The sequence below is a fragment of the Battus philenor genome, unplaced genomic scaffold (genome assembly GCF_028537555.1).
Source record: "Battus philenor isolate CCGP_79_NKW_IND1 unplaced genomic scaffold, ilBatPhil1.0.hap1 SCAF_1, whole genome shotgun sequence".
Taxonomy (NCBI): domain Eukaryota; kingdom Metazoa; phylum Arthropoda; class Insecta; order Lepidoptera; family Papilionidae; genus Battus; species Battus philenor.
In genome coordinates this window covers 18,384,778-18,528,956 of record NW_027181661.1, presented here as the reverse complement: position 1 = coordinate 18,528,956, position 144,179 = coordinate 18,384,778, and the positions used below count along the sequence as shown (strand labels likewise).

The window sequence follows — 144,179 nt, the reverse complement described above, 5'->3', positions numbered from 1 at the left end:
CGATGATATAGTCATAATGGCTGTGAACATGGAGGACCTGGGTACAATGCTCGATGGTCTAAATATAGCCTCCATACAAGTAAACCTTAAAATAAATGTAGACAAGACGAAATTGATGTCTAATCTCAATGTCGTGCCTAGTCAAGTAGCTGTCGACGGTGCTACGTTAGTTGTTGTTGACGACTGTATACAAACAACTTCGTGAAAGAGACCACTCGCTGAATCCAACTCGGATGGACAGTTTTCGAAAAGCTTTAAAACACCACAACGTCTGAAGACGAAGGTGTTTGACCAATGTGTGTTCTCAGTAATGATATACGGAGTCTCGACGGGGCTTTACGATGGGCCATATAAAAAGGCACCCAGAGAAAATTGGAACAGAACAAATATGGGGAGATCCGGAGAAGAACCAAAGTCACCGCCGCAGCTCGAGGAGTTTAGTAGTGGGCGGGGCAAATCGGACGGCGACCACGGGCCGGTTTACACGGTGTGATTAGGCCCTCCATGAGAAGTCGCCGGACGCCGGCAGCGCAAGACAGGTCATCGTGGCGATCTTTGGGGGTGGTTCATGCCTGTCACTTAGCGTATATAACATAACCATCAATGTACCATAGAAATATAAGTTAATTTTAATTTTTATTAAAATACATTTTCACCAAAACAACACGCTTATTATGCAGTTAGTTTTAGTAACACATGTGTATTACAACACAGTCATTGTTTACTGTCTGTCCCTGCAGCTTTCGTTAAAAGCTTTTGGCTGACAAATAAGCTATACATTCAACTAATACATTCAATTCTTTAATTTTGGTCCATCTAAAATCGATGGTAGTTTAAAATAAACATTAAAAAAAAATTTTCTAATGTACTTAGAGCGTGGTAATAAACGCGTCATACAGGTTTTTGTTAATTATTAAATAATAATTATTATTTCAATGACTTTAGTATTTGAAGATACATGGCGAAATATTTTCGAATTAAAAAATATATTTTTCATTGTTTATATTAATTGGAGACAAAATATGTTATAATTTCTGAACGAATCGAACAGTATCGAAGACTCCTGAACTGAACTATTCGGCGTGAAGCTATTGTTGAGGGCAGGTAAAAAAGGGCGCCTGCCTATCGCAAACCACGCGCTCTAGCCACTCTTGCCACTCAAATATTTGTCGGCCGCTCGGCGGTACGGCAACGTCTCTGTCACACGCTACGGCCCGGGGGTGTGAAGTTTGGCAACGCCGCTTCCCTTTTCGGCTATCCGAACAACATTCGTCATTACCAACCTAACACGTCACGAATTTCACAGACGATTTGTTCCTCATGGACCATTAAAAATATAAACAATAAAATAGTTAAAATTATTTGCTTGATAATTGATTATTTATCCACTAATTCTGTAATATTTTATTTTCTTTATCTCTCAAGCAAGTGCGTACTTATCAAACTAAATTTGATTTTTCATATTTACAATTGTTTTTATAATCACGTATTATAATGTAAATAAATGTATGAATGTTTGTATGTAAATATTCACGACCCGCTACTTGTCCTTCCTATTTCCATATTATAGTTGTCTGGAAGAAATTGCCTTTGAGTGATAACACCGCCCATTGTACTTTTTGTAGTTTCGCTAGAATTTGTTTTTGTTTTCTATCGTGGACAATAAAGAGTATTAAATAAACCAAAAGATTGTTGTGAATTATATTATATTTCAGACCAAAATAAGATATAATCTGTATAAACAACGAGGGGCAATGTCGTTGAACCTAGTTGGAGCAGGTCCAAACGGAGCGAACGTATCTGTTCCGTTTTTAAAAAACTTCGATTAGTCGACATTCGTCGGTCGCTTGGCGCGTAGAAAGACATCCAAAAAATCATCAACCGACCCAATACGTAAAGTGCTTGTGTAAATTCATGGTTTACAAAGTTTATTCAAATTTGTGTTTTTTTACACGGATACTTCTTCGCGTATGTCTACCGTGTTCTAAATTGTTTGTACTCGTGTTGTTGTGGTATTTATTTTATAACTTGACCTTTGTATTCTTCAAATTGTGTTTGATGATTTTTGTATTGACGCCATTTTTCAATATACTGTTGTTTTAATAAATTATTTGTAATAAATTAAATGTTTTGAAAGATTGAATTAAATTGTTTATTTTCAAAAGATGTTTTATTTGCTAAAAACATCTTTTTATTTATACATATAATCTAGCATATTCATGACCAGGGCTGTGTTCGCATAACTATAATTGAAATAAACTTGACTTTTGCTGTTGGCATGCCAGTTTGAGTGTAAAATGTTCAGTCGTTAGTTATAATTGTAGACGAATATGCAATTTGACAGCGTTTAGGGCTAAGCGATTGAGATTTAAATACGTTACAAAGTAGGTTAACATAAATTTCATGCATCGACGAGCTCTGTTGACGAAATAGCCACAGAAGGGGTTAGACGGGTGTGTTAAGGGATTGAACACAAAATGTGTTTTGAAGGGTGTTAAAATATCGACATGTTATTACGTAACGAAACACGATAAAACAAATCGAAAATGTCTCAAATGAAAAAATAATCTTTTCCTTTTCTAACACTAAAACTGACATTCATTTGTTAAAAAACACTAAACCATATCTTTGACGTCATTAAACAGGTCTAAAGTAGTTGCTGGAATATTTCAACTAATAAGCGTACGATCTTTTTTTTAAATTTTGTTTTTATAAATAATAATTATCAAGTGTAATTACACTTGTTATTATGTTTAAAACATTACATCCGCATATATGAATCATTTATACGTTTTATTTTTGTATTTACTGATGATAAATATAGCATCTACTGAGAATCAACAGTTTTTTTTTATTTTAATTAAATATACCTATTAACAAAAATTTGGAGGGAATTTAGGCGGTGATTTGTTATTTTTTCTATGGGAATGCTAAAGGCCAATAACTGGCAATACAGTCTGCAGGGACAGATAGTTAACAATAATAATTTTTTTACTATTTTTTTTTAATATATTATAATTACTTAACTTTTGATTAGGGCATACCATACATTAATTGACAGAAAATAAGATATACGTTCACCTCTTTTAAACTTTTAAATACACAATTATTCATTATATATAAAGCTGCGATATATTTAAAAACAAAAAAAGTCAAATATAAAATAATAGGACATGTTTAGAATTAAGAAAAATTCTAAATAGGTAGGACATTGTGACAGGCGTGTCATACAATGCGACGGCAATGTATACCAGAAACTTCCATATGATTTTAAACAGAATGGTGATATCAAATCGAAGGCGGGCCGGCCGCCAAAAGCATAGGTAATTAATTTTTTTTTGGTTTTATTCTGGAATATAATTCAATATTTTTCGAATGTACGAGAGTATTATTATTGTATTCGACCGGCGGGCCGCGGTCTGTGAATCCATGCAAAGGGTGGAAAGCTTAGCTCATTTACTGATAAAGAATTTATGGAATATCCTTTCCAAAAATGTATGCTTTCTGAATGAAGACATAACGTAATAACATGCCTAGCAGACTTTGTACTGCGAGTTGTTGGCCAGTCGCATTCCCATAGAAACAAAAATTAAAAATTAAAGCTTTTTCCTTAAGTTTTTACGTCCATAAACTTTATATATAAAGTAAGAATTGCTCTTTATACTGGATAAACGAAGTCTTTTCTATTAAAATTTAGCCGCTATTAATTTTGTCGCTGGTTTTACACGTATTTCCAATCATTCTGTACATGAGACATAAGATTCACAAAACTTTTAATAAATTACCGAAACGGAAGACTTCGAGATTTATTTTGACAGATGTCACCTTTAAATTTTTTAAACTTTCATACCATCAATTTATAAGAGGCAGTATCAAAACAAAGAATAGATATACTTGGCCGTTTAGAATAAAAACCGAAAATGAATTAATAAGCTTAAAGGAAAAGGCAAAAGAATGTTACGAAATGCAAAAAAAAAAAATTGGACCGAACATCGTACATCATTCGCCCCTCGTCTGCCCTTTGATCAGTGATGGTTACGGAAGATTTTTTTTTATTCCACCCCCACTAGGGTCCGAGTTGCATGATTGAGGGGGCGAAGCGCAGACAAAATTAATACAACGTCCAGTTGCGAGACATACGGATTTTTTTTATTAAAAATATGTATAGTAAAGTTCAAATTCGCTCATTGATTTCGCTGTTGTATCATTTCTGTTGCGCGTCTGTGTGCACACGTCATGGCCGCTAATGAACCTATCTGTTCGGTAATAATTGACGTGAGTGCGAGGCGGATAGCTGCGTCCCTCTCGCACTCGCGTATTGATTGGCAACACGTTTTGTTTGGCGCGGGATCCACCCCGGCGTTGCTGCTTTGCTCGTAACGGAACGGATTTGTTCGATGGGATGCTAATACGGCTGGCCACATGACGTGATCTGAATTAATACTTGCTCTTTCATTTCTCCATTATGTTTTTAAGTTAACAAATAAAGATTAAACAGATAATAAAAGCTTACAAAACATTGTGCATCATATGTCTAAGAATGCACAACATTTATTACATAAATATAAGATAAGATAGCAAATTTACTGTGAAATATTAAAGTATAATATCGTTAAAAACAACAATTGAAATAATTAAAAAATTGTTTATAGATTGGCACTCAAATAAGATCTCCCATCTGTTAATTATCTTTTTTTTTGACCGGCTTGTCACTACTGTCCAAATGTCATTTGCCAATTCCGCGTGATAACCGATCTATTTATCTCTTAATTCACACACTAACTGACAAACAATCATTTGTTATTAATAAAATATGATTATTATTCATGAATTATTTATGTTTTGACCGTGTTATCTCTTATTACAGTGTTATTTGCATGTTAGCAATGTTTGAATAAAGTCTGATTCAAGTGTAGTTAGTTGTGTTATTTAGAATAAAATAACGGTCAGTGCTGTCTAGTTTATTCAAGATGGTTTAAATAAAATATAAGGAATGCATTAATCATTTTAGTCTTGCCGTTTTATAGCCAGTCGTATTCTAAATTTAAAAATGTTGTTACCTTGTCATTTTAAATATTCAAAAGTCTCTATGTCGTAGAGTTTAACGATTTCTTCGAGAAGGTATCTACGGTGTCCCGTTTCAATAAAACTACACGTCCGGATGTGTCGTCTTAACTTGCAACACTGAAACTTCTTCAATTGTCTTATATGGCAACTTTGTATCCCGATATTTTTAAGTTCTAGTCGAATTAAAAAATGTGGGGATTCATAGACGAATCAAACTGACCGACATAGGCTAGCAGCTTGCCAAGTTGACAGTGGGCAGGTAAGGGCAGATTCTGGAGTGTTCATGGATCAGCAAGCTCACCTGGTAAAAATAGTTGAAAAAAACTGGAAGCATTCCGCTTTTATTTGGACCTATTTGAACTCTATGGTGTAAGCATATATAATAAAGTTTTACAAGACCGCGGTGCACGCAATCTTTAAATGTCTCGTACTTAGCGAAAGGAGAACAAATATGTAAATAGAATTGGGAGTCAAAATAGACAATAGCAGCATCGCCTCCCTGATGAAAGACGAACTTTCTTGCAATGTGCAAAGTAGATAGACCTCTATTTTTGCATATTTCGTATAAAAATAAATAAAATTTAGACACCTCCCCCTTGATTCAGCGATTTGATGTTGTGGAGTTTCTTCCTGCCTTTTCTCTACTACTATAACACCAGAGCAGAGTAGAGTAAAAAATAAAATAATAAGTTGACGATCAACAAGTGTTCTATTAAAAGGTTCAATGTGAATAAATTAATATTACCTTTATCTTTTATGTTTAAAATCAATAACTCAAACAACGGATTCTGTTATTTAATTTTAATAGTACAACACTACAGGTCTTTTGGCGTATTTTTAATAAAATAACCGGAGGACTTACGCAAATGATTTTAATGAACGCGATTTTCTTTAGAATAGAAGGTAACAGAGTTGTGCAGATCTAGAAGCAACTTGTTAACAAATACGGATAAGCCTGTAACTTCCATCAATGTGTTTCCCAACGCCGGGCCCACGCCAGGTGGAATTCGAAAGTGGACTCGACATGAGTTTAATCCTTTCGCTTAAATATAAAAAACAAATATGTTATATATGGGCGTACAAAATTTTAGAAAGCCTTGGTTAGGCTCCCAGTAGGGGACCCGACGATATAGGATCTTTGGGGGAAGTCTATCCCTTGCAGTGGGCGTCCATCGGCTGCAAAGAAACAAGGTGGAGCATGGCACATAAAAGTCTTACACATAAAGATCTTATTATAGCAGTAGAAAAGCCAGCGCGTTGATTTATTTTTAAAGAACTATTTGCATGATGTTTATCAGCCACCAGGGCTCAGATAAAGGTTACATCTCGTAGAAAGAATGGGTGATATCGCACCATGTTTATCCAGCCCATTCAATGTGGTTTGGTGAAAATTACGTAATATATCCGCTTTTCGTTTTAATAACATTCTTGTTTTTTTTTTATATTGTTTTTCTTTTACAAGACGAACACGATGATATTTGAAAAAAAATGGCTTGACGTTAGGACATGTGCTCACTTTGCAGTACACGGCATTTGATTTGGCACACCGACAAACAAGAAAAAACGATACATAGGTCTAGATCAACTATCTTCGGTTTTATAGAGCATTGTCTTTATCGAACAGTACTTTATAGTAATGTGCCAAATCAACTGCCTTGTGTAACATTTAATCTATAACCAATGCAAAATTTTTACATACCAAGTTTATTTTTATATATCAGTTTTATATTTAAAGGATTGTAATAATAATTTAACGTCATGTGTTTATAAAATAAAACGACTTTAGTTTTCTGATAACTTCAGCAACGTACGGTTTCCTGTTGTTATGATTAGATATAAAGTTATGTATACACTTACCGGATTTTTTGCATAACTATGTAATGTCCGCTTAAGTATTTCAGACGTAGCATGTTACACTGGATAAAACGAATCCTCGCCTCCTTAAAGAATGTCTACCACCACCGTCTTTGGCAATATCAACGTCACTCAAAGAATCATGTAGAGCAATATTTTTAAACTTATTATGCCCCGATAAGTAACATATATACAGAACCCGGCTATAAATATTGCACATCGATCTTTAGAAAGAGACAATCGGCTAATTTTCGGCTTCGTAGAGCATTATCTCCGTACGGCCTTTGTGACGTTTTGGCAGTCGTGCGACAGAGATAACGCTCTACGAAGCCGAAATTAGCCGATTGGTTCTTTCCAAAGATCGATGTGCCATATTTATCGCCGAGTATTGTATTTATTTTTATTTATTAACACATTTTTGGATACTAAGGATAATAAATAGAGGAGAAAAAAAGAAACAATTCATATGGTACAAGAGGCGGTCTTATCGGTAGAAGCGATCTCTACCAGACAACCTTTGGATGGAGATGAGAGACATGAAGGAGAGGTCACCTTAGGATGTACGTACATACAAATACATACATTACTATACACACATGCAAGAATACTTACAAATATACACAAATATATAGCTATGTATATATATTTACGTGGGAAAGGTACTATATAAATAGTAATAAAAAAGAGATGCTACACAGTATCCTATTTTAAAGGCTGAAGAAATGCTCTTTTACCAATTTTGAAGGTGGTGACAGCGATTTAGCGCATTTTATCGGTTCTGGTAGCTTATTCCATAACCTAACAGCGATAACAGTAAAATATATCTCCATAAAAACAGTAGAATGAGTAGGCATAGTCAATTTCGAATTCTCCGATGATTAACTAACAAGTAACCTATCGCGTGAGTCACGTAAGAGAAGAAATCTAGATTTATGGTGAGAGAGTGTAGCGGGTTAAACAAGATACAATAGAGAAGGGAAATAATGCTGACATTAACTACACACATACACACATTGCTCCACTATGGGGCGTGGACTCCACGTTGGGAAACACTGATGTAGAAGAATGGAATTTCTCTTTGAGATCGAATGAGGTATGAGAAGATCCGTGGACAAAAGCAGCCGCCGTCGTCCAACGGATTGGCAAGATGTTGCAGTGGCCTGGCCACGTAGAAGAACTGACAACACCTAGGGCTTTAAGGTTTTGGAGAGGTGACCACGGAATGACCTAGTTTGTCGGAAGAGGCTCGATGCAGTACATTTTCAACCAGTACTATTGGAACGCCCTGCGGCAGGAATGATGATGATAAAAAAAACGTAGCGTTCACATGAGAACGTTCTGTTACTGGCCATTACAGCCACAATGCTTTTTATTTTCAAATAACTCTTAAGCGTTCGATTCTAAATTCAAACGCAGATTTCAAATCTGCTAGATAATTACAGTCATTGTGTTCAGGTAGAAATTATATATATCTATGTATTTATGTAAATATCCCGATCACATCTGTCTTTTATTATTCCCGTCTAGAAGAAGGAACATATACGCGCACGGTAATGGTGAATGCGATTTGTGAATAATTTCCCTCCGCCCTTATGCGTATAAAACTGACGAGAGAATATATGGTCAGCCATTTTGATTTTGTTCCTAGACAATTTTTCATCTATCTTCTTATATATGTTATATATCCATTTAATTTATTCTCGAATTGACCACATTTAAATAGAAATCATAAATATATTTGCTAATAATATTTTACAGTTCAAATAATTTATAATTGCCATTTGATTGGCAAATTGTCGCGGCAATGATCAGGCAACGTGGCGCGCAGTACAGATCGCCTCTGGAGATTTAGACGCGGTGGAAACAAGTGTCTTTAAACATATATATCATATATTAATATCTTCATTTACCAGCACCAAATCGAAAATCGAATTCGTAGACCGACGAAATTAACGGACATATCTACTGGCTTTTTTTATTTATTCTCAAGCCATGTGTGTACGGGACGATACGATAGTTTCTTTTCTCCTGCATTCTTCTTCTCTTTGTTTACATCCTTCACAAACTCTTTAATTCTTCACGTTCTGGACTTCTTTCACATATCTACATCTCCGATTACCTTTGCTTCGTATATCACAGCGTATTTATTTATACTTTGCATTTAATCATTAGTTTTGTTCTTATCGCCTAGTAGTGTAGTGGCTTGTCAAGTTGAAGTGCTGGGCAGGCGATATTGGAACAGATGGCCGCTGTGGAGTTAAGGTTCTGATGCGGAGACCACGAACCAGCAGGGATAAGATCATCAGATGTTGAACGCAGGCCGCTTTTAACTGGTCTCATTAAAAATTTGAGAGTTGTATATACAGTATAAAGAGGTTCAATGGTGATGATGATATCAGTGATCACTTGTGTACGTCAAGATAAGACAGAAGTGATTAATTTTATATAAACTAAATATTTTAAGAGTTGTGGGATTTTTTCCAAGACCTATGTCTTGGTGGTAGTAACAACACGAAGTCCGAACTAGAAGTGTGTTTATTCATCAAGCTTAGCCCATATTTATACAGATCTAAATCTATGAAAATAATTTTAAACCAATAATAATCGTCAGCCAATCACAAGACGAGAAGTATTGTTGAGAATATGAGAATATATTTCTGTGGAATTCCCCGTTTCGACGCGCCGCTGTCAATGACGTAATGTAACTCTTATAGAGTTTATATACTATGCTACAGGCTGTGGGTGTGAGACTTGCAATGGTACATCACGGGTTCGATACCCGGGATACGTTTGTGCTAATTATATAGGATTGCCATTGCTCACAAAGAATTTATAGAGGTTGGACAACAGCGTGGAGGACACTTGTTATGATACCACACTGTGATCGCAAATCCGCCATTGCGGTTATATATCCCCATATAGATATAGGAAGCGTATACCTTGCAGTAGTCGTCGATACACTCATAGAAATACACTAATACCTCGCTTTGTGTCGTTTCGTTTTGCGTTTTTTTTTCGAAGTTGCGTCGCTGCTTAATTACTACTAATTTTTACTGTGCGTCATTAGATTTTCGAGGTTGCCTTGTTTTGGGTTGGAGTCTTTAATATTTTTTAAAAATTTTCTTTTTTTCTCAAAGATGGCAACACTTTTGTTTCTAATTGCGCCATGCCATCAAAACTTGGGGATTCCCTTACTAACTAAAAATCAACGCAATTTGAATACAGTTTTATTTTCACTTTGTTTTGCTAATTTTAAGAGTTCAATTACGTAGTGTGTTGTAATGTAGTCTGTTGTTTTTTTTAAAAGAGAATAAATAATGAGTATTTTCGTGAACCTGGAACCTATCTTCGATCTTTACATGGTTTGCTATAGAAAATCTTAATTCACTTTGCGATGTTTCAATTTGCGTCGTGTTGTTTTGGAACGTAACCTCGACGCAAAGTGAGGTATTGGTGTACATAGATAACATAAAAGATTTTAAAGTCAATGAGGTATCGCTAAATGATATAAAATTGCGTTGGTCTCCTATTCAGGTGGAGTAAGAAACATAAATGTCCAAGTGAAGGACTTGAAGTAAGGTCTTAAACTAATTTACTGTAGGCAAAGCCCGGTGAAGTCGTAAACAAACAAACAGCATTTGCAAGTATTTACGATTTATTGTAATTATGATTTTAATACAACAACAATATAAAGTAGTGATTCCCAAAGTGGTCTACATCGACACCTAGGGGGCTATGACAACCTGCAAGGGGTCAACGTGAGCGAAAAAAAAATTGGGGGTCCATGAAATGAAAATGGGGGTCCACGATAGTGGATCTCAACACATACACTGATAGTACCTATTTACTTACATCATACTATCTTATAATATCAAAACATTTCATTAGAAAATTCAAATTCGGATTACTAAATATTGAAGTTAATTTTTATTTTATATCTGTAGCTGTAAAGTATAATATTTTATGTTATTTCAGAGCGATCATAATACAGGTGATCGGAAATAGGTGTAAAAACTAAGTTTTACAATGCCAAACGCCATGTATAAAGGAATGCACACACGCGCAAGTGTAATTATTAAAGCGTGTCACGTACCTAGCTGCGTATGCGCCGGTGACGCTATACGCACACAAATGCGCATTAAATTCGCTTACGTTTGAGCTTTGGCAGCTTCGTTTCTTAGCACGCGAGAAATAAGTATTGCGTTGACCTATAATACACGTTTGTGTGTGCGTGTAGGTGCTTGCATGATTACGGCATGCTGGTTCAACGGCGTTGATGTCATTTGATAGACTTCAAGGAATAACACCTAGACAGTGGTTGTCAAACTGTTTTTAAAGTCATAACTTTGTCAGATGAACTTTTAAAACAATTTCAATTCTATATTAAAAAAAAAGTTATCAAAATTGTGGTGATATATTTGATAGTTATCGTAAGACAGAGATGGACCCAGGCTGTTTTCAACAGGTCTTTTTGGATATCTAGAAGAATCGATGTCGTATCGGGAACGTTCAAGCTATATCTATACAATAGGACTCTGCATCTATCATATATTTTTGATGCCCTGTGGTACTTTTGGATCGTAAACGGACGGCTGGAGAAATTTGATTATTGACAACCGTTGGAAATGTTTGAAAGCATTCATGTTTATTCTTATAACTAGAGTGCATTAACAAAGCATCTGTTATTATGTATACCAGGGTTGACCAACCTGCGGCTCGCAAGTCATGCCGCTCTTGAGTTACTTGTGTCTCTCTATAAATGTTTAATTCTTATTTAATTTTTGTATTATTGTAGTTTAAATAAATGCACATATTTTGTACTTTATATGTTTTTAATTAATATAATTTCTATAAAAAGAATTATATCCTTTTTGGATACATTCTAAATATGAATTTAATTGTGGCTCTTGAGATTTAAATTTTAAAAATGGCGCGCCTATTACTGTTTGTTTATTCATGACATGAACGTTCAAAGCAAATAATAGGCGTAATTTTTGTTGTGTGCATTTCAATTCATCAAAATAAATATTTTGATAGCACTGAGATTAACGATATGTCGCATATCTTAACTAAACACAAAACTGTTTGTGTTGCGGTCGATTGAGACATTTTAAAAAAAGGTTTATGACAACCGAAAAATACTTTTATGAATAGTTAGTAAAAATGATTCCTCAACATTCAACAAAAGTATTTTTTTATTTAAAGCTTTTGTAAAAACGAAAAAATATAGAATTTTTAAAATATACATGTTATACTTAGCGGTCTGATGATACGCCAACGTGTGGTCATTTTAGTCAAAAGTCGCCTCTGCAAGGTAAAGGTTTCCCCTAAGATATCTATGGGGGATATACTACAATCGCCACGACTTGCAGGCGGGTTGGCGATCGCAGTGTCGTGTCATGGTACACAGAGGATGCGTCTGTCCATCATCTGGAAACTTTTTAAGAGCAATTGCAATTCTATATAATTAAAAATGAAACCGCGATCAATGATCAAGTCTCAGCTCTCTGTCGCTAGGGTACGTTGCTTCTGCGGTGTGCTGCTTCAATATCGATTTTTTTTGTCAAAATATTTCTCGATTATATTTGAATTTCGATTAAATTTCCATATGTCATAATGAATAAAAAACACTGCATACTTCAAAGTTATTAAACTTCCTTTTACATCACTTGCTAGTCCGTCTTTGACTACCAATTTGAGTCTCGGAAAGCGAGGATGTGGTCGAATGTGAAGAACGCAGACTAAGTAAGTACGTGTTCATATTGACCATGAAGTGACCCGGGTTGTATTTCTCGGGAAATAGAAGTTGGCAGATTATTGCATCGAGCAGTGCGGAACACTTAGCAACGAGACGTCTTGTACAACTTTAAGTGAACATTATATATAATATAAATATATATATTTATTAGTAAGTCCCCAATTATAATTTTTTTGGTCGAAGCTTATATATATAGCTTATTTATTATATAAATGAAAAGTTTAATCTTCCGAGGGCCCTCTGACTCTTTTCACAGACCCCGAGATTTATTTTAAATCCATCACGGACCCTTTACACACAGGGTGGCGGGTGTCCATAGAAACCGCTGGGAATCATCGGTTCAGATATTGATTATTATGTGCTGTGGTGTAGGAGATATCTCCTTCTAAAAGTGTAATAACGAGTGTTTAGGAAGAATTTCAATCGAGTAACATGTGTCGACATATAACGAAATACTACTCTAGGCACAGCGTGTCCCTTAGAGTATCCCTTAGAGTTAATTATCTTAAAATAACATTTTGGATTCATAGCGTTGGACGTCACTGAGAGATCAGAAAGAAAATGAAAGTAAATATAAACTGCTACGATATAATAGAACATAGCTAGAGGTTAGAATTGCAATCATATGTCGCGGCTACATTATTTATATGGGATTTCCATTGCTCCACTACAATCGCCATACCCGCCTAGCACGCGTGACTTACGATATATCTGCCTATATATATATTTGGGGAAGACCTATGCCTTGCAAAGGGCAATGGGCTGAAACGAAGACGACATTTTGTAAACAGGAGCTATTTAACAGTCGTTTGTTATTGTTATGGACACATACTTACGTATGCAACAACTAACTTATCGTGATTTCTAGAAATGAATGCACGGAGTATGCAAAACACAACGCGCTGCAGTTTCTAAGATATTAACGCATGCAGTAACCATTGCACCATGCAAACATATATACAGGTCGATAACAAATAATTTTTAAACGTGTCAATAATTAGTTCATTTGTTAGCGAAGAGCACTCTGTATACTCATACAATGATTATTCTGAAACATGTTACATTAATTTATTTATTTTATCGGAATGCGAGAGGCCTATAGCTTGTGGCGGTGGAGTCTGCGGAGACAGAACAGGACTTTGAAAACATTGCTTACTATATGAAGGTGTACACTGACAACGAAGGAGTTGGATTGCCATTAGCTGTTCTCGAGTGGCAACAAGGAGCTGGTGGACGTGGTGGTGAAGGACGCAAGAAGTCGCTGGATGCAGGCAGCGCAGAACCAGTCGTCATGACGATCTTCGGGGAAGGCATATGCTTTGCAGTGACACGTCCATCAGTTGAAGTAAAGAGAACATTCACCATAAATGTTTTTATTTACATCAATACCTCGCTTTGCGTTTTTTTCGAAGTTGCGTCGCTGCTTAATTAGTACTAATTTTCACTGTGCGTCGTCAGATTTTCGAGGTTCCGTTGTTTTGGGTTCGAATGTTTAAATTTTTTTTAAATTTTCTTTTTTTTTCTAAAGATGGCAACACTTTTGTTTCTAATTGCGCCATGCCATAAAAATTCGATTATTCCCTTAAACAACGCAATTTGAGTACAGATTTATTTTCACTTTGATTTGCTTATTTTAGTTCAGTGCAGTTTCAATTACGTAGTGTGTTGTGCTTTTTTAAAAAGATAATAATAAATTTACATAAATTTTTACGTGTTGTTTCTTGTTACAAAAAAAGTTAAATATTTTTCCAATTTATTTATTGGCAGAGTTATATTATTTATGTTTTTTAAATGTGTGTTCGTTTAATTTTTATTTTAAAAAGTATTTTCGTGACCCTGGAACCTACCTTCGATCTTTACATGGTTTGCCATAGAAAATCTTAATTCACATTGGGGCGTTTCAATTTACGTCGTGTTTTTTTGGAACGTAACTACGACGCAAAGTGAGTTATTGGTGTATTTAACTAATATCCTGTCCTGTCTCCGGTCTAGATGTGTAGTTATCAATTACTTAATAAATTTCAATTCTTTTTAGTTCCGAATGCATTCTTTTCTTTGATATCGTAGCTTTGTTAAAATTGGAACAATAGAGAATTTTCTTTTGATAGGGCTGTTAATGCTGCCCAAATGGCATTGGATTCTACGAGTATGAGATGGCAGCTAAACTAAGACCTCTTTCAAAGAAGCAAAGTTCTATTTTACCGGATTGGGAGGTCGACAAGCTCTTAGATCGCTCCGGTGAACGTTCCGTGGTCACTCTATCCTCTAGGGCCACTACGAATGGACCTCGGCTTGGGCAGTCGCTTGTCGAGCATTCTGACTCTTAGCGCTCTTAGCGCCCTGAGGGCCAAACGTCGGCTTAGCCGGTTGCTATTGCCTGGCTAATTTGACTACTATCACTGAGCGTTAGCGATGGGAGAAAAAGTGGCGGAAAATTCTTCACCAACCAATCTAGTATGTTCGGTGGTTGACGTTCCCACCTTGACTACGACGAGTCACATGTCCCGATTGTTGCTATAAAGAACCGATTTCTTTATAGCAACAATCGGGACATGTGACTTTCCAATATATAACTAACTCTAGTATGAAATAGAATGAGCAAGCAAACCTGTAACCACGGCGGTTTATACGTGGATATATTTCTTCATCATTATTTTAACTGCAGCATGTCCACTACCTATGTTATACACGCCGGTGCGGTCATTAACCCTTAATGAGGCGCATTAAGAAAATCACTCTATTAGGCGCATGGGGTCTTAAATGACCCCAAAAAAATATTGGGAAAAGAGTATCAAAAAGGAATAAAACTTAATGGATTTCTATAGTAATTAATAAAGTTCTTTAATATACTTAACTTTAAAAAAGAAATACTTACTATGACATTAAAAATATTAAAAAAAACAAAAACAGTGAACCTCTCTTTTAACTAATTTTTTTGGCATAGCCGAGATCAACTTAAGAAATAAAGTTTATTCAGCCTCATCAGCGGAATCTTCTGTTCTGCATCCGACGCAGTAAATCCTTGAGTGTTGCTGACAAATAAATTTACGACACTTGAAACATTTTGTTGGCACTTTTTTGTCGTCCTTTCTAGGACATGATGAACAGCGCCCGCGCTAAGCTGTCGATTGATAAACCGCCTTGTTCACATTATAAACTTCACGGCGCCGTTTTTTTATTGTCGCTGGTACAGCACGTAGTTGTATGCGACGTTTTTGGTGATCTTCCACAAGTGCCGCAGCTAATTTCTTCAAGAAAATCCGTGTATATGTCATAGTCTTCCAAGTATTCGCTTTGTGTATGACAAATGCGTTGATGCCAGATATGTTTATACTCTAGGTAAATGTAAAATAATATTTTGTGCTCGGGTCCTTACTGCGTTCGATGGTGGTACTTTACACCATTTCACTTTCGGGCCATTTCTCTGAGTATGTCGAGATAAAAAATAATTATCTTCCGTTGATACAGGGATGTCTTGGATATGTTCAGACTCCTCAATTTCGCTTTCTGAATTATGAGCACTATCAATGACAGCATCGTCTAAAGTTTCGTCTTGCGAATCCGAACCAGCAATATCTTGCTCTTCATCAAGCACTTCATCCAGCCATTGCAATACTTGTTTGTCGTTAGGCATTTCAATTAAAAAAAAAGAAAAAGCATAGAAAAAAGCTCAAAAATACATAAAGAAATCATACCGTATCAAAATACACACATACAAAGATAAACAGTAAACAATATACTAATATAAACACAAAAAAATCACAAAAGTAAAAACTTACCTTTGCCAAAAAATGGAACGTAACTGGGCGCATGGGGTCAGCTCTCTAAAGGACAGCGATGTGTGGGCAAGAGTTAATGTTCTGGATGCGACTAATTCGCGTACCCCGGGGGGAATGAGGAAGCTAGAAAGAGTGTTAGTACGCTCTGAAGACTATAAGCCATTATTTTTTGAATTTCAAGCGGCCCTGACCCCATGCGCCTAATTAAGGGTTAAACCTTCACGAAAACAATCTATATAAAACATTGACAGATATAGCATCAGGTTGTACCAAAAGAGACAGTAGATAGGTGGTGGCATCATATGCAATATTATTCCAGTTGTACCTATTCTTTGTATCGTTTTAAATACAAAATCTAGACTACAACTGCGTGTGCACAATGACAAGTGTATTTATATCCGTCTTATAAAACAAAATCATTTTTATTTCAGCCGATACTGATATACCTCTATCGTAGATTTTGAACAGGACAGTTTTGAAGCCGCCCGCGTTCAACTTATACCGTCGATTTTAACAAAGCAACCTATCCATCTCTGACATCAAAACAATTTAAATTTGGAATCTATACTTACGTTTTAATACTACACAAAAATTTTAAGTTAAATTACAATCTGTTGTACAAATTCAAATATTTTTTTCGGTCTGGATTTATACCATTACTTTATTGATATATACAGGTTCTACGGGTTTGAGGGAACAGAGTGTAAAAGGCAGTTAGCTCAACGCTGGTTAAATAACTTAGTTTAAAGGCTCCCACGGGAACCATGACTCTGAACGGGGAAGTGACTGTGTTACTATTATAGGTACTCTTTGATAGCTTCCGCATCCGCATTGAACCACCAATTCGCCTCATGGAAAGCGACAATGTGGCCTAGGATCGCACGCAGATAATAGATACCTATTCACTCTGATCCTGAAGAGACCTGGGTTATATCTCGGGTAATGAGGAAGCCCACTCTGAAACTCCACTGTTGGGGTGGTGGTGACCAGACCTTCTTCTTGTCACATAGCAACGCGGTTTACCGTATAAGAGGCTTTTCTTTCATCCCATGATAACTCCATACTCACTCCTAAAAATGTGTTTCGTTTTCCTTAAGGCATATGTTATATCTACAGTATTGTCAATCATAATTTTTAAATGAACTTATTACTGTCTCCTGTGACGTGATTTATAGAAAGTGTTGATGTCAATTTACGTGATATATCCAATTGCATTTTAATTATTTACTTCTTTGAGTATAATGCCTGTTCAGACAGGCGATATTCAAATGTATGTGCCATATTTTACCAGCCCAGCGCTGATATTTAAGCACCTTAAGTTATTCGCCATAAGAGTAGTTTTAAAATACATATTGTAGACATTATAGTTATATTTATAAACAGTACTTGGCGTACAGTAACCGGCGATAAATATTGCAGATCGACTTTTGGAAAGAGACAATCGGCTAATTTCGGCTTCGTAGAGCGTTATCTCTGTCACACACTACCTATGTGATGTTTTGTCAGTCGTGGTATTATAAAAGCTTTGAAGGGGTGAATATATAACTCATTTGCCAGCAAAAAATTTAATTCGACCACTCTAAAATATTTTACATTAATTCATATCTGGCAATGTAAAATATGCAGGGATATATATTAAATAATAATTAATTTTAATTTGCAGGAAACGGAATTTTGAAAACACCTTTTTCTTTAATTTTTCGTTCTTTATTATTTCCTGCGCCATTGATTATCAGATATGGTGCATCATACACTAATTGACATCGAATAAACTATACATTATATCCCTTCAAAAATTTTAAATCTACTTCTCATTAATTCAGCCAGTATCAACATAACTTTCAAATACCCATGGAACCTTCCATACCATTATTAATATAAATCATTAATTTAGTGTAATAACAATTCAATCCTAACCTACACGCACCGTAGGTTAGGAATAACCATTACAAACAAAACATAGTTTTAAAATCAAAATATTTTGTATCACGACCTTATTTATATAATCCGTATCTATTTTTTATCTGTGCGTAAATACATCATGTTTACTCTTTCTATCTTGACCTTTCCTTATCTCTAACCATTCCGCCATGTTTTATTTTAGTATGTTTATATTGCGTAGTTATCTAACTACAAAACGAAAGCTATTTTTAGGTTATTACACTAATTCTAAATTCAAAATATCGTTATTCTATTTTTAACGCCATAAAAGGAACAATGTAGACGATTCGAGAGTACAGCCGGGCAGGTACACCGACCTGCTGAGAAGAGCAGACACCAGCTGCTTGGAAACACTTCGTACTGACTAAAATTATTGCAATCCAAAGGCTCTTTATAGTTTTTTACGTTAAGCCTTTGATAGCATTGTTTTAATTCACGGGTCTTTGTGGCGGAAAAGCAGTATTCTTAATCATTATTCTGAAAAAATATTAGTGAGTACAGTATCGCGTCATAAATAAACAATGACTATCACAGGCGTGCGTTCCTCAAATGTTGTAAAGCGATAATTGTGGACGTAATTAATATGAATACAGCTGAAAATAGTACAGGTCGAGTGACAAATTAAAGGAATATGAAAAAAAAAAACAATAATGTGAAATAAATAAAGCTAAAATAAACAAAACTGAAACTACATATGCTAAAATTATTGTGAAAGTATATAAGTATTTTAATTGAGAATGTTATATATTATAAATACGATTGTAATGCTCTGTCCCATAAATATGATAGATAATAAAAAAAACAATTGTTGTAGCGACATTTTAATTATTTCCATTACAATATTCCTTCGGCCTTTATAAATAAGTAGACAAATTTGACGAGGCTTTTTGTTCACGAAAAGTTATTTAAAACCAGTATTACCATTATTTAGTACATTATGCTACCAGTAGTGAGCCTATTCAGTAGTCCACAAACAATATGTCCAATACGCTGAGAAGTTTCTGAAGTTTTACATTATACAGGAAGATTATAGCTGTAAAAGGTTTTACATCTATTTCTAATCAACCTGTGAAGGTGATCACTCTGACTTGCATCATTTGCCATTAATAATAATTTGGACAGTAAGAAAAACAAAATTAGAATAATCTACTGATGGTTGTAACGACCAGTTTAGTTTGAATAGCATCCTACTGCTTCCGATCACAATTGCATACGTCTTAGATGATTTGACAGTTAATTCCCAGGCCTTGCTCCACTCACAAATACTGTCCTTATCACAGTTGAGGAGTTTAGGAACAATAGATGACATTTACGCATTCAGCACAAAAAAAAAGTTTTTTTCGGGCTCAAAATCATGTTTTTAATCAATTTTCGAACAATTTTGGTTCAAAAGGTGACTTATTTTAAGAGAAAGTAGCATAATACAAGTATTCTGTTTAAAAAGTAACATTTACATTACTTTAAAATGGTAGTTGAGAGTTTTGAACCAGATCGTGTCATTTTCGTAGGCAAACAGAGCAACACCTTCAGGCAGTACCAAGTCTGCAGAGACGGATAGTAAACAGTAATTATTTATAATATGTAGTAATACGAATTTTAAAAGAACTTTCCCGTATTATATTACAATTACGTCATTATCTCTGAAAGTGAGTTTTTTGAGAGCATACACAATACATTAATTGGTAGCAAATGAGCTATATATTCATTCAGTTAAATTTTTCACAAATATAACCAGACGCCCTATTCATTGAGTTCATTTATGTCTGTGTTCATTAGGTTTAAAATACGGTACGTGGCCCCAGAAAATTACAGGAAAAAAGATTACGATGGTATGGCCACATTCAACGAAAACCAGATGACCACGTGGTAAAAACTGCCTTAAGCCTCCCAGAATTCCCAAGAGGGAGAGGGTGTCCAAAAGCTACGTGGTGGTCTAATATCAGAAAGGAACTGGAAACCCTTCAACTTGATGCAGGGACAACCCAGGATAGAGTGGCCTGGCGCAAATTGATAAGGAGACCCGACCCCAAATATAGGGAAAAGGGAAGGAAGAAGAAGAGGCGAGTGCGGGTTGATGCACTATATTAAAGATAAAGAGGCCTGCAATAAACGTAAGAGAAAGAACTATTACTCATACCAGAGGCCACAGGCGCACCGTGGTACATATGCAATTAAAACTTCCATGTCCATTTAGAACTGCCGACAATCGCGCAGTTAATGCGCATCAATACATTACTTTGACTCGGCAGCTCATCCCACAAGTTCATTGGTGTTGCCAGTTACTATACAATCAGACCCAGCACATTCAAACGTCGCACCGCCCTGAGACCGAGAGACGTACTCAAGTTTGGTGATGCGACGACAAAAGGCAAGCCGCGTACTCTGCACACCGTCATCGTCGCAATTCCATAACCAACCGGTCTCTTTGGATATGAACCCAGATCGTATATCATAGGGAACGCCAACCCCCAATCATACTAGACATAAGCTTTGCTTGAGTTTCTCCCGCTACTTCTTCCGGTTGCAAGCCGAGATACCCTCGTGGGATCTAGTCATTCCATGGAGCATCCATCTATGGAACATTCATCTGAGATCTTGGCAACATCTAAGTAGATAGAGGTAAAATAGTAGAATGAAGAGACTCGGGCCTCTTCCGGTAGCCGTTGAGCTTCGCTACCTTAAAATAGATCATAAGCTAGGCCACCACTGCGCCCTACCACCTCAAACTCAAGGAATCTGCAAATGCCAATTGGGAAAATTCGGGAGTTCCCCCAAAACCGGATGTTAATCGGTTAATCACTCAATGGGAAGCTCCCTCATAATTCTGGACTATTCACTTGTGGTCAATCGATGAAGAATCCATTCAAACTCGTTTTCGTTTCGTTTGTTATCATTTATCCAAGGCTGAATCAAGAATAGTTTTAAAAACCGACGTCAGTCGGCCCAGGTTACACCATGGGTACACTCCTACAACAGCGGATTCCAATCAGTCAAAGTCACTCGATTGAAAAGCCTTTCTAATCTAGATGTAAATTACTCTTTCATTCATTCATGTCAGCCGATAGACGCCCCCGCTCGCTGCAAGGCATAAGCCTCTCCCAAAGATCGCCCCAGTCACACTTACTCGATGGAGACTCCTTTCACAATTGGATGTTAATCAGGCAAAGACACTCGTTAGAAAGTTTCCCTCAATGTCCTGTGCATTCAGTGAAGGTCACACGATAGAGAACCGTTTCTAAATCAAATGTCAATCGGTCAATGTCATTGCCTTGAAAAGGGATGTCAAACAGTCAAAATGATCGAATGAAGAATCCTTCCAAAATCAAAAATCAATCATTCATAGTCACTATGGGAAATCGTTTTAAAAAAAGTCGCCAGTCACTCAAGGCCCGTCGATGGAAAATCTTTTTAAAAACGGATATCAATAATTCAAGGTCACACAATGGAGAATCCTATTTAAAACTGATGTCAAACAGTCAATGTCATCGATGAAGAATCTTTCCAAAATCAAAAATCAATTATTCATAGTCGCTTTGGGAAATCGTTTTAAAAATGGTCACCAGTCACTCTAGACCAGTCGATGGAGAATCCTTTCAAAAACGGATGTCAATAATTCAAGGTCACACATTGGAGAATCCTATTTAAAACTAATGTCAAACAGTCAAGGTCATCGACGTAGAATCCTTCCAAAATCAAATTTCAATCATTCATAGTCACAATGGAGAATCGTTAAAAATGGATGTCAGTCAAGGCGAAGGTTCATCAATGAAGAATCCTTCCAAAATCAGATATCAATCATCCGTAGTCACTTATTCTCCATAAGTATCTTTTCAAAAACAGATGTCAATCAGTCAAAGTCTGTCCAAATCTGGAAATAAATCAGTCAAGCCTTATTACATATACAATATTTATAATGTATTATATTTCAATTTGCATATTGGACAGAGACTTTTAAAATTCACGGCGGCTGCAATGTCAAGTGATGTTCATTGAGTTGCATGAGAGTTGAAAGGATTTTCCAACGAGTGACTGTTGGCCGGTTCTTGCATCGTCTGCTTTAAAAGAACCTCTTTGGCAACTGAACAAAATTCTTTCTTGCCATTGAGTAATAGACTAAAAGGATAATAAAACAACATAGACAGATATTGCAATTGTTTCCAAATAAACGGTGAAAATTTTATGCCCGTAATGGTTACCCCGAAAAGATTTCCCACCGCCCAATGTTATTGTACACAGCTTTTATAGTTTTGATTGATGTCAAATATTTGATAGCAAGGAACAGGTGTTTTAATTAACTTTGCGGTTTACGTCAAATGGTACCTTAATCACGGATTTAGGTGAGTTTAAAATATTTGCAATTTGCAAGTCACTGTACACCAGTTTTAAGAGCACAGTGGATTGTTTGCGTGTTTAATGATCGCCTTTCATTTGTTTTGATAACAATTCCCATTATGATCTCATTTAGTTAGCTTAAACACTATTGTGATCTGTATTTGGTATTACAGTGAGTGAGATTGAGGAAATTATTCATGGATACATCTAGGATAGGCGCAACACTCAGTTTTCCAAGTTATTTTTTCAAATCATTTAGTATCAGATGAATTTGCCTAAACATGCTGATCCAAAAATAGAAATTCAATTAGAGTAGAATTCGGTGTATCATCTATACGTGTTAGTAAAGACGTGGACACAAAACAGACCCTTGTTACTCCCATTGTTTGCCATAAATTTGGAATGTCATCCATCAATGTCCTTCTTGTGATACTTTACCTCAAAGAAGTACGCTATCCATGCGGTAATACAATAAATAAAGTCATACATTCAAAGCTCAATCGTAGAAATAACGCAGTAAAATAGATAACAAGTTTTCTAGAAGCATGTGGAAACATATGTTTCATGCGACACAGAAACTCTACCAAAAGTTAGGTTATCTTTTACATGTTTACTTTAAAACCTATCTTCACTGGCTATGCATCTAATAAAATACTTGTTATGTAGTGTATTGGATAACATTATGTTGGTTACATCAATTAGTGAAGTGGACAAGGTCGACGGCGTCTGACTCACGTCGGTACAGAGCTCGCGCTTGGAAGTTTTTAATGTAGCTAACCTACGACAATGACACACCTCCGCTCTCGTGACCCGCGTCGCGGTGTTTCACTCCACCACCAGCTATCTACACCACCACTCTCACTGGGACATCCGCCGGGGCAACATACAGCCCCGTTTCGCTTACGTAAAGCCACTTTCCTTTCACAGCGTCGCTAGTTTCTCGCGTCTCTTTAGCCGGAGCTCGGCTTCCACCGCTTAACGCAACTTGTCCGTATCCGATTCGTGTATAAACAAATAAGGTGCTCGCACATAAGGTCCACCAGGCCGGGTCGGCGGAGCGGCGACGGTTGCCGACGGGACCACTAACGCCATCTATTAACCGGCGACCGTGATGTGAATTTATTAGCAACGAGCTACTCACGTGAGGAATCCGCGTCACGTTTACGCAGCCGGACACGATGCACATGCACTGACACAGGCACACGGCCGCGCACACACCCGGCGGACGATGCAAACGGGGCCAACGAAACGGTCCTTAACAAGGGCCCGGGACGTACTGTCCGGGTGGCTTCGGTCCCTTTCGTGCGAAGGGCGAGCGCCGGCGGCACATTGGTCGCGCGGGGGGCCAATGGCGTCGCGTGTTCGCTCCTTCGCCACTGGGCCGGCGGCGAGCGCGACGAGGCGGCGGGGAACACGACGGATGAGCTCAGCTAATGCGATACCACACTCGCACCATTCGCTTCTCACACAAATTGCAGCGCGGGGCCGCGCCGCTCGCCGCTCACGCCAATCGGCATCACGCGGTGCCAGACCGACAGCGATGTTAGCCCTCGGGCCAGGTCGCCACCTTCCCATCGCCGCTGAGGGTGGCTCGCTCCAACGTCGCGCCCGCCGCCTGCAATCGCCATCTTCTTCTTCACGAGCGACTCTACCGCCAGGCGTGTCTCCTCTCCGACGATAATGGCCGCCCCAAGCTTGATCATACCTAAAACTATTTCCATACATTAAATTAACACTCGGACAAAATTAATTTGTAATAACACTCCCGAGGACGTTCCAACAGCGACAGCCGTTGACTGGCAAACATCTAAAAGTATCATTAGTTTCAACTTTTCACTTCTCCTCCATTTCTTTTAATGATCTTATGTCAAGTATGTCTTCTAAATAAATATGTATTTCAACAATCGAACATCAATTATGAATCATTAGTTTGTACATTCAGACATCGAACCAAATTCGGCCAAAAAAAATATAATACTTTTTTATCATCGTGTATAATACTAATATTTTTATGGAATTTAATAATTCAAGTGAATCTAAGTGATTAAATATTTTACATTAACATAAAATCTATTTAACCACATATGCAACGATAAAATAACTTTACTTCGAGATCCAACATACAGGTAAAAAAAACTACCACAAACATAACACGACAGATCGATACTAAAAAATAATAATTTTGGAAATATATAAAAAGCTTCCAAAACTTTTTATATATTTCACCAATCTTCCTAACCGCCTTCAACGGAAAGTTTTAAAAATGTAACGAAGCGTAAAAAAATGTAAAAAAAACAATCGACCTTCAAGCTTTTAAAATTAAATGGCAAGTTTTCTTTCAACGCCTGAATTGTTTGTAAAAAATAAATTACAATTATAAAAATTCTCTCAAATTCGAAACAACCGCTCAAGTCTTTGTTTTGCGTGTACTAATTATTCAATTTTTGATTTTTTTCTGATTTATTCATAAATTTATAAATTTGGAATAATCTTAATCAAATGTACATTAATTAATTTTGTAATTGTGTAAAATTATAAAAATATTTAACTTTGAGTATTATATATTTTTTTAAATTATCTATAATTCGTGACAAAAGCAACAGATGGCCTTTTGCCGTAAATGCAAACCGCCCATATAAAACGCCCGCCCCGTACGCTTGCCCCTTTCGCCCCCTCGATAAATACGCCCCCCGTGTACACTCATCCCGGTCTCTCTTTTACTGAACATAAGGCCGCAGATAGAGGCAGATACAGGAGGGAAACAACCTTATACAGCCTCATACAATCGATATAATCTGGAAATTCCGGCAACCGTATCAACACTATATATAGCATAGATACAACAGATTATTAAAAATAAATAGCAATACAGATAAACAATTTAAACAACATGGTTAAAAACTCCACAAATAAGGGCATATTCGCAAAATTATAAAAAAAACATTCAGTCGAAATATCGATTTGTAAAGCCTCATAAATCGAGAAGCATAAACAGATGATAATTGAATTAACGTAGGCAATGAAATATAATGCTCACGAATATCTATGTAATAAGATAAATCAAATAAGAAATAATATTTTTTTAATTACACAATACTTTTGGGCAAAGGAAATTACAATTTACTTGCCACTAGTCATGTCAATAAAAACTATTTCACCAGATACTGACACACAAACTTGTTCTGAAGCAGAGATCGGAAGTTCACTATAGAAGTCGATGTTTTTTGGCGATTTGCTTACGAAGTTATTCATCACCGTTACTTCACCATCATAATTTGAGCTATAGGACACCCATGGCCAAGATATACGCATAAACGTGAATCAAACGTCTAACTTTTAAATGAAATGTTAAGTTACTCAAGTTGATATGTTATCAGGAAATGCTGACTTGTTAGAAACAGATCAATATGCCTATGTCCAGCTGTGGGCGTCCTACAGCTGAAATGATGAAGGTGTAGTTATTCAACGGTGACAAGGAAACCGCCAAAAAAAAAGATTTAAAACATCTACGAATCAAGTCCCCTACGTTCTCCAGTCAAAGGAAGCTTATATCCATACAATGTCACGTCACAACGAATGTAACAAGGCTCAAGTGCCATCTTGTTGGCCGTCGATCAATAAATCAACTTGCACTTTCAATGGGAGTGTAGACAACTGATGCATAACAAACCATTGACGTCTTTCAATTGAACGACGTTTCCATGACCAATACTTAATTTTCAATGGAAACTGATCTATACGATATAACGACTTGCGTGAACTGTTCAACACATTATATTCTAGGTTTACAACAACCTGATCACCACATCACAGTGGGAATTTTAGGAATGTATAGCAGCAACAACTTGAAATTGAAGGATTGGGTTGCTTTGCTTCGTAACTGAAGAGACATTTAAGATTTTCTACTAGAGGAACCGGAAAGTAATGTCGTATGTGTCGACAAATTTTACAGAGAAATCTATTGATTTGTTACCGCTCCGGCATTGATTTGTATACTAAATACCAAAAGGTTGTTGATAACGAAGCCGTATATATTGTTGATAAGAAATAAAAACTTGTTAAAAATGTATTCGTGTGATTTTAACTTGAGAAAGCGACATTACTTTCCGGTCGCCCTAATATTTAAAAATATAAATTATGACCAAGCGAGAAATATAAAAAAAGCATCACACAACAAACGATGGCTGGACTAAATTTAATTTTGGAATTCCAACTTTTTTTTAAAAACGCTAATTGAATAAAAAAACTTGTTATTTTTTAAAAAGAATCATATCGAATGACAGAAATGTAGTCGATAGAAAAGGCATAAAAAGAATATCTATTTTGGAAAAGAAATTACGAATATCCGTGCGAACAATTTAATAAGAATTAAACACTATACAACAAACTGCAAACTACAACCCGAGCATTAATTTTGAATTTGGAATTAGGTTGTTAATACACACTTATTTTTTAAAAAAAGGTTATATACCATGAAAGCCACATTGTAGCACAGACATGGAATCTATACAAGAAGAAATTTAACGATTTAGACAATGTTCACAGTCACAGATTATATATGGCAGTAATAATTTCCTAAAACTGATTGTCAGAAACGGAAGGTAGGAGGAAAAACCAAGCATTAGTGTCGGAGAAACAGTTTAATATCAGTTGTGGGTAGACGCATGTCGCTCGAATAGTGGAACTATTCAACTAAAAATTTTTTACACCATTAACACCAGCCAGGCTACTGATTTTGAAATGAACTATAACAAAATCACTATGGACAACTTTACACAACGTTTAATGCGTTCCACGAGGTATCAAATTTTAAATTCGTAATGTAATGTTTGCTTATCAGAATATATGTACATGAAAAAAATTACTTAAGTTTTTTAAGTCGTACTGCGTATTAAAATTATTTATTGTTTATTGTATTTCGATAGAAAACCTGAAACTTAATATATTTCAGATTCAACACAAATGGTGATTGAAGATATGTGCATACGCTAATAAATGTACATTCACCCTTTTAAAGCATCTACACTAAATTAATAATTATTAATTAATTAAACTAATTACTTTGTTAATAGGTCGAGTGCAATAATATCCTTGTTATATCTAACCCAATTTTATTTCTCATTTGCAAATGTATTTTACATTATAAACATATAATTAAAGTCAAATACTGCCACACGACGTATCTCCTCGACTCAAAATATCCATCAACAAGTTATCGACAGCATTAGTTACCGAACGGTGGTGATCACTGAGCGGAATTCTCCATCATTTCTTCAGGAGCAACTGACTCCTCAACCTTCAAGCGCGATGGTCGTGTGCATTTACAGGCCCCGATCCTCGATGTTGTGACCGCCATGTCAGCCACGTGGTTCACCTCCCACCACACGGCTCCACCCAGCATGTTTCGGAAGTATGGCGGGATTGACTCTTCGCGCAGTAATTGTCTGAATGCAAATCAAATTATATATTTCAAATGGTTATTCTAAACCAGTGATTCCCAAAGTGGTCTATATCGACCCCTAGGGGTCTATGACAACCTGCAAAGGGTATACGTCAGCGAAAAAAAATTTGGGGGTCCATGAAATGAAAATGGGGGTCCACGATAGTGGATATCAACACATAAGTACGTATGAAGTAAAAAAATATTGTATATGTTTATAAAATTGGTAAGTTGTAGGATTATTAAATTAACATGTGTTTTTACTTTAAGTTTTTAACACTAAACTTCACTACTGTTAGAAATTTACAGGAAATCAATATCAGGTAAGTAGGGGGTCTACCTAATACGGAAAAATATGGCAAGGGGTCTACGACACAAAAAAGTTTGAGGAACTCTGTTCTAAACGTCTGAAGTAACGAGTGACCAAAAAATATGTTGAGTGATATATTCATTCATTCACTCATTCACTAATTCATACGAGAAGCAACGGTATCTACGTCCATTAGTATGAACACGTTCGATGGTCCGATTCATTGAGATGGCTTGTAGCGAGTTCGAACAAGTTGCGACATGTCTAGCAGATTCACACGCGCAGCTAGAATGTGTATTTTGAACAACGCGTTAACTAAAAAATTATATTTAATGGAATCAGGCGTTACCTCGCGAAAGTCCATCCTAAGTAAGAAAAGGACCAATATTTAGCCACTTCCGCACATGCAATGGTAGTCATGCAACAAAGTGCACCGCCCGCCAGCCCGCTGATAAATGCGCGTGCGGTAAACAATGCGAATCACACAACCGCCACCGTCAAATTACTCAACACGTGTTTCACCCCTCCACGCGGCATCTTCAGGAGTTATGTTACACCGATTAGTGCCAAACATAGAGTCCTCTGTGTTTGGCACTAATCGGTCAAACACGGTCTCGTTTCTCACATAAAAATTATATAAAAATTATTGCAAGAAAGATCCGAAGAAGCTCATGAGATGTTAAGTGTTTACAAGTGATATTAGCAATGAATGATGAATGAATCCTTTATATAATTAAATATAAATATACACATTAGGATAGAAGGGTGTAAGGTTTGACATAGACACAGGGGACGTCACATGGACTGTCAAATTGCGATGCACGAATGTTTTTGTTTAATTAAACATCTTGGTTTAAATCAAATGTTTTCACTGGCTACATCCACACAAAATTACCGGTATTCGTCCGGGATATCATATAATAAAAACGTTTAAAACATGTCTGTCTGTACGCACCCACATTAATCTTCACATTAAACACCGATGCGATTTTTGGCTCTGCTCAACATTGAAACACCTACGACTGAGCAGTTGAGAAGCCTTCCAAAAGAAGAATTACAGAAGTGCCTACAATCGTGGGATCAACGTTGGGATAAGTGCATCGCTAGCCAGGAAGAGCACTTTCAATGACATTAATTTTAATTTGATGTAAAATTAATAATTTGTTCGCAATTAAACCAGTCTCTACTTTATCGTACCTCATGTATGTATAATCATAATAAAAACGATTCGCTGAATGTATTTGCTGCATTGATATATTATGGCGCAATCTAAAATATAAAGTAGATTTCTTCTTTGCAGTTGTCGGTTGCCCACTGCAAAGTGTAGGCAGCTGGGCTGCAAGCGGCGACTTTCCGCGACCTTATCTATATCGTCTGTCCACCTAGTGGGATGCTTACGCACGCCGCGTCTACTTGCTCGTAGTCACCGCTCTAGAACTTTCGACTCCAACGACCATGTGACACAAGCGATGTGCTTCGCTCAATGCCACTTCACACAAACAATTCTTCGAGCTACGTTGCTGGTTTTGGTTCTTCTGAGGATCGGACCAACGTTTCTGATTCGATCTCGCTGCGAAACTCCAAGCATAGCCCTCTGGTTGACCTTAAGTCTGAGACGCGTCGTAAGTGACCGCGTCTCATCAACAGCTATTTACGGAACATGAAACTGCGAAACTAACTTTGGCACTAACGGATGTGAAGATTAAACTAGGAAATAGAAGAGACCCTCGTGCTTCTGTGAACCGGAGTGGAATAAACCGTGCTGCACCTTGTCACCACCAGCTGTCCTGCATACTCAAACTAAAGAATTTAAGCGGGGAACATCGCCCCCTGGATATGCGATGAAAAGTATCGCCTACCTTTTTTAAAATTTGCCACAATTATAATAAAAGACATTGATAAGATCGGGTAATACCGAAAAATAAAATATATTTCAATGAATGACAATAGTGTTTAAGAATTTAGAATTAGAGGAAAACAATGAAATGTGAAAAATAAACAAAAATAACACTAATCTAGAAGTTAAACCACAGAAAAACAAAAACTGTAAAATAAAAAGAACCTATTGTAAAATTTTGGGAAAGAAAGCGAAGTAAAGAGACAAGCACGAACAGGAACGTTAGATATTGTAACGGAAAATAGTTGACGAATCAAAGATATTGTGAAGAATGTGGGATGAGAAAGAAAATATATAAAAATGTAAAAAAATATTTACGTAATAAAAAGACTATCCCACGCCAGATATGAGAGGTCCCCAATAAAGGGAACCATAAAAAAAAACTCGGAAATAATTGAAATATCATTTTAGGGCTCCACAAGTGGACATAGGTCTTCCCCCATAGATTTACAGATCCAATGCGGCCGTGATTATCACTCTAGCACTTTAAGAACTTGTTTTATTTGCACGCCAGCTTTCGCAATGCCTCCGAGTTTGTCCACGCGAAAGTATCGACCACGTGATGTGCCCTTTGCCCACTCAAGTCACGCGGCGCGAACGACAACCGAGTCGGCTTTTAAATCGCGCCGCCCACGTGCCCACGTGTGCGACCCCAACCGACCCGCTCCCGACTGCGATAATGATCCAGCTGAAATGTCTTTGGAGAAGAGGTCCACACCAGAGAATAAGAAAACAGAGTAGATAACAATTTTTAAATATAATAACGTTCCTAAAAACGTGAGGAACGATTGCGAAAAACGTGATTAAAAGAAACAGAGTAGAGCTAAAATTAAAAAAAAATGTAAATAAAAGTCTATAAAGCAAATAAGTAAATAAAATAATATTCATAAGAATGTATACCTAGAATAAATCAAAAATGTGATACAGAATAAAAACAAAAAAACTGTAATAATTAAAGTATGGAGAGAAAAAACGAATGGTTTCGAATAAAAAGCATAATGAATATGAAAGGGAAAGAAAAAAGAATTGTAGAAAGAAAGAAAATAAAGGAATGAAAGATCATAGGATGAACAATAGAAGAGCGCGAAAATAAAAATAATACATGAAAAAATATTAAATAAAAACAAAGTCCCTGTCCCACAATAGATAGGGGAATGAGGGGTCACCATAGCGGAATCCTTTTAAAAAAGATAGTGGGCTTTAAAATACTAAAATAGAAAATCAATTCGCAAAAGCCGATTACAAAAAATAACATATTACATGCCATATGTTCACTTTATTGTCACATATCTTTTTTCCTAAGACTATATGTTTACTTCATTCGCCATTTTCATACAGTATTAAATTAGTGTAAGCTATATAATTTATATAAATATATTCGATTCACTCAAACCGAACTGGCTACTTCGATCGACCTACTTAAAACAAATACGTCGCACGGAACTAACTTTCGTGTGACGACATCAAAATATAATTAGAACTAAGTTACAAATGGCTTTTAAGTTTCGAATGACGTTGGATATAAAATATCAAAACGTGAACCTTTTTGTTTTAAATAGTAAAATAAAATACGATTTTATCGTCAAAATATTAGTAATGGTTGGAGAGAGGTAGACAAAATTATGGACCTTCAAAAGAAAAGTGATAAAAAAGTCGTGAAAGCTTGTTTCCTAATAAAATAGAGCCTTGTGATGCCTGCGAGCTTATTATAAAAAAGTCTGAAGCCTTTAGGCCTTTTCAGACATTAGCTTTAAACACCAATAAACAGTTTCTATGTTCGACAAACTAGAAAAAAAATTGCAGGAAACTTACTTGAAGAAAATCTCCTCTTTCGCCTCCTCGGCGCGTCGCCGCCAATATCTCTCCAGGTTTGGACTCGGCCTCGCCTTCTGCTCGACCTTCTTCACGTACATTGATTGCTTATCTTCCCAAGCCTTCTTCAAGTCCTCGCACGTCACTGCAACCCACATCCTATCTGGCTTAAAATTTAGATTTGATTCAAGCAACTACAATCTCATCAAGTCTTTGTCCATTGTTCAATAAAACTATCTGTGATCAAGCCACATGGCACATAGAACAGGAGCCTTGAAATTTTGGAGCGACAACCACAGTGTATCTCCACCCACAAGGTGAACGATTGATGTTGTTGAAGTCGTCGAATGATACTGAAACCAGGCCGGCTTACAACACGTCCTATATGAAATCTATGAGAAAGTTCTATGTCCAGCAGTGAAGGTACTAAGCCTGAAATTACAATGACGAGTAATGTAACATAAAGATAAAGATGATGTTTTAAAACAAATAGAAGATAAGTCATTTTTAAGTGTATAAGTGATATGATACCAAATCCGTTTTCCGCTCTCTGAAATTTATAAAATCCTTAAATGTTAGCAAACATTACCAAATTTAAATACAAAAAAACATTTCCCAAAAATCATCATCACCACATCAGATGATAAGACACTCACTGCAAGGCCTATGCCTCCCCCCCAAGGATCGCTACCACGACCGGTTTTGCAGCCACATCATCCAGCGATCTCTTTAACTATATCATATGTCCACAAAACGTGGCGTCTACCGATGTATCTTCAGACATATTCGAAGTATAACATACAACATAAGCTTCCACATATTATCTCCAGCTATAATTCTCATTGATTACCTGAAAGCTTATTGCTGTCCTCGGCCTTCGCAGTCAAAATCCTTGGACGAGAAATAGGCTTCTTCGAGGTGATGGTCGGCCTAGCAAGGCTTTGAATGTCATCGGCTACTTCATTCCTGAGCTCTTCGAATATCCTAAATAATAAGACATCAGATATCTATAACATTTAATATAATACATATAATTATACATGATGTACAATGAATCGACAATAAAATCGATTTATACAAATGTAGCTCATTTCAGATAATTAGAAAATTATTTATTGTTTATTTATAACGAATAACATTACTTCCAGAATAATCGATATGTTGCAAGACCTAGTACTTGATGCAAAAGACTGTGAAACTGGTCTCCATCTTAGAAAAATATTTATAATTAAAATCAATTTTACTCTGTTTACTCATATTTTCGACGATTTTTTACATATATTTAAGAAAAGAAAAATAATTATACATAACAAAAGTAAAGTTCTACTTTGTTCAGATCGCCTACGACGATGGCAGGCGAATGGACAAGGCTTTAAACCAGGGACATGCCGTCCTTGACGGAGGCTGGCTATCGAGGCGACGCGGTCGCCAACAGTGCCAACTTTGCGGGCAGTTCGGTTTCAAAAGAAAATTCGGCAGATTTTAAATCGATACCGGCCGTCCCCCGCCTACCCCTCTCCTCTTACACGAAAATGTTAATCCCATTTCACAGTTTTCTCTACATAATTGCGTATAAACATATAATTACACCGTTTTATAATGTTCTGTGTTTAAATAAAATTACTGAAATTATCGTTCGAATTTTAAATACATTCTTTTCGACTATTAATATTCATTTTTAAAAATAATTATACATCGATTTATTATTTGTAATATTTCAGAAACCAATTTAGTCAAAGTAATATTATTTGTATTAAACTGATTAATTTTTACCCAAAAAAATGTATGTTTAACCTACAAACATATTTACATCTCTTATTTACTTTCATTATCTGTCAGATTTTTTAGGATCACAACACAGTTCGAATATGCGTAATGAATTACATTTCATAAGTTTGTTTAAATTCATGAGTATTTTTTAATATATAATCTGTTGTAATGTGTCGTACAATATTCGTTTATTTTTTAATGACATATTTCCTTATTTATTATCTAGTTTCCTATAGTAAATTAATATAACGATATTACTACCTATTTATACTACTAGTTACTCTTTTTTAAAATATTTAGCTACAGTTGATAATAGTTTGGCATTGAGCCATCGATTTTTTTAATTCTTTGTTTACATACGACTTAAATTTTTCTTGATATCAAGAATTCTTTTTAACCGTGATAAATAACGAAATTAAACGTGGACTTTTTAAACAGAAATAAACATGTTTGCTAAGACTAGGATCGATCGAGGGTTTACATACATTATATTTAAAAAGTATGAACGTTACAATGAGGTTAGTTGTAGAATTTATATTCATAGTGATATTGAGTGAGTTTGAAAGGATTTTGAAAAGATTTATCAATTTTTCGGGCATTGATGATTACTGATTATCTTAACAGTTTCCTTGCCTCATCTCGAGCTGCATTTGATATTTTATTCAATATCTTGGGATGCCATTGAGCTATAAGCATGGGCGGTCACTTCATGAAATGACCAGATGCAGGGGAATCCCGTATTAACTGTCACTTGTAGCTATCAAATTGACAAATTGTTTAGCATTCTCATTCAAAGGTGCCTGAACCTGAACTTCTTCGATTGCTATAGCTGGAATAATTTCACTGAGAAGACATTTTGAGATGTTTCTGTCAATACATCTTGATCATAATTCTGTTCATACAGTTAAGCGAATGTAACTGATGAAATTAAAATAATTTTGAATGATTTATGCAGTGTTTTAATTTAATATTCCTAAAGTCAAACTAATATGAGTGCAACATAATACTAGAAAATTAGTGATTAGTGACAAACTGGAAGTAAAACCTATTTAATCTACATAAATATGCAGTGACATATAAACTTTTTAAAAATTAGAAAATCAAACTGTTGTCATTTATGGACACATGACACATCAAAATCGGGGTAAGTCGCTTGATGGTAGCATGACCGGCTGTCGTGGCCATTTTTGGAAGAGGCTGACACCTAGCTGTAGGCTTCCCTTGGCTACCATAATTGGCGCAGAAAAAAACATAGTATTTCTGCGTACCTTTTACCGATGTCCTGTAACACCTCATCGATCTGTTTCTCATTTTCGTTGCGCGGCTCTTTAATAGGAATGTCCAGGATCGTCTGACTCTCAGACTGCATCAGGCGACGGTACTTCAGCACCGCCTTCACGATCTCCTTCCCACCTTTTAAGTTATTCCTCTTCGACGTGCTCCACATCTCCTCTAAAGTCCTTCGAAAACAACCAGATAAATCGTAACTTCTTTTATTTCCTCACGTTATTTTCCTATTTGCATGTTTAATAATAAGCCAAATTCATAGAAACCGAAAACACATTGAGCTTACTCAAGCACACTTGAAACTACAAAAGGGTCCCCAGATATTCCTTAGTCTTAGAATTGCTCACAAAAAATCACTCGTGTTTTTGTGTATTTTAACAAATATCCTTATTCCATTAGTTAGAGCAATTAATTACCAAACTATATCATCAGATTTTTGATTCTCTTTCTCTCCTTACATTGTGCACAATTTCTTTTATTCATCTATTTATCGTCATAACATTTTACTCTCCTGGCTTACTTGTCTCCCTTATACACACCACTATCTTTTTTCTATTCTGCTCCTAAACTACAGTAAATTACTTCTTTATATCTCAGTACAGTTTTATCAATTACATTTTCCCACCCTTTTTATCTATTTTATCTGGTCTCTCTATATACATTTTGATTTTTTAATATTTTTTTTTAGTTTCTTGTTCTTTAATTTTTAATATATTTACCTGTAATAACTTTATTAACACATGTAGTGACCTAAATTCAAAAATATATCCGAACTGATTCACTTTTACATTAGGTTAGAACAGTGATCCCCAAAGTGGTCTATATCGACCCCTAGGGGTCTATGACAACCTGCAAGAGGTCTACGTCAAGCGAAAAAAATTTGGGGTCTATGAAATGAAAATGGGGGTCCACGATAGTGGATCTCAACACATACACTGATAGTACCTATTTACTTACATCATACTATCTTATAATATCAAAACATTTACATTATTTATAAAAGTACCTATGAAGTAAAAAATTATTAATATGTTACGTATATTTTACATAACAGATACAAAATTTTATTTTGAGTAGTTTTAATTTGAATTCAATTAATAAATGTATAAATTAACAAGTGTTTTTACTTTAAGTTTTTAACACTAAACTTCACTACAGTTAGAAATTTACCGGAAATCAATATCAGGTAAGTAGGGGGTCTACCCGACACGGAAAAACATGGCAAGGGGTCTACGACACAAAAAAGTTTGGGGAACTCTGCGTTAGAACATCAAGTTTATAAAATAGACAACTCTCTAGGTACAGGCTCCTTGTTTTTCTGGCAGACCAACACATACTGGATATAAATTTTGATCTTCCTTGTAATTACTATTTGGGTTTATATAGAGTGGACGACGGTTTATGAGCAGAAACAGTTTCCTGGCATGCGAACCACAAATAACCACACAAAGTTACTGCTACAATAATTAGGTCGAGATATAATTTCGATTTTAAATAACATTTACTACAAAAGATAGACATGATCATAAATAGATGGTTCTTCTGCTTTTAAAAGACATAACATTTGGCAATAATGTTGTTTACTCATGACACTATTGATCGCAGTGTACAAAACACACTAAGGTTTACGAAATATTGTGCAAAGTATAAAAGAACCTTCTAGAAACATGGCAATAGTTTAACTGCTTTGATATAAATAAACAAATGACATGCCTTAAGACGTACGCCCGGGGCAGCCTTGGCAAGTCAATCTGTTCGATCACCGTGGGCTTGGGTTTAAACCTGTCGTACGGCCGCATCCAATGGTAGAATCCTTTGCCCGTATCCTTTTTTAAGTCCTTAAACTTTAACTGCTTAGGTTTCTCGGGATATTTCGATCTCATCAGCCATTTCTATTTTCAAATTAAGGTTAGTAACTAAAGTTAGGAGAAAAACGATTTATGTTCTGATATATGTCAAAAAATAACCATCTGGAATGTTAATATTATAATCATAGCATATTTATTATGTAACAATGGGGTATTGGAATCTGTTTTAGTTATGAGTGTAGTAATTCATAAAAGGTTGTATCACAGTTGACAAATGAGGTAACAAATGTATAGTGCGAACAAGCCACGTGTTTAAGTAAAGAAATAATCAAATAATAATTGTAAAGATATATTGCAGACATAATAATACTGCTAACCTCGACTAACTTTGCTATGGGTCTTTCTAAGATCTGTTCGCGTTTGGAATCTCTTGCTTTATTTCCAAGCAATATCTTTATAGAAGTATTTCAAAATTATGTGAATGGTTTTTAAAACACGTGACATGGAGCGGTTCAAGTTTATGGTTTGTCGTTGATTTATGGGAACCTTGTTTTTATTACAAAACTATATACATTACCTTAGTTTTTCAAACTGGACCAAGTTAATTAAAAAGACATGAAAAAGAGGTAAATAGAGTAAAAATATAGTACCCGGCGATGAACATTGCACATCGACCTTTGGAAAGAGACAATCGGCTAATTTCGGTTTTGTAGAGCGTTACGCGCACGAAATACAACGACTGACAAAACATAACATAGGTAGTGTGGGACAGAGATAGTGCTCTATGAAGCCTAAATTAGCCGATTGTCTCTTTCCAGAGGTCGATGTGCAATATTTATCGCCGGGTACTGTATAATCCTTTAATTCGCTGGACGAACGCGCCCAGATTTAACATCGAAAGATTCTTCACCTCAGTGAGAGTAAGCTGCATGGGTGTAAGTATAGACAATATACTCCGATGATCTCCAAAAGAGTCGTACTGGTTGATTGAACACCATGGCTGCCAGCGACACTGGTTCTTATACTGGTCTATGAGCATCCGATGAACCAGTTCGGAGCAAGTTAAATCCCTTAAAACATACATTCCATTATAACTTAATCACAAGTAGACTAAGTAAAGCAACCATAAGCAAACTAACCGATGAAATATGAAAAACCTCATTGCCTTCGCGTCATACATTTCTCTACATTTGCCTTGCAATATGAGACAGGATTCAGACATTTTGTCCAACACTTTCTCTTCCTTGTTCTCATCGACCTCGTGTTTAGATGGCTCGCTTACTATATTAATCATTCCCTCGCTGTCGACGACGATGTTTTTACCTAACGAATCCTTCATAGTCATCCAAATTTGCTCCGAATTGTTAGATCCTTTCACACTATCCATGTTAACCGTGCATTTCGTGCAAGACTGACATTGATGACAAGCTGTGAAGTTTACATCCAGACGATCTCCGTCAAATTTAGCCAACGTCGATTTGTCGAGATAAAAATCATAATTATTTGCAGTATCCACTGTTAGTTTCGTTTTATTCGGAGACTCGACTACAATATTTCCGTCCGCTTTTGTTATGACAACGGTAGCAAAGTTGGCGTGTTCTATTGTATACGTCATTTGTACAGACACATAACCATCAGTCCTTAACGGTTCATGTTTCTCTTCCTCCTCAGCTTTTATTGAAGTCTTACTTGAGGCACTGTCGTTGTTGTGAACACTGTCACGGCTTCGCTTATTTACAGATTTTATTGTCTTCACTGAAGCTATCGCAATACGTGAATCCGTTTCGTAATCGTCAAGCTCGATGTCGGGGTAAATTTCTTGATCTTCTTCACAAAAGGTTGTTATAATTCTCGTGTTGTCATGAAATGTTACAACTAGCATCCCATCCTTGTTTAGAAGTTGATTAGTGCCATCCATACGTCTAGAGAATATTTCTCCTAAACAGTAATCCGTGGCTGTTCTCGTTAAAAGATTCTCTATATTAACCACCTGATCGTTGACCCAAGTTTGTTTTGAGCCATTACCGTCTGTGATTTCGAATTCGTCTATAAACAATTCATATTCAGGAAAATCAGTCGTCGCTTCTTGCTGTTCCAAAGTATTTTTCGAAGACTTCGATCCACTCTTCACTAGCTTTTCCTTGCTTTTAGTTTTACCTTTACCTTTCTTACTTTTATCCGAGCTGGAGGTGCTTTTGTAATCTTCAACGACTTCTTCATATTTAAGTCTTTTCTCGCATTTAGTTATTTTAGCAAAAGTCCCGTCGGCTCTGAAAACTTCTATGACGCCTGTGTTTCTAAATACAACCACTTCACCGTTAAGACCAATGCAGCGCATATCTTCATCGGAATGTTTTGCAGGGCTCAAATAAAATTGTTTTATGTGATTGATCGCTGGTGAATTGTCGTCATGTACGCTTTCTATTATTAGACCATTTGGCCATGTTATAACAAATGAATGAAAGAATTTTGGACCAACTATAGGTATGGTTACTGAACTATTATTTTTTAATTTATTCAAACTCTCCTTATTATTAACTTTATTTTGGGATAAGGATGAACCATTTGCAGGTGCTGGTGGTGTCTGACACGGGTTTTTCTTTAGATAAATTATGACCTGATTTTTGCTTATTATTCTAAATGATTCACTGCTATCTCCGCTTTCGGTTGACGGTAAATCGCTAAGAGTTTTTTGCATCCAAAATTCGTTGTTATCGTTACCTGGAGCAACATTCAAAACCAGGTACTCCTGGTTCATTGGTATAATAATGCTATAGAAGCTATAAACTTTGGTGCCGTCCTTTGAAAAATAAATGGAATCTTTTCCGAAAACTTCAACTCTTCTATCACCTAGATCGTAGCCCGAAAATGTTTTTGGATATACATTATTAATAGATATGTCATCTGCATTGATTTCCGGTATTACTTCCTTCACTTTCTTCTTATCACGAGGCGACGACTTTTTCTGATTGCTCTTTGCGTCCGATTCCGTAGTTATAGAGGACATTGTGTGTTTTGGTATTGAATCACTTTGGTCTGCTTGCTCCTCGTTGTCCGGAGGCACTCTTTCTTGATACTTTAGAGAGCCTTTCATTAGAAACTCTGATTCCAATTCATCGATATCTTCTATACAAGTTTTTCGAGGCACTTGATCTAACGACTCCTTCCATTCTAATTTTGTTTTTAATGCAGTGCTTTCATCGTAGAGTTTTTCCTCGTCTTGGATCCATTGTAATTGTTCTTCGAGTATGAAATCGAAAAAATCTTGCAAGCAGACAGGCGTTGGCAAGTGACAGCGCCATTCTTCTCTGTATATACCTTCATTGTCATGAGTATTGTAAAACATCATGACGTAGCTATCCGTAACCTCGCAATATTTGTAATTAAGACAGTTAAATTTGCTAAAAGCATCGAGTAACACCTGAAGAGCATTCACGCCGGAAAAATCTTCGTAAAAGTCGTAGTCGTCTATTAAATGGTCTGCCGGCTTGTTGTTAAATATCTCCGTTGCAGACACCAGTTCGCTTATGTCTGGGCATTCGAAAAGGAGTTCGACTTCTTGGACTTCAGAATCGCTGCTTTCGTAAGACTCCCTGGAGTAACTATCACTCTTTATGATCGTTGGACTCGGCGGGGAAGTCCCGCTGTTTGCCCAGTATAGCGAGGAGCTCTTCAGTAGGGGTTCAACAAAAGCGCTTCGTTTCAAATAAACTTTTTTAAATTCGGTTATGGTGACCGGGGGAACATTTGGATTTTTCAAAGAGCTCCTATTATTATAAAGCTTTCGCAAAGACAACAAATGAATGAGTCGGTTTAGTAAAGAATCGTCGAGATCCTTTCTCTCAAAGCACGATAGCAGTGCACTCATGTGAAAATTTATCCTGGCCTTTAATTCTTCTGTGCGAGGAATCTGATGTTCCCATAGCTTACACACGGGCATGTTTACTAAAGATGACCAAATAACTGGATCTAAATTGACATTATCTAAATGAAACGTTGCAGTTTTCGCGTAATCTCCATAACCAATTATCACTGGATCTTTGTAATTATCATATTCTTCGCCGCAAGTTACTCTAAACTTTTTTTTCTTTACATCACTTTTTGATAATGTATCAAACACTTTATTGATGAGATTGTCGGCTTTTTCTAAGTTATCAAGGCTTTTATTGCTGATACTTGGTTGTATTAATGTTAAAGCAGTTAGCAATGACGTGTTACTATCGTCGGTGTCCACCGTGGGTTCCGCGCAAACTATTTGCAGCACGCTATCCAGGACTGAGAATATAGTCGTACATTCCAAAGGCATTTCATTTAGAACGTCAGAGTATTTGTCGAGCATGACAGAGGTGCCTTCGTCGTCAGTTGGTAAACACATGACGTCCATGTTATCCAAGTAATGATAATGCTGTCTTGTCAAATCTTGTATATCGTACATAAGGAAGCACAGCTCGTCGTATATGTTTTCAGCGTTATGTGACAAAGTCTCCGTGCTACGGTACGGTGGATTAAAAACAATAAAAGCCATATCTTTATAAATAGGCGCTGATGTTTTATCTAAACGCAACTGTTGAATGGTCTCCCAAAATTCTGATGTTTTTTCGGCGGCCAATTCGTTCGCGCTGTGCCCTCTTTTAGTTCCAGTGAAGAAGCCCGATGATATTTTAGTTGACGTCGGATCTATTTTTATTTGAACTATCGCTGTCAAGGGAACGCCGATCTTTATTAGGCTCTCTAATAGAAACGGTTCTAAGAAACCCGTTATGGCCAGATATAGATTGGGACCGTCGATGGGATAGTCGTCTACGTAAACTTTATCTCGCCATTCCTCTCCTCTCAAGCGAAGCAAGGTGCTATATTTCTTGCCTTCGTCCGGTTTTATTGGTACATTAGCGTCACCTTCGCCTTTTTTTCCTTTTGCTTTGGCTTGAGTTGACTCTGCCGGTTCCGGCGATGGTGCAGTTTGATGTGCTGCGTTCTTTACCTCGGACGGATTGATCATTGTCAAAGACTCCTGTTTCATGCCCTCTTTAACTACCAGCTTTTGTCTTTGTATCGAAAGATATTCATCTTTCATTTTCAAAACAAGATGTTTTATTATAAGAGCCAATATTTCAGGCGGTATGTCTTTTTTATCTTTTAAGTACGAATGACCTTCTTCGAATACTCGCAAGCTTTCGTCTTTGACTTTTTTTTCAGTTCCCAGTTGATTAACCATAAACATGGTTTCGGATTTGCATATGTTTTTGATCACGAACCTTTTCTCTTCCTTAGCGTATGCCTCGAATCTATTTAAATACATAATTTCTTGTTCGCTGCCGGCTGTTTCAAACACTATAACTTTTATTTCCCACGATTCTTCATTTAACGGCGCTTCTTCGATGCTTAAACGCCAATAATTATCATCGCCAGTGCGATCCTTCTCCTTTTTTGGAGGCATTTTTAAAATAATATATTATATATTACCTAAACTGCTATCTTATGAAACATTTATGCTCAATGACATAATTTTTACGAAATGTCAAATTTATGTTTTTCGACGCTTATTATTTTCAGTCAGTGACATTTACATGATAATATTTAAAAAAAAATGACAGAAGGGAAATCGATAATATCTTCGTAAATATGTATGTTTATCAGATTTATAAGTAATTTATAATATTTACTACGGATTATACAAACGTGGGATCATTTATTGAATATTAAACTAGTGAAATTTCATTACAAAAAAATATTATATTTTTACGAAAGTATATTAATAGATTCGTGCTGCTCATTCTTAACTTGACTTCCAACGAATAAAAGCGATTTTTGCTTTAGCATTTTGCTAAACAATAGGAAAATGCATGTTTCACCAAGTGGTTAATAATAACCTTAATAATGCTTTATTATCTTTATCAATAAAAAAATATGTAACAACATTTTCTCTAGTTATGTTAATAGCTTTCAATTAAAATCAAGGGCTGAGTTGTAAGTGAAGTTAATTAAAATTGTAAGAATAGACATTTCTTTTTAAAACAGCCATAAAATGCAGATATTACTATATGTAGCGTAAAAATAGAAGCTTGTGATGTTCAATTCTACTGCCTGATAATTGTTTTTTATAACCATAAATCTGATATATTTTTTAACATATATGCCTTATGTTACATTTGGCAAAGAAATTATGGGGTTTGATGTCAGTGTGTTACTACTATAATAATAAAAGACACTAATGACACTCTTATTTGAATACACATAAAATTTAGAATGTGTAATATATAAGGATACAACATACTTGAAAGCTCTACTCGCTCATTCAGTTACAGGAATTCTCTTCTAAATTGCCAACAAACACTTCAATATTAAGAGACTACCACAGCACTATGGCTTAAGTAAGCTAACTTATTTTAACATCAACTTTGCATAAAGATAATTTAATTAATCAAGATTATTATTAGAATATCTGAGTATAGAAATTTATTACTCTTATTATTTTTCATCATTCCATAGGGTGATGTGTTCAAATTAGAACATTGCACCGGGCCACTGCAGCTACTATATTTTTTGTGTTAAATTATACTTACACCATCTTAATAAAATTATAACGCTCTTTTGAATTCAGATGGCCTCAGAGCCGTGGTCACTCTTATGTTTGGGTCCAATTTGAGTAACATATGCATGCATGACTTTGAGGAAATGTTAAATTCTGAGCCCATTGGAAAAAATGCTTTAACAAGCACATGACATGGAAACATGGCTTTTAATTTAAAATATCTTAGTGAAAGTTTAAGAATAGCAAATGAGCTCTACCATTTCCTTATGAACATTAATCTGTCTGTGCAAAGAAGTCTTATTTTTAAGAGACAAATTGCCAACGGGACTGCTGCATGTCAGTCTGAATTGGAGCTTTTAAAAACTGAGGCAAGAGAAAATCGCAAAATTCTTGTAACCATTGTTTATGCTTTAAGATAATCATGAGTTTCAAAACTTCAATAAAAATTTTTTTTTGTTTCTTTTCTTTTTGTCCCATATAAATTAGCATTCTGGATTCACAGTTTCTGTTTTATCGTGTAAGGATAAAGTATTTGAAAATAAAAACATTCATGTACTATTAACCATTTATTACAAAATTATTGTAAATAATTCATCCACTGAACAATTATTTAATTAATTACAATAACTATTAAGTAACAATATGCATAATTATTTTTTGGCATTTTATAGCAACTTGTTTATTCTTACAGATAATTATCTTGTTAGTCAACTTTGATCCAAGAAGTTCATACTGATATTTAAAAATGTGACAATGCAAGATCTATATCTATAAACATCAATATATATATATTAAGAGCTATATGCACTGGTCGCTATTTGAGTTGATCACTTAGGTAGTGTATTTACAAAAACAAAATAAGTTTGATATTCAATTAAAATTAGTAGTCTACTGCTGAAGCTCTACCATACATTTCTTATAGCACCATTGGAATCGACCTGTGTCCAAGTTTTCTGATGACCTTAAACAAACAGGTCATAGGTGGACTTTCTATGCTGTGCTGTCTTCGTGGTCTTCATTCCAGAATCATAAGGCCCCAGCGGATATCTGAACCTGTTCACTGTCTCTTGACTACATAGGTTACTAATGTTCATCTCTGAACCATAATATATTTTTTTAGATAAAAATTGACAAAGATCATTCACAAAGACAGGCTGGCATATCTATCTATTTAACTCATATCATAGGCATTTTTTCCATACAAGTGTCTTCATTAACACGTTGAGCGCCACGCGTTTTTCTAAGACAATCCCGTTCAGGCCACGCGCGCCGCTTCGATTAAAGCGCTGGTATTGAAGGACCGGTGTTTCCGATCGCAGTAGAACATAGTGTACGTTTGGAACGTGATACCTATAGTCATTGATTCAACACGTTACGCGCCAAGTCTGTTTTGTTTTCCTTACCGCTTGGCCCGCCCATATAAGATTTCTTCGAAATGGATGCGTGGCCGGTGTTCCCTTTGCGACAAATCAGTTCATTACAGTTCTTGGCTCCGTGCAGACAAAAAATTTTCTTTAGCCCTGAGCTTTAAAATGTCAGTCCGAGAGTGTGCAAGCGACAGCAGCAGTGAAATTATTTCTGCTAGAAAACGGCCTAGAGTGGATGTATTTTTATCCTCTGACGAAGAGGAGGAGATTGTTGAAGAATGGCATGACCCGAGGGGCAATCAGCCAAAGGTTGTGCCATTTACACATCCTTCCGGGTTTGTAAGGGAGCATATAGGATCAGATATAGCCGTAGAAACCAGCTATCAATTATTTGTGCCGGATGAAGTGATCGAGAAAATTGCCGAACAAACAAATTTATATGCAGCACAGAAAATAGAAGCTGGATACACGCAGCGCTTGGCAAAGTGGACAAAATTAAGTAAATTTTAAATAAATTTTCTGTAATTCCGTAAAATAGTGTAAAATTTTATAGTTCTCATGTTACACGCTGTCAGCCACCGATGGGTGACGCGGCCTAAACGGAAAGTCTAGTGTCAGCCACCGATGGCTGACATGGCGCTCAACGTGTTAATAACCCAATAATAACTTCAATTTAAGGTGCATTCATATACCCCATGTCTAATCACAAAAGAGATTCATACCATGAAGTTGCGGTAAGTCAGTTTTAAAATGGTGAATGTATATCTCACACTCTATTCAATAATTAATGGTTTAAGAAATAATAAATAATGATAATATGGTTATAAAAACTGTTTTCACAATTCTAATTTCTGCATATTAAAATTATTATTTACTATATGTCCATGCATACTTCCTACTGCCAGAAGACAATGACCCTTAGCATTCATATAAAAAAATTGATGTAACTTGTTTTAACCCTTTTAATGTCAAGAAGCGTCGTCGTGCTGCTTTTCATTGTTGCGATAGCACTTTTTTGACAGAACACTATTAGTGCACCCAGATCATGTCTTCAAGTAGATCTATTCAATTTTCTTATGAATTAATGTAACTTACTCTTTGTATAATTTATACAAGTCAATATCAACTGCATATTTCGTTACATTAAAACCAAAGACTATATTCCATACCTTTTTTTTTCTGACAAAGGTGCCTTTATAGCATCTACATCTATTACCAATCACCCTGTATAACTATTGTTTAGTGTACTGTAACATACTATACAGCAACTTACTGTCTTTAAATGAGGCTGTAATGACAGCATCAGCTACAATGCAATATTATGTATATTGTTCTAACATTTTATATAAAATTCAACTTTGTTAATGTTCACTGGCTTCATCACAAATTAGGCAATAACTTTTCAATCCAATCTCTAATAAGGTGCATTCCTTTTTTATTGATAGAATGTCCAAGTCTCTCCATGACGTGAAATTCTCCCGTGACACCCAGCTTCTTTAACTCTTCAAATGTTCTTTGGCCCCATGACAGTTCCACTAAATCATCGATATCACCATGCAACTGAAGAAGTGGAGGCACTGAAAAATACATATGATTATGAAATCTATGAAATATTCTCACAGCTAATACCTAGACGACAAACACTTTTATTGTAAGCTAAATTTAGTATTAAAAGCCCAAACAATTATAAATCATGATCTTAAAGCATTAAATAATGATTGTTATTTTTAAGTATACACCCTTTGGACTCGGGATGCCAGCATAGCTGCAATTAAGTTTTATGCTGGCAAGTCAGAATCCCAGTAGTGCTAGCAAGAAGTTTTAATCCCGCAATTCGAAATGCAGATATTGCTAGCTTAAAAAAGATGAGACTGGGCATAATAAAACAGGCAATAACATGATGCAAAAAAGATCCTTTGTTGTAGTTTTTCCAAGAATTTTTTTGGGGTTTTGAAGTGGCTATTGTGAATGCATATATATTACACAAGGAACAAACAAAGGAAACTGTTAACTGTTTATAAGATGTGAAATTTTATAAATTTATGTAAAATTCATACATTTTATTGTTCTATCTTTTTAACTTAAAAAGTTATCTAACAATTTCATGATAAAATATACATGTCATTATCCTGTTATTAGAAGGAAAAGTGAAAATAATCCTCGAGCGCAAAGGATTAAAATTGCTTTATATAAACATTCAGATTTTCATACAAACTCTCAACAATTTATAACACTATTTGACAATACAAAGAAATAATTGCATGTTGATTAAAAACCCAACAGAAATTGATGGAAACAACAAAGGAACATGCCTTCAGTCTATCCTAATGACTTAGTATATATGTGTATATAGGTCAAAAGTTTAAAAATATAAGCCTAATTTTGTAATTGATTATGGGTATGGACACTGAATAAAAATTGACTTGTGTACAAAGACATTGAAAAATGATACATGCACATGTCCATATCCAGCAGTCGAAGCTAAAATGGTGAAGATGATGATGAAATATGTAAGTTTCTAATAAAAATTACACTTACATCTGGACCCTCCACTATTGCCTAGATCTTGGTAAACAACAGACTTGTTATTAAGGAAAGAACTGAAAGCGAACACCCCGGCCAGGTCTTTCTCCCATTTATATCCCGTGTAAAATGATAGTGCTCCACCCATGGAAAATCCACCTGGATTTAAAAACACATTATACATTTTTTTTTAAACTAGTTACTGGTGCATTTAAAAGAAATGATATACACTACTATTCAATGTATATGAAGTTATAATACAACTATATATAATATAGTTGCATTGAAATTGAACTCACAGGAACAAAGGCCCTTGATTTGTTACACTGTACTTTGTTTTGGTGCTATGGTATCTTTTTTGTTAAATATGTCTAAATGTGCACCGACCTATATTCATTCATATATTATATTCATTATAATGTCTGTTTAAATAAAGGAGCAATGGTAGTTCAGCAGTAGAGGACTAAGACTTGATATCACAGTTCATGAATTCAATTCCTGGGATACAATCATATAATTCACACTTTGTGAATTCATCATGCGGAAATGTCTTTGCTCACAAACAATTACAATAACACCACACTGGTATCGGCAACCTGCCTAGCATTGCCATTATGGTATATAGGCTGGGGTGGCCTAAGCCTTGCAGTGAGTATTTATGGAGTGAAATGCCAGTTTAATTCTTAATGATATTATATTTATAATGTGTGTGTGTTTCCTCTGTTTATGCAGTGAATATGTATACATGGAATCTAGGAATTTATATCCCTGGATTCCATATTTATGTAGATTAAAAAATGTGTTTGAATTATGTATTGGCTGTTTTATGGTTTCTGTACATTATCTGTACTTTCATTGAAAAAACATCAGTTCAAAAAAACTAAGTTTAAAAAACTAAAGCTTTTTTAAGTATAAGAATATGAAACATGTTGAAAATTCAGAAGACGTCAACTGCTGTACATAGGCTCTCCTTTAGATTTCTAATAGGACCAGTGAGAAGAGGCCTACAGCCAGCAACTTATGATGACTTTATTAAAGTTATATGGCTACCGAAGTGAGAAAAAAAAATTTACCAACAATAATTCTGTTTGTGGGAATACCCGCATCATTCTCACTTTTAATCAAGTCCCTCACTTGCGTCTCTATTTTTGCTATAGAATCCAACTTCTCTGGGGCATCTTGATCAATGTCCGCTCTGTCAAACCATACATTACTTGGTAATCCACCAGCTGGAGTGTAAGGCTGTAGAGGAGCGGTGGGGTATATCACTTTTATTTGTGGAAATATAAAATTTTTCGCCATCAAATGTACCCACTCTCTCATGTGTTCACCATTTGCCCCTGTGTTTAATAAGGAAGTAAATAAAAAAAAGTTTGTTAATTTTTTCTTAATTACATTTAAATAACGACGGTGGTGTTGATATCGATAACATTTGAATAACCTTTTTGTTCGCTAGGCATGATACCGACGAACTTAACCTATCGTTATCTAAAGTAAAATTATTCATAAAAATTCTATAGTACATAAAACTGGTTAAAATTGATAAGCAGTTGTAACCAAAAACGAAATGAAAAAATTATTATAAATGCTTATTAAATCATTTACTTACCAGAGCCATGGAAAAATATTACAGTAGCCGTATGTTTGGCGCCAGTATTTTTTGTAAAGGTTAGAGCTCTTAAGGTAGACATTTATATGAAATAAAAATATAATAAAATCGAAATTTTTAATAATTTAATTTATAATTAACTTTTCTAACCTGAAGAAGTTTGATAAGATCAAAATAATGTTACAAGAAAACCAGTGATGTGCGAATGCAAACAAAATCGAAAATCAATGTTATGCACAGATATCGATTTTAATCGTTAATGAAGTGATTTAACTCGTTTCCTCTCATATTTCTATTAATTACGAATAAATAAAACGAATTTATTACATATGCGTTTTATATTTTTAAAATACTTTAATCTGAGGATCTAAGAGCAAAGCAAAATTCACTTGTACTTTTAATAGTACATATCAACCATTGAGCAAAGTTTTTATTTAATTTCAAATAATACAATTCACACCTTTTTCAAAACAATTTGTAAAAATAGAGACGTTGTCGTTTAACAGAAGAAACCTTCACCGCAAATTTATAAAGCTTAAGTTTCTTTGTACATATATATTTTAGCAGTAGAGAACCTGAAGGAGAAGTCCTCTATTCTAAATGAAATAAAACACTATAGGGTAAAGTACACCTTATGGCAGTTCCTTACGGAATCCCAATTCGGAATGTTTATATTTGTCAAAGTTACTTCGCTATGTATACACATGCCGGAATAATGTAATGGAATGTCCCCGTAGTCGCGTGGCGTATGAGTTATCGTCCAATTGTACCGTAGCCGTTAATCGAAAACCATCGTCTATCAACAAGACTGCCGATATCATTTTGGCGCCGGTTGCGCATCAGGGTTAGCAAGTGGGCTAGACACAATGAAATTGTCACATTTGCTTTGTTTTGCATTTAAAATTTTTGGCTATGCTGCCAAAAATGTAGCCAATATTTTTATTTCACATTTAATACATTTGAAAATTAACTATATAAAATTTTTCTATAAAAAACATCTTAACATTTTCTTTTTTATTTGAATTTTATGTCCCGTCCTAGAAGTTTTCCTATCCGTTTTGCTAGATCTTCCGCTAAACAAATCCGTATTCAACAAAGCTATGGATTTATTTATTAGGAGTTTTTCTTTCTCTGTATTACTTAATTTTCTTTTTGATTTAGAAGGCTCCCAATGGAATGCATGTTTCTTTGCAATGTTTTCTTTTAATCTTTCATTACAAGTCTCTAAAATCTTTTCTATTCCTCTTGGCGTTTTATAAGCGGTACAAGGCGGTGACTGGGGAACTATAAACTCGAATCGGTCACAGCGGCAAAGGGGGCCACGGACTACAGCTGGTGTACACGATACTTTTTCGAGATAAAACTTGCCAGGACCTGGTGTCTGTTCTTTACCATGAACAGGTATCCAATTATACCATGGCTTGAAACGAGGTTCCGACGTAAAAAAAGGTGATGACATTTGAAACTGTAAGGGTCTTTTTGTTACTGCCTTTGAAAGAACCAAGTCTGCAGGACTTGGTTCGCGTAATTTCTTTCGCAGAGGTTCCATTCTTTCTGTTACAGATTTGAACATCCAACTTAAATTTGAATTTTTACATTCCTTAGTTTTGGGCTCAGTCTCTTCATCAACAACTTCTTCATCGGTACTTTCTTCAACTTCCTGCTTTGTTTCTATAAATCGGGGCACTGATGTGCCGAATGGTGTAGTGGGGTAGTGCGCAAAACGACATAGTTTAGTTGTCGTATTATATTCAGCTGGTCCGGGGCCTTCTTGCCTAATTGGCTTAAACCTCGGACCTCTTAAACCAAATACCGGCCTCTCTGGTAACTTTGCGTGGCATTCTTTTATTGGTGGTTCTGGTAAGTCAAAATCACTTTTAAGTGTGTAAGCAGTCGGCCCTGGAGTAACATTGTATTGAGATGTAATAAATCTGTCTGCTTTCGGACCCAAAAATTGTAAATCTGTACCTTTTGGAAATGTTGGCGAGTAAGTTGCCGGACCCGGTAGTTTTTCTCTTATATTTTTTTGTTGAACCATTTCGATAAATCGATATTGTTTTGAGTTTTTCCGTCTATTAAAGCGAACTTTTTCGGCACACAAGTATGATTCAGTAGGTTCACGTTTTAAATCGTAAGTGGTAGGTCCTGGAGTATCGTCTGCTGCTTGCGTTGATCTCTTTGATGTCCACTGACTCCATTTACATCCACGATAAAAGGAGCCCGTTTCCTTTACTTCAGTATCAAGGAAAGGAGGACTGTCTTTTCCGTGATCAACGAGTGAACGTTTTTTGCTACCATCAGGAAGAAGTAGAAATCCTCTGTCCCTTTTACATGGCATTGATAAGCCTTCATCTGTGTTGGACCGAGGAAAAGGGCCTATGTAAATTCTCGGCTGATATGGAGGTTCGATAATTACATTAACTTTTTGGTCAGCCTCAGGTTCACACTCGCATTTTTTTTGTAAATCACATTCACAGAGAATCTCATCTAATTCTTCTTTTGTGAGAGATTCGTACGGGAAACGCGGCTGTTTAACTAAGAATGCCGAACAATTCGGTATCTTATGGAAGCTCCTAGGATTATAAATCGCATGTGTCCAAATTTTATTAGCTTGCTGACAAACTCGTGGAGATTTTGAAAGAAAAGGAGCTTCATTTGCTTTAATTTTAACATTTGTAGTAGTTTCGTATGTTCCAGGGTCTAGAAGAGGATAATACTGCGGCAATTTAGAAAACCTTTCCCCCAAATTATAAGCCATTTTCTTACGTAAACATGAATGAAAAATTAATGAGGTTATTGATTTTAACAAAATGTTACGCGATACTTATATAATTAATTGACAAATGATTGCCAATAATTTATGTCATAACTGGATAGGTGTGACCGTAAATCATTTTTTATAAAAATCTATTAATTATGAATTCTTGAATTTTTATTTTTATATTTTTATTATTAATCATTCATGTATAATAACCCAATTGTTTTCCATAAACAAAGTGAGATCTTGTGTTAAATTTGGGTAAGAAGAATGATTATTAATTAATCAATTTTAATTAATAGTTGAATATTTGTTAACGTAATGCTTTCTAACATAAATAGCAATTGGATATATGTCGTTCAAAACGTTGTTTATGGAGGCAAAAATATGAAATCAGTCTGTAAAAATTCATTTAAAAATTTATTCAAGCTGTTTCATGCATAATAATGCATAGAAGAAAGATTTATTTTAGAGCCCGTTATTGTCTACAATGCACAGTGTGCGTGTTTTTACAAATTAACAAATAAATATACGTTCCCAAAAATTTAATTAATAACAAAATAAAAGGAGAAAATTAATTGAAGAATTCGTTTTTTTTGTAATTATAGTTTTAGAAAGCTTGTGAAATCTATATTTTTATCAATGAAAAACTTTCAAATCGTCAAGATTCGTCATAATGAACAAGATGTATCGATATTCAGACATCGATTATGGACAAACATTTTTGTTTGGACGTTCCTATCAGCCGTCAATCAAATGAAGACAATTGTCTCTTTCTTGTCGCGCAACCGTAATCTTCGGTGTTTTCAATTGAACCTAATGTTTTTCATGTTTTCTTTGTAAATACATCTTTAAATATCCAACAAATATGCCACGAATAAACTTTAAAACAATTGCAATATAAAATACTAGTGATTAATGAAATAAATAAACAGAGTTATGGTGTAAACGAGAATAAATTTGATAATTTAACATGGGTATGGCCCATTTACTGGTGTTTTTGCTTAGTTTGAGATTTAGTTTCGTTTTTAGTGTAGAGAAGCCCGAGTCTGTGTTGTGCAATGCTACTGATTCGGCTAATGTTGAATATCAGTTTAGTACAGACGTTGTTAAAAGTGAACATATAATAACATTCAAAGGATATTTTCTACGGACTACAAGAGAAAATTACGTTACTGCTGCGCTGAATAATGCGGGGGTGAGCTTTTTATATTTCAAAATTAAATCGATCTTTCTAAATGTCTAATTCTAAGTCCTAAGTTTGTTATTTTTTTTGATTTCCTCAATTCCAACCATCATTTTCCTTTCATGGAGCATGCTTACAAACTGAATTACTATTAGACTCTAAAGTGTTTGTATATATTTCTTACTTGTGTGTATTTGGTTGACTGCAAAAGCTCTTACTTATTTTTAATTGATATATGCATTGCCTATATATAACAGCTATGTTAATGTTAATAGTAAATGTATTTTTGTTAATTAGGCTACTATTTATGATATAAAATTTAACTTCAAAATACATTATGTACAGGAGAAGAATATACATTATGAAGAAATTATTTCAGTTAACAGAGCTTTATTAGATTTATAATAAAAAATATGTTACCTTGTCTTCTCTTGTCTCAGTGGGGTAGTTTCGCCAACTAAGCAGCAATACACACATTTTGTGAAGTGGTTGGTCTTAACACATTGTAGTCGGATCGCATGTTAAGTTGTTATTGGTCAACTAATACTGGAGAGCGAATCACATATAAATATGTTTTTCATAGACTGGCAGTAGAATGCAAGTTGCTTGTAAATATGTATCTTTAAAATCTATGTTTTAAGTGAAATATATGTACACAAAAGTATAAAGAATACATTTCTAGGTAATACAAAAAAATACATAACAATCAAATGAGTATTTTCCCAATTATCGCAATTTACCTGATTGTCGAAACTTGCAAAAAATGCTCTACACATAGTCTCGCAGTGCGAAGCACCTGCAAGCAATGTGTTAATTGAACCAACTCAACTCCTCGAGAAATCCTAGCAGACCCTTTGTATTGCTGATGATCTTGGAGAGGCTCCTCGGCGATCCAAGATAGAGTTGTCCTATAGGGTGCTACTCCTGTACACCAAAATTGAGTAGCAGTCTCATCCTCCCACAGCCATGCCCTGCACAAAGGACTTCACACCGAATCGTAGTCCGTAACACCGAATCTAAATAGATGTATGTTAAAAAACCATGGTTAGTTGAGGTCCCTGCCACCAAAGGCAGTTAAGGTTGCGACAGCCGGAGCAGGGCGTTAGACAGCCAGCAGCAGAAAAATATGTTGTATAATACAATTGAAATGTAAATAGTGTTAGTGTAAAAACAATTTTCATATTAAATTTCATGTTATATTTTCATTATCTCTATATAACCAGTGTAATTTTTTAATTGTATTTGACTTTGTTTCACAGTGTTATCATTATCTATACTTTGATTGATAAAAAATTTACCATTAGGTATTTAGACTGTAATATCATATATAATTAATGGTTGTTATTAATTTTGTTATTTGTACATGATGATATTGAAAAATGTAATATTTACCAAGCTTTGTAAAAAATTTAGTCAGACTAGAGCTTCCAGAGGAAACTAGGATTCCTAGAACAAAAGTAAATATCTAACCCTGTAAATATGTAACGATTCGCAAAGTTAGAATTTTCATTAATTTAACACATTCCATGCCATGTGGGGTGTGTACAACCCACTCTGCATTCTCCCTTTTAGGCCATTTGCAGTTCTCATTGAAAAACAAATGATTCTTAAACAAATGAATTGTAGGCTCGAATATAAATAAATACAGATCAGGTATGCATCTACGTAATGCATATCTAAATTAATAACTTTTCACTGCTAATTATAGCTTTGCAGTATTGAATGAGTGTTAAGCATATGTATACACTCTATGCGGCCTGAATGGATAATCCTCAAAAATTGCCATGGCACTAAACATGTTAATTAGTAAAAAAATATTACACATCTCCTAAATGCATTGGAAATAAAGAACCTGCACTGGCCCATCCTAATGCCAAGAATGGAAAGAAATGACTGATGTCCTACAGGTGATGATGACCTGTGGTTATAATGATGATTATGATAAAATGTTATGTGTTGTTAAGATATTAAAAATAAACACTTTGTGCTTTATTTATGTTAAATCTTGAAATTTAGGTAGTATATTTGTTCATTACTAAATGATTTTATGTTTATTATTATGTTTGTAACTTTTATTCTGTATTTCGTAATATAAATTGCTTGGCGAATTTTATTTTAAATTAATGTATTTGTTTTTTATGTATTGCTCACACCTGTTATGTTATAGTTTTAGCCTTGGCAATGGTATTTTAGCATATGTCAGAATTATTTACTGTGTTTATTATTTGATATCTCTAGTTTACATGCAAAGTTATGAGTCGGAATCAATAACTGATTTTTTATTTTTGAATGTATGTACAGGCAATTTGTTATATATGTAAAAGCTTTAAAGGGCTGAATGTATGGCTCATTTGCAAAGAGTTTTAGCATTTACAATTATTTCCAATCACCCTATATAAATCATTATATAATGTAACATATCATGCTGAGATGTTACATTAATTAATTATTTTTATTGGAATGCAATAGTTTACATAACGCCAAGCAGTACAAAGTCTTCAGGAACTGGCAGTAAACAATAAATAAATTTAATACACAGTATTTTTTTTTAATAAAAATGCTATTTTTTACTATATCATCATTATCTTATTTATGATTTCTGATACTATTCATTTTTTGAATAGAGTATATCATATAGTTATTGGAAGAAGGAGCTGTACATTCCCTCCTTTTAAAACCTTTCCAATAAAGTTGTGTTTTTACTTATATTAAGCAACTAATTTCATTTTAAACATTAACAAATTCTTTGTGTCTGTGTGTATGCCTATATTATGTAGTTCCACAAGATATCTTAGACCTTCCTTTTCATAACTTTAAATTCAAAAGATATCTCTTAAATTTATCAAAACCTTTTTAACTTTGTTGCCAAGCAAATATGGTTGATATTATAATGCAGTTATATGTTTTTGGCATGCTCATCTCACCAGATCTGCCTTCCGAGCTGGTAGTAGCCTACTAAAAAGAGTTACATGAATATTTTGAATTTGAATTTGATTCATCTATATCGACTCAAAGGTATCAAACTGGACGATAGTGCAGCGAGATAATCCGGCGAAGGACTACCCGAGCGACTTCGATGTGATCGTGTTTGGGGACACGGATCGGTCGGCGCTGGACGCGCTGCGCGACCACCCGGCCGTGCGCAGGGTCACCGCCCAACGGATTGTTCAGCGTACCATTAAGTACTTACGAGAGGTTCGTACCGTCCAAACCACACTGCGCAATAATTTGCTCTCCCGTATATAAAAGGTTTATAGTGGCTTGTGAAGAAGAAATGGATTGCATCATTGCTTGCGGCATCATCGCTTCCCTTTGCGGTTTTGCAAGGTGATGATTGATGTATTTAACCGTAATAAAAGGCGTCTATCATGAAATATGAGGAGAGATGGGAGGCGATGCGTGAAGGATGAAAGATGGAAGAAATAGAAAAATTGTGATGGATGTGAGAGAGAGGGTGAGAATAGGAGTGTATCTATCTCTGTCCCAAAGTAAGATGGGAAAAGAGTATTATAAGAATAATAAAAAACATAAGACGCTTCAGTAGTTTTTATGTTTCACTGTCCACAAGACTTATTAGTTTGTTTCTATTCATTCGGAGAAAATATCACGTGTCATATCGTCGCATCCACCCAATAAAGAGATAAGTCGGAAAATGCAACATTTCAAGAGAGACGAAAGACTAAATATTTTGGTTAAAATTTCTTAAAATTATAACGTTTTACGTATAATCTAGTAATAAATACAGCAGACGGCTTGTTACAAAACAATGCGCATGCTAAGCAAGAAATGATATCTATTTCTTAGACTTCCCTTTGCTGATCAAGCTGTCTGCAAGACATTGTAAACATCCGACGTCCCTACCGAGAAACAACAACGGGGGACATTGGTCATCGTCAGTTCTGGCTCCAGGGGTATCGATGCAACCCTGAATAGACTTTCAATAAGTTAGACAATAATTATATATCTTTGTAAAACAAGTCTCATATAAATGAAACTTGAATACATTTTTATTCTTGTTTGTACTTTACCTTGTTTATTTAAAAAATTACTTTGTCCTCATCGGACATTTTTAGTCGGAAAATTATAGAAAAATTGATAAGGCGTAATAAAACTCGTAGATTAAAATAATTAAAGCGATTGTCATTTTATTCGGTGGCTGCGGCGATGTATGTTAGAAAAAGTAATGTCGCTTTCTTAAGTTAAATTCACACGACTACATTTTAAATAAGTTAATTTCTATTCAACAATATATACACCTTCGTTATCAACAACCTTTTTTATACAAATGTTCAATGCCAGAGCGGTAATAGACGCTTGGCAAATGTTATAGAGAATCCTACCAACCTAGGAAAAAAATTACCTGCCTTCCTAAAGTTCGGAAGTTTTAAAAGATAATTTTATTTTAGCATAAAGAAACCCGATTGAGTTTGTTGTTATAACGCGTTTAGTATATTCTTACTCATGTATTGGTTTAAGGATGCCATCATATGGAACTTCAATCAAATTGAGCTTTCTTTTCATGACCCAAATTATTATATCACCCGATAGACGCCCACTGCATGGTATAGAGCTCCCCCAGAGATCTCCAAGATGACTTACCATGATCTTTACTATGTTGCCATTCCACCAAGTCAGAGGACTACTCCAGAACCTTTAACATACCCAAATCATTACTATAAATGTTCTAAATATGACAATGTCAAATATAATCTGTATACCCCTAGATTTTGTTTTCGAAAGTCATATAAAAAACTTCCACCATCAAATTCAGACCTGCCTCTGGACAGATTTAGAATCAATAATATGTATTATTGAAAAGAAACATGTATATTATTGTATCCGATATATATTTAAATGTTGTCGATGCTCACTCAGGAAGCTAATTATTGTCGACTCTTTATATATATTTGTAAAGAGCAACTGTTGAGTTTCTCGCCGGCTCTCAGCGGAACTGCCTTCCGAGCTGGTGGTAGCTTCCTGGTAGGGACAACAATGCCGACATTTTATGTGAAACATAAACAATACGTGAATTTATATGACACTGATTCTTTATAATCAAAAATTTTTTTTTTAATGGACCCCGCTATTGAAGGCCTCTCGTACCCCTAATTAGTTGGGATCAGGGTCTTTGTTTACAATTAAGTTTTTCAGATCTTTCATCTCTATTCTTCACACACTGTCATACTTCTCAATTTCTTTTATTCTTACCTTATTTCCATCACAATAACTTTTCATTTTGTTCTTTCATTCCTTCTTGTTTTCATCGCCTTCCTTCCATCATCTTATTACTCTTAGATGGCTAGGTGCATTTTTTTATTCTTTATTTTATTATTTACATATTCTATTTTTTATCACAGTGTTCTTTGGGTTGTGCTTATAATTTGTAATTATTGCAGTTACATATGTGTATATTTTATTTTGTACATACAGGACGAATGTGGCCCCAATGGATGCCTATATACAGGATGGAGAAATCATCGAATGCGCGCACTGCATTCTTTGAGGAAACTTAGAGAGGTAAGATTTAACTTACATTATCTTATCTTCGTCTTCATTTCAGCACGAAGTCCACAGCTGGGCATAGGTCGACCTTAAAGTTATATATGACAGGTTTGAGATCAGTCGGCCTCTCCCAATGATCTTAATGTCTCCTATTGTTGTCGTTGAAAGAAATCAAAATATGTATATTTGGTTTCCTAGCTTCCCCCAGTTTTTGAATAAACAGGTCGCTTATACAGAGTCTTTTGACGACCAAATAGTAGTAACACTACTCGATGGATAGACAACTTTGGGCCAGCTGGTATCAATAGGCACGGCGCCTGGTCTGCGCGCATTTGTGCCGTGACTCACCTACCTGAAGGAGCCCTAATATAAATCAGTATTTTGGCTTTTGCCTTTGCCCCTTTTGGAGTGACATCCCAAAATCTTTATTATCGCACACAAATACATTCGTTATGCGAAAGCACGACTTCATTTCAAATTATATATATTTTCAAATGTTCTTTTCATTCTGGTCTGGCCTCAAAATATTCTAAACGCTTTAAAATTTGAAAACATGTTTTGTTGTAATGACGAGTACACTCGTCATTACACGAAATCTTACCGCATATCTGTGACGAGTATACTCGTCAATCACAGTTAACTGGTTAAGGTATTCTATGCACTGTGCTTGTGGACGTACCTCGCTAAGCATGCCGAACCGTGGTCTCTAATTCAGATATGAGAGGAGTAATTTAAACTATTTTAAATAAAGAATCTGAATTTGAATTTAGACGCACATTCCATTGACTCGTTTCGATCATTTATCGATTAAAAACAATATCTCTAAAATAACTCAGATGTACATTTCACAGGACGGATACACATCTAGGAAGCTGTTGAGGACAGTCCCGAGACAGATAACGTCTGTCCTGAAAGCTGATCTGCTGTGGTCACTCGGAGTAACAGGTAATGTATAGACCTCAGCCAAAGCTTCCCAGTATATATATATACAAATGTATGTATGTTTATTCATAACTTTGCTGCGAGATCAGTAAGAAAATGAGAAGTGGCAGTTGCCAGGGCAAATCGCTAGTGCCATTGTGGATGCAAGATTCTGGTGTGACGACCACGCGTCGGTTGCTATATATATTTATATATATATATATATGTATATATATATATATATATATATATATACATATATATACATATACATACTACTGTTATCAAAAAGTAAGATAGAATTGTGTTCCGGGCATCAGGCAGTTTTGCGAAATGAATATTTCAACTGAATTTCAAGTCATCAAGGCTTATGACTGCAGGCATATTGTGATGAGTCAGTATATGACTGAAAATCTCTTATGTGCTACTGTGATCAAGAAGTATGTTGAAATTGTCATTTACAACTCCCAGGCATTAGGAAGGCAGGTAATTTTTTCCCTAAGTAGGTAGGGGTGTCTATAAAACAACTTGGAATGTCTTTTATCTCAGCCCAAACCATTTCTAAGATGGCAGAATTATGTTTTGTAATGAGACGATGAATTGAAGATACATAGTTATTAATTTTAACAATGGAATTCAAATCTCTCCCGCATGCCGCGTGTAATCGATACAACAGGCCACCAAAGCTGTAAGTGTTTACGACATGGCCGACCCAAATATGACTCAATATGATATCACTGGACATTTCAAATTACGCAATTCAATGTTATACGGGTCCAATTTCAATATCTGTCAAGTTTGGTGGTCGACTAAACTGCTATCAGTCGCATTGAGAGCAAACAAATCACATTTTGTTTTGTCATTACAAGTTTCCGCCTTTAGCATTATTTACATTGTGAGGACGCGCAAAAGGATCATAATCCTACATCGACAAAAGTTACTCAATAAACTCTATAGCACATACAGGATATGCAACAAAGTCTTACAAGATACATAAAAACACACACACACACACACATATATATATGTATATATATATATATATATATATATATATATGTACATATACGTACACCTATCCCTCGATTTACACGGTACTTGTTTTACACATTTTCGCTTTTACACGGTTTACCAAATAAGTTTTTTTTGTTTTGATAAATGATTTTATTACCATCTCTCATAATGTTTCAAACATCGAATGGGCACAAATAACTTCGAGTGATGAAAGTGAATTCGAACCTTCTATTCCGAAAAAAAGTAATTTCTGACAGCTATAAAGGATAATAAAACACGTTTGGTTTTATTTTTTGTTCTTCTGTTTAATGTATTGTAATTAAATAAAAGAACAGTGTTTCCGTAATATATTAAATATTTTAACTTGTCAATGCATTTTATTTTTATTTCTGTGTACACCTAAAAATGTTGAAAAAAAAATCACAACTGTTAAATAGCAAAATTATGCATTTACACGTTTTTCTCAGGAACGTATCTACCGTGTAAATCGGTGGATAGGTGTATTGATTATGTGAAAAAGTTTTACACGGACCAATTAATTCTCTTTTAACACTGCAATCGATATGGCAGCACTGCTGGCATGAAAAACATGAGACAGGGCGTAATAAAAATTTCAAAATCTATTTGGAAACAATGGAAAAACGTTGCGGAATGTGAAATGAAAGCTTTATTCGATGTTGTTATGAACATGGGCAAACATTTGTTTTTTCAAAGATATTCTCACGTGATTATGATGCGAATATTTCGGTCATTACATTTAGACGCTTCCGATGTCAGTCACGAAGATGATGACGAGTACTAGAAAAATAATCAGCTATCTAGTTTCTCAAAAAACAACTTTTTTAAACTTAAAAGTTATCCAAAATTTTTCATGAACGGTTCGTTGAAGACTCTAGGCTGGAAAGAGAGTAAATCTCTTCCTAAATGATTTTATAAAGATAGCCGACGTAGCACGAAAACTGCTCGTCTGAAATGGCAGTGGAGGGGGGGGGAGGCATATGGCTCGTAACCGATGGTCGCCATTAGAACCGTGGATTGATTCCCCGCTAGGTAGAACGACGATATAGTTAAAGTTGAGAGAAGTCGCTGGATCTTTGGGGGAAGGGGGAAGGAAGGGATATAGCCTTGCAATGGGCGTCCATCGGCTGCAAAGAAAGAAGGTAGAGCATGGCACATAAAAGTTTGAAAAATACTGATCCGTACAGATCTAAGTAAGAAAAGGACCAATATTTAGCCACTTCCGCACATGCAGTGGTAGTCGTGCAACAAAGTGCACCAGCATTGCGCGACTACCACTGCATGTGCGGAAATGGCTAAATATTGGTCCTTTTCTTACTTACGATGGACTTCCGCAAGGTAACGCCTGATTCCATTAAATACCATATAGATCTTATTATAGCAGTAGAAAACCCAGCGTGTTGATTTATTTTTAGACAACTATTTGGTTATCTTTCACCAGCCACCAGGGCATGTATAAAAGTTTCTTCTTGTAGAAAGAGTAGGTGATATCGCGCCATGTTCAACCAGTCCGTTCAATGTGGGTTGCGAAGATCTTTGAGGAAGGTCTATGCTTTGTAGTGGAAATCTATGGGATTACATGAATGAAAGGAGATATCAGAAAAAAGAGATGATAAGAATAGGTTTATATAGTATTTTTCTTTTGTAAACCAGGCGAAGGTATCAAGGTGGCTGTGTTCGACACAGGCCTGGCCCGCCATCATCCTCACTTTGGTAGAGTTCGCGAGCGCACCGACTGGACCGGTGAGAACACATTGGACGACGCGCTCGGCCACGGTACTTTCGTGGCCGGGGTCATCGCATCCAGGGCAGACTGCCTCGGCTTTGCCCCAGATGCTGACCTTCATATATTCCGCGTCTTCACAGACAACCAGGTGAGCATATGATATCTCGTGAGTGTCTTGTTAGTAGCAAATGCCTTTCTAAAAAACAAAGGTAGACACTCTCCTTGGCGGACTGGCTGGTAAACTAAAGTCGCGATACAGCGATAAATAAGTCTATGTGATACACACCATGTGATGTTTTCAGGTATCCTACACGTCGTGGTTCCTGGACGCCTTCAATTATGCGATCATGAGGAAGATAGATGTCCTAAATCTGAGCATCGGCGGGCCGGACTTCATGGACCATCCCTTCGTCGATAAAGTCTGGGAGCTAAGTGCTAATAAGGTATGTGTACATCTAGACTTAAACAGTGGTAGACCAGAACCAGTTCCGGGGTACTGTCTTATAATTCAAATTTTGTACATTAATTACATAAGATCGCCATTGCACACTAATAAGTTTCCAGAGGATGGGTCGCAGGTTCCTTTGTATACCATAATACCGCACTGCAATTGCCAACCCGCATGCCAAGTTTGGCGATATCTGCCTGTAGATATCTTTGAAGACCCATGCCTTGCAGTAGGCGTACAACTAGTTGGTATGTTTTAACTCAAGTCAAGGCATAAGCTTCTCCCAAAAAATCTGCTCTTATTCAAGAACTTCCCGTGATCCTGACTATGCCGTCGGTCCACCGGAACTGGTTCTTCTCAAAATCTCCTCATTTCTGGTACGGGTTGCATTTAAACTCTGAACATATTTCTTTCCATTGCCCTCTGGGTGATGTTGAGCATTCTTATAATGCCTCGATGGGTATATGTTATAACTGGCAACACAAATTGGTCAAAGAACTTCATCTTCAGATATTGCGATAGTTAGATCTATCAATTATAATTTTTGTCTAGTTTTGGGTATATTGTAGAAACTGACCCATTGTGCTCTGGAACAGGCTGATTTTTTAAGCGGTTTTATTTAGTTCGACCCGTACGGAATTTATTTGGGTCAAAATTAGAAATTGAAATTTAGGCACCTTCCCGTTGTCAGATTGATCTGAAATTTGGTACACACAATTAATTTAGATGACAATACAATATAATAAAATCAATAACATTATAAATCTAAGATGGCCGCCGATACAAAATGGCGGGTTACATATTTATCCTTAACCCCCTCAATATGGGTATCAAATGAAAGGTGTACACTAATAAAACACGATGATTATGTCAAAATTTAAAATTCAAGATGGACGCCGTTCCAATATGGCGGACCAGGAACATATTTTTCCACAACCACCACAATATGGGTATCAAAAAACTGTTTAATTTAAAAGTTTTCCATTCAAAAGTCCATTCAAAAGTTTCTTAACCTTAGATATAGTCTTCTAGACTTAAGTAAGAATAACTTTTTTTTTATTTATCAGGTTATAATGGTATCTGCGATTGGTAACGATGGACCTCTGTACGGTACTTTGAATAACCCAGCTGATCAGATGGACGTCATCGGCGTGGGTGGAATAGGATTCGATGATAGAATTGCTAAATTCTCTTCCAGAGGAATGACCACATGGGAGCTGCCTCAGGTAATTTTCTGTGCCATTTCGTCGTTGACTTTTTAAAATTTGAGACATATCATGTGCTAATAATGAAAATGTAATAATAATGATCGCGGCACATTGTTCACCCGATATCCGTTGGAGCCGAAGGTTCTGAAGTGGACTACTGAGAGCCAGTGGGCGCGGCGTGGGTAAGCGCCCCACTGGTGGACCGACGACAGTCGCTGGATACGGGCAGCACAGGACTGGTCATAGTGGCAGTCTTTGGGGAAAGTTTTTTCCTTGAACTGGACATCCATCGACAGACATAATGATGATATTGATGATTAGAGCTGTTTTTGTAAATATTGTATGATTCTTCCCAGGTCTTGGAGATCGAGACAAGATAAAATCCAAATTGGAAGTGTGTTTATTGATTAAACTTAGCTTATATCTATACAAATCCTTAATACTATGAGAATTATAATTAATTTATTTTATTTATTTAATATTCTTTATTGTACACGATAAGATACATAATATACAGAAAAGTACAATGGGCGGTCTTATCACACAAGGCAATCTCTTACAGACAACCATAGCAAAAGTAGTACTTATAAAAGGTTAAAAGGGTAAATTAACCAATGAAATAACAGAAAATTATCAGCCAATCACAAGGCGAGAATTATTGTAGAGCTCTGTCTCTTTCGCACGACGTAAATATGAATCTAGCTGTCTTACGTTGAATTCCACAGTGTTTGATGGTACACAGAGAACAATAAATTGTAGTTGTTACAATATGATTAACACTAAATATACCGTTATGGGTCAAAATGACCCATTTGGGTTCATGTTATTGATTTTAAACATTTTCATTTCATATCTTTTTGTTAATAATGAATCTACAGCTATTTTACAGTTATTAAATTTAATTTCTATTTCCTTCCTAAAAACTTATTTCTTACATTCAAGCAGGAAACAAAGTCGGGTCATTTGTCCTATTATGGTAGGAATAAGTACTTAATATGTAAGTGTTGGTATGATTAGTGTTAATATTATTGCAGGGATACGGTCGCATGAAACCGGACATTGTTACATATGGGAGCGGTGTTCGCGGATCAAGTGTCACGGGCGGATGTAAATCTCTCAGTGGTAAGACATCTTGTATAAATGTTTTTTTTTTGTTTTAAAACTCCCGCTATTGGGGGCCTCTTGTGCCCCCATCTTAGGTGGGACAGGGTCTTTATTGGCAATTTAATTTTTTTCACATAATTTTTTATTTTCATTCTCTACTTTCATTCTTCACATAATCTTTCATTCTATTCTTTTATGCCACAATTCTGCTTTCTCTCACTTTTGTTGTGTCCTTTCATTCCTCCCTCATTACTTGTTACATTTCATCTTTTTTCTTTCATTTACATTTTTATCACACTTTATATCACATTTGAGTTACATTATATCACCTTTTTACTTATTGTCTATTTAAATTTTTATTTTTGTATAACTTTTTTAATTATTTACTTGCAGCGTGAGAGGAATTCTTCCCTAGTTTCCTTTCCGCCTATCAGGGAGGCTATTGTCTTCTCCCTGATTTTAACGCCAGACTTGTATATATATATTAATTGAATTGCATATATTTACACACTTGACACATATTACAATAGTGTACCTAGTACTTTTAATGGCAATATGTCAATTTAGTTGTACAAATTTAAACATAAACAGATGTGTAAATAACGAGATATCTATTCTACAGTCAACTGTGTTTTATTTCAAAAATTAAAAAAAGGTATATGAAATACATTTTTGTTGTGGAAGACGTTCTCCTTAATCACGTCTTTATGACGGCATTCAAGGAGATGGTTTCCTTGTTAGCACTATAATGCCCGCTGCCATACAGCACGAGTCGTTCGTCAGTTTCTGGACGAAGTTGGTATTGAGACCATGGACTGGACGCCACTCGGCCCTGATCTCAATTCTGTTATCCTGACGCAGGGTCCGGACCAGAAATACAGATATCTGTAGTATATACCTACAGATATTATACAGTTAAAAAAGCGCTTGAAGAGGAGTAATATAACGTTACATTTTGTTTTAATTAAATTATGATTATCCTTTGTTTATTGTCACTAATTTTTTTTTTACTTAGTGATTCGAATTCGATAAAATTTAAAATTTATACAAACATATATATATATATATATATATATACATATATATATATATATATATACACATATAAATGTATACAATATATGTGTTATGTATACAGATGATCGTTTATAAATATAAAAACCTTAAAGCCATGAATATATAGCTCCTTTGCTGTCAATTAATGTATATGTAATGATGGTATAGTAAGAAAAAGCGTTTTCAAAATTATGATTACTATATTTAATTATACTAAATGTCCCTGCAAATTTTGTACTGCCAAAGTTATTGACATTTTGTTGTTTTTTGATTAAAAAAAAACAAATTATTGTAATATATTTCACAGTGATCATTTTTTTGGTACAGGTGATTAGAAATTACAAATAAGATATACATTCAACCATTACATTTTACATCAATAAATCACCATGTAAGTAAATATGATATATAATAATATGAAAGTAAAGTTAATAAAATTATATACAACGAAGCGGCTGAATTTTGTACATTGGCAATTTTGATTCCTGATCATTGGCAATTTTGATTCCTGATCATTGGCAATTTTGATTCCTGATCATTGGCAATTTTGATTCCTGATCATTGGCAATTTTGATTCCTGATCATTGGCAATTTTGATTCCTGATCATTGGCAATTTTGATTCCTGATCATTGGCAATTTTGATTCCTGATCATTGGCAATTTTGATTCCTGATCATTGGCAATTTTGATTCCTGATCATTGGCAATTTTGATTCCTGATCATTGGCAATTTTGATTCCTGATCATTGGCAATTTTGATTCCTGATCATTGGCAATTTTGATTCCTAATCATTGGCAATTTTGAGTAATTGTTGGATGGTTTAATTGTGAAGATTTGAAGTTCAACATGGTTCACATGTCTAAAGAAAGATATATCTCTAAAATGTTAATAATTAATTCTTTCTTTGATATTATAATGAACGTTGTACCAAGTATGATGTAGTATGTTGCACGCAGGAACATCAGTAGCATCTCCAGTGGTTGCTGGTGCCATCGCCCTGCTAGCCAGCGGGGTGCCCCGGCAGCACGTCACCCCGGCTGCTGTGAAGCAGGCCCTGTGCATCACGGCTCGACGCCTGCCATCCGCGAACATGTTCGAACAGGGCCACGGGAAATTGGACCTTATCAGCGCTTACCAGGTATATATTCAAAATAAATGTTATCATTAAACCTTCAGCATTTAATAATGATCCTGTATAAAATGATCACTCTGAAACATTATTTTTTTCTATTGGCAATACAAAGTATGCAGAGACAGATAATAAATAATAATATAATCTAATATATAAATTTCTCGTGTCACGGTGTTCGAACTTGAACTCCTCTGAAACGGCTTGACCGATTTTTACCAAATTTTATATGCGTATTCAGTAGTTCTAAGAATCGGCTACTATCTATTTTCTATACCCCTAAGTGATAAAGGTTGTTCACACTTAAAGAATTTTTTTTATTTTTTTAACGAAATTTTTTGTTTTTATTTTTTATGATACAACATACAAGAATACATACAACCATAAATTTTCACCCCTCTACGATCAACCCTTATTTTTTATTTGTAAATTAAAATATCAATTTTTTTTGCAAAACAACGTTTGCGGAATCAGCTAGTAATAATATAATTTTGATACATAGCAACCCGAATTTCGGAAAACCATTCCAGAAACAATTTATTGTGTGTGGACAGGGCCTGGATACAGTTATTGATTAGTTTATTTAATTTATAAATATTTATAATAATTAAGCCACAGATTATAAACATAGATGATACATTAAAAAATATACAATTGTCTACCGCTGACAGTAATGTTTCAAGAGTTAGTCTATGATGAAGTTATCTGAACATGTTTCGGATTATAAATTTCACTCCGCAGTTCCTGAGGGAGTACACACCGCAAGCGAGCCTCAGTCCTCCTTACATGGACCTCACAGAGTGCACTTACATGTGGCCGTACTGCACTCAGCCGCTCTACTACAGCGCCCAACCCACCATCGCAAACATCACCGTTGTCAACGGACTTGGAGTCGCTGGTGATGTGGTGAGAATGTTTACGGTTTTCTTCTTAAATAGTGATTTATTAATGATGTCATATATAGACTATACTACTACTAATACTATATATACTAATACTATACATAGATGTGTATATATGGACACATAATTCGAAAATAGAACTCTGTAAAATTTAAGTTACGGCTTTGAAAATGTAGTAAGATTCTGTAAAAAATTAATAATACGTAATTAATTCAACCTCAAGTTATTCGGACATGTCAACAGTAAGATGAAATCAAAGGAACGTATGGTGGTGCAAGGAAAAGTGGAAGGCAAGAGATCCTAGTGGAGTCTCTCAAGCTAGATGGACAAACATCATCTAAACCAGAGTTCCCCAAACTTTTTTGTGTCGTGTTGGGTAGACCCCCTACTTACCTGATATTGATTTCCTGTAAATTTCTAACTGTAGTGAAGTTTAGTGTTAAAAAATTAAAGTAAAAACACATGTTAATTTATACATTTATTAATTGAATTTAAATTAAAACTACTCAAAATAAAATTTTGTATCTGTTATGTAAAATATACGTAACATTAAATAAACAATTTTTTTACTTCATAGGTACTTTTATAAATAATGTAAACGTTTTGATATTATAAGATAGTATGATGTAAGTAAATAGGTACTATCAGTGTATGTGGTGAGATCCACTATCGTGGACCCCCATTTTCATTTCATGGACCCCCAAATTTTTTTTTTCGCTGACGTAGATCCCTTGCAGAATGTCATAGACCCCTAGGGGTCGATATACGCCACTTTGGGAATCACTGATCTAAACTGTCACTGAAAAGTCAGATGAATGCTTCCACTACACCAAACACTGAGCTGCATGCCGACGTGAGAGCAGTAATGGCACCAGAACCATCATCACTCTCAAGAGAGAAGAAAATTAAATCCATTGTTTCAAAACCAAAATGTAAATATAATTATAATGTAAACTGATAGATGGCGTACGCGACTTATAATTGTGTGTATACTGCAGACTGTCCCATAAATCTGAGTCAGACCACAATCGAGGCGATGTGTTTCATGCATCACGTCTCTTCCTTTACCTCGTTCCTCAAATATCATCGGTTAAGGTTGTAGGAGTGGTCGTAGTACTGTAGCTTCTTGTTCTTCTGTAGCTTCTTGTCCTTCGGTAGCTTCTTGTTCTTCGGTAGGTTCTTGTTAACGTTGACCGCACCTCCGCTAACACTTATAATGAGCGGAGACTCTCAACAGCGCGATGCAAACTTTTGTTGCGTCTACTGTGGCGCCATCTGTCATTTATCCGTTTCATTGCCGCCGCCGCCGCGATGCGATCGACGGACACGTGGGTAGGAGCTCGTTGCTAGGCAACGCGTTTGAGTGTCAAGGTAATTGTCAGCTTTACGTTTGTGTTGCAGACGGAGGTTACATGGCACCCGCACTTGCCACACGGCGGGCTGCTGTCAGTGGCGGCTGACTACAGCCCCATACTGTGGCCATGGTCTGGATGGCTTGCTCTCAGTTTCACCGTTAAGGAAGAAGGAGCGGATTTTGATGGGATTGTAGAGGTATGTGACGAATGAAATGAAACGATGTGGAGATGTGCTACGAAACCGAAATTAGCCGGTTGTCTCTTTCCAAAGGTCGATGTGCAATATTTTTTGCCGGGTACTGTAGAAGATATTACATGGAAGTATTCTAGTTCACTCAGTTTCAAAGGCCATAAGATAAATGTAAACCACAATTTATTTTAATATGTACTAATACTAATATTCGGAGTAGTATATATTACAATTTCTATTACACTTATAACAAATCAACCTGTGTATATCTAGACAAAAATGCCATGCTCTACCTACCTTAAAAAGTCAATAGATGGCGCTACTTGTAGTATTATGAAAATCAATGCATTCAAAATTCCATATATGTATTTACGTAAACTTTAATATTAAATACTTTGATGCAGTAACATTATGATATAGGTATGATGGCATTGCAGGGCCACGTGAACATAACGATAGAGAGCCACGACGAGACAGCGGAGAAACCGCTGAGGAACACGACGCTCAGGTTGCCCATCAGGTAAATTAACTTTAAAAACCACGTCACATAGAAAAATTGTTTAAATAAAATCATTTGTTTTGTGCTTCACGGCATTTTTTCATTTATCTTATTGGTGGTCACCGATGACTTACAAAATTTAGGATATTTTTGAAACAAAATAGACATAAATATGGCATTAAAGTTTTCAAAATATATTCCGTAAGATGCCATACATACTAACTTCAAATGTATTTGGGAAAAGACCCAAATGAATCATATGTAACTCACATTTTTTTGGTTCGGAGTAATTAAATTTTAAATTTTTATTATAAAATTTAATTGTTTCTGTTTGAAAATTATTTGTTTAATATACATTTTATTATATACTCTGCTTTGTATGTATTTTTCTTTTCAAATATTAGAGTTTTTTTTTTCATTTCTTTAAAGTTTAGAACAAATCCCCTACCATATGTCGCGAGTTCATTCATGCATGTTTTTTTCGCATGTTTTGTTTTGCACGCTTTTCAAAAGAATATATCTACTCTGTAAAAAAAAGAGTTAGGTGTATATATATATATACATAATAAAAATATATTTTTTAAACAGGTCATTATAATTAAGTCAGACAAGTCTTGCATACAGCGACATCTCTAGACTTAAATATCATTATGTCGTTGAATCTCCTGAAATTCAAACAATTGATCTCTTCTAAATATTACTTATAATGACTTTATGCTTTAAAAATGATATTGTTTATTTATGAATAAATTGTCGTGTATGTAACGCACGTGGTGTTGTCCAGGGCTCGAATCATCCCAGTCCCGGTGAGGTCCAGGCGACTCTTGTGGGACCAGTTCCACAGTCTGCGCTACCCGGGGGGTTATTTCCCTCGCGATGACCTGCGAGCGAAGCATGACCCTCTCGACTGGCACGCGGATCACGTCCACACCAACTTCCGCGACATGTACCGCCGGTTGCGGGAGCACGGCTTCTACCTGGAGGTGATGGGTGGGTCACATGTTAAATTATATTGCAGAATATAATAAAGCCAAGTAGCTTTGGGTTCAAAAGTAGCTGGATTGGCTGGTCATATAGTGCGTTGAACAAATGACTCACTCTGTATTTGGCACTAATCGGTGTAACATAACTTCTGAAGATGCCCCGTGGAGGGGTGAAACACGTGTTGAGTGATTTGGCGGTGGCAGTTGTGTAATTCGCATTGTTTGCCGCATACGCATTTATCAGCGGGCTGGCGGGCGGTGCACTTTATTGCATGACTACCACTGCATGTGCGGAAGTGGCTAAATATTGGTCCTTTTCTTACTTAGGATGGACTTCCGCGAGGTAACGCCTGATTCCATTAAATATAGAACAAATGATCGCTGTGAGCATTTTAATTTTTTCAATTTATATAATGTGTTGTATTGTTAAATCTATATTGTATAATTAGAATTGTGGTTATTTCAAGTCAAGATGGTAACGGTAATTAAAGTTTTAGAATTTAAGGTTCTGGAACGGTAACATTGAAGTTTGACGTCGTGCAGCAAGACCTGTTTGATTCATTTGAAGACTGGTAGATGGTCGCTTGGAAAGCTTTGGAGGAAGACAGGGGGGAGAAGGTCTATGCTTCTGTAGATGTTCTACGACTGTAATAATGATGATGATGTCAAGTATTTTACGTCGCTAGGAAAAAAGCTAGGAGAGGAGAAAAGCTAGCTAATTTTTGAAGCGACCCACGCACATTTTTTTATATAATAGTTATACATGGTGATTGAAAATGATGTAAAATCTTTAAAGTCGTGAATGTACATTAACAGTGCGATGATTTTACATTTATTTCCAATAATAAAGATATAATTCTGAAATATGTTACATGTGAGTGGAACAGGCCTATTACCTTCTTGCAGAAAGATCTGCGGGGACAAATAGTAAAGAATAATTTATTTTATTATTTATTATGAGTTATGAAGAGCATGTGTAGTAGGTATGAGGTATCACGAACTGTATTTTTAATATCCAGACCTGAAACGTGAGAAAAAATAATTCTTAAATATAAACTTTAAGAATTATTTTTGCTATATAAATGTAAAAACAAAGGCATTAATGTCAATGTTTGTGAAACATCGGTACTATCAGTACTTTTGTTCTCAGTGAGATAGTTATAAGGTAACAACTGTAATTAATTTTATATTTCTAAGCTTCTAAGTTTGTACTTTCTTACTGCCTATTGTTACTGTCTATCTCCAATAAAGTAAATGAATACTAATAAAAAAATCTAATCTGTAAAAAAATTTCTTACTATATTCTGAACCAGTGTGACAATAAAAAATAACCAGTCAAGTCCATCAGGGTCACCTCTCACCTGCATCGACACCTCCCTGTACGGTGCGCTGTTGCTAGTGGACCCTGAGGACGAGTACTTCCCGGAGGAGATGGCCGCGCTGAAGAAAGCCGTCGACAGCGGCCTGTCCCTGATAGTGTTTGCAGATTGGTACAACGCGTCTCTCCTGCGTTACGTCAAGTTCTACGACGAGAACACGCGACAGTGGTGCGTTCATCTTAAGTACTAATTACTTTGACAAATTATATAGCGAGAGCCGTCACTTTTTAAGTAAGAAAAAGACCAATATTTAGCCACTTCCGCACATGCAGTGGTGCAATGAAACATTTTTCATTGCACCACTGCATGTGCGGAAGTGGCTAAATATTGGTCCTTTTCTTACTTAGAATGGACTTCCGCGAAGTAACGCCTGATTCCATTAAATATCGCCACTTTTTATCATCATTATTATTGTAAAATATGAGATGTGGACTTTTTGTTGTGTGCCTCCCTTTATGCGATTATATATATACATATATATATGTATATATATACTTACATACGTTATACGTTTGTTAGAGAGATGTAATCCTTATGATTCACCCTATTGATCGATGTCATAAAAGTGTGGGGTGTTATTTTTTAGGATTTCATGCGTTTCGAAAATCTGTGAATGCAATCTGTTTCTTTTTAAAAATAAAGGTATGTTTTCTTTGAGTAAAATTGTCCATCTCCTGTATGTGCAATACTTTTTCTTCAGATAGCATTAAAAAATTCCACCATGTATATATATATATATATATATATACTACACTATATATATATATACTTTTTTTTTTTTTCAAAACTGTGCTTTTTTCTAAATGTCGCCTCATCTGTAATGACAGTTGCCTCATTTTTTAATTTTTATTATTTTTAAAACCTAGCGATTTTTAGCAAATGACTTCTTATATATTGGCACTCGTTATTTTTAAACATTATTAAAAAAAAACTAGCCTTCTTTTTTTTGACCAGTAAACCAACCTACAGCCACAGTTGCCAGTTTATTTAATTATCATTATAAAAATAAAACTAATTTCCTAGCAAGTGGCTCCCTCTATTTTGACAATTATTTCCAATACTGTGCTCTTTTGAACTACTAGCTCCATCTGTAGAGAAAATTCCTACTATATTATTATCTGAACATATCAAATGAACTTTCTACTAACAATTAATACGTGGGCATAACACAAGTTTTTTTAAAAAATAATTCCTTTGTATAATTTGTTAAATGTCAGATCGTGTTGCAGGTGGATTCCTGAAACTGGTGGCGCTAACATTCCAGCACTCAACGACCTGCTGAGCATGTATCAAGTGAGTGTTGAATGTTATATATGTATATATATGTGTATATGTATGATATAAATAATTTTATATTTCAGATAGCGCTTGGAGACCGAGTTTTCGAGGGCTCGTTCAAACTGGCCGGTCACCCGATGTACTACGCAAGTGGTACGCATATACACAGCTTCCCGGAGAGAGGTATCCTCATCACCGCCCAGCTGTCTGACCAGGGTCAACAGGTACGTCACCAGCCTTGTCCCTATAAGACATCCACTGCTGCAAGTGTCCTCTGGAGACCTTAACCATGTGAGTGAGCGTCTAATGTTGATCTTCCCGTTCCATGGTCTTTACCCTAAAGCCTTAAAGCCCCATCGGCAAAGTGACCTACTGCCACTTTGACCCGCCAATCCGCTGTGTTATTTCGGCTACTTTACTTCATCTATCTCCACATTCCTAATTAGATCTCATTGTCAATATTATGAACCACTTTTTTTTGCCCCCTTTTGGATACCTCTAGTTCCCCCCTACATGTGGGACTTTGCTTAAATGAGTTTTCTTATCATCTATCACCTCCATTACCAGGGTTTCACAGTACAATATCACCGGACGTATCTTCTAGTTTAATTTTTTATTCTTATAATTCCCGGACTAGTCTTATTAATAATATTGCAATACAAAACGGCAAGCAAAAATTAATGTATATTTGTCAGATAATGTCCGGAGAGAAGGGCGGTGGAGGTCCACCTGGGGGCGCCACTCACACCGTTGACGTACCAATATTGGGACTCCTGCAGACCGAAGGGGAGACCCGGGATTACACCAACGGTACCATCGACAAGCTGCCACAGGTATGAACCAGACATACATACTAACATTAATAACTTTTGTAAATAATAATTACTAATAATACTCATGGCACGTAGTTGAGATTTTAATGAGTGGATTGTGGTGTCCATGTTAGATGTCCTGTGGCAGCTCTTGGATACTGTACGATGTGGTGAAGGTGGTTGGGAAGATGGTGGGCTGATATTGTGATGGCGATAAAGGACAATATCCAATGGTAATTAATAACTTAAAGAAATAGAAATGTCATGGGTGCTGAGAAATAGTATATAGCTTGGCATTCAACTGGTAGACTGTCTGATCCTGATATTTACACCCGATGTTGTGATTTTAATTAATATACACTCAAAATGTTTTCGTGATATGAAATAAGGATATTGGATAATATTACACTATTCAGTTTTATTGATAATTAATTTTTAATCAAATTAGAATTTTATTGAAAAAGTTACCAATCAAAAAATTTTGGTAGGTTCTTATATGTCTTTGCTACCGAGACATACAAGCGTGTATTGAAACATCAATAGTTGCAAATAATCATCGAATATAAGGCATCTGAAAAATTACTCTCTAAAGCAATGAGAGGATTTTTAAGTAGAAAAAGATATTTTCTACCAAACTACCATAAAACAGTTTGCATGTTACCCAGTATAGTACCTAGTTATAATGCGCTCTTTATTCACAATTTTTTTTACCGTGATATAAAAACTGTTTTTGCTGCTAGTGGAGTACATACTTATTTTAGATATTTTAAATAGTCATACCGCACAAAAACAAATTTCAGTGTATTAATATATAAATTAAGTAATGTCTACCAAAAAATATTTCTGTATATATTTCACAGGTTTAGGTACTTAACTATATGTTAACAAGATTCAATGGGACTAAGTATATATTCAGAGGTATTAAATATATTATTTTGTAATCAAAGAATAATACACAAGATATAGCTGCCTTTAGGTATTATGAAGTATCCTGTTCATACCCTGCTCAAGAATAATTATTTTCAAATAAAAATCGCCTTAATTATTAATAATGTTTAGTTTATATTAAAATTGAATTATTGACATCAAATAAATTTCTTGACTGATTGTAAACTTTGTAAAGTCATGTGGCACCTGGGAATTTAGCTCGTTTATGATATATAAAGTATGACATTTGAATCTGTCTTACATCTAGTTAAACATTTAAACTTATGAAGTATAGTAAAATATTGCGATTAAAACCTATTTGGTTATACCCTTTTTGTATCTGGCCAATTTTTGATGTCATTAAACAGATGACATTTTAAAATCGGAAATGTCAAATTTTCCCGCCATTTTTTCCTAAGTACACTTCCTTGCACAAATGTATTTGTCTAACTAATATTTTTGGATATTAAATAACGGGATTAATGTGGACTAACACAATTTAATGTAATGTGAATTATTTTTATTTATTAATAGAGGTTAACTGACTTTTTTTTTCGTGAACCACTTTTAAAATTTATGGCGTTCCAAGGGATCCCTTGAATTTATATGTAAGCTTATAAAGATAACTTTTGCTGTGCTTTTTAAAAAATTTCTGTCAAGCGAACATTGTAGTTCTATACTGTCAAATAGATCAGCATTCCGAGCCGGTGGTCACGTTTTGGAATTTGAATTTCCAAATTTATTTTGAATTAACGGATCGTGAGCCGCCATTTTTGTAACGCTAAGGTAGACTGCCGCTCACACATAGATGTATTACTGTACCGTTTATATCTCATTTGTATGTTTGCGTGCATGTGTTCGTATGGCTGTACGTTTGTGCTTATATATATATATATATATATATATATATACATATATATATATATACATATATATATATATATATACATATATATATATATATATAAATGTATATGTTTGTGTTTATAATTGTCTCGTTGATTTTTCAACAATAACTTTATTTTACACATGAAAATAACGTATAATATATATGAAAATTATTAAAAAAAGTTGTAGAATAAGGTTTGAATTTTATAATATTTCCAAGCACAACGATTTATCTCACAGAAATCGATTATTTTATTTAAAAAATTTAATGTTTTGTTTTTACAAAATGGCCTATGACGGTAATCATATCAAAGGATTTTATGTTTTATAGCTTTAGAATGACTGACTATAATCCATTGATTAAAATAGTATGATCGCGACGTCAATAAATACGTAACATAAAATTAATTTAAAATTAATTTTAATAAATCCTCAACATTGTTGTCACACTGTATATATCATAAAAGCTAGATTTCCTTCGTAAAAATCAAATTATGTAATAATAACGTCATTTAAACAGATAATAAATTTAAAAAATAGAGAATAAAGCGCCTCTTGTCATAGTAAGCGATTCTCTCTCCTTCCTCTCCTCCTTCAGAGCCAACGTAATATATGAATAGCTGCATATTAACTGGTGCAATAATGCTATAATTATACAGGATGATTAATTTTTAATGTAAAATCTTTAAACCGGTGAATGTTTAGATTTTGTTTTCGATTAATGTAAAATACTCTTTGTACAAAAATCAATTGTTTCAGAAATAATAACTTAATGAAAATATATTAAGAAAAATATATATTTTTTTAATATTTAACACTAGATATTAAAATTTTAATAGTTTACTATCTGTCCCTGCCGACATATTGCAGGAATTTATTATATATATTACGCATTCTAATATATAGTCATTCTACAGCACGCGCGCGTTGGAATTGTATCTCTAAGTCTTTATACTTAAGACTCAATTTTCGTGATGAGTTACATCTCGTTCAGAGTTCGAGAGAAAGAGATGGGCTTATGTACCAATTTACACGTAAAACAGAGAGACGGATAGGTATTGCATGTTTGTATTAAAAAATGTAAACTTCAGATTTTCTGAGTGATATAACACGCGCGCGTTTAACTTTTTGTGCTTTATGACTAACATAAAATGCTTAATAGGAATCAAATGCAGCTGAAAACGCTCATTAATTCGCATTAAATTTCTAGATTCCTTATTTTAATTTCAAGCGTTTTATTCCGTCTTTTTGAGTTCTAAGCCTGAGCTAAAAAAGCCGAAGATATAAATGATATATTTGTAGTAGTAGCTGCCTTATTCTCTCTCCGAGCCGCACTGAATGAGTTGGAGATATAAAAGAGTGATGTATATCCCAAGATCAGGGATATATATTGCCAATCTCTAATATAAAAAGATATTTCTTCGTGATCAATTAATACATGGTGATTTGAAATGACAAATGAGATAACCACTCGGGTTTGCTTATATAATGTTTCTGAGCGTGTGATAATCAAAGTTGTTGTTGAAAAGTTTTGTATATGCCGGTAGATGTCGCTAACATGTGTTGTTCGGCGACCAGGCCGGGCGTGTGGTCGTGTACGGTGACTCGTCGTGCCTGGAGGGAGGTTCAGCGAGGCCCTGCCACTGGCTGATGCTGGCGGCTCTGCAGTACGCGCTCGGTGGTCACCTGCCGGCTGCGCTGAAGGACGCCGCCTCCGCCCCCCGCCGTCGCGACGTCCACCTCATACCCTCCGGTTAGTATAGTATAAATAAATATTTATTCTCTCGTATAGGATTTACTTAAGCATTTCGGCATGAACTGTCACTGCAACACATGAAATTCATTGAAATGACAGTGGCGCCATCTGTCGAAAATTGGTCATACCAAATTAGAAATCGCAGGCTTATCTACAACAACTTTGCTAAAGTTCATACAAATGAACATTCTTTTTTGTACATTATAATAAAATAGCTATTCCAATATTTTTATAGAATCAAGTATAGAAATATATGTGTGTATATATATGTATGAAGTTACAGTGAGCAGGCAACATGACGCGCAGATCAGATGGCAACTAGAACCTTATGGATACACATACATACAGATAACCTGGTTAAAGTGGAATATCCTGAAAGTACGCCACTTCCAACCGGACTGGAGATCTATGGAGATCTATACCCAGCAGTGAACTTTGTACGCCCTAAATTAAGATTGATAGTGTTGTGTTTGTCTAGAGTTGCCCCAACGAGCTGAAGGTGGTCGACTTCACGTGTATTCGAGGGTACTGTCTGCGGATGGTAGCGGGCCGAGGGCGGTGCCGGCGTGCGAGCCTCCAGCGCCCCTGCCCCCGCATCCAGTCTCGGCGCCTCCCGCGGCTCGCACCCTCGCCCCACGACACGCCCCCACAGATCCCCGGAGCATAGGTATACACATTCACATTTTAAACAAACCGGCGTTTTCAGAATCGATATCACTCCGGATAGAAGCGTTGCAGGAGTTTCTTCCGCCAATTCTTCTTCCAGCACTAACGCTTTCTAAAATTACTGCGAACTAAGTCAAGAATTTTAATGTTAAAAATATTCGTTTGGTATCATCGAGTTAACCTTAGTCACTCCATGGAGCATCAGCCTAAGCTATTTAAGAGCTCGGTGGATCCTAATGAATCCTGAGATCCTGGTGAAACTAGGAAGTAGATTCCTCAAGTTTCGTTATCATGAAAGATGTTCAAGCCAAACTTCCTCTGAGACGTGCCCTTCTTAGCTTCTGAAACTGCAAATGGCAGCAACCCAATTAAATGGTACCTGTTCATTTAATCAACATTGGAACTCTTAACAATGATTAGTCATCGCTTTTTTATAATTAATGTTTTTTATTCCACTTTGCTTCACAAGTTGTATTTGTGAAGAAGAAGCAGAAAGAAACTACACAACGAATCATCTTTTGAATAAGTTTAACAATACAGATTACATATACACCCTATCATACATAACCTAAATGTAAATGAAATAATGAAGCCGACGTCATTGTAAAGGATTCTTGTCGTTCAAATATTCTCTAATTGAATAATAAGCCTTTATAATTTTTTTTAACATGAATAAGAGACTACATCCAGATTTTCACGATGTCTTGTAAATACACCGTGTATGTTCCCTATTTTTTTTTAAGTTATTGTAAACCTACAATATATTATCGTGAATATATTGTGAAGTCACTGAAAGAATATTGATTTCTTTGAACCATTTACTCAAGGAGATTTAAGCTCTAAGGACCTGAATTGCTCGGATGGTTCTCTATTGTAAAACAAACGAATTATATGTGCATGTTGACAATTACTGATTATATAAATAATTAAATGATAATAACACTGCACTGAATCGGTCAACATCGCGATCTTTGTTCTTGGTTAAAAATGTCTTATAAAACCAAAGTTGTAAAATAAATATTTTCAAGCAAAAACTTCGAAACTGGCTCCAAAAACAATGCAAATTATGTAACTACTCTTTATATAATGCAGTATTTTTCAGCCTTTCATGTGCCATGACTCGACAGAGCTTTTCTATAATTCATAAGAATTTTATCCTAATATATTACATAGGGGGGCATAAGCCATATAATATATTAGGAGGACCGGAGAGTAATGTCATTTCTGTCGACATATACAGAAAAACCGATTGATTTGTTACCGCACCGGCATTGATTTGTATACTAGATGACAGAAGGTTGTTGATAACGAAGGTGAATATATTGTTGACTAGAAATAAAAACTTGTTAAAAATGTAGTCATGTGAATTTAATTTTTTTATATTGCAACAAAAGGGTTAAATCTGTGTCGAGTTTACTATCGAATAGCCCTTGTGGGGCGTGGACGACACGTTGGGAAACACTGCATTAATGTGTAAATGAATATTTGCTTAGATACAATTTTTAGGTTTAAATTTTTTTGTTCATCGAAATGTATCATTCATTTACGTATTTAAAAAACATGCTGACGGATATAATTCAATAACTAAATTCCAATTACTTTTAATAAATAATGTATTATTTGGTTTAAGTTTCTGTTTGTGGGTACTTCTAATTTCTCGCGACCTATATACCGTGCCGTGCTATATAAGTTGTGGTATATGTAACCTATATTAAAAAAAAAACACTAACGATATAATACGAAATCCCGGTCGCTTGTTAAATAAAATGAGAGCATTTTAAAAGGTCGCCTTACATAAGCAAACGAAGCGAGGCCGGCCCGGTCCGCGCGGTTGGAGTGTGTCGACCTCTTTGTTCGCTGCTTCCCGTAACACAAGAGATCAATAAGGTTTTCATGCACGCTCATAATGCGTCATTCAGTTTTGCTACAACTGCAGATAAGGCTCTCAAGATGAATTCAAATGTCACTTACATTATAAAAATTCTCTACTACACTATCGAGTACTTTATATATACAGGATGATAGGTTATAGACGTAAAATATATAATATTTATTAATACATTAGTTGTCAATGCATGGTAAACACATTGATGTAATTTACCAGGTGCTCCTGAAATAGAGGGCACGGAGCCCGCGCCCCGGGCGTGGAGGGGTGCAGGGGCCGCGCCCTCTCGCTCGCACGCGGACAGCTACGAACCGCCCAGCTTCACCAGCCGAGCGCTCACACTATTAGCCATAGCAGCCACCATCTACAGCATCACGGCCTTCTGGAAGCGATTCGGAAGGAAACTAAGGCGCCGAAGACTTGTGTCCCTGGCCACCTAGCACGAACCCTCGCATACCATCCGGAACAATATCAAGGAGATGAGAACTAAACCAAATACGGAACAGTGAATAGTGAATTTACTTGTAAATATGTCCACCGGCGGAACGATGTGGCGGTGAGAGAATATCACGGAGCCATATCACGGTGAAGTAATTTATTACGACTTAGATACTGTGTATACACGGACATTTAATAGAAACAAAATGAAGACTGTATGTATGTAGATTGTAAATAAATAATGAATTACTATATTTGTGTTTATTTTTATAACACTCTTTATTATGTTTTTGTCATACCAGGGATAAACAACACACGGCGCGCTAAACATATCTAAAATTGATTTTATTTTTTCGACTTTCATGAATGAGTTATTATAAAATTAATAATAATAAAATGTCGGATTGGCGAATATAAAGCTCAACGAATCCGCTGACTTGGTCACTTGGAGCGAATGGGATTGGATCGGAGCGTGAAGGTAGCGTACTTGGAAAAACCGAGGGGTCGAAGACCAGTGGGTAGACCCAGGTATCGCTGGATCGATCGCGTTGAGGCATTCTTGCGCGAATTGAATGTCAGCCAATGGCAGACGATGGCGCAAGATAGAGGAAAGTGGAAGTCTCTCGCTTCGGAGGCCAAGACCCACTTTGGGTCACTGAGCCAGCGGAGTAAGTAAGTAAGTAAAATGGTGGATTACGATTTAAAAGCTGTGCTTATTTTGATTTTTAATTAAAATTAACATATTGTATTATTATAATGTCAGTTAAAAATAAAGATTTATAAATTAAATTGCATTATATGCGGCCCGTCAAAAAAAAAATTAAATTTAAATTGACCAGTCAATTGAAAAGGTTGCTCACATCTGTCATAGACAAATACGGTTTGTTCGTTGATATTTATAGTTTACTTCGAGCCGTCAAAGCGATAATGACACAGCCTAAATCTCAGCAGTAAGTGAACACGTGGTCTTGCGCTCCTCGCATTCATCGATATCCCTCCACCTTGACTATGTCGTCGGTCTACCGAGGGAGGCCTGCCCACGCCACGTCAACCTGCTCGTGGTCATCACTCCAGAACCTTTCAGCCCCAACGGCAATCGGTTCAACCTACTTAGGTAATCTTGGTTCTTCAGCGGATCACCTCATTTCTGATTCGACCTCGCAGCGAAACAGAACATAGCCCTCTCCATTGCTATCCGGGTGACTTTGATCCTCCTTATGAAGCCTGTCGTAAGTGATCACGTTACAGATCTGTATGTCATCACCGGCAACCTTTAAAAAAGAAGATATTTCGGAGCTTCCTGAACACCGCCGAGTTGGATTCGACGGGTGTTCTCTGTTCTCGAAGTTGGTCTTATCAAGCTGGACGGTGTGTCCCAGGTATATACAAGTTCGAGCGTAGATATTGTGAAGGACAAAAGTGAAGACTGAAAGATATTGTGACGCGTGAAAGAGAGTGATAAATAAAGAAAAGACTGGAAAAAAAATTTATTGAACAATAAAGCCCCTGATCCCAAAAAGTTAGGGGTACGAGAGGCTCCCAATAGCGGGGGCCATAAAAAACAAAAGTTCGAGCGTAGCACCTCCGACAGCCACTTGAGTAGGCGCCACAAGGATATTGGACTTTACTTTCTAAATACCCGCGCTAGTTATGTCCGAGCTTAAACCTTTTTTATAGGTAATAAAGTACAAAGGCTCGCTAGAGTGCCTGGAAACAGACCACTACGTCTTACTATAAACAGGTTTGGAGGGTAAATAGAGGAGAGGAGAACTTTGTATTTGCTGTCATTTAATACGCGTTTAATATTCCTACTCAAGGGCGTCCCAAATATGCCGTAGACCGACTTAGTTCCTACTGCCTGGTTAATATTACTACCTAGTCTAGCCATAAATACTATTACTGGCTGATTACGTACATTAAAAAAAAATAATTTGAATTTCGAACATTGGCTTCTACGATAAAAAATAGACTTCCTTCTGTACTAGTTTAGTACGTTAACATATCTTTTACACTCTACATAATCACATATAAAACTTTAAAGTAAAGTTATTTTTTCTAGGTATTATCAGATATTTTCTTTGTAACAGAACTTATAGCTAGACTAGGTATAATTTCGAGAATCGATGCGAGAAGTAAAAGAAACTCCAGCAACATTTCTATCTAACGAGATTTGACCTCTCCTGTTTAATATTCGACTTCACCATATAAGTCAAATTATTCAAATGGCTGCGAATTCCGGCTTGTCTTTTTTGAATCTCCTCGTCTGGAGACTAGAATCTAGAGCATAAGTAACAAATTTGGATGATGACACAGTCGAAATTACAGACTAATTCCCGCTTCACGACCAGAATAATTGCTGGCCGCTTCGTATCTACATGTAGGTTCCATTACGTCTATATACATACTTCCAGTTGTAAAGTTATAACAATGGAAATTTACACACGCTAATCCCGGGCGTACATGAGTACAGCTTGCGTACATGACTACAGCTTGTGTACATGACGACAGCTTGCGTACATGATGACAGCTTGCGTACATAACGACCGCTTGCGTACATGACGAAAGCTGCCTTTTTCTTGGTTCTGGCGAGGTGCACGCTGTAACAGTTTTTCGTCCAGAACGACACCTATGTAGCGGATCTGATCAGCCCAGGGGCCTGGACTGTCCATAAGGGTCATAGGCTTAAAGAGCAAGCGGTTGCATTTCGAGAAGAGAAATCAAGAAATGCACTATATAACAATATATCTAATTCTAGGGTGGCTTCAGGAACCGGTTAGGATTTGGGTGCCGCAGGTTCGGCTGCTAATCCCGAGAGTGTGCAGCTCTTGTTTAAAAATGTCGCTTAATTTTAATATTCCATGATTTCAAACAGAACTATGCAATTGTACTGAAACTAAAATTTATAGTGTTTAATTTGTAATAAATTTGAATTAGGAACATCACAACAGCTGTATTAAAGATGTCTGTTTTTATAACAGTTTTACATGTAAGGACTCATTACTTAGAAACTCCACAGTTGATCTTTTAAATGACATTTGATAAATTTTAATGAATACGTTATTATATCAACTCTGCAAATGAGTCGCCAAAGCAATTGCCATACATTTCAATCAATTATAAACTAAGGAATGCTATAAAAAGATTTAGTAATATACTTTTAAATTAAGATTTAAAAACGAGAAAAGAATTTATTGAATATATCAAAAATTGTGAAAAATAACACGTAATTATTTAACATTAATTATATTTTCGTTAATATGATGTCATCATAACGAATATATTGATCTTTTAATTATGTAAGAGACATTGGATGCGCCGTGTAGTGCTAACAATACCGAAGGGTGCCGCGCATGCGTGGTGGAGTTCACGAGTATACCGCGCATGCGCGGGCCATGCGTGCGTCACTGCGGACCGATCTGCCGGGCTAAACGTCAACCGACTTCAGTAACTGCGTAACGCCGACGCGAGTATACGTGTTACAAGTCTTCGCAGTAGCTTGCCGCGGTCAACAATGTCGCGCGTCTACAACCCATCCGACTATGTGGTGGAAAAATCACGCATCAATTCCCTACGAAAATACAAAGAGATGCATAAAAAATCACTGGAGGACCCCGAAGCGTTTTGGTCAGAAATAGCCGACGAATTTTATTGGCAGACACCATATCAACCTGGAAATTTCATGTCGTACAACTTCGATATAAGCAAAGGAAATATCTTCGTGAAGTGGATGGAGGGCGCAGTGACAAATGTATGCTTCAATTTATTAGATCGAAATGTACGAAACGGTCATGGAGATAAAATAGCATATTACTGGTGAGTCAGTCTATTCGGTCAATCACGAAATCAATAACAGCTGAGCGAATGCACCCATCTGAGACGGCGCGAAAGCTTATTGATTTTTTGCTGATCCATTTTTATATTTTTGTTAATGGTTATATAACATGTCAAATATATTAGGGACATCTTTATCAATTATTTTTTTCATGTACCATTCTCTATTGCTCATGATTTATTACCAAAAACGTTGCAGCCCTGTTATTGTTTTTAAATTTTACACTGTCTTATTTTCTTTTTTAATCTGTGGACGTTTAAAGCGCTTTATAATTAATCATTTAGATGCTTATGCGAATTTCATTCAATGCATATTTTACGATCAGGCGATTTAATTCAAATTGCACATTTTTCTTTAACATGTTTGTATGGATGTAGTTAAAAATATTACATTTTTTAAGTTAACAACGTAACAAAATGTTTCAACATCAACAATTTGCTAGTTTTAAAAGATTATAAAAGAAAAAAAACGTTCATTTATTTTTTATAATCGATGTTTTTTTTTTAAAAAAACCAAGATGGATGTCTTAAGTGACAGATAAAATAAATTACGCTTGACATATTTTTTTTTTGGTTTCACATGGAAAAGGCAATGAAACATAAATGAACAACATATTTTTAAAATCTTATTCATATGTTATTATGTTCATTTTAGTAATTGTTATTATTTTTGTTTAAACCTATAAATAAATAAATGGTGAACTAGATAGAAATTTTTAGGCTTCTGCGCATACGCCAGAGGTAAGTTTAAAGAGGTAGTGATTTTTAGTAAAGTAGAACGCAGCTATTTCCTGGGGGTTGTCATATCTGGGTCATTGGTACAAGGCCGCGTCTTCACCCTCGTATCTCTTCGATTACGTAACAATAAACAGCAATAAATTCATTTAATGCAATTAACTTTGTGTAAATATACCACTATAAAGTTAATTATTTAAATTAGATTGTAATGAGTGTGAAGTCGATTAAATGTAAGTGGAATTTTATACGTAATATCTATCTGGAATGATATTTATTTTTACATTGATATATCGAAATAATAACCATATAACGAATATGGTATCATAATATGAAAATATCTTTTTTTATTTATATTCAGAAAAATAAATCGGATAGGCAATATTTTTTTTATGAACCGGATTTTAAGTTTTTTTTTTAATTTAACTTCAAAAGTTTATATCCGATGGGGAGAATATTACGAGTAAACTTTTAGATTTCAATCTTATTCATCTATACTCGTTTTAAACTTCAATTTTTTTTTTCGAATAGAAAATGTGGAGATCCGTAGACGATATATTCATTGGATTTAAAGTTCATTCGGTGCTTTTGCAAATTCCACGGGTAAAAGAATTATGAAAATTTAATTTAAATCACTGTTTGTAACCTATTAAAAAATTTAAGTTTCTTCCGTCGAAGATTTATAAAGGTATTTTTCGAAGTATCGTCAAGTATTATTCTTTTACAGGATGATGATTATAGGTGTAAAAGTTTTGAACTGCTAAACGCTCATTTGTAGGGAAAAATCGTTGAGATAATTTTGAAATTGGAATACGATATACCAATAATTTCTGGCACTACAAAATATGCAATAACATATAGTGAGCAATGAAGAATTTTAATATGTAATAATCACGATTTTGAAATCGATTTTTCTTACGTAATAATTACGTTGTTTATTTTTGGATAGGGTGTATCATATAGTTGGAACAAATGAGCCATACATTCACCCTACTAAAGATATAACTATATACTATCTACCTAAACATATTTTCTGCATCCAGAGAAATAATGAATGTAACTGACCAAGTCCATGAGTGAGCTTTTTTATTATTTACAGACATTACCATCCGTGCTTTTGTTTTTATAATTACGTTTAATATTACCAAACTTTTTGCTCGCGTATCTTAATGTCAGTGTTTATTAAGTCTCTTAATTTATTTTAACAACGCTATAACAATGTCGTTTTTAACATTACGTTTCGTGTGACTACTTCCTCATCCCTACACCATATTGCCATCATCAGGTTGTGTTCCGGTATGTGTGCGGTGATTTCCGTATCCGCCGCATAAATAATCTTTTTAGGTTATTATGAAGATGTCTATGCTAACCTAGTACAACGTTTAACTTGTGTTAAGATTTTTTTTATAGACTCACAGCCATGAATATATACAAATCTTTTAAACAACTAATTAGTAAATGTCTCTTTTGTTATGGTTTTTATCACCAATCGTGTCACCGGTTTTGAGAATATTTTGTATCTGTATTTAATTTAAAATATTTCTATATTTCCGCAATCATGTATTGAAGAAAATGATGGGAAAACAATGATCTCAGATGAAGGCAGATGTTAGATATACACAGCTTTCGACCGTTCTTATTGGAAATCTATGGAGGTGGGGAGGATTTTTGAGTTATTTGGTCAGATAACTAGGAAAGACGGTGATGACTCAGAAATATTTCAAGTTAAGTTAATACTGCAGCAGTGGACGGAGACCACGAGACCGCAGACCATTACGTGATCCGATCAAGTCCGAACCACGGGCGATACAACAGTATCGGTAACAACGCATCGCCCGGCACAGATAATGTAACAAGAGAGACGAATTTTCATCATAATCCCTAAGGATTATTAACAACTAATTGTTGGGTATACGACGCAAGTAGGGGGAGGCTTAATGCAGCTGAATTGATATATAAAACCACTACGTGTGCGTTGAATTTATTTCGGAAAGACCAATTATAGCCTGACCGGAACAGCTGTACCGCTGCGCAAAAAAATATTCAATAATTATTTTTTAAATTAAATATCGTTGCATATTTATCGACAGAGAAACATAGTTACACATATGTAAAATATTACAATAATAGACATGGAAATTATTTGTATATTGCTCGGTGTTATGGAGTTTCGCTGCGAGATCGAATCAGAAATTCACCCACAAAGTCACAGACGTAGCTCGGTGAATTGCTCGACTAAATTGATAGAAGGTGGAATGCAACCATTTGGGTAACCGCAAGGTTTTAGAGTGACAGCCAGGAGGCTGTAGACGCGGAGTGGCCAGGTCCTCATGTGGACAATATGATCAAGTTCGTGCGAAGTCGTGACCGGATGTGACGCCTACCGGCCAACATGAATGAATCGCATACATTCACCTCTATTAACATAAGTATTTCCGACCTTGTCAATGATTCCAATGTTACAGTTGAACAATCTCACAATCGCGTCTACTGCAAATCTTAATAATGATCTTGTGATTGGCTGCAAGCGAGGTTGATATAAACGATTAATGTACAATAAGTTTCAAATGTAAAACAATTATATTTTATAGTGTATCGCTTGTCTTTCAAAGGGAAACATCTGAATTTATTATCTTCTCGTTGATGTTTGAAACCTTTTTACTTTTTTATCAACTTATGAAGGCCCACTGCAAGGCATAAGCCTACCCTAAAGATGTCGTCGACCGATGTCATTGGTCTACCTAGTGAGGGGTCCCCGTGTCTACCATCTTGTGGTCTACTTGCATCCACCGCTGGTCATAGACATTCCATATGGATTTCCTAGAACTATTGGAAGCGACCTGTACTTAACGTTTTGAGGGTGAGTGATTTAACATACTGTGGGTCAGTGATCACCACTTCAGAATTTCAAGGTATCAGCGGTCTTCTGTGGATTATATATTCTGCCCACTGTCACTTAATTTTTTTTTAAGTTACTTTCTATGCTGGCAATTTTTTTTAAATAAATGTATCAGATAATTATGATGATTAAATACAGTATAAAGTATATAGTATATAATGTATTATTTAATACATTGTATCGACAGTAATAATGTTTTATCAAAGTCACTTTTTTAATTCCAATTGCTTGGCTTTGGCTTGAAATTTTCATTGCTACATTTAAATTTTAAAAACATCGTTGTTATAAATCAAATAATTATTTTTTAACAATGTAAAGTTATAAACATATTTGCCGTTTTTGTAGATTAGACACACTAATCAAACGCCATGTCCTGGTGTTGTGGTATTTTAGACAGGTTGTTTTGAAAATTACCGAACGTCGCCTATCTCAGTTGAATGAATTTATTTACATTAAGAGAAAAGCATTGCTTAGTTTTACCATTCGAAGGTGACATTGAGGACGGCCCTTCAACTTATATATATATTCGCCATAGGAGATGGTGCACTCCCTGAGTAGGAGTCTTTATTCTGAGAAAAATATCCCGAAACGGAGAAACAACCTGTACCTACTGACCTGACTCTGTGTTTGGCACTAATCGGTGTAACATAACTCCTGAAGATGCCCCGTGGAGGGGTGAAACGCGTGTTGAGTGATTTGACGGTGGCGGTTGTGTGATTCGCATTGTTTGCCGCATACGCATTTATCAGCGGACATGCGGGCGGTGCACTTTGTTGCACGACTACCACTGCATGTGCGGAAGTGGCTAAATATTGATTCTTTTCTTATTTATTGCACAGTAACGCAAAAACAAAAAAAAAACTATTGTAAAATTAAATAGACATACACATGATAACATATCTTAATTGTTCCGAACACTGGAATGAATATGCGTATGCTGCGATGCATTCTGAACACTGAAACCGATAGACGTGGAGACCTAAAGGTCATCAGGACATAGTTAAAGACGCTGGAAGTCGTTGGAAGCCGCCGGAAGTCGCCGGAAGTCACCGCAAGTCGCTAGCGCAAGACCAGTATCGTGGCGATCTTTAAGGGAGTCTTGTATATTGCAGTCAGCGTCGTTGAATTATAGTCTTTTATAAACAATACAAATATACTTTTCCATTAACGCCGAGAAAATGCAAAGTGAAACAAGGCGACGGTGACATTTCGCCTTGTTCTTATTTCTAACAAGTACTTAGGCTGTAGACACACTTGTTAAACTGAGGCCGTCCAGTTTTACCGATCCTTGTACGACTAACGTAAATGATGAAAATTATGACCTAAATACAGGATGATTGATTCTATATGTGTAAGCTTCTAAAAGTAGTGAATGTACAGCTGATTTATTTTTGGCTTCCGATTTCAGGGACCCCTCTTTCACCCCCACTTGGAATAGATACTTTGTTTATGGAGGTTAAACAATTTTTATATTATTTTCTCTCATGCGCTATACATTGACCTCTTTAAAACTTTTTAACCTGTACCCAATCACCCTGTATACACATTTATGTCTTATACTTAACTGTCTGTGTAGAAATGTTACTGTTTACATTTACTGGAATTTATAGGTTGCGAAATAAATGGCAAGGCTTTCATTATAATCATTTATAACCTCTCAGTAGTTTCGATGCAGTCTTTCGAAATTTTCTGTAATATTTAAACTAAAGGCTCTAGAGAAAAGTTTGGTGTAGAAAAATTGACATATATGTAGTCAAAAGAAGTAAGGTGAATTTGTTTATAAAAGGTAAATTCTTTATTTATTCTACCAAATCAATATCATACCCTTCGAAGTAATCCCATTCGGACAAAACATACTTTTGCCAAGGCTTTTTCCAGTCCTCTAAATTGTCAGAATTGTCTCTTCCGGTATAGCCTTCAAGATTGCTTTTAGATTCGGTTTTTATCTCCTCAATAGTGTTAAAACGTCGTCCCCGTATTGACTTTTTGAGTTTGCTGAATATCCAGAAGTTGCACGGAGACAAATCAGACGATATCAGTAGAGTTTGAAAAAAACTATGCAATATGACATCGACCAATCAAGACTTGACGCATTTGAGAAAAAACATATTTCAAAACGGTTTGGTCTGAGACAAATGATATTCCAACTTTTGATAAACAGACAGTCCTACTAACCTAGGAAAAAAATTAAGTGTTTTAAATGACAATTTTACTATACCTTTTGATCACAGTAACACATAACAGATTTACATTTACATACCAACTCATCACCGTATCCCCGTAATTGTAAACCTTAAAGACTTGAAATTTAGTATAAATGCTCATTGTGCTATGTATATATCAGCTAAGAAAAGATTTTACGAAATTAGACTCGCAAGTAAGGTTTTTCTCTATTGCAATGTATAAAATAAAAGTGACCCAAAAAAACCCGTTATGTGTTTATCGTGGGCACTCAGATGACCACAGCGCGTTTGTAACCCTCGTAGATCTACGTGATGTTTATAGTTTCTATTGAACTGTTTTGGCATTTTTATTATGAGGTTCAAAGGTGACCACCATCATATATAGATATGCCTAGGCCCATAGGCCTTTATAGATCACTAAAAACATCTATAGGAAGCTGTCTATATTAAACACTTTCTGATTATACTAAAATGGTTGTATGATCATGTTGTAGAAGCACATCTTATGCTTCGCTTGCTAGTATGTGATACACAATGATACACATTTTGCTGCTTGTAACAATCTGTTATTATATATAGCAGCAGGAATAATTTAAATACGTATTTGTTCACCATCAAATATCGGATCATCATCGGATTTGTTAGAACATAACCTTGATTAATTGCCATAGAGTTTGTTTTTATAATGTTTAGGCTTTTAATATTGCAGTGTTAGACCTGAGCGTGTTTGAAATACTGGTCGTATAGAAAATGTGTAAATAAAAAGAACAATGACACTGGAGTTTTCTAAGCAGTCTATGGGAAACTTTTTCCCGGTTCCTTTTGTTTCTTCGATATTGCAGTTACGCACACATACGAGTAGCTAGCGCCTTTCGTACAGTATCGGAAGATACGGCATGCGTGATAGCGGGTATGGTTCCTGTTGCGCTTCTTGCAGACGAAAGGACGAATCTGTACCGAAGCAAAAAATGCAGCTTAGGCCCAACTTCAGCTGAACTTCGAACCCAGGGAAGACTGAAAAGCTTGCAACAGTGGCAATCGTGACGGGATAAGTCGACGAAAGAAAAATGGATGCGTAAGCTAATACCTGACCTGGAGCCATGGGTGAACCGGGATCATGGAGAGTTGAACTACTACCTGACTCAGATGATATCCGGCCACGGCTGTTACCGAGCGTGGAGGTACGCTCTATATGTTCAAATACTAAGATTCCCCTGGCTGTCCTAATTGTGTCGGAATGATTGAAGATGCAGAGCACGTCTATTTCGTTTGCCCCCTATTTAACGAAGCCAGGAGGTCTTGGGAAGAAGGTGTAGGATGCAAAATCTATCCTGAAACTCTGATAGCTACAATGCTATCCTCACCTTCGGTCTTGGAACTTACCAGCGCGTGCTCTACGACCGCGATGAAGGACTTGCGAAAAATAGAGCAGGAGCGGAGGAAGCTGGCCTGAACAGCCACTTTATCAGAGAAAGCTGCGGCTAAATCCCCCCTGCGAAGTAATGCCTGGCGGCCATGCCGTGGGGACCAGGGATACCGAAGAGAGAGGATTGTTTTTAGTCGGTATTGACGCCTAGATCGAGTTCGACATACGGGGCACCACCATCAGGCCCTATGATACGTAAACATATTTTTAAACCTCCTCCAAAAAAAAACACACACACATATATATATATAGTGACGTCATAGTCTTACAGCTCGAATTAAGACTTCAATGAGTCCTTTTTTATTATACTCCCCTACCATGTGTGATAATGTTTATCATTCGTACTACTATCTTCAGTTCACATTACTTTTCATTCCTGCTCATACTTCTCCCTACATACATAGCTTTTTCTCCTGGATTCTGCATTCACATCTTTTGTTTCATGGCCCCGAGTTTGGAGCATCTCGAACTCCCGTACTATGTGTGAAGTGCAGATCTTTTTTAAAATAATATTTTTTTACGTAATCTTTAATTTTCATGCTAAGGATGCAACATTCTTAATGTTTACTATTCATTCTCCTTTCTTCACTTCACTTATTTCGCTTTCTGACCTGGATACTAGATTTACATTTATTCATTTTATTACTTTATTTCTGAGGTTTTTTACATTAATCTGAATGTTCATTTTTGTTAATATCTACTATTTTTTTATTCTTTTTCTTACTGGCTCTATCAGATATTAACCTATGAGCATGTAAGCATCTTAGTAGCATCATAATCTGGTAAAATATGCTATTTAAGGGCCTACCGAACAGAGGCTTCTAGGCAATCCCTCACCACCATTTCAGCCGTGTGACCTCCAATATTTAACATAGAACTCTTCTGTAGGCTTCGAATAAGACCAGTAGGAAGAGGCTTTATTCAGCGTCTTTCGACGGCCTTATCGTGGTAGACTGTTCATTTTGTGTGCTTACATTCTTCTTTCCAGAACCTTCCTTGAACCTTATGTGGCCTTTTAATGCCGTGAAATATCTGATGTTATATTCCAGAATGTTCCCGAATGACCCTTTAATTTAATAATTAAAATGTAAAAAGATTAAGGCGCCTTCACCACTAAATCTGATAAAAACAAATGATGATGAAGTGGTGATGTCATACCGTTACAGTTAATACATGTATCTATATTAAGTTTTTAACGTCCAATCACCTCACGAAGAGACTAGAAACCTCTCCAGTCGATAGACCATTACTGAGATCATCTGAGTGACACATTCAATGGTCCAGTTCAAATGACTACATAAGACGTTCTTATACGATGAAAGCGTTCATTCATTCGCTCATTCGTTATCCTTGAACTTCATATTTCTTATCTTTGTCGTCTGTGTTGATTTGTAATACTCGCTGCAAGATTTACAAAATTATTTAACTTTCCTTCACCATACGTTGTTTCGGCGCAATAGAATCACGATTTACCAGCCTATATATTTCCACGAGCATAAAAATAAACTTTATTAATGTTACAATGTATTAAATAATTAATTGAATTACATTTTGTGATACACGCTTTAGTGTGAGGTCGAATCAAAAATGAGGTCCGCAGAAGAACTAATGTCACTGAGGTTAGCTAGAAGAATTGCTTGTTAAATGTGGCAACAGGCAGGGCACGACCATTGGGGAACCGCGAGGCTTTAGAGATACAGCCAGGAGGCTGTACACGCGGAGTAGTCAGGTCCTGACCGGACGTGACGCCTACCGGCCAACATGAATGAATTGCACACATTCACCTCTATTAACATAATTATTTCCGGCTTTACTTACTTACTTTATTTACAATTGAACAATCTTAATAAAGATCTATACGAGAGAGGAGAATGCAAATATTAAATTCATAATTAAAAAAATCATTGTAAAATAAAGTCCCTATTCTAAAACACGATAAGGTGAACGAAATCTACCAGCCCATCCGGGAATCTCTAAGGGTGGTTTATGTTCTACTATGGTCGTCATAAAGCTGAAATGACAATAATTAGTTTGAATTAAAATTAAAAAACATTACGTCATTTTAATTTACCATAAAGATCACTTTTAATTATAAAATTCTCTCAATTAATTTGCAGAGTTGTTAAAAGGGTTTTATTAAATATATTAGCTGTAAAATAACGTAATTGTCAACACGTATACTAAGTGATCATTCGTGTAATGTACAGTAAAAACAATTAAAGTAAGGTCATATAGACCATGAATATGTCTTTTTTTGTCTACCCCTCTGTGATCGAGTCACGCGCGAAGTTTTTGCTACATTTCGAATGAAGTCATTTCCGCTAGAAGTTTATGACACCGGTAAATATCTTTAAAAAAGTTTTATTTAAATATCTTACCGTATATATCGCGCAGCAGCCAAAGGTTTTTTTAGGATTTTTTGTTTTTAAAATTCGAATTATTGCAAATAAAATTATTTATTGTTAACTATCTATCCCTGTATACTAAAAAAAAAAATGATTTGTCTGTCGCATTTGTATTTGTTCGACGAACAACATACACCCTCGGACTGTGTAACAGTGTCTATCATGTTTCGTGACGAGACTCGTGATGCGATAGCAAGGTTCATCGATGTGAATACGGCAACCGCCACACAGACACCGGCGCACAACCTGAGGATACCAATATGGAGTAGGCATGAGAAAGAGCTCGCACGAAACGTAATCTTAAAAACATTTTTAGTGTCGTTCGAAATAATGAATGCACCATTGATGGTACCTTACTAAACACTGTAACATGGAATATATTAGGGGTGACCGGAAAGTAATGTCGCTTTCTTAAGTTAAATTCACACGACTACATTCAAGTGTTTATTTCTAATCAACAATATATTAACCTTCGTTATCAACAACCTTTTGTCATCTAGTATACAAAATCAATGCCGGAGCGGTAACAAATCAATCGGGTTTTCTGTATATGTCGACAGAAACGACATTTCTTTCCGGTACCACTAATATATTTTAAAAATAAAAAAGCCTAACGCATTCCAATTTTAAAATAAATTGAAGTTAAATATTTCAGAATAATCACTTTATACAGTAGGTCAATGAATATACATGTATTTTCTTATATAGTTGTAATTGCTCACAAATGAGCTAAACAATTATATAATGAAAAAATTACTTGGCACTTTATAAAACGTAAATTATTAATTATAAATTCCGCCGAAACCAAATCGATGTCGCTATGTAAATTTAGGAAATTATTGGGACACTGTCAGTCTAAAATTAAACGACTTCGCAACCAGATCGCACGTCGTCCTTGTCTATAAAGCCATTGGTTGTTATCACCACACACCACACGCTTCAGACATTCACAACTCTTCGCTAACACAACCTCAACAGTAGTGTACGATGTTCAAAAGCCAAGCAAAACACCCTCCACCACCCGACGCCGCCGTCGCGAACAGCGTTGACTATACGAGATATGTTCAGTATCATTCCTTAAGCTGCAGAGTGGTCCACGCTTCCCTCCAATCTTCACTCCACACTACACAAAAGGCAACACATACTCTACCAAGAAAGCCTCGTCTTAACTGCCTTATTTCCCATCAGAGTATTTAAAGCAGGTTCGGAAACTTCAGTATAGTTTACTGACCCATCCGTTCCGTGAACTGATTTCTGAAAACGCTGTAAAAGCCTTAGGACTATCAGCACAAACATCTCTGAAACAATGCAATGAAATAGAAGCAGATTTTCTTCCTTTTACTTAACGACGACAGAGTTACTTCTACCACTTGATTTCTTTGCCTCTTCGTTTTAATAGCTTCTCATACTTCCCCTGTCTTGCGTACACAAGGACTATTTTTACAAAATATATATTTTTCATAATATCATTTGCATTCACATTTTTTTTCCTTCTCAATTTCATTAATTCAATCATCTCTTATTCTTCTACAAATTATTTAATTCCTCTCATTTTTATCTGTTTACATTTTGTTCTGTAGTGCTATATTTTTATTACTTTGTTAACTTTGTTGTTACATTTACATTAATATATAATTTAATTTTTAATTTTTTTTTTTAAATCGTAAATTTTGACAAATCTTATTAGTACTTGTATTTTTTGCCTAATTATAATGACCTTTCTAGTGAGCCTTCTGCATTACTCTATAAATGTCCCGCGACTCTCCTCGTTGTCCATAAGTGATGCGATGTTCCTTTCTTCGTGCCCTTACTACAACCGAAACTGACAACCTATTTTTAGCGCGCCAAATACGTGGCAGCCGGTGATTTTGTGCGCAGTTGTTCCATGATCAACTGAGTTTTGAAACCTTAAACTTATAAATTCTTGTTATACAATATAGCTGTTAATTGGTAGTTTGTGCAATCATGGAGTTAAAATATTATAATAGTATATATCAAAGCTATAGTCAAAGCTTCCTCTTGGACACGTCTGATACAATCACACCACAGGGCATCTAAATAACATAATATTCACTACCATTCTACACTATATAGCTACCGAAGACGCTGTACCTCGCCTTAGCGGCAAAACGGAGGAAGGGGAGGAGTATCGACGTTCAATTCCGTATGTACACTGTCATAGTTCGCAGCGGCGCTATTTTCTCCTCAGCCACCACCTCGCCGCACATTCCTAAGGCGCGGTAAAGCTTTTTCTGTAGGATTATCCCTAATGTCTAATTTCGCAAACATTTGCCGAAATAAGCACATTTAATTTTTATACTCTCATACTTGACATCCATTGCAATGTTGTTTTCAGCGTCCATTGGACATAGTCCACCCCCATAGGTTCCTAAAACGACCTGATGTGACCTATATCCAACTTCTTCCTTCATTAATGAGGTCGTATGTCCAGTTTGTAACTGGCCTATAAATAAAAAAATAATAAACTTTATTATTGTTCACAGGGAAGGCAACTGTCCCGATGACTACAGCAGAATCACGTACAGGAAGCTGATGGACCTCGTCTGCCAGTTCGCGAACGCTTTGCGAGAGAACGGAATAAGGAAGGGTGATCGCGTCTCCGTGTACATGCCGATGATATTAGAAACAGTCGTCTGCATGTTGGCGTGTGCTAGAATCGGCGCAGTGCACTCCGTAGTGGTAAGTTCATGTAATTAATTTCTTTATCAGTGTTGCCATTTTAAACTGTATTATATCATTTAATATAGTATGATTAGTGTAGATTGTCGATATACTAAACTAGAAGTTTTCAGAAGTTATTTGTCATATATATAAACACTGAATATATAGCTGGAACATGTGAATCTCTAGCGTATTCCTAAAAGTAGTCAAAAATGCAAGTCACGTTCTTTTATTTATATAAGGCCTCTTTAAATCCTTAATTAAGAAGAAAGAGACATTTAAATACATTTACAGTTATAGTTCGAATTTTGTATTACAATATTGACTAAAATCAAAATTAATACTACTTAAATTATATGTGAGCGTTAAATTATACAGAAAAATAAATAAAATAAATTAAGATTACTCGTCTAGATCTGGCGCAGTTTATTCTCTGGTAGTCATGCATTTGACCCTTCGTTTTCGTTAGCCTTGATCTGCCCAGGCTGCCCTTATGTCTTAGGACAAATGTACATATGTCCGGAAAAGACTCAAGCTACATTCTATCGAATTCCTCTTAAAATACAGTTCAAAATACTTTGCATTTTAATCTAGATATACTGCAGATTATATACAACAACTTAGCGTTAAAAATTCAAAGATTTGTTACCAAATAAAAAATACAGAGTGCTGGCACTATAGAGTATGCGACTGGCAAACCTTTGGCATACGGGAGATTAATAGCGTTAGTGGTATTGGCTTAGTTAGATATGTGGTAAATACCAAATAATATGTTGAACTGATCACATAAGTGTTGGTTATTTTTTTTTCGTTATATGACAATTATCATATAGTCTCCGAGCTTTTTTTACCGCACCGACGTCAGGACATTTGCCTCACATCGAGCTCTCGTCGAGCACGATCTACCGAACATTCATCACGCTTATATTCATGACACGGCCGCCCGCCTAACCCGAGTTCAAGCTTGGGCGGATTCGAGAGGCCCGTGTCGCTCCCGACCGCCGAGTAGTCCTCGCTTCGCACAACTTACACTACACCTCATTCACTACACTATACACCTACACGAGTATAGGCCCTCTTTGTATAGACGCACATACATCGTTGTAACTGGGATAGGATCAACCAGCGTAAATATTTATTCCGCGTACCTCCTATTGCTACGGACTCTATTTAGATGAAGCTGCACAAAGCCTAAATCGGGTAGCAGCACAACTTCAAACACATCAAATGCAATTAGCTTTTTAAAATAATATCTAACTGTATTGATATGTGAAATCAAATAAACTTTTTAAATTCATAGATCATATAATTTCGAGGATCCTTACATGTTGTGAACCATTTTTTTCACGAACGTAAACCGAGTGACCTGGACCACTTTGTAAAACATTGGTCTAGATCAGGGATGAACAACACGCGGATCGCTTGCGGCCTGTTAAACATGCTTTCCTATACAGAAATAAAAAATAAATAAAAAAATAGAATTTGTTTTATCGATTATCTCCCATCAATATATTGTTATAAGATTAATTATAATAAAATGTCAGTGTATTCTTAACCGAAATAATTAAAAATGATCATCGATCAAGACTAAGTGATGTACGATTAGAAAGCTGCAAATACACAAGCTTGTTTCGAAAAAAGATTTCCTTACTTCTCATTACTTTCAAGTAATTATAATAAATTTTCTTTTCTTTTCTTGTTTGCTTTTACATTTCGCATTAAAATTTGTAACTTTATGTGCGGTCTGCTAATAAATTCTCAGATTTTAATTGGCCCGTTAATTAAAAAGGTTGCTTACCCCTGCTATAGATATGTTTTTCTAATTAAATAAAAACGAATTACCAAATATGTTGCTGTTGCCAAGCACAAAACTAGAGATCTGTTTGATCAATTTAGCTATTTCTTTTACATTTCTCTTAAGAAGGAACGAAAGAAAATAAACATTGAAAACAATAATTTACTTTTTATTTGAATATAAAAACCACAGAGTAAAACTATCAGTCTATGTTTTAAAGTTTTATGTCATTCAATAATAACATATTTTGTATTTCGGTCTGAACATTGCCTTATTGGAATTCACAAATTAGTCTTTATCTTAACTACGTTTACGTAACTTAGCTCGAAGGCAAGAAGGAAAAACTCCTAAATGATATAATAAGATTTATTTAATTTATTCAATGATCTTAAGTTATAATAAATAATTAAAATAAAAAAAAATTGAATAGCTAGGGACAGGTGTGTTAATATACTCTGTGGCTTGATAAGAAAGGTATTGCCCGTAACAATGGTAATAAAATATCACGTTTACATCACGCGAAATAAAACAGCTTATCGAATATAAAAAAAGAATAACGAATTAAATACTCTTTGGTTTCCATTTATTAATTATAATTGTAATGTAACATGTGATGTCTATATGCGCGTCTTCGCGTGCGAATAGTGCAATTGGGTCAAAGTTAATGCGATTCCGATATCTAAGTAACTTGTTTGTAAACTACACGAACTATTATCGATAGTAAATAAACATGTTTTAAAATGATAAATATTAATCGATATATGTTGAGGCATGAAAATTTGACACAATAAAAACAGTTCGGTTTCTTTACGTTTGAAAAAAGAATCATAGTATACATTTAATACAAATACAGTCAAATGTCGAACTTTTTTTCAGATTGATCAGAACTGTTCCATATTCAATTTTCGATTCTTCGAACTCGAATTCAAAATTCAATTTTTTTTTATCTAAATTAAAACTTACGCTTAATCCAACTTTGTGTTATGAAGTGCAATGTTTTTTTAGCACGTAACAAAAATATATCAACTTGTTTATTTTTTTAAAACATAACCCTTTTAATGTCATTAAAATCAGCCAGGTACAAATATTACATTCAAAGAGATTTTAATAAAAATTAAAAAATACTATTTGCGAAAACACCTTTTCCCCTATTATTTAAGATATTTTATCAAGTTCACATCTTTAAATATCGATCTCTTTTTTATTCTTGAAATATTATAAAACGGATTATACGTACTTTACCTTTTAAAACATCAGTTTTTACTTTATGTTGGATGAAGAGTAGTTTATTTCTGATTTAGAAATACCACTGTTCATCATTTAATATGTAATAATATAAACAACACTGTATTGTAGTTAAAAAAGACTCTGAGGAAATTTTTAGGTGTATATAAGATCTCTTGTCATTAGTAAAAATGGTTATTAAACTGCTACCGATACCGCTGTACCGCGCTTTAGGAAAACACTGTGGGAGCTGAGAGATAAAGAGCATACTATGGCGAGCTCTGACAGCTCTACTATACTCACTCAACACTCTCTCTTCTCTCGCACATAAGAAGCGATATAGCGGTTTCGGAAAAGATTCCCAGGACCTTGAACTGTATCCAGTTATATCCACAATTCGTTACTCCGAAGTTACTTCGCCATTCTTATTGTGTCAACAACATTATATAACTTCCTCATTATATTGGCTGCGTACATCACTTACTCAATTACTTTACACTCATACGCCTCGTAATAATGTCGGACGTGACAATAAGATAAAAATTTTGTATTATATAATTGTGTGGTTATACAAATAACTACTTATGGTGTTTTTGAATAACGGAAAACGCTAGATGTCCGCTTCCAATCCTTTCTATTGGGAATGTTCGAAAGAGACTCAAGTGACAATGATTCTTTTTATTTTCTTAGTTCGCTGGATTCTCATCCGATTCTTTGGCTGAGCGCATGTCGGACTGCAAAGCGAAGATCCTCGTCACCTCGGACGGCGCATGGCGCGGCGAGAAACTCTTGGAGCTGAAGAGAATTTGCGACGAAGCCATGGGAAAGGCCAAGACGAAGTACAACCACACTGTCAACATGTGTATTGTCGTCTCCCATTTGGCGAGAGTGACTCCATGTGGTAAACTGCCTGATGATATCGCTAGCCTTGTGAGTATAGAAAACAATAATCTTTTCCATCAATATCAAACAAATCAATTAGGTTGACAATATATATTTCTTTTAGTACAACTGGAATGGAGAAAGAGACGTTTGGTGGCATGAGTTGGTTGACGGCCAATCTACAATCTGTCCTCCTGAATGGATGAACGCTGAAGATCCTCTTTTCATGCTGTACACTAGGTAAACTGTCATTTGTAACTTTTTTTTTCTGGGAGTGTCAAATGTCAAAGATCGCACACATATTATGCCTGACGTTAAATGACATTGGCATAAAAACTTTTTAAAAATTTATTATTTAAATATTTACTTACATTTATATTTTTGTGGTAATAATTATTAATTGCAATCTTATATTCACACTTCGTGATTTAATTATATAGGACTATGAACAGTGGTCATAAAAAAGTTTCCGTAGAATTTAGTTTAGTTAACTTGTTGATAAAACTTTGTGTGTAGTGGTTCCACTGGAAAACCGAAAGGTGTGTTGCATACTACCGCCGGGTATCTCCTCTACGCTACCGCTACCTTCCGCTACGTGTTCGACTACCGCGACAAGGATATCTACTGGTGCACCGCTGACGTCGGATGGATCACTGGTCATACATACGTGGTGTATGCTCCATTGGCCAACGCCGCCACTTCTGTGATGGTGAGTTTCTTTTACAACTTGATCATGGGATTTTAAAGTTTTTTTTTGCTATTTTTCGATACTTAAACTGTCTCTTTGACTACTTATATTAGCGTATCGTAGATTTAGTCAGATTAATTCAAGCAACTCTTACTTGAGACCTCGATAAGTACTTCAAACTCTTGGATGCTGTGGCAGATGTAGCCCAGAACAAGTCAGCTCAAATTGTACGACCACAGAATTCACGATACCGTCGATAACTACGCATGTCAATAAAGGAGAATTAAAAAACTTGCTGGAATCATAAACGCTACTAGCACTTGCATTTGTTTTAGTCTCCGTTTTTGGGCGCCATTACACACACCACAAAAAATTATAATTTTATTAGAATTCGCATCTTTTATCCTTCTCATTTAATTTGTATGAAAGTATAGTTTACGCGAGTCATAAGTTATATCTTTTATATATAAATGTTAACTATATTTAATCTATAATAAATAGAACGCTTGTGACAGCTGGCAGAAGAAAGATCCTTATCAAATAGCGGCAAACCTTCTACCAACGCACGTTCAGTAAACACGAAAAAACATTATAAGGAAAAAACCCTAGCGATACCAATTAGAATTAATTAAAAAAATGTTTTGTTGATCAAAATTTATTCAAAATCTACTTTTTGGATCGAAATCATTAATTCAGATTCGAACTCTTGATACTATTGTAGAATGTCTTCATATTTCTTCTTTACGTTTATTGTTTTGATTAAATATTAATAAGGATTAATAATATTTGCACAAAGAAACGAGTTAAATTTTTAATATATAAAAAAAACTGTTTCTGAATTGCTAATATCTGTCGAATCGATTTCGAACCATCGATCACAGAGTTGGATCCGTCGTTACAATACCTGTGCCTCGTCGATCGATAGTGTATTAAAAAAAAATCACGACTGTGAAGTGACAAACAGTTATTTTAATTAGGTTTTCTATAGTATCGCAAGGTCGGCGCATTAACCTAAGAATGTGTCTAATTTTAAATTATGTGCATGAACAATCGCTTTGGAATTGTTTTGTGCTAATATACGTTTTTATCAACAGTGTACTTGTTAATTATGACTAGAATAAGTGGATACGTTTATGGAAACTCAAACGTATATATTAATGTGGACATGACATTTTAGTCTTAGAAAAAAATAGAATACTGACTTAAAATTATCATGTTATTAAAAGTTCAAAAAGGGAATTTAAAAAAAACGAATTCCATTTTTGAATTAATAAAATTCAATTAAAAAATTCTTTGTTCAAAATCCACCAATAATATGCTTTAGACATAAGATTTTAAAAAGACTTATATAATTAACATAGAAATATCCTGAAGATGAACACGTAATTTAGTGTACTAGCCCATAACAATGGTATCCCAGCAGTAGAGGATTGAGTTCGATGGATTTCCACTGCTCATTAGCAGGTTCCCAAAGGATTTGCAGAAGTGTCCTTTTCGTACCAAAATACCACATTGCGATCGTCGACCCGCAAGCGGTACAATTACGGTATATACCGTATCACCTCATAGATATCTTTTGGAGAAACCTATTTGTATATATGTTGTATATTTAAATATACCAATCGTATAACGACATTTGACATATATCAACATTCATTTATTGTGACCTATTTAGTTATCTTAGGACTCTAAAAAAACGATATAAATGTAAAACAGGAACATATTTACAATAAACACGTCGACGTATTCTTCAAAAACTTAATTACATGTAAAAATGTAAAGATTAAAAAAATCGATTGTTTTACCTTTTAATTATATATTAAACAAGTTTTATTTGATATAATTATAAAAAATAAATTGACTTCTTGCTACACTTATTATCGATGGTATCACTATCTATAGTTTTTGCATGTTAATGTTCTTATAAAAAAGTAAAGTACATATTAATGAACAGGCATATCCATATTATCATTACCGTCGTTCTAATTACGTTAATAGCAGTTCTAACTAAACTTCGAGTGTGAGATATGAAGATAACGTTTAAATTTAAAAGAGTAATATGGACATAACAATTATACTGTGTTAGGTGTGGTTACTAGTTTTACACGTAAAGTTGCGTAGAAAAATCGGTATAATTAGCCTAATATTTAAGTTAGTGTTTTCCAAACGTGCATATTCCATCAGAGCAACATGTTAATTAGATAAAAAAATATTACTTTATAAGATACTAGCTGATCCCGCAAACGTTTTTTTGCAAAAAAAAAAATTGATATTTTAATTTTCAAATAAAAAATAAGGGTTGATCGTAGAGGGGTGAAAATTTATGGTTGTATGTATTCTTGTATGCTGTATCATAATAAAATAAAAACTAAAAAGAATTGTCTGAAAAATTAAAAATAAAATTTAGGGGTGGACCAGCCTTATCACTTAGGGGTATGGAAAATAGATAGTAGCCGATTCTCAGACCTTCTGAATACGCATATTAAATTTGGTAAAAATCAGTCAAGCCGTTTCAGAGGAGTTCAAGTTCGAACACCGTGACACGAGAATTTTATATATTAGATTATAGGGTATCCTTCATTTTACATCGCACGGATCTTGACCATGTCATCAGTCCAGTTACCTGGAGTCGTCTGCCGACTCGATAACCTTTCAGCAGCAACAGCCATCGGTTGCGATGTGCCAAGCTTCAGACGAGCAATTCTTCGAGCTACATAGCTGATCTTTATTCTTCTGCGCATCTTCTTATTTCTGATTGGATCTCGCAACGAAATTCCGAGAATAACTCCCTCTATTGCTCTCTTCGTGACAACAAACTTTAGACCCCGCTGCCTTGTTTCAAAATCTATTTGCAACTTATTAAACTAGGTTTATACAATACATTTAATTTGTTAATAATTCTAAATATATACCGATTTTAGTAATGAAAATATTTACATTGGAATGATTGTGTAAAAATTTCTATTACACAACAATATAAAGTTTTAAATGTGTTTTACCTTGAATACGGCGAAAGGGTATTTATTCTTAGATCAATCGATAAAACAAATGACGTTTGGTTTTTTTTTTCTACCGCGGCTGAACTGTAGGTAACTTGCCTGTATGTATTATTTTATTGTAAAAGCAACCAACGGAATCCACTATTGCTAAATAGTAAATTTCTTAATGAACAGTTAAATAAAGTTTCTATGTCGTTTCACAAGACATCTTAAACCTAAGGTAGGTTTCTTAGTCAAATCTAAAATTACAAAGTCTATTATTCATCGACGTTTCAGCCTATACACCACTAGATATTTAATGGAATCAGGCGTTACCTCGCGGAAGTCCATCCTTAGTAAGAAAAGGACCAATATTTAACCACTTCCGCACATACAGTGGTAGTTGTGCAACAAAGTGCATGATGTAACATGATGATGATGATGATGTAACAACTCATACGAGTAAAGATGCCCCGTGGAGGGGTGAAACACGTGTTGAGTGATTTGACGGTGGCAGTTGTGTGATTCGCATTGTTTGCCGCATACGCATTTATCAACGGGCTGGCGGGCGGTGCACTTTGTTGCACGACTGCCACTGCATGTGCGGAGGTGGCTAAATATTGGTTCTTTTTTTTTATTATACACCACTAGGTATAGACGTCCCACGAAGATATCTTTAGGGGATATACCATGATCACCAATCTTGGCAGACTTGTACGCAGAGGACGCTGCTATCCATCCTCTGGAAACTTTTTTATGAGCAGACGTAATCCTATATAACTAGTGCAAAAATTGTGTATCATGGTATTCCGAGAATTGAACCCGCGCTTTAAGATTGCAAGTCTCTGTTCTCATCCTCTGAGATACCACTACTCAAATTTATTATTATAAATTTCATGGGTTCATCCTAATGTTGTAACTTGGTTTGTTACCTTATTTACAAGGTTTACGTCATAGTGTATACATCAAGCATTGTTAATTCATTTACAAGAGAGCCGACACTTCTCAACAGCTTTCAGAGTCTCTGACAGCTTGCTACTTTAATGTTAAAATAATAAAAAGATATCTTAAAAAGTGACAAATTAACCTACAGGTAAAACAACAGTTTACTTTAAAAATAAGATTATGAATTAAAAGTAATAGACGAATTCGAATATTGCGTAAAAATATAAATTCAATAATGAACTTGTATAAGTGGAGATATAAGCGAAATTTCTATATTTTGCTGAAGGGTTTATTTCCGGAATAGTCTTCCATAACAATGTTGACAGAATCATTTAAAATTTGATTACGCAGGGAGAGGAGTGTGATCTTAAATCTGCTAAAGAGATCATCAGCACCTTGAACAGTTTTAATGGCGCCCGTCATTGAGGGCTCCTTGTTCTCCTGTATCTCGTTTAGTGACAGGAAACATACAATTTTTAATTAATTATTTCACATCTTTCCTTTTATTTCTTTACTCCTCTTATAGTCTTCTAACATACTTTACATTGTCTTACGTACTCCTCCTATTCATCACCCCAACTTCAACCTCAATTAAAAACCTCTCTCTTACTACATTGCGATCAAGAAGTTTCGTCTCTAAAAACACTAAAACTAAAAACTAAAAACTAAAAACACACGAACATACTATGTACTTTCAACAAACATCAATTGGTCATTTTTGTGTATTTCTAATACTTCGTTTGTTAAGATAGTTAAATCTAAACGGTGATTGTAATAAGGTATCATAAATCAGATTTAACTGTTATAAAATAAATAACAAAAAAACTATGGAGCGGCTTGCTTTGATAAATGTTTCACGCAGCAAAATCATTGTGAGCTGTTATCAATGTAATTATATCAGCGAAATAATCATAATGTCCATACATTGTTAAGAGCAAACTGATAAACCGCAAAATCATGGGATCTAACCGTCACCACGCGACAATAGAATTTAAATACGGATAATAATAATAGAACAGTTTATCGTACATTTAATTATCATTGGAGCTCATTAACAAGTTCACATTAACATAACGAGCAATGGAAAGGATTAAAATCAAATTTGAAGTGGTAATAATCAAACTATGTACAGAAGTAGACGCCACGAACCAATACGAACAGCGGAATATGTTCAAGATGAATAGACTTTATCAAAGTCAACACAAGACACTACTTCCAACCAAACTATTTCAAATCTAGCCCATGTCCACATAACGTTCTATAGCATAAATTATGGTGATCACGAATATTATCATCAACATATCAGCTGATAGACGCCCATTGCAAGGCTTTATTTTTGATTGCCAATATGGCCGGTCACTGCCCACTTCCAGTGAAAGTAAAAATTAACAAAGTAAAATTTAACAGCTCGATTATTAATGTGATATCAAAACAGACAATAAATAAATTTACACGATATTATTTAGCGGGAGACATAATAAAATGTATACAAATAAAATATATAAAATAATATTTTTTCGCGACTCCACAGATTCTAAATTCATGGTCTACATTTATCAATAATCGCATGAGTTTGCCATAAAATAGTTATCGTTTGTAACGCCAGTCGAGGTTGCCATGCTTAAAAATTTACACACATTTCCATAAATAATATATTTTTATTTTTATTTCTCTTCTATTTTATTGATCAAACTACGATTCAATATATCTAAGTTATATATACTTATTATAAATAATATATATTATTCAATAAATTAAACGGTTTTATTTAGTTCGCCCCGTACGGAATTTATTTGGATCAAAATTAGAAATTGAAATATAAGCACCTTCCCGTTGTCAGATTGATCTGAAATTTGGTACACACATTTAATTTAGATGACAATACAATATGATAAAATCAATAACATTATAAATCTAAGATGGCCTAATTTTTCCTTAACCCCCTCGATATGGGTATCAAATAAAAGGGCTACACTAGTAAAACACGATGATTATCTCAAAATTTAAAATTCAAGATGGACGCCGTTCCAATATGGCGGACTAGGTACATATTTTTCCACAACCACCACAATATGGGTATCAAAAAACCGTTTAACTTAAAAGTTTTTTAAATGTATTTATTTAAATTAACTTTATTAAGTTACACGGATCAGTTGTTTATAGATGCCTACGAATTGTACTACCAGAGTAACATCAGTACATGGGATGGCTTGATATATAGGCTCCCCCCAAAAATAGCCAAGATGTCCAGTCTCACGCTGCACGCATATAGCGACATCCGGCAACCCTGACTGTCTACTTCTGTACGCCATTTAATAAACTAAAATCAAATTGACCTACCTCCAAAGTGGCATATTTTACTTAAAGGTGCCTTAATTCAAAATGCTCAAATATTTTTCTTATTCGTGTACTCTGATCAGAGTGGTGATGGTCCTGGTGAATCTGCTGTTCTTGCTAAACTTAAGTATGTAAGTCGGTGTTTGACAGAGTGGATACAATCATTTACTGACAATTCAGTGACAGTTTTGATGATGTCTGTCCATCTCGTCGGAGAGCGTTCATGATGATCATTTGTCTTGCAGTTCCGTGCATTACCGTGGAACGTATCCACTGAGTCCTCATTGTAGGCGACATGTCTAAACAACTTTAGGATTCGTATATGCACAGTCTACGATAATCTCTCTTTTGTGTCGAGTTTTTTAGGAGTTTACGTTTAGGCTCGATCCAGGTGACAGCTCCGTAATCAATTTCACAAAATAGTTAATACAGTTGTATAGTAATATATTTCAAAGCTTCATTATCGATTAAAGAAACCTTCATAGTGTAATGGAAAAGTATTTAATGGAATCAGGCGTTACCTCGCTGAAGTCTATCCTAAGTAAGAAAAGGACCAATATTTAGCCACTTCCGCACATGCAGTGGTAGTCGTGCAATGAAATGCACCGCCCGCCAGCCCGCTGATAAATGCGTATGCGGCAAACAATGCGAATCACACAACTACCACTGTTAAATCACTCAACACGTGTTTCACCCCTCCACGGGGCATCTTCAAGAGTTATGTTACACCGATTAGTGCCAAACACAGAGTATGGAAAAGTTTCAAAAATCGAACTTCAACTTGATCGATTATCGGAATAGTTATTACAGCTGTAGATATTTTATCATTAATAAGGGACACCAAGGCTTCCGATGTAGATCGAAGAATTGCTCATCTGAAATTACAGTAAACAGGGCTCATCACTCGTAAACATTTCACGAGTGATGTGTCGCATTGGAGCCGAAAGTTTCCTGGGTGGTGACCAGCCGGTAGACGCGGTGTGAGTAGGCCCCACTAGGTAAATTGACGATATAGTTGAGGTCCTGGGCAGTGCAATACCGATCATAGGAAATTAGAATGATGAACATCACTCCTGAAACGGTGACGACTCTAATCACCAAACATCCCGACCACTTCAAGACAACCATCTTACAAAACATTCCACAACTGTTCAACAACAAATCGTTCTCCTCATAGGCGAGGTAACCTCCTCGCAAGAGTCATCACACCTCGATCATTCTAGATAGTATATGTTATTGCACAAAGCATACACATGTATAACAAAATACAACGATCTATTTTAGATCTGCCTCTAGTGAAATTTAAAACGATATATTATTGTATGCGATATATATTTAAATCTTGTCGATGCTCACTCAAGCTAATTATTGTCGACTCTTTATATATATTTGTTAAGAGCAACTGTTGTGTTTCTCGGCAGCTCTCAGCAGAACTGCCTTACGAGCTGGTAGCTTCCTGTAGGGACAACAATGCCGACATTTTATATTGATTGACTATTAAAAGTGCCTGTAATAGCCTATTCGAGTAAAGAATATTTTGATTTAAAAAAATAGCGTTGATGGAGCCTCTTTCGCCGCTGCCACTTCGCTTACGCTTTTCAAAGTGGCAGTTATATTAGTCAGTCGATATCAACGGACTAAGTCGAAGTTCGTCCATTCATCGGAATACTAAACAGGTTATATTAATGAATGATAGCCCAAGTTAAAGATCCTTCGTGGGGCCTTTGAACCTGGTCATTTTATAGAACTTAAGGTAACTTAAGGTAATAGAGATTCTGGCACATGGACAGTAGTGTTAGCCAGAAAAATCATTCATGTGTATTTTGTTCGCAGTTCGAGGGAACACCATTCTATCCGGATAACGATCGATACTGGTCGCTGATTGAGAAATACCGCGTCACACAGTTCTACACCGCACCCACCGCCATCAGGGCCCTCACGAAATTCGGTGACCAGCATGTCAAAAAGTAAGTAAACATTTTGATCAAAACATCCTAAATTATACAATTAATAGATACTACAACTCATTTAACAAAAGAAAAAAACAAGAGGCCGCTTTGAACACGTTGGTTGAGTTTTCGCGGGCACAAGTGTAACTGTAGGTGACCAAAAAAATTCAGGGAACTTGTTATCACAAATTGGTTGCACTCGAAACATACTGTGCTCAACACTAATAAACACAAAAGGAGAAAAATGCCTCAATGCTTGGTGATTCGCTAGACCAGCAGGGATGGACTGTAAAATGGAAATGCGCCCTGTGTTATCAGAAGAACAGGCAAATTGTCGAAAGAAAATAAGCGAGACAAAATCTTAAAACAATAACCAACTGTCTAAACTGTTCAAGATCATCACAGTTTTGCATGAACCATGTACATATATATAAAACTTGTTTGATAGTTTTATGCTGCATATTCTCTCAGAGTATGTTCCATTAAATTTCTTTTACAAATGCAACTGAAAATCTTATTTAACATGAACAAAAAAACATCACCCATATCTGGGTGACGCGGACCCCGTTGAAGCACACCCGTCACCCAAATATGGGTGAAGCGGCGGCGAACGTGTTAAAAATCGGCTGGGGTGTCTTAGCTGTGGAGAAGTCCTGCGATTGGAGTGATAAGATTTACGATATAAATACCGCATTAGGTGAAGAAACATTTTCTATTTTATAAAAGAAATATTCAACAACGACCTTTGACTTTAAAGAAAATATAAACAATGAACTTTTTTTAAACATACATCATCCTTGTTAAAAGATACACGAGTTATTTATAAAAATAAATCGTATATTTTTTTCTTCAATCATACAATACTTAATATATGACACACGCGTATTTTTTAACCACGTTTCACCAGTTGAATAGATGTTTTTATCTTGATTCTAACACATAGATTGCACGCAAAGACTATTGAACTGAATGTCATATGTCAAACACATGCATCAGCTGGCGTACAATGTGAAACTGTCAACAGAAGTCTAGACTGTATTGTAATGCCACCGACGCCATAGAATGGAGCGACCTCGTCTAAACTCTCACGGCAAAGAATAAATTAAAGATAAACACGAGTCAACACGAGTTTCAGAGAGCATTGATGTCTTTGTCGCAAAACATGACACGTTTACTAGTGCTATTTCGTATAAATCTAGATTGCAACTAAGGTGAAATTGTCTCTCGCTCGATTCGAACTTAACATTCAACTCCACTTGCGGTTAGAATTTCGTAAAAACCGTTCTTAGCTGATTTCAACTTGACAAACGAAATATTTATACAAAATTTTAAAGTTCAAAGCCTTGGTTTCGGAGATATCGTGATGAATCAACATTAATGTTGACATTTCCTATATACATGATGAATATATGCGTAAAAACTTTAAAAAGTGTATGTATACTTCAGCAAAAAACTTTTAAACCTATTTATAATTATCCTGTATTCGCGGACCACTGTTCCGCGGACTTATTTAGATGAACATGACCCTAATAACACACTTAAATCACGTGCCACATCAATTGTAATAATTCTGTATATAGATAAGATTTCTTAGAAATTTTTACAATAGTATTCGCACAAATATGAGTGATCTCCTGAAATATGCCAGGTAGGGTACGGTAGGAAGATAAAACTTATGTCGCCGGTTCTAAAATATCTTATGTCCACTGCTGGTAGTGGACAGAGGTCCAACACCTCCCCATTAAGTGGACCGTCGAAATAGTCAAGGTCAAGAGCGATTGCAGCGATCTTTGGGGGGAGCTATCATCTTATATAATTCGCATTTTGTGCATTAATTAAATAGGATTGCAATTGCTCACAAATAAGTTTCCAAAGAAAGTCGGCAGTAACGCCCTCTACGTACCATAATACAGCACTGTGATCGCCAATCCACCTACGAAGGTGATATGGTAAATCCCCCAAATATATCTTTTTGGAGGAAATCTATGCCTTACAGTGTGCACTATCATTCGACATGAACGAATGAAAGAGTAGATAACCTTTGCTAATTTTTACAACATAAAATCTTTAACCTAATATTTGTATTTTTTCGCTCTTTTTCCTCACTTCACCATCATTTAAGCCCACTACTGGATATAGAGCTCCAATATAAATTCCCAATAGGATAGGACGATATTCATTAGGTCGTCTGTCCGTTTGTGCGTTCATTCATAGATAAATCTGGAACCACGTGCATAGCTCATTCCGCCCCTGTGATCTAGTCATTGAAGCCAAAAGCAATACAATATATATGTAGTATTTGATTACATTTTTATAATTACATTTGAAAACATATGTTATGCTCACTCCACGTACTTCGATTAATTCTATCAGCTAAAATGGTTCAATATATGTTACTAAATCTGAAGAGAAAAAGTATATACCAGTGATTCCCAAAGTGGTCTATATCGACCCCTCTTTATGACAACCTGCAAGGGGTCTACGTCAGCGAAAAAAAAAGTTTGGGGGTCCATGAAATGAAAATGGGGGTCCACGATAGTGGATCTCAACACATACACTGATAGTACCTATTTACTTACATCATACTACTTTATAATATCAAAACATTTACATTATTTATAAAAGTACCTATGAAGTAAAAAAATTATTATATATGTTTATAAAATTGAGCAAGTTGTAGGATGTTGGTATAATAGATTGGTTTAGTTGGTATAGTAGATACAAAATTTTATTTTGAGTAGTTTTAATTTAAATTCAATAAAAAAATGTATAAATTAACATGTGTTTTTACTTTAAGTTTTTTACAATAAACTTCACTACAGTTAGAAATTTACAGGAAATTAATATCAGGTAAGTAGGGGGTCTACCCAACACGGAAAAATATGACAAGGGATCTACGACACAAAAATGTTTGTGAAACTTTGGTATGGACATACCCTTACGTAATTTTTAGAGGAGAATGTATACGTGAGGTGTAGTTACTGCTACAGTGTTATATATATTTCAGGCACAACTTGAAGACACTTCGCGTTCTAGGCAGCGTTGGAGAACCTATCAATCCTGAAGCATGGATGTGGTACTATTCCATGATCGGCAACGAACGTTGTTCCATCGTTGACACCTTCTGGCAGACGGAGACCGGAGGCCACGTGCTCACCAGCCTCCCTGGATCTACACCCATGAAGCCAGGAGCAGCTGTAAGCTTAACACGAACTTATAACCAATTAGCGCTCAACCCACGCGTCAGTTTCAAGCCTTATGTGGCAATGGTAGCAAAGCAATAGGAGATAGTAGGTCGTGTCTTCGATTCCATATATAGGACTGCCACAGCTAATAAACAGGTTTTCAGATGATGGGTAGCAGCGTTCTCTGTCTACCGTAATAAAACACCACAATCGCCAACCCCACTGCCAAGCGAGTGATCATAATATATCCCCCATATATATCTTTGCCTTGCAGTGGGCATCTATGGGCTGAAACTGCGAAGCCTTATTGTTAGAGATGTCGTGATAGGTCGATATATAGATGGATATTTCTCTTTTATTAATATATATTATGTCAGGGGGGCCGGAAAGTAAAGTTCCTTTTTACTCAGAATCTGTGTTTGGCACTAATCGGTGTAACATAACTCCTGGAGATGCCCCGTGGAGGGGTGAAACACGTGTTGAGTAATTTGGCGGTGGCGGTTGTGTGATTCGCATTGTTTGCCGCATACGCATTTATCAGCGGGCTGGCGGGCGGTGTATTTTGTTGCACGACTACCACTGCATGTGCGGAAGTGGCTAAATATTGGTCCTTTTCTTACTTAGAATGGACTTCCGCAAGGTAACGCCTGATTCCATTAAATATTCCTTTTTTAAGTTAAATTCACTCGACTAAATTTTTAACAAATTTTGATTTCTAATCAACAATATCTTCACCTTCGTTATCAACGACCTTTTGTCATCTAGTATAGAAATCAATGCTGGAGCGGTAACAAATCAATCAGTTTTTCTGTATATGTCGATAGAAATGACATTGCTTTCCGGTCCCCCTAAAATATATAAATATGAAAGAAAAGTGTTATACGTGTTTATAAGAAGTTCGTTTGTCATCAGGGATTTCCGTTCTTCGGAGTCCAACCGACCCTGCTGGACGATAACGGCAAAGAGATCGAGGGCCCCGGCGAGGGTTACCTGGTGTTCTCCCGACCCTGGCCTTCCATCATGAGGACGCTGTTCGGTGATCACGATCGTTACGAGAAAGTATATTTCTCCAAATTTCCCGGTTACTACTGTACTGGAGATGGTGAGTTTTGTATTATTTTACGCTAGCATTCCTCCAAATACATGAGGATATATTGGTCATAGTTGTCAATGGTTTAAAGCTCTGTCAATTACCGTATGAATGGTTTCGACATGAATAACTTAACAGCAGACTTTATACTGGCAGAAATTATTAGACTATCGCATTGGAATAGAAACAAAATTGTGAAACATAACATATTTCAGAGTGATCACTTTATATAGGATGATTAGAAAAATAGATGTAAAATCATTAAAGCATTTGGCTGTCAAATGCACTATACATTCACACCTTTAAAGATTTTCCATCTATACGTGACTGTTTTTTAAGTAGAACACTGTAAAAGTGAGGGCACGCTATAGCAAACTTTACCTGTTATAAAGGAGAAAAAAAATAGTTTCATTGATAGAAGAGTATATTCCAGGTGCCAAACGTGATGAAGACGGCTTCCTATGGGTGACCGGCCGCATAGATGACATGCTTAACGTTTCTGGACATCTCATGTCCACGGCCGAGGTGGAGGGCGTTCTGACGGAAGAGCCGCGCGTCTCTGAAGCTGCCGTCGTCTCCAAACCTCATCCCATCAAAGGGGAATCTCTCTACTGCTTCGTGATCCTCAACGACGGAGCCAAGTTCGACGACGATCTGGTCAGCTGCTTAAAGAAACGCGTCCGCCAGCGTATTGGAGCGTTCGCTGCCCCTGACGTCATCCAGTACGCCCCGGGACTACCAAAGACCAGATCCGGGAAGATCATGCGTAGGATCCTTAGGAAAATCGCGCTCGGAGATCACGATATAGGAGATACTTCCACATTAGCTGATCCGGCAGTAGTCGACGAACTGTTCAAGAACAGGCCCTAGATTGGCAGAGTGACACCCGTTAGCTGATGTTCCTATTATGTTTTACAATATAATTATTAGACATCCCCATTACATATAGGCAAAGACGATTCAGGCCAGTGATGTGAAATATAAAGTAAGTTTAAAACATGGCTTATTACCCGGTCAAAGCAATTAGCATAGCAAATAGTGGTAGACATATCTATCTTGACTCGGACCGCTACTGTTTTCAATAGTTAGCGTTTCTTCAATAATCTTCGACAATCATGTACATCGAAACATATATATTTCATATCACTGTTCAAATTGTTACCATCGCACAGAATATCTATAGTTAATATTAAATGTTACGAACGTGCAATATGCCGTCCGGATATCTCTTTGAAAATTGTTTTAAAACTCTCAAATATAAGAGATTAGGGCATCCGTCACATAGAAAGCGAATGCGATATGAATGCTATAGAATGTTTTGTAATTTAAAATCTAGTTACCGCTAATAGCTGTCTTAGTCCAAGTATATTACAAGTCAGCAACATACCTGCTAACCCAACTTGTTTTTGGTTTCGGAGGAAATCTCTGGGGCTTCTGGGAAGAGGACAGGGTTCTATGGGATTCTTATTTACGGTATCTCCCGATCGGGGATCACTACATGATCTTCCCACACTTAACCTAACCTAACCTAACTTTTTTCCGGGGGTTTTTTTTCAACAATAAATACATTTTTTTCACAAATTATTAGTTCCAGCTCGAACCATTTAAAAATCTTTTTCCTTCTAATTTTTACAACACTTACAGAAAAATGTATATAGCAATAAAATACAATTAGGGGAAAACGAAGGAATCTAGCAAAGGAAAACTAACAGATATGTTGAAATTTTTGGTACAGTCCCTAATAATTTGAATTGTAACAAAATTTATTTATATTCAACATGTATTTCATAATTTTTTTTCTAAGTTGTTTTTAAAGTCAATTTTTTTTAAGAATTTCATCTACCTTATAAAAAAAGAGGAAATATGTCATTTATTATATATACGCCGTCGTATCGCATTCGATGATTCATATAAGTTACCATTGTCCAACCGACTTCATCTTTGGCAGTTATTTGCGATAAATTAAATTCTAGTTATTCATACTTTACATTTACAATTTGATTTTCATTATAATACTTTTATGATTTATATTAATTTTATCCTATTTTATTCGTATGTTTCTTGTATATGGGTTTGGAATGTTTATATAAAATGGCACTAAGTATGTGTACATTCACAGCATTTCTATATTCAACCATTCCACTTTTTTTAAGGATCTTTTTTTATGTTTAACGTATTAATTTTTGATGATTTTTCATTCAAATTTGTGGTTCTTCGGCACGATAAGGGCACTCTTTTTCGAATTTATCTTTTACATGTTTATTTATTAAAGTATTTCTAAAAAATGTTTTGTTAATATTTAAGATTGGCAACAATGATTTAATGTCGTATTACGATAAAATATTTTTTTTATATGATTATTAAAAAAATGTTTTGCTACAAGCAATTCGTATATTAAACGGGTGCAGTTTTATTGTCTTGTGTGACAATTTCATGTAATGCAACCACATGTGTATTAATTATATATTTAAGGTAGAAGCTTTTGTAAGTTAGTTGTTCTAATAAAAATGATGTTTAAGAATTTACCGCCAATATAAATATATATTCTTAATAGGTATTAACTTTCAATAGAAAATATCCCAATTTTTATTTTTATTTACCTATGCTTCATTTGTTTTGCTTTCTGGCAATATTTCTGACATTTGACGTAATAACTTCCGGTGTTGCCATACACCTGCTTACATAAAATACGCTTACCGTTCTGCTAATTTTTTTTAAATATGTAACTGTACATTAAACTTTGTTTTGTAGTAGAAAATTGCAGTCCAGTGAAGATAAAACAGTTTACATACATTCATGCTTATATTGCCCTGTTTTAGTGTTTTAATATATAATAGTATATAAGTAATATTATTGTGATTGTATTTCGAAACGAACATATCATTAAAAGTGATTCTTTATGGAAATTTGTTTGTAAATTGATTTATATTAGAGCTTACAGAAATTAGCTTTGCCTTCGCGGCCTTCGCTATGTTCATTGTTTCGATTCCATATGATTTAAAAATAATAATTATTATTAAGCATAGGTACCCATTAAGTGGATCGACGACAAAGTGAAAGTCGGAGAAAGTCCCTGGATTCCACGCCTTGCTATAAACATCTATCGGCTTACAAAAGTATATTACTTAATAAAATTATCACACATTAAGAAAACATTCGATATTTGTGGACATAAATAGAACTGACAGTAGAAATGAAACTAATATTAGTGATTAATCATCTAGAAAAAAATTAAAACGATTTATATAAAAGGCGTGTGTTGCCAAAAAAGACAGAAATTCGAAACGTGGTCATTTACGACGTGCCTCATGAGATGGCTCAAGGTCATCAAGAGAGAAATGGAGATTGCTATGTCTGGAGTAAGGATGCGTGCAGCGCAAATCCGGTCCTCGTGGGGCTCTAGGGGGAGATTTATACCTTGCAGTGAGCGTCCATTAGCTAAAAAAAAATTTGAAACGCAAGACTATCATCATTATTTCAAACATTGAATGTTGATGTTGGATATAAACCTCCCCCATAGACTTCCAGGAGATCAGGTAGGAAATGACCTGCACATCTTCTGACGGCCTCGTGTACCGAAGTCCAAGGTTTTCCGTTCCGACATCTCTACTCCAGAATCTTAAGGCTCCGGCGGTAATCTCTTATGCGCGCTGTGGTCTTACAACAAATTATACAACTTATGTCTTATGTCGGTTGCTTTTATTCGTATACGAATCATATACACGATTAGATTTCATAGACAAATCCCTAGTATAGGTCTTTCCATGACAAAATCATGGTGTATGAGAATAAAATAAGGTTACTAGCAGCTCAAAGTATTCCTGGCGGAAGGTGATGAAGGAATCAATATTCAGTAAGGTTGATTGGTTGGCGACGTGGGTACTCTTGGTGGACCGACAGCACAGTTAAGATACGCGGATAGTAGCTGAATGCGGACAATGTAAGTCCGGCCATAGTGGCGCCCATTGGCGAAAGCCTATAACCTGGCCGTGGGCGTCCATCGGTCAGAAAGAAAAACGCTCACGTATACGATTGAAACATAATATTTATTAATATACACAGACATTATTAGAAAGAATAAATAGAAACTGATCAAATATTACATGTATGTAGCGGGTTTGATTCACGGGATACAATACAATATTTTTCACACTTTATGCATTAATTATATAGGATTTCCAATGTTTATAAACCCAAAAAATAAAAGAGTCTATACAAGTTTTTTCAGTAAAAAGTCTAATCAATTATTTATATATCGTTTAAATATGTTGTCCGATACAATGGTGACCGAGACGTGGGCGAAATAAAATCGATTCTATCCCAACTCATATCGATTCAGCTGAAAGTTCATCAAAGAAAAGTTTCATACTTGTCTTTGACAGACGATTAATTATCGATTAGTCAATACTTCTGGCGTCGTATTTGACAAACATAGTTTTCATAAGTAACTAGCTCGTGGATTTCGAGTTTGCGGGGCTTTATGACTAAATTGGATAACAAAATTTATATAATCGTGAAAAATGTTAACTTTAAACGAACCTTTTTAACAATCATTTAAAATATATAGTACTTTTTAAATTTATTCAAATATTTTTCATAAAGTTATTATTATTATCTATAATCCTGCGACTTCCCCGACCGATCGACGCGGCCGTTCTCAAGAAAGGAGTCGAGATAGAGATTCGTGCGTGATATATCGCAGAGTTTCCGTATTTCCTCACGTAACCTTCGAAAGAATCTGAATTTTCGAAGTCCAAGATGGCGGCCGCACCATGGTTACCGACTTTTGGCTTATGGCATTTTTAATCAATATCAGTATCGTCTTCGAGGGATTTTCTGTGTGATAAAAGAACAGCGAGTAGAAAAATAAGAACCCGCATGCCTGTGTTTGATCGCTCGCTTTGCGGTCGTTTTTGTGAAATTTTCGCTGTTCCATTTTTTAAAATATCTCTAAATTTACCAATCCGGATAAATTATTTTTCGCTTACCCGAATCAACTACCAAAAATAGCACTATTTTGAATTCGAATATCCCACAATTGCGATGATGCAGCCTAGAGCTTCTGAGGACGCCATCGCAAACTCTCACTGAAGTTTTTCGAGGTTCAATTTCGTACCTCATGCTCATATCAATTTTAAGACTTCATACAAAAGAAATTTTAAAAAGAAGGAACAAAATTTTTAATGAAAAAATTGCACCTGGTGAAGCTTCGCAGTGGCGGTATTTGGTCATTTTCTTCGCCATCGACTGGCAGCACCGGCCCTAGGATTTTTTCAATCGGGAGCTATATTTAAGTCTCTCTCCCTAAAGGTAAGAGGTAGAAGTTTGCAATGTATGACATATTTTTTTAAAATTCCCCAGTGTAAAAATATGACCTCTAGTAAAATCAAGATGGCGGCCGCGCTGCATATGTTGATTTTGGGATATTTATTTTTCTTGCAATATTCATATTGTTTTCGCATAATTATAAGATTAAAAAATGGCCGCCCAGATATCTAACTTTGAAGTTTGACGATTTCAGAGGTGATTTTGCGGGCTCGCATCGGGTATGGTTATAAATATAATTTCGTAATAAACCTTTCATATTCTCTAAAGTACCCTAAATTTTGAAGGTTGGAAAGGATTTCTTTTCAAAACAGATTCGCGGCCCCAGAGTGATTTAGGTGGAACCTTCTAAAATGTTAAAAACATTTATGATTAAACAACTGCAGCAAATCTAACGTACTTGCAGTAATGACACTTTAATATTTTTGTAGCTAATGACTGGCAACACTGGCCGGGGGATTTTTTCAACTTTTCATATGTCCCTACAGCCGAAATTATAGATAGAGGTTGAAATCATTGTATGACAAAGTACTCCATTTGGATCAGTGATTACAAGAAAAAATAAGAAAAGTAGAAGTGGCCATACGAAAAAAAAATACTTTTTGTGTCGAAATTTTTGTGCTGTCGCCGTTATTTCACGAGTATATTATGCACTAAGAAATTGTCAGCACTTTTAAGTAGTTTACGATGGTAAAGAAAATTTTGTATTGACACACTTAAAAAAAAAGTTTTCAATCCAAAAACATAAAAATTAGAAGGAAACTTATTTTCAATGAAAAGAATGACATTTGACTGTTTTTATGGTAATTGGTAATACCTGCCGCAGAAGCTAATTTTTATTTTTTCACGTTTTGTTGTCCACAGCCGAGGGTATAGGCGGGACGTTAAAACAATGTATGACAAAATTGTTTAGCTTAATACGGGGACTATAGGGAAAATATGAAAGTTGGGTATTGCCATACTAAGAAAAAAACTTTATATATCCAAAATTTCAAAATTCATCTAGTAAAAAAAATGATATTGATCAATTTATATTATATATCTGGTTATTAAAAAAATTTAAACGGACCATAATTAATTCTTTATTTAACGTCTTTAATTATAAATTTAATCAAACAGTATTTCACAAAGTGAATTCTTAAAAAATATCGATGACATAATCATGTCGTATTATCTCAGGTCGTTAAAACAGAGAAAAATATATTTATGATTTTAAACTAATTCAACTTCTTTTTAGATTTCTTAACAGGTATTGCGGTAGTTTTCACCGATTTTGTAGTTTTGAAATAAATTCCGTAAAACACACCGGCAGCAACGATCAGTATCGTAGATACAACGGCAATGTACTCGACGCGGTTCCTGAAAACAAATTCGTTTGAACTATTACGCAGCTGTTATTATATTTTATCGCATATTATAGTCACAAAAGGTCCATTGCCGGAAATAAGTCTGCTCCAATATATATACATACAGTACCCAGCGATAAATGTTGCATATCGACTTTTGGAAAGAGACAACAGGCTAATTTCAACTTAGTAGAGCGTCATCTCTATCGCAAGAAATACGAATGAGAAAACGTCACATAAGTACTGTGGGACAGAGATAATGCTGTACAAAGCCGAAATTAGCATTTATTTAAAAATTATATTTATCGCCGGGTACTGTATGTCCTTTCGTTGTCGAGTCTTCATTGTAAATGTCAATTCTACCGCGCGGTGCCCCTTTTATACACTTACAAACAACTAGCGCCATCTGTCGACGCCGCACGAAACTACAGAGTTCCTACATATATTGCTTGTTCTCGTTTGATATTAATGCTGTTAGCCCGGGGGCTTTTACTTCCTCAGAGCTGAGTTCACGGTGCTGAAAACTCCGTGAAATTATACTTGTCTTATTTAACATAATAAATATCGTAAATATTGTAAACGCATTAAACAACGTGCATCAAAGTTTCTTAAATAAAAAAAGAAATACTCACTCAAAAGGCGTTCCGCAAATGAGATATTTAGATGCGCCGTGCCCAGGTCTTATTGCTCCCGTGCAGTTAAAATCGAAATATTTTTCGTCATAATCATCTATACATAGGTACTTCCGTCGGTATAGTGTCTGTGTTAAAAAAAATATATATTTATTAATTTTAATTATATTTTAATCAACATATATGTATAGGACAATTGCTTCCAATTAATATATGATATAACTTGTCCAAAAATCAATTCAGAAATAATAAATAAAGTGTGCCCCTGTAGACTTTATACTGCCAGAAGATATTGGCCTGACGTTTTCTAATGAAAAAATATGATACAAATTGATTGCAAATAGGGAGAACAACAAGTTTATTTATATTATAACACGAAGTTCGAAGTAGAAGTGAATATCATTAGAGCTTCTATCATATTTATTATTTCTGTACGATTCCCCTTTTCGATACACAGCTGAGGATGACGTAATGTTGCTCCCTTAATACCGATTTAAATAAAGAATTTTATTTCTGTAGGATTCCCCTTTTCGATGCGCCGCTGACGATGGCGTAATGTTGCTACAATGGCAAATACAAACACAAAGAATAACTGAATTTAATATATCTCTTTTAATATTTAAATTACAGACCTGTCCGAATGCAGTGACTAGAGATGAAAGTTCATTGCAGGGTCCCACCGGTTCATGCAGGCCATAAGATCTCTCGCGCTCCGGTGAAAAGAATACCACGAAAATCCAATAGATGGCGTAGTGCAACGACAGCTGAATGACCATGACATAGTCCATAAACGAAAGACTGTAAATAATTAGAAAAGAAGAATATTATCAAATTGATTTAGTTTTTTTTACTGTAAACAGGATTATTTAACTTTATTCCATTCCAAAATTAATTTACAATAAAAAAACACCAAATATGTCTTATGTACACAATTATTTTTCATTTACTTTTTACGATTACAACATAATTTCTAATTATTTAAATATATACACTTAACTTCTGCAATTCTATGACATTGATTTAATTTTTGTTCGGCAATTTGTTGAAGAACTTTGTTATCGATAAAATGTTAATATAGTTTAGGTAGTTTCAACTAGATGGCGTTCACAACATACCGCTAACAAAATAATGGAGTCAGTTACACCCAAACTCTTTGGTTATAGGTATCCTACAACAATATACCTCCAGGAACCTTTACTCGAGAACTAGTAACGCTCTCAAGCGTCCGGATGACTTTTTTAACTGGATTGCTCTGCTGCTTATGGAGATTCCACAGCTTCGAGATGGCAGGGAGCTGAAGGCACCTAGTCTAAGAAATCTTTTAAGGTAACTAAGTTCAACGACTCCTTGAGGATCCACGGCACGGGTCGCTACGTACTGTTATTTGACTGGATTAGGAGGTCACTCTATGGAGTTATTAGATTCATTGAAGTTGACTGATCGATAATATCAGTTTAGTCACTCCGGGGTACCCGAAAGAATAGATCCTGGGCCTGGTCTGTTGCTATTACCACATTAATGGTAAGAGAAGGAGTGCTACACAAGCTAACCTCGATACCGTCGAGGACGGTTGGTTTTAGAACAGCTGTATTTTCTTATGAAGTCTGTCTTCAAGACGTCGCGTCGTCCGAAGACTCATGTCTCAGTCTCAGGACGCCCCAGCGTCTGAATGCCGGGTGTGATTTTTTAGTAGGTGGCAACAGCAACAATCAACAAGCGTGTTTAAAACGTGTTTAGCGGCAGAGTCAAAGCGATGGTCGTTTTTAGAACTGAGCCATCGGTGGCTGTTCAAAGTCTACATGCAGATCTTCATTAAGCATGTATCGTGGCACTCGTAACTCTTTTCTTGGCGAAAGGAATATTTGACCTAGAGATGTAGTGATAAGTTACTCTGTAGAAATCTCATTTGTATATATACAACGACACAACGTATGTACACGTCGCGCCGTTGTCGAGTCTTCTTTATAAATGACGATTCTGCCGCGCGGTGCCCTTTTTATACGTTTACAAACAACTAGCGCCATCTGTCGACACCGGACGAGACTACAAAATTCTGATTTTCTTTCTTTTATATATAATCGATCTATAAAAGGATCTATAAATATGGCTAATGTCAATTATTTCCAATCAAATTACTAATTGCAAAACAGAAATAAAATTACTTAAAAATCAAAATAATTAAAAGGAATACTGTCTTTTTTCAGTATGAATCTACACTGTTACCTGATAGATAATGGTACCAAAGAGATGAACAATTTACAATTAATTTTAACTATCATAGACGTAATATACATTCAGGTGTTTAAAATTACCATCTGTGTAAATAAATGTAATGCAAACAATTCCACGGTTAAACACTTGTGTTACTGCAATATATCTATTGTTATGCTGTATTACACCAACGTTATGCAATCATTGAATAAAATAAATATCCTATTTTAATTTTTAAACAAAAAAATACCTTATGAAGTTTAAAATTTAGCAGAAAAAATGGCCGCCTGATAATTCGATTTAATTAAAGATGGCGGATATTTCACCGCCATTTCGTAAATATGTCAAAAATTTTAATCAACGTTCTTTTTTGAAAAGCCTAATTTACGTTATTCCTCTGTTTAATAAAATTTATTTTAAGCGCATGAAACCATATATTTGAGAGTGAATATAAAATACATTAAAAATTTACTCACGGTTCATTCGCCTTATCACTTCTGTTCAGTAATCCAATGAAAACGATAAGGGAGAAAATAGAGCAAAGCATGAAGAAAGTGACTTCGCCGTGTACGTTCCAAATGTCGTGGAGAGGATGGTAAATTGTTACGAATAGAAGTATACCGCCCGGCATTCCCAGGAGAGAAGAAATTATCACAGACTTCCACTCGGCGGATTTTCTGAAAAAAAAAATTAACTGCTATTTTTGACTGCTAGTACCACTGGACAACTTCGGTAATCCCTGATCTCTTGGACCCGATACAGTTACTCTACGCTGCCATAAATAAAAACTGTTTTTGGAAATCAATGAGTGGTATAAAAATCACAACTCATCAAGAATCTTGGCTGCCCCTGCTTTAGCTAGATTTTCCTAACTTGTCATCAAGAAGTGCCGTCGACGAAAAAATGGCGTTTTTATCAATTATACATCCTAACTATAGAGTTGCATCATTGATTCAAGGTGCAAACATTTTTACACCTTAAATTTGACTTGTCTATATGTATTTAATGGAATCAGGCGTTACCTCGCGGAAATCCATCCTAAGTAAGAAAAGGACCAATATTTAGCCACTTCCGCACATGCAGTGGTAGTCACACAGAGTGTTTGGCACTAATCGGTGTAACATAACTCCTGAAGATGCCCCGTGGAGGGGTGAAACACGTGTTGAGTGATTTGGCGGTGACGGTTGTGTGATTCGCATTGTTTGCCGCATGCGCATTTATCAGCGGGCTGGCGGGCGGTGCACTTTGTTGCACGACTACCACTGCATGTACGGAAGTGGCTAAATATTGGTCCTTTTCTTACTTGTTTATATGTTTTATAGTTCCCAAAGATATATATAATATAATTTAACAAACATAATGTATAGATGATATAATTTTAATAGCGTCCTTTATAATATTCAAATTTGGATTCAGATCGAGACTTTGAAACAAACAAACAAAAATTAAGTAAATTTTTATTCATTCGCAATGATGCAAATGTTGAGGTAATCGTGAAAAACCTACCAAGAAGCCCAATAGTTACTAATCTGTGATCAAAAAGTAAAATTAAATAGTAGTCATTTAAAACTCCTGGTCTTTAGGAAGGCAGATATTTTTTTCCCTAACTTGGTAGGAATGTTATACATTTGCCAAGCGTCTGTTAAAAGTTAAAATATCATTTGGCTCTGCCTACACCATTTTCAAGTATGTTTTGTGTCTCAAACACATCAAGTCTCGATTGTTCGATGTCATACTGCAGTGGTCATTTATGACTTTTTGACAAAAACTCGACTCATATCGTTCTGCAACCACCGTATTCACTTGATTTGGCTCCGTGCGTTATTGCTATTCAGCAAACTTAAAAATCCAATGCGGGTACACCGTTTTGACACGAGGAGATATAAACCGAAAAGAAGATCTAGAAGGCTATTCCAGAAAATAACTAATCTGATTGTTTCGAGAACTAGAAAGCGTTAGTAAAAGTTCGTTTTATCGGACAGAGATCACTTGATTTGGAAGTATAAATAAAGAATTTACATTTTGTAAACATATTCCTCCTTATGATTTGATCACAGAGTTAATTCCAACTGTGAACGTCTTAAGTCTGGAATGACATTTTATTTAAAGTCGCTTTGTTTCACTTTCAAAACTGTATATTATACATTTCAAACTTAGAACGTTAGATTTAAAAATCGAAGTTAATACCAAATGTATGATTACACTTACTTGCCCGAAGACCATTTTTCCTCGTTTGGCGCGAAAAATCTTCTTGATGCGTGAAATATGAAATAGAAACTCGCTGTGAATGACGCATGGAAGTAATAGGAGTTCCACGGCACCCAGTAATGGCGGTCGAAGATATTCGGATCCGTGTCGTGCCAGGTCCAATGGACAAATTTAACGGACACTATGTCGTAGGGTATGTCTATGAGAACCACCAGCAAGCCGGCGGCAAATGGTTCCGCGTACGACGGCAAATTTAACTTTGATACAGCGTACGATGCGTGATATATAAAGGTCGGATCTGAAATAATCAAAGTCTATATAAACAATTGTTAATTTGTGGTAGCAGTAGGCACGGGATATCGCTAGTGGAACTGATGGCGGCAGACGCAGCCGAGGTAGGCTAAATGGACCTTCAACTTATACCTATACGGGTAACGAAATATCGATCTTTTTAAATTAAATAAAATTTAAAAATAATATAAATAAAAATGTACTGTTATGTATGTTATTAACATCATCAGCGATAAAACGTGTATAGGACACAGACCCTCAAAGATTCTCCTTCGTCGACTTTAAGAAATCTGTCTTCAGTTTTTTTATATGGACCCTGTTATTAGGGACATTATTGTTTCTGTCCAATTTATGACATATATGGGTGGCGCTAGCGTCGCGTACCGCGAACAAATTACTGTAATGTCAACTCCTCATTTGTAAAATAGTTATATTCATTTCCACTTTCATGAAATAGATAACGGATATAATATTAATTTAACATTCGAAATTACAATAAAACCTGCTTAAATATTTACACAAGGCATTTTGAGTAGAGTGAAATACATTTAAAATAACAATTCATACTAGTGTAACAGTATGGGAAGTTAAAAAAAATAGCGAAAGAAACTTGAAACGACTACAAATTTGCATTAATTTCAAGGATTTTATAAATTTTTCAGGTTTCATATAGAATCACTTTAATATTTATTGTGATGATTCTTTTATTTCACTTTCTCCTTTCATCCTTTTTTTCATTCATTTTCTTCGCATTCAAATCGCCTCCAGTGTATCAGTTTGTATATTTAAACAAGCATGTGTAATACTAATGTAATAAAAAAAATAACTCACACAAGAATATTATGTGAAGAGGCAATCTCGATCCCAGGAACATTACAGGTGTCGTGGAATGCCAGAAGTTATCGTACTCCGGCAAAGCTATGCTCCAGAAGTTGTCCGTGAATAATCCATGTAAAACGGTAGCCAACCACAAGTATGGCCATCGGCCGCCATTTTTAAAAGCTAAAAAAAAATTAAAAACGGCAAGTCATTGTTTGTAACATATTAATTTAAATGTAGCAGCCATAGACGAGACTTCCCAAGGGCTTTTAAACTTAAAATAAATCTCAAGGTAGACGCACAGCCCCAAAAAAATAAAAAAGAATACATTGAAAAAAAAATTGAAAATAGCTTTATTTGGACAAGGTTTTAAACATTGTTGCACATTATAAATAATAATTACAGTATCAACAGATGCAATAAATTAATATCTCCATCACAATTAATTATATTAATGATACAATAAATACGTATTGTATACCCTTGGTGTTAAAAAAAATATCTGGATTCTGTGCGCATTCCCTTTAACAATAAATTTAATAAGGAAGAAATAACCAAAAAAAATATGTACTGTCAAAATTGACACTGACGTATGACCTAGGTTTCGCGCCATTTCTTCGTGTGACAATGTTAAATACTAAATAACACGTTTTTTGACATGTGCTATGTAGACAGTTAAAAGCTATTTTAAATTATAACGACAATGAGTGACTACTAAAACTATGGACTTATTACAATATGATTATATTATTTCTGTGGAGATCTAAGTTGTGAATGTATATTTACCTATAGCATTGCTTTTTGGACTCTAACTGAGCACAATCGAGTTTAAATAAACGTCTCATTCGCAATCATTTGCGACACGCACCGCACATAACAAAATTAATACAAAAATCGAGAAAAAAATTCGCGTGTAGCTGTAAAAAAAGTTTTCACAACACAATGTAAAAATATTTTAAAAAGTCTAATTTAGAAATTAAACCGAAACATTACATTTAACATTATCCTTCATAGTGTAACAATAAGCGAACTTTATTTGTATGTCTGACCACTACAGCCACAATACTTTCATGTAAAATAATTCTCAGGCGTTCGAATTCAAATATCGAACGCCGATTTAAATTCGGACGCCATCAGTGATGATGTCGCTGCCGTTGTGTTAAGGTCGTGTAAGTTGTAAATAATCTTTATACACATAAGAATACAAAATCAATCTTGGCTATTATTTTTCTTTCCAACGTCCTTGGTTGGTAAATTACTTCCAATCGTAATACACGTATCATCATCATCGCTGCTGGAGTATATATACGCTAATCGCTTGTACTTGAGCCCGACGCAAAAACGCTGTCGTCTTAGACACTGGTAAAGAGTTGAATTTTTTCTGTGCCATATTCATTAGACAGTTGTATATGTTTTGATAGCCATTTTTATTGAAAACACAGAAAATTATTTTCTTGATTACCAATGACCACACAAACACAGGTTAAGGTGTATAAGAAAGTCATTTGCAATATATTTTACAAAAGTGCTATCAGTTACGAACTAAATTTATAACATATGATACTGTTACATAGCACGAGTTACAGAACCCTCTAAACAATAAACACGGAACCCTAGGATCAAGAACACGCGTGACCCTAAAGTTACTTATAAATTTTTGTATATGGTTCTCGGAAATTCTAACTGATTACTATCTCGAACTTACTAGAACCTTCTTCTTAGTATAAATAGGTGTATTGCCCATGTCAGTTCAGTGTAATTTTTAGAGTTATAAGATTAAGATATAAGATCAGTGATACAAAGTGACGATTTGGTAAGTTATTTGGACTGTGATTTCTTGATCGATTTGAAAGCGAAGTTTAGACTATGCGAAAATATACTTTATGTTGAAGTAGGGTAACCATCTGATTTGTGAATAAAAGACTCCTTGTGAACCAGTGGTGTTTCATTTCGAGTTAGAATCCACAGTACTTAACAATACATTCGCATATTGAATCATTTGATTACACAAAAAAAAATTTTACTCACCGTGTATAGAAGTGACCAATGCCGCCAGGCAGTATGAAGCCTGCGCTATCAAGTATGTGGGTTGAGCCTCCCACAACGTTTGGATGTTATTTATTTTGACTAACCAATCTATCCACTGCGAAATATAAAATTATAATGTACTCATCGCATAACGTAAAAATACGCAAATCGGCTTCCAAAGATGGCCGCCAAAAAAATATTAAAAAAATAACTTCTAAAATGTTATTAAACGGTTTATCATTAATTAAACTATAAATTATATTAATTTTTTTATTTTAAAATAATCAATTAATTATTATTAATTTTTTTTTACTTTATATTATTTATCAAATCTGTCTAATTATAAAGATGGCGCTCAAAGTGCATTTAGGTTATGTTTTATATTTGATTTCAATAACTGTGTCTAACCGAGCTTAATAAATTAATAAAATAAAATCTTCTTCTAGTAATTATAAAAAACAAATCTCTAGGGGTTAAAATAATTATTGATTATATTTTATAACCAGCTATCGGAATAGATGGATATCTACCTACGGAAAGTGACGTCAAAACTAAATGTAAATAAGTATGCCTTTATATGGAATTTTTGTAATTATTACGGTTTTTACATCGTTGATTTCAAAATATCTTTATTCAAGCAGCTATTACCACACTTTTGTATCGTTTTTTTCCCCTTTTTTTAACAAAGTTCAGTGTATTTATGCACAGAAGTTTTTGGCGGGAACAGGGAGTTCTTTGGCGTCCAGGAATCTTCTAATCTTTTGTAGATTTTCCCAAAAGGTCTTGACGAGACTAATGGGTCGATAGCACGTGGAATTGGTTTTGGTTTTGGAGGTCTTCAAGAAGCCTATGACTTCCGAACTCTTCGATTTGAGGAATACTCCGTTGTCATTGCCGCGTTCAAAACAAGAACATGGGCCAATATGCCTTTTTATACCATAATGTCATCGGAGCCCGGCGCTTTACGCGGGCCTAAATCGCTGATGACATCTTCAAAGGCTCCCAATAGCACCTTTAGACTTCACGGTCCTCCATTAAGAGTTACTTCTGATACACGGGTAGAATGCTGAGTGTATTGCTAGTGTAAGCTGTCGGCCAAGCATTCGGCTTTTTTTTCTACCAGCACGGCTGAAGTAGGATTATTCAGGCGTCAGTGTGGTGGTATGGTCGAACATATGTTTGAGGATTTTGGCAATCTTCCAGAAGATGGTACGGTGTGATTTCTAAGATGGTGTCGTTCCATCTCTCGTCCAAACTTGGGCCATGCGCTCCCTAGATTCACCCTGGAGTTAACGCATATACGTGAGGTTCTGTTTGGATGAGGAAATATATACTTGCAATCTTATTCCGTCTGGCCAGAGACCATTGTAAGTTATTTTCATCTGAGAACTATTTCAAGTAATCCTCGATGTGATTGTCTTGTTAGTTCATCGATGTCGAAGTGATGAATTTGAAATTAGCGTCGGTTGGAATTGACACTTTGAGAAGAGATTTTTTGACTTTGTGGCAATTGATAGCGGTTTTAGTCGTTGTGATGCCGTGCTTAGCGGCGCCCAGTCGAAATATGACCAAGGTATATACGTATATTAAAATTGCTATAACAAGTACTTTTGGTGAACGTCCTTCTACGCTAGGATAGCGCTTGGTTTCTATTGATCCGATTGCCTCAAAGTTTAGTTGGTCTGAGAGCCTTCAGAGTACCTTCCCTTATCGTTGATGGCGTAGGCGTTCCATCTGCTGTGGTCATTATTGTCTCCAGCCAGAGTGGCTCTTCCGATAGCATAGTACATCAAAGTCCTAGCGGATAATGCTGGCTTCTTTCCTGCATGACAGGTTCACGTACGCCAGACAATAAAGGCATTCTTATTTTCAAAAAGCTTTTTATTTAAATTTCGAATTAGTCATAAGGATTTTATATCCATCATGATTTATAGTATACCTATTAAAAAACTTAGATCTTAAATTAAAATCTTAAATTAGTATTTATTTAGTGAATCGATCGATGAAGGAATAATTTTATGGGCTGATGTCATTCTTTTACATAAATTAACTTTAAAACCTTAAAATGAAATGATCGTAACATATGGTTAACTAGTTTTTTTTTTGTAAAGAAATTTGTAGTTACTCAGGTGTTTCGTATCTACGATATGATATAATATCCGATAACATTTCTTTATTCTAACTAATCTAGTAATGATTAAATAATCTAAAAATCTAATTAATAATAAATCGCATTTGAAATACATTATAATTATCTAAATAAATTTTCGTTTTATTTTATAAAGATATATTTTTTTAATTTATTAATTAATATGATATTAAGACGATTATTTAAATTAAATTAATAATAATTACAGTGATTAAAAAAAATCTACTTACAGCGTTCTCCATGATGATAGGAGTGCTTATCTGTACATGTAAAAACCGTCTGCGGATTTACGAAAATGATTGCGTAGACGCAATCGTCACCTTTATCAGTGTTACCATATTAACTTTTTACATAAAATATCTTTAACTAAAATTTATACTTGTTATTGAATGTTTATTTAGGTACACATCTACAGGATAGCGTTTACAAATTATACCTTAAGCGGTAATATAAATAGCTCAATATAGAACTATTTGGTTTTATTTCTGTGTTAGTTTTACTACCGTTAATCCGACCGTAGGAACTAACTTTTTTTTAAAAGTGACTGCCTCCGAAATCTCCTCTCGGTATTCATGGCGCTTATACTAGTGACTGAATTCCTTATTCTTTATTATTCTTATTCCTTATACTAGTGACTAAGTGACTAAGCGCGACGGTCTCCTATTCCTATCAAACAGTAAAAGGTTTAGACAACTGACGTCTCTTTGTCACGAAGAAATATTTCTGTTCTGTTTTAGTATGTAAAATTACAAAATTTATACATTGTATTTAAATGTGTTTTAATTACGGGCACTATTAAGATGGATAATACTAAGAGGTGCATACATAAGACATACATAAGATTTTTTTTTTAGGTTATGTATGTTAACTTTTTAACTTACATTTATATTTTATTTTCTATATTCAAGCCACATTACCCATATTATGAATCATTATTATTTTAATTAGCTGTGTAATATCCATCATTACACTTCAAAATGCTTTTTATATAATTTATGATTTTGATTCAAAAACCTAGTAAAATTTAATTTTAAATTATTTCAAATCAAAATTAAAAAGGAATAAAAATAAAATTTTGAGACAATTTAATTACTATACAACATTATTTCCAAGATTACCGAGGATTCATAAAAAAGATGGCTCTGTGGTATCTGGTGTTTGACGTTTTCTCAAAAAAAAAAAAAGTTCTGTGTATAGTATTTTGATGGAAAAGATTTCAGAAATAATTCGGTAAAAATGTTAAATAATCTATTTAAACTTTCGCAAAATCTCACAAAGTTATGCCGCTCGAGGAATCAAAGTGTAATAATAAAATTTGTTAGACCAAATACAACTTACGCGAATATCTTAAAATCACAAAAGCAAAAGAAAGAAGAAGGTGGAGAATTTATAAAATGGATCTTACTGGTACGAATTCGTAGTTATAATTTTTAGAGCCATATGTATGTGTGTTTATATCTAGAATTTGTGATCTTGGATCTTAATTATGATTTATGAACAGTATTAATAAAATGTTACAGGTAATCCCAGTCACGTCTTTTGGACTTGGCTGTTGGCAAGTTTATCGTTTAAAATGGAAGTTGGAACTGGTGGACATGTTACAAGCAAAGTCTAATGCCTACCCAGTGGAAATGCCATCAAAGTAAGTTACAAATCTTATTAGTTCATAGGTTAACCCAGTTATATCAGAATATAAGAAAAATGTTGAAAAATAATGTGTAACTTTTTTATCGGTTACTACTCTGCTTTTGATCACCAACTCACCTGTTAGACAGCTAAAATGTGGTTGATAAAGAATGTGAACTGAGTAAGTACCACTTCACTCTGACTTTGGAGAGATCCGGATTATATTTCTCAGGAAATAAGGATGCCAGTAGGGTGCTCCATACTCAGATCAAAAATTTAACATCAAAAAGGCATAGTGCAACTCCAGAAAAATCCCCTCCGAGTAAGGGAGGTAGTGTAGTGTTCTTTCTCATTTAGATGACCCAAATAAGAAATTTGTAGATCTTTTTTTATTAATTACAAGTTTTGATTACAATAATTATAGTTGTCAGTTATAATTGGCCATGAGTGCATCCACTTCTCAACATAAGCCTCCGTTATAGATTTCAGAAGAGTAGCGGTGTGCATCCAGCATCCTACAACCTTTACAGGGGCCATGTAATAAACATTGTACAATAATTTTACGTATTACTATGTTAAAACTTAAGTGTATAACAAATCTAATAGAGTGGCACAAAAATTAATAAGTAATTATATGCTTGCAAAGTTTTTATAATTTCTGAATTTGTATTGTTCACAGTTTTAAGGAACTAAACAATATGGAATACATGCCAGTAAAAGTCCGCGGTGAATTTATTCATGACAAAGAAATCCTCATAGGACCAAGGGCTCTTATAGAACAGGATGCCAGTGTACCGAGAACTGGGTCTCTTATATCCGATCCTAAAAAGAATCAAGGATGGCTGGTAATAACTCCTTTCAAACTTTCCAGCACTGGGTAATTATTCTATTAAAACCTTTGTAAATACTTTGCTTTCTTTTATGTATTAGATAAAAACTATTTGATACAGATTAAATCATTGTGATATAGAGGAACATAATTTATTTATTTTTTACAGTAATTGATCATACTGATATGTTTTTGCAGGGATGTTATATTGATAAACCGTGGTTGGATACCTCAAAGCCTCCGTAACAAAGATAAGCGCCAGGCATCAATGGTTCAGGGTGAATTGGAGTTGACTGGTGTGGTTAGATTAACAGAAAATCGTAGCCCATTTATGCCAAAAAATCATCCAGAAAAAGGATCTTGGTTGTACCGGTAAGTCTACATTGAAATATATATTAGTAGTGTTGGCCATGTATTCACTTTTGAAAAGAATCTCTTTTCAAAAGTGTTGTTTTCAAAACTGTTTGAAAATTTTGTTGCAAAGTATGCCATTCTCAAGTAGCAGTTAACCCTTTGTGGGCCGCAACATGGCACCTGTCCGGAACAATTTTTTTAAAATGATAAATGAAATACTATTGTTTATGATCTGGTCCGGTCTGGATATGCTTTGTGGTTTGTACATCCAGGGCAAGGGATTTTAAACTGTTACTGTAAAGGTGATTAGATATTATAAAGCCTACTTTATTTTGGCAAGATCTGACTCTTATGCACCCAGGGAGTTTGGACACACATGTATAGGCATTCAACAGATTTGATCCTTTTTTTGTCACTCTTCATCTGTCTTTCGGACACAAAGATCATGTCAAGAAACACCTTAAATTGATGACAAACTGTTTCCATGCATTCTTATTCTTTGCTTTGCTCAGGGCAGTAATGATGAAGAATCCAGTTACAGCCTTGATCAGACTAGCGGGTAGGAGATAGTCCACTATGTTGATGTAGATAGTCAACTATCAATTGTCCCTACTGCCAGTAATTTGTAGAAGTTATCTGGTTGTCTGCGGGTAATGTAGCTAAAATAACTTATGTGTCCTAATTAACATATTGTGGAGGGCCTAGTCTTGACCTTCAGTTGGTCTAGAATGGACATGATGTGTCTTGGTTTCCTTGGTTTGAATAACTTCTTAACACTTGGGTTCAACACCATAGTTCACACTTCAATTCTTTTCCGATATGTGTGAATTGATTGATTCAAGATTCAGAGATATATAGGAATGTTGATGTTATATTAGGGGGACCGAAAATTAATGTCGCTTTCTCAAGTTTTTATTTCTAATTTACAATATATTCACCTTTGTTATCTACAACCTTATGCCATCCTAGTATACAAATTTTCAATGCCATAGTGATAAAAATCAATCGGTTTCACATAAAATTTGTCGACAGAAAGATATTACTTTCTGTTCCTATTGTATATTATAAATAACTTGCATTGCATTGGTAATGTTCTTCTCTCGTCATAGATTGCCTCTAAATTTGCCTTTTTAACTTATTCATTTTTAATTTAAATATTTAGTATTGTTTGTTAATATTTTTGTTGTATACATATTTCAATCTAAAGGTGCTGTTAACTGTCAGACAGATAAACTAACTACTGCAGTTGTTGACTACATAGTCTATTCTCTACATGGTTTTGTACAAAATACAGATTACTATTAAATGAATATTGCCATCATTGCTATGTCATATTTTATATGGCATACACACCAGCTGCTCAATATATATTAAAAAAATAAATTAAATTCACATAAAAATAACCAAAGTGATACGATATAGGATCAGTATCCGACTATAGATTGACGAGTGATCTTGGTTGCGAAGAACCGTACACTAATATACATTACACTACACATAAACTCGTGTAGATAGATACACTTCCTACATGCAATTAATGTGATCGAAGCTGAAATATGACAGCTTATTTTAATTTTGAAAAGTTCCGACCCTTCCGTTCCATGAACTCTGTTCCAATGAAGCTGTAAAAGCCCGTAGTGCTAGCAGCACTTACTTCATCCAAAACAAATACATCTGAAGAACTTTAAAGTAACTACAATTTAAATTTTGTTTTCCAAACATTATTTTTCAATATTACTTTGCATTGTATGTATGTTATAACTATTTAATAAATAATATTGTAGGTAGCTCAGCAGCAGAGGTCTTGCAGGATAAAAATTTAAGTAATTTTTATTTATATATATAAGGCATGCTCATCTGTCCTTTGTCATTTAACGGCAAATCCTTTCAATTCGCTTTCATTTTATAATTCAGTTTCAATTAACTACCTGTGCCATGGAGATTCATTAATATTTATAATCTTTTCATTTGGCAGTGATTGAGAAGTGGTAGAAGACTGAAACTTGTAATTGTTGGTTGCGAGTTTGATTTCTGGGATACAATCTTAAAGAATTCACATTATGAGTGTTAATTGTACAAGATATCCACTGCTCATAAATAAGTTTCTAGAGGATGAGCAGCAGTTTCCTCTGTACAATAATACCACACTGCCAATCCACCTGCCAAGCATAGGGATTATAATATATCCCCTAATATATAGATATCTTTGATGATATGAAGCTATCAAGTTATGAAAAGTTTTAATAAAGTTATAATTTTTCAGAGACCTGCATCAAATGAGTGCATACTTAGGATGTGCACCGGTATGGCTGGATGCTCGCGGCATCATGGACCCACCCGACGGCTGGCCGATTCCCAATCAAACTCGGGTTGTTTTAAGGAATGAGCACTTCTCATACCTCGTAACTTGGTATTCACTATCAGCTTTCACAGCGGTTATGTGGCATAGGTACTTTATCAGAAAGCTGCCATTGTTGTAACATAGTCCAAGTGCAATGTATATGTTGAACTGTGCTTATTTAAGTTTTATGAAATTTGTATAAGAATACATTGTTGCAATTAGTTTAGTGTTATGATTAAATAAATATTTATAAATTATTTGTTTTATTTATCAGAACAGTAACCATTTTTGCAAATACTGTAAACACAAACATATTATAAACAGATTTGTTTAGATACCAAACTAAATGAATCTACTGTTTCATCTAATCTTCATTCTAAATATTATCTGTAATAAATAATAATTTTGATGCCTAAATATGAATTACACTAATAATATCTTTGTTAAAGATACTGGTGTCCTTATGTATATGAATAAATATGTTTAAAAAATATCCTTATTTATACCTAAATCCTGTTTTATTTACTTATTAGAAAGAAAAGGTTATTAATTGAAAAACATTTCATATTCTGTAAGTTTTCGGTATACAAAAGCTTCATAATTTAACAGAAAAAAACAATTTTATTAATTCATAAAAGAAATCTATGTGAGAGAGCTAAATACGGAAATAAATTTTTACTTATATAAATCTAGTCAGTTTAATCAATTTATTTTATTATGATTTAGGCAGGTTTATTCTCTAACCCAGTATAAGTGAGCGACTTTAATATCGATCAACTTAAGTGCCAACGCATTGACAAGCGCTGGCACCGTTCTTTATAATATTAAATCCTCAAGGTGAAATCGATTAATGAACGCATCCCCAGGAGCGCTAAATTGTAGGTATAAATCAATACTTTTATAATTCGAACGAAAACATCGATATCTTACGTGGGAGAAAGGAATGCAGAATATAAAAAGTCAAGCTATTTTGTTATTAAATCTTATGTCTAATAATATTTTATTTCTTAATATCACTTTCTATTTATCATTAAAAAAGATACGTTTCTCCTATGAGTATTAATTTATTTTTTATATATATACAGGTTTTGATAAAGTTTTTGGTCAATGTAAAAATTTGGTAACGCAATGTAAGTGAAATATATAGTCACTGTTAGAAGCGTTTTTATTTATTTCATATTATTGTAAATTAAAAAATCTGTATATCCAACATATTTAATAAAATAATACATGATAAACACGATAAATATCGATTTTTGTGTCAAAATCATCTCAATCATTATATCTATTTAGGTTTTATAAAAGAAATTAAAACGACTAAACATGTAATTTTAATAAACATTTAAATAAAACTTTAAGATAATAAATAAATAATTTTGCAAAATATATTGCAACAATTATTAAACAGCAAAGATGCAAAAATATCGATTCAATAGTAATTGCATCGATGATGTTATAATCGAATAGTTAAACAGGAACGTTACTGGTTAATATCGACAAGTATACATGGGAGGGTATAGGGCAAGCCATCAATACCGGGAATTTATAACGTTAGCTAGCCCTGCGCAAATCGATGCGTGTCATAAACTTCGCCTCAGCCCGTGTACATTGTATTGACTATCTATGGGCTAGTTGCGCGTCGGCTCCCCTGCTAGCAACACGTATCACCTCCGCCTCCCGCTCAGCGCCCGAAGGAGAATTGAAAAATAAATATGCCGAAGGAAGAGCTTCCGAGCCAAACAAAGGAAGTGGTCTATAGGGCCTACAAGTTCTATAGGCAGAGAAAACCGAACACGCTATGCGAGCACTGCAACGACATCGATCTTTCCAAAAAGATTTCCGAAATCACCGGAATATCCCAGAGGAAAGTGCATGCCATTATTGAGGAAGGCAACAACATGGCAGAGGATGAGAGATTCACTTCGCCAGTGAGGCCCAGGAGACCACCAGAGAGGGAGCTGAAGATCGATACATTCACGAAGATTGTTATTAAGAGGGAAATTGCTCAATTCTATCAGAAACAGCGCCAGTTCCCGACAGTAACAATACTTACTCAGATCATGGAGGACAAAGGCGTCTATAAATGGAAACATGATTACATGCGACATGTCCTGCAGAACATGGGCTTCCGTCTGCGAAAATCCAGGAGGAGACCAGCTAACGCTGCTGAGGAATCTTAAATTGTTTTATCTCAATTTTTAAAAAAAAATCTCCATGTCTCACAATACATTGTTCGTTAAACGACTCATAATATTGGTTAAGTAAATCTATGTGTAATACATGTTAAAAATTATTCGAAATAGTTTGTAAGCAGCGAAAAAAAATATTGTGTAATATTCATTGGATTCACCATTCGTAACTTGTATCTCGTCTTCAGAATCAATATAGTGTTACAATCCTAATAAAAAATAATTAGATGATAAATTTATTATATTACACAATTTAATTTTCCGCTTTTACGATGAAATAAAAAATAGACATACTGTTTCATATTAATAAAATTGACTTCGTAAATAAGTTTTTAAATGTAATATCGATGTTTTAACTTTTATCGATTACGATTATATCTTCAACTATTTCAATTTGTAGTTCTAGGTGTCAAGTAGTCTGTGATTGATGTAACGTAGATGTTGTACATTATTTTTGACCATTAAAATTTCCGTAGAAACGAAAACATTTTTCTTATTATTACAACCTATTGTAATCTTTTCAGGAGCACATTTACTGTCATACACCGATCGAGCTGTTACAAAGGGAAGTGTCTCTGTAAGTCCAAATGAATTTTGGTATGGTTTGTTTTGGCTTTATAGATCACTGGTTTGACGGTAGTAGAGTTTTTGCAAGGCTATTAAACATTGTACTGATTCACAAACATTTCCAATATGCTTAATAAATACACATATACAGAGTGGATGGACCGCTATTGTTTTGAAGAATAAATATGTTTGAAAACACCTGTTGAAAGTAACATCGTAGACTTGAACTACTTAGGCTTGGCTCATGACAATATAGTTATTGAGACGATAATTATTTAGTATCATCACAATAAAACAACATATTTATTTTCTTTGACCGAATAAAAAAACTAACCTTTACAAATATAAATTAAAATACGAAAAGTATTCCAGATTTTGGTTTATGCAATGTTTATTTCGCATTAATATAGTTATTATAATTATTGGTCTAAATAAATGCGTATTATAATTTTTGTAAATCCAAAATTCGTAAATAATATCAGCGTTTAAATCATTATGCATGTTAGTAGTATCACAAATGATATTATTATTGTAAAATTGAATTATTTATCCAATATATGATCAATAATATTATATATTTATAAACATTAGGTAGGTAGAGGAGCATGTTATACAATATTAATACATATTGATCAGTTAGGTGCAGTATTGATCGACAAGTGTTACCTACAAGAGATGGGATTGCTATTACCATGTGATAAAAACAAGACGCAGTTGAATAATAAATCGGAATAACACCCCTCGTTTCCTGCGTCACTTCAATGTTAATTTTTATGATTGATATGCCCTTTTCAATGATATGTCGCATAACAAGTGCGTTGCTTCAAAATAAACTTGACCGTGCTGTTTACTTTCTAAAAAAAAAGTTAAGGAAAAATTTTCCTTTTCAATTTATAGTACTTAAAGGTGGTGATTATTTTAAATTGTGAATATTATAAAGTTAAACGTGCTTGCGTATTTATATATAATTTTTTTTGTATAACACAAAACTTGTTTACGACGAACAATAATATTGTATACCTAAATGGTTTACTCCATTTTGTATTACACCATGTTAATAATAGAAGAACGTATTAAACAGTTTATTTTTTTTAATATTAACTAAAGTGGGCATATGCAGTACATTAAAATACCTTTGATAACATTTCATTTTGTTTTATTTGCGATATATAAACAAAATTACCATAAATATAAAATTACCGCGTAGTAAAATTTGTTAACTATAAAAAAATATTAAAAAATATTATCAGTATTGTTACTGTTTTTTATATTTAAATAAATGTTTAAGGGAAATTAAAAATATATGGGTAGCGTCAAAATTATGAAAAAAAAATGGCGGTCGCAAATACGACGTGGGTCGCTAATCGATTCCGTGTCCTTAGAATGACAGTGAACGATATTCAATTCAATTATTTATGATGTCGATTATGTAAATGTGGCCTCGAGGGAGGACGTAAACAAATTTTATCGAAAAATAATATCATTGTATTGACGACCGCCTGTCTAATAAATATTAAAGATACACATTGTATTAATTTATTACCCTTTCACATTGTAATTAAGATAAATCTTTTACTCAGACACTAAGACTTTAGACAATGCGAAATGATTTTGTAAAAGTATATATATATATGTATATCTACTGTTCCATGCCCAGCTGTGGACGTCTTACAGCTGAAGTTACAATAATTATGAAGACATCAGATAGTGTCTATTAGCTGAATAATTTCCACTGAGCCACTTGCTTTATGCCTATTGGAATTTCGTGGTTTTAACAAGTTTAACCCTTTCCACCCCTGGCTGTTATGTAGCATCGATAATATTTAATTGAATTATAGTACCTTGCGAATACCTCTAGAATATGTTTCATTCGTTCGTGATTCAAACATTTTAGTAACAAAAATCTTTCCCGTTTTAAAATTTTCCGCAAAAAGAAGTATTACACCATGTCGAGTATCACTCGACAGTGGAGCTTGTGGAACAAAATCGGTGTCGAGTGACACTCGACGTTGGAGTGGAAATGGTTAATATCTTCACCCTCATGGTGGGTGTCTACCTTAATATCGTTAGCTGAATGGACCTGCCATTTCAACCGGTACCAGGAAAGACATCCAATAGCGTCATTTGGATGATATTATAATGAGGATGAGGGTTTGAGTTCGCATATTGCTTGGCTTAGATGTGCTTATAATAACTAAAATTGAAGACCCTCTCCGGAGCCGAGCTAGGGTCTTTAAATTAAATATACCAGTCAAGTTCTGTGCCATAGAGCCCCCGAGAAAGCAGAAGGGACCTTCGCTTTTACTGTAATTATATAGACATTGTAAGTATGTAATGACGGAACGGAGCGAGATCCCGCTCACAAAAAGACTACCAATTATAATACTACCGACATTGTTAGGAACGATCAGCGAGGAAGGGCTGATGGTGACGGCGAACTCCCAGAAAGGTGATACCGATTCTTCCCCCCCGCCCCGCTCATACCTTAGGCGCGGTATAGAGGTTTCGGTACTACAATTGATAACTTATATAGATAGAAATGCCAGTCGAAAATTCTTTCGCTGTATTGAACTAATTGCGAGCAAATCCGGAGCTTAAAAATATGTATTTACTCATAATTAGTATCGTAGTGCTACCGAAACAGCTGTACCGCGCCTTTGGTATACGGTCGGCAATACGGAAGGAGTATCAGGCGGTCCGTTCCATCATCTAGCCGTCAATGAGGCGGCGCTCGTGGTCCTTTTACCACGACCAGGTCTGCCATCAGTGTTTGACTTAGAAATCAAATAGATAACTAAAAGAACTAAACGTAGGTTTTGTCAATATTTAATGAAGCGTAGAAATTTGTAACAGAAAATGTTTGAAGCTGGTGTGAGCAAAACGTGCGGAGATTCGATTTTAGAATGTTATAGATATCTTTTTATTTTAATTCTTATGGACAAAGCATTTGACCTGTATACGTCCTGAAGCTGGTTGTAAATAAGAAACCTTTTCAATCTTGACTTGAAGACTCCCTAAGTATGGCTGGAAAAAATGACGCCGATAGGATTTTCCATTCTTAGACTGTTCTCGTTATAAAAATAGTACAATTTTTATGGATTTCGAAGTCACTAATAAAATTAATGTATCTGTGGTAGCTATAAAATGTATTATTATTATATATTTGTAATGGTATAGGCCTTTGTCTTCCTTATCACCTGATGGAAAGTGTAGATGAAGACGAAGGTGGTACACAGCCATCCAAAAGAAACCTGTTCACTCTCTTAAAGGCTCCAGAGTTCAACTCGCAACTTTTATTTATATATTTATAAGTAATACAAAACTTTATTAAAATAATTAAGAAGTGCTAAAACCAGTGGCGTAGCTATGGTATTTGGGGCCTGGGGCAGATTGGAGCTTGGTGCCCCCCCCCCCCCCCAAAGAGTAAATAATTTCAAAATTCAGAACAGTAATGTACTTTTATGGTTCAAAATAATAATAAATATATATAAAATAACATTAGATCTTAATAAAATTGATTGGGAAAATTTAAAAACGAACATTCGTCCCTTTTTGGCCTGCAAAGTCATTAATCACATTTTCAAAATCAATAGTGTCGACTAGTTCATGTTCTATTGACATTATTTAATCTATTATGTGACATTGTTGATCTTTAGTAATTTTTAATTAATTTAAGTTTTGAGAAACTTCTTTCGCATGTGGCTACACTTACTCCGAGAGTTAAAAAAATCCTTAGCAGTATTACAATATTAGGCACAAAATCTGACAGCTGATGTTTATGTATGAAATTCAAGAGTTCTAGTGGTCCTTCGGTTTTCAAAGTATCTTTACAAGGTGAAGCTTCCACGAAATTCTGAAGTCTCTTTCTTTCAATTAAAAGTACTACTTTGTCTATGTCATCAGGTGCATCACAAAGATCAATATCAAATTGATTATTTAATAACTGAGAGGGCGAAAGAAATTCGAATTTGCCAAAAAGTGAAAGATTGAAGAGAACCCAATAAACCCCCTGCAGTAGCCCTTGTATACCGATACTTTCATTTCTACCTGTCAAAATTTCGAGTGATTCTAATATCTTCATAATGTTGGTTTTTACCAATCTAACAGCATCTCCTCTTGCGCTCCAGCAGGTTTTGGTTAATTTTTGGAACCCTTTATGAACCCATCTTTGTGGTTTATACATTAAGGGAGAGGATCATATCCTTAAATGTTGAACACATATATATCTTCTTGTACATTTCTTGAACACAGATATGTGTTTTTGTGATTTAGGACCCTTATAAAAAACACTTTATGTGTTTTGCGAATGAAAGGCTTAAACTCTGTGTATATTATAATTTGTAACCGTTTACTTTTTTTTAATGTTCATATTATTTACCAACTTTTTTAGCACAAAAATAGTAAAATTCAATATTATTTTTATGTTATTTACTTTAAATTATGGTTTTCATTTTCCTTTTAACACTTCATTATTCATCATCCAAAAAAATTATTTACAACTTTGGTGTCCCTCCTGCTTGTGGTGCCTGGTGCGGCCGCCCCGCTCGCCACCCCCTAGCTACGCCACTGGCTAAAACATAATCTTTCATTATCTGGTTCAACATATGTTTCTTCAATTAAAGATACTTCCTCGTATTTTTTTCTTCAGCATATTCTTGTTCACGTAAGTAGAGAAACGAGACTACAATCATACATCATTGGTACGAATCCTGGAATTTAACCTAATTCATACTGTGCAACATTTATATGGAATTTCCAATGCTCAAATGAGTTTCCGCAGGATGGGTAGCACCGTCCTCTGCGTACCTTAATACCGCATCGCTATCGCCAACCCGCCTGCTAATCGTGGCGATTATGCTATATCCCCCATTGATATCATTACATCGATCCACCATAGATATCATTACATCGATCCC

General features: G+C 35.2%; 7 protein-coding genes across 7 annotated transcripts; 3 read left to right on the top strand and 4 right to left on the bottom strand.

Moving 5' to 3' along the window:
- Positions 1–23,892: 23,892 nt before the first annotated feature.
- Positions 23,893–42,492, bottom strand: LOC137919909 (sperm-associated antigen 17-like). Its single transcript, XM_068763132.1, has 8 exons — positions 38,195–42,492; positions 37,966–38,125; positions 36,961–37,139; positions 35,229–35,420; positions 33,041–33,174; positions 32,191–32,335; positions 27,981–28,175; positions 23,893–24,436 (listed from the first exon to the last, which is right to left on the bottom strand). The coding sequence occupies exons 1-8, from the start codon at positions 42,490–42,492 to the stop codon at positions 23,893–23,895; spliced, it is 5,847 nt and encodes a 1,948-aa protein (XP_068619233.1).
- Positions 42,493–46,244: 3,752 nt separating this feature from the next.
- Positions 46,245–49,251, bottom strand: LOC137919573 (lysophospholipase-like protein 1). Its single transcript, XM_068762686.1, has 4 exons — positions 49,087–49,251; positions 48,551–48,817; positions 47,493–47,636; positions 46,245–46,531 (listed from the first exon to the last, which is right to left on the bottom strand). The coding sequence occupies exons 1-4, from the start codon at positions 49,166–49,168 to the stop codon at positions 46,335–46,337; spliced, it is 690 nt and encodes a 229-aa protein (XP_068618787.1). The 5' UTR covers positions 49,169–49,251; the 3' UTR covers positions 46,245–46,334.
- An 820-nt stretch (positions 49,252–50,071) lies between these two features.
- Positions 50,072–51,844, bottom strand: LOC137919898 (uncharacterized). The gene has a single exon (XM_068763122.1). It carries the CDS (start codon positions 51,842–51,844, stop codon positions 50,072–50,074), a length of 1,773 nt encoding a protein of 590 aa, XP_068619223.1.
- Positions 51,845–52,686: 842 nt separating this feature from the next.
- Positions 52,687–81,335, top strand: S1P (membrane-bound transcription factor site-1 protease). The gene is made up of 20 exons (XM_068764440.1): positions 52,687–53,042; positions 56,046–56,225; positions 58,461–58,547; positions 59,384–59,477; positions 62,139–62,359; positions 62,514–62,654; positions 63,727–63,885; positions 64,902–64,989; positions 66,984–67,165; positions 67,898–68,062; positions 69,460–69,609; positions 70,041–70,123; positions 70,887–71,092; positions 72,434–72,632; positions 73,694–73,757; positions 73,826–73,966; positions 74,438–74,575; positions 77,948–78,122; positions 78,604–78,792; positions 80,896–81,335. Exons 1-20 carry the CDS (start codon positions 52,818–52,820, stop codon positions 81,114–81,116), a joined length of 3,108 nt encoding a protein of 1,035 aa, XP_068620541.1. The 5' UTR covers positions 52,687–52,817; the 3' UTR covers positions 81,117–81,335.
- Positions 81,336–84,579: 3,244 nt separating this feature from the next.
- AcCoAS (acetyl coenzyme A synthase) lies at positions 84,580–116,120 on the top strand. The gene is made up of 9 exons (XM_068776481.1): positions 84,580–84,927; positions 97,098–97,293; positions 100,985–101,224; positions 101,301–101,416; positions 101,693–101,885; positions 109,958–110,091; positions 113,081–113,270; positions 114,171–114,360; positions 114,782–116,120. Exons 1-9 carry the CDS (start codon positions 84,626–84,628, stop codon positions 115,216–115,218), a joined length of 1,998 nt encoding a protein of 665 aa, XP_068632582.1. The 5' UTR covers positions 84,580–84,625; the 3' UTR covers positions 115,219–116,120.
- A 4,619-nt stretch (positions 116,121–120,739) lies between these two features.
- On the bottom strand, positions 120,740–131,681 carry LOC137919148 (uncharacterized). The gene is made up of 8 exons (XM_068762129.1): positions 131,588–131,681; positions 129,209–129,323; positions 127,193–127,363; positions 126,071–126,368; positions 124,339–124,539; positions 122,284–122,449; positions 121,652–121,779; positions 120,740–121,032 (listed from the first exon to the last, which is right to left on the bottom strand). The coding sequence occupies exons 1-8, from the start codon at positions 131,597–131,599 to the stop codon at positions 120,891–120,893; spliced, it is 1,233 nt and encodes a 410-aa protein (XP_068618230.1). The 5' UTR covers positions 131,600–131,681; the 3' UTR covers positions 120,740–120,890.
- Positions 131,682–132,550: 869 nt separating this feature from the next.
- On the top strand, positions 132,551–136,730 carry Surf1 (surfeit locus protein 1). Its single transcript, XM_068762671.1, has 5 exons — positions 132,551–132,764; positions 132,878–132,999; positions 133,663–133,860; positions 134,011–134,184; positions 136,430–136,730. Exons 1-5 carry the CDS (start codon positions 132,594–132,596, stop codon positions 136,644–136,646), a joined length of 882 nt encoding a protein of 293 aa, XP_068618772.1. The 5' UTR covers positions 132,551–132,593; the 3' UTR covers positions 136,647–136,730.
- Positions 136,731–144,179: the final 7,449 nt, after the last annotated feature.

Coding starts and splice junctions, on each gene's coding strand:
- LOC137919909 (XM_068763132.1), bottom strand. CDS start 42,492: ATGCCTCCAAAAAAGGAGAAGGATCGCACTGGCGATGATAATTATTGG. Junction 37,140..37,965: donor TGCAGCTTACTCTCACTGAG/GTGAAGAATCTT, acceptor ATTTGAAAATAG/AAATGGCTGATGAGATCGAA. Junction 33,175..35,228: donor TTACAGGACATCGGTAAAAG/GTACGCAGAAAT, acceptor CTTATTATTTAG/GATATTCGAAGAGCTCAGGA.
- LOC137919573 (XM_068762686.1), bottom strand. CDS start 49,168: ATGTCTACCTTAAGAGCTCTAACCTTTACAAAAAATACTGGCGCCAAA. Junction 48,818..49,086: donor AATATTTTTCCATGGCTCTG/GTAAGTAAATGA, acceptor TATTAAACACAG/GGGCAAATGGTGAACACATG. Junction 47,637..48,550: donor CACAAACAGAATTATTGTTG/GTAAATTTTTTT, acceptor TTTTAAATCCAG/GTGGATTTTCCATGGGTGGA.
- LOC137919898 (XM_068763122.1), bottom strand. CDS start 51,844: ATGGCTTATAATTTGGGGGAAAGGTTTTCTAAATTGCCGCAGTATTAT.
- S1P (XM_068764440.1), top strand. CDS start 52,818: ATGGGTATGGCCCATTTACTGGTGTTTTTGCTTAGTTTGAGATTTAGT. Junction 72,633..73,693: donor GACGAGAACACGCGACAGTG/GTGCGTTCATCT, acceptor ATCGTGTTGCAG/GTGGATTCCTGAAACTGGTG. Junction 78,793..80,895: donor CACAGATCCCCGGAGCATAG/GTATACACATTC, acceptor GTAATTTACCAG/GTGCTCCTGAAATAGAGGGC.
- AcCoAS (XM_068776481.1), top strand. CDS start 84,626: ATGTCGCGCGTCTACAACCCATCCGACTATGTGGTGGAAAAATCACGC. Junction 97,294..100,984: donor GCGCAGTGCACTCCGTAGTG/GTAAGTTCATGT, acceptor TTATTTTCTTAG/TTCGCTGGATTCTCATCCGA. Junction 113,271..114,170: donor CCATGAAGCCAGGAGCAGCT/GTAAGCTTAACA, acceptor GTTTGTCATCAG/GGATTTCCGTTCTTCGGAGT.
- LOC137919148 (XM_068762129.1), bottom strand. Junction 126,369..127,192: donor TCTTCACATAATATTCTTGT/GTGAGTTATTTT, acceptor TGATTATTTCAG/ATCCGACCTTTATATATCAC. Junction 121,033..121,651: donor ATTTGCGGAACGCCTTTTGA/GTGAGTATTTCT, acceptor ATTTGTTTTCAG/GAACCGCGTCGAGTACATTG.
- Surf1 (XM_068762671.1), top strand. CDS start 132,594: ATGTTAAATAATCTATTTAAACTTTCGCAAAATCTCACAAAGTTATGC. Junction 132,765..132,877: donor TTATAAAATGGATCTTACTG/GTACGAATTCGT, acceptor AAAATGTTACAG/GTAATCCCAGTCACGTCTTT. Junction 133,861..134,010: donor TTCAAACTTTCCAGCACTGG/GTAATTATTCTA, acceptor ATGTTTTTGCAG/GGATGTTATATTGATAAACC.